The sequence below is a fragment of the Neofelis nebulosa genome, chromosome 16 (genome assembly GCF_028018385.1).
Source record: "Neofelis nebulosa isolate mNeoNeb1 chromosome 16, mNeoNeb1.pri, whole genome shotgun sequence".
In the NCBI taxonomy this organism is placed as follows: Eukaryota; Metazoa; Chordata; class Mammalia; order Carnivora; family Felidae; genus Neofelis; species Neofelis nebulosa.
Window position 1 is genome coordinate 25220966 of NC_080797.1, and position 142419 is coordinate 25363384.

General features: G+C 50.6%; 1 protein-coding gene across 3 annotated transcripts; it reads left to right on the forward strand.

The window, feature by feature from the left end:
* The first annotated feature begins 1513 nt into the window (after positions 1 to 1513).
* RGS9 (regulator of G protein signaling 9) lies at positions 1514 to 72430 on the forward strand. Of its 3 annotated transcripts, none has more exons than XM_058702746.1 (19): positions 1514 to 1694; positions 13013 to 13109; positions 18194 to 18244; positions 19669 to 19775; positions 19993 to 20044; positions 20307 to 20365; positions 21742 to 21818; positions 28304 to 28385; positions 35860 to 35931; positions 44691 to 44720; positions 45454 to 45515; positions 47470 to 47583; positions 49891 to 50006; positions 54028 to 54115; positions 56375 to 56513; positions 59033 to 59118; positions 61640 to 61757; positions 69967 to 70424; positions 72015 to 72430. In XM_058702746.1, the coding sequence occupies exons 1-19, from the start codon at positions 1638 to 1640 to the stop codon at positions 72163 to 72165; spliced, it is 2016 nt and encodes a 671-aa protein (XP_058558729.1). In that variant the 5' UTR covers positions 1514 to 1637; the 3' UTR covers positions 72166 to 72430. The 3 variants fall into 3 exon arrangements, with proteins under 3 accessions (XP_058558729.1, XP_058558730.1, XP_058558731.1); XM_058702747.1 differs by having other exon boundaries at positions 35860 to 35922; XM_058702748.1 differs by lacking the exons at positions 69967 to 70424; positions 72015 to 72430 and having other exon boundaries at positions 1522 to 1694; positions 35860 to 35922; positions 61640 to 62006.
* The last annotated feature ends 69989 nt before the right edge of the window (positions 72431 to 142419 follow it).

The following is a 142419-nucleotide window of genomic DNA, read 5'->3' on the forward strand; positions in this document are numbered from 1 at the left end:
CGTCTGACTTGGGGTTCTCTCTCTCTCTCTGCCCCTCCCCTGCTCGCTCTCTCTCAAAATACACAAACTTTTAAAAAAGGTCATATTTGGATATGAATATTCCAGCACTTTTCTTGGGTCCTTGTTCACACCAGGAACATACTTCCCAGTGGCCTAGTTTAGTTAGTAGGATCTCTGCTCTTTTTGTGTCGATGGACACCGGTTGGTTCCTGGATTCTCTAAAGCAAAAGGGAGCGGTGGACCAGCCATGAACCCCTTGAAATTGTTTGCAAAGTGGAGTCAGTGTTGTGTGAAGGTGTGTGCATGTGTGTGCACATGAACATGTTTCCTGAGAGAATGCCCATAGCTTTTATCTTATAGGTATGACCAAAGATATGGATAAGAACCAGAGCTTTAAAGGGATAGTCATTGATGTGCCTGCCTGAACCAAGCCCCTTATGGTTCTTTTCCAACTCAAACATTTTTTTTTAATGTGTATTTATTTTTGAGACACACAGAGAGAAACAGAGCATGAGCAGGGGAGGAGTAGAGAGACAGGGAGACACAGAATCTGAAGCAGGCTCCAGGCTCTGAGCTGTCAGCACAGAGCCGGACGCAGGGCTTGAACTCACGAACCATGAGATCATGACCTGAGCCGAAGTCAGACGCTTAACCGACTGAGCCACCACCCAGGTGCCCCTTACAACTCAAACATTTTATCTGCCACAATCTGTTGCCATCCAGCTAATATGAAAATAATGATGCTTTATAGACTTGAAGACTCTTGCTGACTACATAGGAGGCTCATTTTTAATTTTCTAGATACGAAAACACTGAGGACCAGAGAAGGAAATTATAACTTGCTTGGATCAGGCAGCTGGCCCAGCAGCAACCACAGCTTTCCTGTTTTTCTCTGTTCTCCTTTCTTCCTCCCTCCCTCCCTTCCTTTTATTACCCCCACCCCCCCTTACCAATCCACTTATGATTTGTTTTCCTAAACACTACTAAACATACTGCTAAAACAGTGCTGAGGGCCAAGCACCGTGTTACACATTTCCCCATTAAAGGATCCAACAACCGTCTGTTGGATATGACTATCCCATCACTCATTTTTCCTTTTCAGGTAAGGAAATTGAGGCTTAGAGTTTAAGAAACTTGCCCAACGTTGCTCCGGCTAGCGGCAAAACGGGGATGCGAAACAGCGTTTATTCCACCGCGCTCATTAGTGAGACTGCTTGCTCTCACTTCTGCACATACCTCACTTCTGCCCCGGGTGGAAAGGCGCACTCTCTGCGACAGATCCTCCCGGCGGCGGGTCCCGGACGCGCGGGTCTCACCTGAGGCTCCTCGGGGTCCCGCGGGGGCCGGACGCCGCCCCCTGGCGGCAGGTGGGCGCCGGCGCAGCGCATGCTAATGAGCCCGCGGCGCGGCGCGCTGATTGGCCGGCGCGCATTCCAGCCGCTTTCCCGGGGCGGGAGCCGAGGCCGAGGAGAGGGGCGCCGCCGGCAGCAGCCGCCCCCGGCCCGCGCTCCGGGCCGCCCTCCTCCCCCCGGACGCCGCGGCGGGTGCGGGGCGCGCGGGCGCCTGCGCCGGGGGCTCCTCCACTCACCCCCTGCGGGCCGCCGGTGTTCCGGTTCCGAATCCACCCGGGGGCCAGGATGACGATCCGACACCAAGGCCAACAGTACAGGCCGAGGATGGCATTTCTCCAGAAGGTGAGCGCGGTCCGGTGCCCTGGGCCCCGGGAGGTGCGCAGGCTCCCAACTCTGGGAAGTGAGCGCGGGGATGCTGGCGAGGCTCGGAGCGTGTGGCCGGGAGCGGAGGGCACGCCTGCGGTCCGTTAGTGCCGCTTGATGATATTAAATGACTTATTTGCTCTGTGTGGGTGTGTGTGCACGCGTGTGTTTTAAGACTATAATGATTAGGTTTACGTGTAACCTGTTTGTAGCGGAGACTCTGAAGCCAGGGGCGACGGTCGGTTGGAGGCTAGACAACAACCTGTTACTCTGGAGAGAAGGGTGCCAGAAGGCAGTCCAGCGGAGGCTGTGTCAGATTTGAGACAGAATCCCGATACTGTCCTAAGGTTCCTCACCCGAGTACGTGTATTTGTGGATCTTGGGTCTGTCTGTGCTGGCGGTAGAAGTCAGAACCTTTCCCCCTTCCTCTGCAAAGGCTTTCTCAGACCAAGTGGCCAGGCACAGGGGACCCGCCTGAGGACACTTGGGATGTGGCATGTACCTCGTGGGGGGATGTGTTGGGGTGGAACTGGCTCCTTTTGCTTTGGGCTTTTGAGATAGCCAGTGTCAGAAGAGATCCGCAAAGGATTGGGTCCCAGGTCCCTTGCCCACCCTTCATCCCCATGTACAGCCATTTTTCACAGTGCGTGTACGCCCTCTTAGGCTTATCTTGTTGAGTAGAATTAGCTCAATGCTTTGTGACAATAAGAACTCTGCCTTGAGCCCTTGGAGCTCAGCAGATTGGTGTAGGCAGGGACCAACTGTCCTGATTGGACCGGGACTTTCAACGCTAAAACCTGGATGGTCCCGGGCACACCGGGGGCAGTCGGTCACACGTGGTCCACCTACTTCAAGAAGCGTGTGTGCATATTCCAGGAATTAGAGGTGCGAGGACCATCCATGAAACAGACAGACGCCAGTTTCTCAAGGCGTAAATTCCTAAGTCTGATCTCTGAGAGCCAGAAATCATCTTCCAGGATTTTCCCGAGACTGTCTTCTTCTTCCAGAAAGTAATTGTCTGGAGACGTTCTGTTTTCTGAATCTCGGACACTCTTTTCCATCATGACTGTTATCTGGTAGATTTTCCTCTCTCTACCTGGCCTTCCGTCTGGTGTCTTGGTTTCCAGCTCCCCTGCTTCCCCCTCAGTCTGTCTGTCTCCACCCTGTGCTTCATAAGCACACTGATTTTCTTTCCTAAATCGACGCGGATCCCCTCAGCCCAAAACCCTCTGTTGGCTTCCCATGCACACAGGGTAAAGTACGATCTGCTCAGCCCCAGCCCCTCGGGATCCTGCTCTGACCCACCTCTCTTTACCTCCCAGCCGCCTTCTGCACCTGCCCTCCAGGGAAACAAAACAGAGCGGCCACGGTACTCAGTGGGGCTCCGGCCTCAATGACCCCCCCCCCCCCCCACCTTTCTGGGAACGCTGTGCCCTTTCAGACACCAGGCTCCTCTCCTGGGAAAGCCCTTTCTCCCCTTCTCACCTGCCAACTTCCCAGCCCTCCTCGGTGAAGGCCGGTTCTCCCCACCCCCCCTGGAGCAGAGGGACTTCCTTCTCTGTCCCCCAGACTCTGCCCACACCTCCAGTACCGATCTTTCCCTTTGCCTCGTGGAAGGGACCCTGTCTGTCTGTGTATCCTGAGGTCCTCAGTCAGGTCACAGAGCTCCTTAGAGCCAATTTCAAGAGCCCTGCCAGGGGGTCCCTAACGAGCCAGCTGAACTAGATGCCCAGCCTTCTGGAGAAAGACCCAGACCAAAAGAATGTGGACGTGGGCGTGGTGTCATTCACCACTCAGTGAATATTCAGTGAGATAGCTAATGAATATTCATGAAGGATGCTGTGTCCCATTATCCCATCTGGTCCACAAGACAGATGTTATCACCATTTGCAGAGAAGGAAACTGAAGGTCAGAGAGGTGTCTTGCCCCAGTCATACAGCCACTGGGTGGAGGAACCAGGAAAAATACGGGACTGACCATCATCTGTTCCCAAATGTGATATGATGCTATGAACTTTGGGCGGAGTGGAGGCTGTGGGAAGGCCTGACCTAAGTGCATGGGGGACGTGGAGCTGAGAACCAGAGGATAAATGGGAGTTCTAGAAAGAGAGAAAGGGAAGGAAGGGTGTTCCAGGCAGAGGGAATGGCATATGCTAAGTGTGTGTGTGTGTGTGTGTGTGTGTGTGTGTGTGTGTGTGACACACAGTGCACTGCTCCCCATGGTTGCAACACCCATGGGCTCCTGTTGTAATGTTGGCTTGTCCCCTCTGTGATCGCCAGATCGCCATCCCAAGCGAGTACCCGTGCTGCTGTCCTTGGGATACACCATGGGATTGACTCTCCTGGTGCCACGTGGGAAGCCTCCTGTTAGACGCTATGCTTTCTGGTGTGGCTTCTGGCGTTTGCTTTTGCTTGTGAAGGGAGTGAAGACACAGAAATATTAGGAGGTGTGGGTGGAGCATGGTATGTTTTGCTCGTATCACTCTTTCACTCCACACACGCACACATAATCCTGCACTTATGTGCTACACTGTGCCAGGTGCTGGGGACACTGGGGGGATTAAGACTTGGCCCCTTCCTCCCGGAGCTTAGAGTCTCCCAGAGAAAGCCGGATGCGTAAATAAGAAGAGAAGTGCTCTCAAGGTCGTGGTAGACTTTGTTAGAGGAGATGTATCTCTATATCTGTCTACACAAAGAGAGACACACACACACACACACACACACACACACACACACACATATCTCTCACACAATGTGAGGGATGGTCAGTTCTGCCCGGGGTGAGGGGAATCAGGACAGGTTTCACAAAGGGGGTTGCAACCGAGCTGAGGTACCAGAAGTTAGTTTTCTTTGCCAGGAGGATGGGAAGATGAGTGAGTTTTTAGGCAGATACAACACACGGATGTGTGAAGTGTCACATTGGTATGGGGGGGGTCATCAGGGGTCGAGACAGCGGGAGGTCGACGGACGGTAAGGCTGGCAGGTAAGGAGGGCCCAGAACTGGGAGCTTTGTACTTGGCGTGAGGAGTTTGATGCCTTCTGCATTCAGCGAGAAGCTATTGGCTGTTTTAAAACCACTCGGTTTATGTCTAGAAAGACGATTCTGATTTGAGGGTCTGAGTGCTTCTCTACCCCGGTTGCACTTAAAATATATTGATATTGGGGCGCTAAGGTGGCTCAGTTGGTTAAGTGTTGACTCTTTTTTTTTTTTAATGTTTATTTATTTTTGAGACAGAGAGAGACAGAGCATGAAGGGGGGAGGGGCAGAGAGAGAGGGAGACACAGAATCCGAAACAGGCTCCGGGCTCCGAGCTGTCAGCACAGAGCCCGACGTGGGGCTCGAACTCACGGACCGCGAGATCGTGACCTGAGCCGAAGTCGGCGCTCAACCGACTGAGCCACCCAGGCGCCCCGCATCCTGGGCTGTTGACCAGCGTGGGCAGAGCAGGATTTGAGTACCGATGAGGGTGTGGCGCTCGTGAGGGTGTGCGGGACCCCGCGTGAGAAGGCGGGGGTCAGCAGGCCTCTGTGTGGCCAGGCGTGTTAGCAGGAGCCCCTTCTTGTCTGTTAGCACAACAACCCCATGGTTCTGGCTCATTTTGCCCGTCTTTGTAGAGACAAGGACTGATTATTATCATCCCCCTGGGAGCCTTCTCCGGCTTCAAGGAAAATTCCAGCCCCAGAGATCTTGCACAGTGAGTGACAGCTCCTTAATGTGAGGAGTGGCGTGGGCGTGGAGGGTGGGATGTCGGGGCGTCAAAGCCGTCGTGTCTGCTCCTCTGTGATGTCGGGGTTCCCTGGCACGCTGGCAGTCACAGTGCAGCACGACGGCTCCTGAGAGAAGAAACGTGGGGCCCACGCCCTCACCTCCCGCCCCCGACACTGTCCCCCGACACGGGGTCACGGGGCAAGGGGTGCCAGCGCGGCCTGGCTGTGCTGCCTTTGTCTGTGCCCGGGAACGGGATCTGGCGGAGTCTGGCTGGGCGTTGGCCTTGACATTTGCAGGTGGGGAGGGCTGGCCTGTGCCTCAGCCCCGGGGGACGCCCACGGGACACCAGGGGGAGGTGTGAGAGTTGGCAGCCGTTTGGAGCTGAAAGGCAAGGGCTTCTCGCCCGCTCTCTGGAGAACCTGGAAACGACTGGGATTCTCTCTCCTCCGCGATGTGCAAAGGGGTTTTTCTCTCGGGGTGGATGCTAGAGCCCAGCGTCTGCTAGTTTGCTCGGGCTGCCGTGACAAAGTGCCATGGGCTCTGTGGCAACGGAGATTTATTTCCTCACAGCTCTGGGGGCTAGAAATCCCAGACCAGGAGCGGACACGGTTGGTTTTCCTCTGAGGCCTCTCTCCTTGGCTTGCAGACGGCCGCCTTCTCCCCGTGTCCTCCCGTGGTCTTCCCTCCGGACGTGTCTGTGTCCTAATCTCCTCCTCTTCTTGTTTTTAAAAAAAAATTTTTTTTTTTTTTTGAGAGAGAGAGAGAGAGGAGGGGGAGGGGGGCAGAGAGAGGAAGACAGAGCATCTGAATCAGGCTCTGCCCTAACAGCAAGACAGCCTGATATGGGGCTGGAACTCACGAACCGTGAGATCGTGACCTGAGCCGAAGTCAGACACTTTACTGACTGAGCCACCCAGGCGCCCCTAAAGTTTAAATTTTAAAACATATTTAAAAAAAATTTTTTTTAATGTTTTATTTATTTTTGAGACAGAGACAGAGCATGAGCAGGGGAGGGTCAGAGAGAGAGGGAGACACAGAATCCGAAGGAGGTTCCAGGCTCCGAGCTGTCAGCACAGAGCCCGACGCGGGGCTTGAAATCACGAACTGCGAGATCATGACCTGAGCCGAAGTCAGACACTTTACCGACTGAACCACCCAGGCGCCCCTAATTTCCTCTTCTCATAAGGACACAACCCTCTTGGATTAGGGCCCCCCTAGTGACCTCATTTTACCTCACTTACCACTTCAAGACCCTGTCCCCCAAGTACATTCCCCTTCTGAGGTACTCGGAGTTAGGGCTTCAACATACAAATTTCGGGGTTCACAAATCAGCCCACAGCAGAGTCTCTCAAGAGTTTCCTTGGAGGACTGGGGAGACCCCTCGGAGGAATTTATATGAGGAAAAGTCTGAGGCAAATCGAGTGGAGTTTCAGCGGCCTGAACTCCCTCAGAATGTTCTCGAGGTTCACGTGCTGTGCCCTCCTCCCACCAGCCCTTCTTTTCTGTGACGGGTGACATACCTGCCTGAAAGAAATGTGACTCCCCTCATTGTGTTTTTAAAATAACTCTCATTATTCCTCCTCTGAAGATTATTTTCAAACTCTTTATAACTAGCCTTTTTTTTTTTAAATGCGAAGAGAAGGAATCCAATCTGCTGACTTTCTATCCAATTTCTAACTCATAAGGCAATTTCTGTTTCTTCTCCAATGTCTCGACTCCCTGTTCTTATGAAACATTGTTGTCTCATGCAAGAGTTTTTTTTTTTTTTTTTTAAAGTTTACTTATTTTCAGGGGCACCTGGATGGCTCAGTTGGTTAAGAGTGAGGTCTTAAGAGGTCTTAAGAGTTGGTTTTGGCTGAGGTCGTGAGCTCACGGTTCGTGGGATCGGGCCCCATGTTGATCTGCACGGAGCCTGCTGGGGATTCTCTCTCTTCCTCTCTCTCTGCCCTTACCCCCCCTCAGGGCAAATAAATAAACTTAAAAAAAAAAAAGTTTATTTGCGAGAGAGAGAGTGCGCACGCAGGAGTGAGAGACGAGCAGAGAAAGAGAGAATCCCGACGAGACTGTGTCGTGATGGTGCAGACATGGGCTCCAGCCCAGGAACTGTGAGATCATGACCTGAGCTGAGATCAAGAGTTGGGATGCTTAACCAACTGTGCCACCCAGGTGCCCCGTCTAAGACTTTTTGTGAATAAATGTGGGATTTCATCTGGCAGCTAATGTGAGAGAGGGGAGGCCTGAGCCCTCACACCAGAAAATCAGGCATTTCTTGGAGTAGCATATAAATCTGAGGCTCACAGTGGGTTGAGAACTGCAGGAGTGACCCCCGCAGCACACGGCTCCTGGGTCCCCCAAGTCCAGAAGAAGCGGCCTCCTCTCGGTCCCTCCAACACCCTGCTGGGTTCACCCCTTTGCTCCCTCATGACTGCAGGCTCTAGGCAGTGGCCAAGAGCCTGATGCTGCAGAAGGCCAAGAATGGCAGCTCTGACTGGAGCGGAAACGGATAGTTTCTGTTCTGGAACAATCCGTGAGCCGAGAAAGTGTCTGGGCAGATGGAGCTCGTACTCAGTCCTGCTCCCTTGTGTGACCCTTCACCTCCGATGCAGCTGGGTGCAATCTCTGTCTATCACTCTCTCTTTAAAATTTTTATTTTATTGTGGGAGCGCCTGGGGGGGCTCAGTCGCCTAAGCGTCCGACCCTTGATCTCGGCTCAGGTCATGATCTCACGGGCGGTGAGTTCGAGCCCCGCGTTGGGCTCTGTGCTGACAGCGCGGAGCCTGCTTGGGATTCTCTCTCTCCGTCTTTTTCTACCCCTTCCCTCCCCCCACTAGATAAAGAAATAAGCTTTAAAAAATAAAAGTTTTACTTTATTATGGTAAGAACACTTACCGGGAGTACTCCCCTCTTAAAATTTGAGTGCACAAGCAGCATAGTTAACAACCGTCTATTGTTAAAAGACACAATACGGCAGAGTAGATCTCCAGAGCTTATGCACCTTGCTTGACTGAAAGTTGTTGGTTGGCAACCCAGCTCCATGCAGAGGAGCTGCATGTTGTTGGTTGGCAACCCAGTTGATAGTTGTTGGTTGGCAACCCAGCTCCCATTTCCCTTCCCCCAGCTCCTGGCACCACCATTCCACTCTTTGATTCTATGAACTTGCCTGTTGGGTACCCCACGTAAGTGGGATCATGCCGTCTTTCTGTGACTGGCTCTTACTCCGCCTAGCGGCGTGTTCTCCGGGCGCATCCTTATCGTGGGATACCGTGGGATGTCCTTCTTTGTAAAGGCTGACTAATGTCCCATTGTATGTCTGTGGCACCCTTTGCCTTGTTCACTTGCTGATGGACGTTTAGGCCGTTGGCCCATCTTGGCCGTTGGGAACGATGCTGCAGCGAACCCGGCAGTGCTAATATCTCTTCGAGATCCTGGCTTCGAGTCTTTTCAATGTGTGCCGGGAAGCGGGGTTGCTGGGAATTCTAGTTTTAATTTTTGGAGGAACCTTCATACTGTTTTCCACTGCAGCGGCACCATTTTGCATTCCCGCCAACTGTGCAAGAGGGGGCCAAGTTCAATCTCTTCGCTTCCCTGTGTAGAGAACCCTGGGGCCTTCTCAGGCCATCCCTCCCTTCCTATACACCCTCTATGTATTTTTTGTGTGTGTGTGTGGGGGGGATCTTCTCAGTTATCCTTTTCTTTTCCTGGCTATTTCTTTTCCTATTCCAGTCAGCACCTTGCCTATTTTTTTGGTGCCTAATTCAGCCTGCAGCTGCTGTCTACTGAACACTCTGTACATAGCATGATACCAAGTGCTTTAAGCGCTTCATCTCATGTAATCTTTGCAACATCCCTCTGATGATGTAGGTACTTTTGTCGTCTCTGTATTATTGTCATCTCTAGGTTACAGAAAAATGAGTCTTAGTGAAATTTAGCAATTGACCTGGCTTGTATATTGAGCAGGGATTTGCACCCAGATCTCTAGCATTTATCTTAGTTACCTTTTTATTTTTATACACGTGTCTTCTCAATCCTCCGTGGACTTGGAGTATGTTTTCTACCTCGTTGTACCCCCCACAGTGCTGGGTGCTTAGTAATGCTCGATAAATACCTGCATTTGCACGGTAAGTAGAGCAGGGTTTTTATTCCCGGGCATCTGAACACAGCCCTGCGTGCCGAGTTTCAAAGATACATTAATTCGGGGCACCTGGGTGGCTCAGTCGGTTGGGCGGCTGACTTCGGCTCAGGTCATGATCTCGCGGTCAGTGAGTTCGAGCCCCGCGTCGGGCTCTGTGCTGACAGCTCAGAGCCTGGAGCCTGTTTCAGATTCTGTGTCTCTCTCTCTCTGACCCTCCCCCGTTCATGCTCTGTCTCTCTCTGTCTCAAAAATAAATAAACATGGGGCGCCTGGGTGGCGCAGTCGGTTAAGCGTCCGACTTCAGCCAGGTCACGATCTCGCGGTCCGTGAGTTCGAGCCCCGCGTCAGGCTCTGGGCTGATGGCTCGGAGCCTGGAGCCTGTTTCCGATTCTGTGCCTCCCTCTCTCTCTGCCCCTCCCCCGTTCATGCTCTGTCTCTCTCTGTCCAAAAATAAAAAATAAATAAATAAATAAATAAATAAATAAATAAACGTTAAAAAAAAATTAAAAAAAAAAAAAAGATACATTAATTCTATGAAAGCTGCTGCTGTTACTGATTCAAACCATAACCACTAACACACACGTGTCCTGACAAAGTATATATCTTCATGCTTAGTGTACATCTTTACGAGTCTATAACATTTGTCTGGCCTCGTGAAGCATTTTTTGCGTGATTACTTAATGAGATGCTAAGCGATTACAAAACTGTGTCAATTACTCGGGCACATACTATCAGTGTCCCCATTTATGGTCCAGGAGGGACGTTCAGAGAGGTTCAGTGAAAGCCTGCCGTTGGTAGAGAAATGAAACCCCACGAAGCTGCCAGAATCACGGGCTTCCCTTTGCACTCACTGCAAAAGCACTGAGCAGAGTCTAAAAGGTAATTGTGATGAAGGGCTGCACAGAGTGGGGGAGTGTTACTTTACTAAAAAGCGGGAGGACGATGATATAACCAAGTTAGTGAAATGGAGGGGAAGCGGGTGGACCAGTGACCTGTTTCGGTTTGGGTGGCGGTTGGGATGCAGACAGGTTGGGTTTGAGATGCAGCCCTTCATGAGGATACCGCGGGCTGTGGGCGGGGGGAGGGCTTCTGGCCACAGAAGGACAGGAAAGGTCTGTGTTCCTACCTTTGTTCCTTCCTTCGTATTTCATGCTCCTGCTGCTCCTGGAGCCTGGAATGCCACGGCCCACCATTTCCCCCACCCTCTCTGATCCCTGGTTCCTACCGTCTTTTGAAGACTCACTCCGAAAGTCCCCGCTGCTGATCCCTCCTGGCACTACTGTGTCCTCGTGATCCCAGGAACTCACCTTTGCCATCACACTTCCCATGTTGTCCTATGATATCCTTGTGCCAGACAGCGCACTCCGTGGGCTCAGGGGCCACGTCGCCTTATCTTTGGTTTTCCTGAGTCCACCATGGCTGGTTGTTGAGCGACTGACGGACCCTTGCAGGCACCTGGCAGGCTTGGGGATACATGGTTTCTTCATGAGTAAGCGGTTTCCTGGGGGAACATGGAGCTCGAAACCTCTGCATGGGCTTCGTCAATTCCCATCGTAAACATTGACAAGAGAAACACCTGGGTTGTCTTTTTTTTTTTTTCCTATAGCTCCACTTTATTCTTTTTTAATTTAAAATTTTTTTTTAAATTTACATCCAAGTTAGCACATAGTGCAATAATGATTTCAGGAGTAGAATTTAGTGATCCATCTACATATAACACCCAGTGCTCATCCCAGCAGGTGTCCTCTTTAATGCCCCTTGCCCAGTTAGCCCATCCCTCCGGGTTGCCTTTTCTAAACTGTGCCAACCCATCCGGTTTGTTTTAAAATATCCTTCAGTTGACTTTACCTCTGTTTAATTTTTCCAAGTGGAAGACTATTTTTTTTTTTTTTTTAATAACAGTTTAAAAAGTACTCTAAAGACCACCGGGGGTGTCCTTGTGTCTGTCTTCCTGCGGTTCACTCTTCCTCGGACGGTTCACTGTTTCTGTTTGTTTCAATCTCTCTTCGATAGTCACGACTGATTCTTATCTCTGACCTTTATCTCTTTCGAACTTGAGGCATTCATTTCCCATCCCCTGCCTGACACTCTGGCTAGCTCCGTCAACGTTCGAAAGCAGAAGCGTTTGCTTCCAGAAGGTGCTCCTTCCTTTCCATTTTCTCCATTTTCTATTTGGGCGACTGGCAACTCTGATCACAGGAGTTACAGACTTTGCCCCCCTCACTGAACAAGTCAATCACTTGCAAGTACGGTTCATTCGAGTTAACTAGGGCTCTAAAAGCCACGCCTTCCTATTATCTTTCCTGCCGCTGTCTTCATTTATTTATTAACTCATGCATCAGTCGCTTATGGAGTATCACCTGTGTGCCAGGCTCTATGCCACGCAGTCATAATACAGCCTCAGACAATAACAGACAGAAGACCTGCCCTTGAAGAACTTACTTTCTAGGATCAAGGGAATCATGCAATAAACAATGTAATCACTAGGTAGATAGTTTCCTCGGTTAGAAGCTGAGTGCTATAGAAAAAGCGAGTAGGAGGTCAGGAATGCCAGGGGTGGAGTTCAGAGTCGTAGCATTAAGTAGGATGGTCTCAGGCCTCCCGAGAATGTTAGCTGAAGAAGGTGGTGAGCGAGTGAGCTACGTAGGTTCTTGGGAAGAGTGGTGTAAGCACAGGGACTAGCCAGAGCAAAGGCCCCGGGGCAGGAGGCTGGTATATTCTTGGCATGGCCAGAAAGCAGCAAGGTGGCCATTGTGGCTGGATGGGAGGCAGCCAGGTGGGCAGCGGTAGGAGAAAAGTCAGGGCGGAAGGGGTCCCGGCCACTAGAGCAGTAGGGGAACTTTGCCATTGCCTCTGAGTGGAATAGCCTTTGCAGGGTTTTGAGCGGAGGAGGGACATCTTCCAGAAGAACTGATAGACTCACCCTGGCTGCTCTCCTGAGAGGAGACCACGGGGCAGAAGTGGCAAGCATGGGAGCCCCACCATTTCTTGCCTGGACCGTTGCAGTAGCTGCAAATGGATGTCCCCACTTGCGTCCACCCTGACAAACTTCTTCATGCTTCAGTGTTCTTCTGTCCGCCGTGGACCACACTTTGCAAACGTGGGCTGGATGACGCTCCTCTCCAGCAGTCGCTGCTGGAGCAAAATGCGCACTCCGGGAATGGCATTCGAGGCCCATTGTGATCTGGCTCCCACCTGTCGTTCCGGCTTCGTCTGCCCCTGTTTTCTGTCCCTCTCTCACCCCGGGCACTGTCGTCCTCCTGTGCCTCGGCTCCTCTTGTCCTCTCACTTTCTGTCCATGAAAATCCCCTTCTGCTAAGTGCCACCTTCTCTCTTAGGCCTGCGCAGCGTCTCCAAGTCAGAACGCATTTTTCTGGGCTCCCCAACCCGGCGAGGGTGCTTGTGTCTGTGAGAAAAACGGTTCCGGTCAGCCAGCTTTTTGGGTTCTGTTTTGCAGATTGAAGCGTTGGTGAAGGACATGCAGAACCCAGAGACGGGGGTCAGGATGCAGAACCAGAAGGTCCTGGTCACCAGTGTCCCTCACGCCATGACAGGTAATGTATCCTGTGACTCAGTCTTGGCCTCGAACCATCCACACGCAGGGAATGGTGGCCCAGAGCTCAAGGTCCCAGTTCAGCCCGTGGCCTGTGTTTACACATAAAGTTTGATTGGGACGCAACCACGTCCCTACTCGTGTTTTATCTTTGGCTGTTTTTATGCCACAGTGACAGTTACACAGTTGTGCAGAGACTGAATTATGGCCCCCCGAAGTGAAGATATGTACAGCCCTTTAGAGGAAGTTTGCTGATTCCTGGACCACAGGCTCCTTCTGAGGAAGGGGTCGGACAGGAAAGGAGAAAAAGAACCAATGGGGCACTTTGTGAAGCCATCCCTCCCGGGAGGTCATTTAAAAAGCTTTTACTGTCGCTTTCTGTTTGCCTTGTTTTGATGAAATCAGGTAGCATGAGGAAGAAAAATACTATCTGGCAGAAATAAATTGGTCTTTGTTCCACCCTGGTCTGATTCACGCTGACATCTTTCTCTTTTTATTAATTAATTTTTAAAAATTGGGCTCCAAGTGAGTTAGCATACAGTGTAATAATGGTTTCAGCAGTGGAATTCAGTGACTCATATAACACCCAGTGCTCAGCCCAAGAAGTGTCCTCCTTAATGCCCATCAGCCATTTAGCCCGTCCTCCCAGCCCCTCCCCTCCCGCACCCCTCAGTTTGTTCTCTGTAGTTAAGAGTCTCTTATGGTTGGCCTCCCTCTCTCTTTTTATCTTATTTTTCCTTCCCTTTTCCTATGTTCGTCTGTTTTGTTTCTTAAATTCCACACACATGAGTGAAATCATGTGATATTTATCTTTCTCTGACTGACTTATTTCGCTTCGCATAATACACTCTGGTTCCATCCACATTGTTGCAAATGGCAAGAATTCATTCTTCTTGATTGCCAAGTAATATTCCATTGTGTGTGTGTGTGTGTGTGTGTGTGTGTATACATACCACATCTTCTTTATCCATTCATCGGTCGATGGGCATTTGAGCTCCTTCCATAATCTGGCTATTGTTGATATCACTGCTATAAACATTGGGAGTGCACTTGCCCCTTCGAATCAACATCTTTGTACCCTTTAGATAAAGGATATAATAGTGCTATTGCTGGGTAGGGTAGTTCTATTTTTAATTTTTTGGGGAACCTGCATACTGTTTTCCAGAGTGGCTGCACCAGTTTGCATTCCCACCAGCAGTGCAAAAGAGATCCTTTCTCTCCACATCCTTGCCAACATCTGTTGTTGCCTGAGTTTTTTTTAAAGTTTATTTATTTCTGACAGAGAGAGAGAGAGAGAGAGAGAGCGTGAGCTAGGGAGGGGCAGAGAGAGAGGGAGACCCAGAATCCGAAGCAGGCTCCAGGCTCCGAGCTGTCGGCACAGAGCCCGACGCGGGGCTCGAACTCATGAACCGTGAGATCATGACCTGGGCTGAAGTCGGACACTTAACCGACTGAGCCACCCAGGCGCCCCCTGAGTTGTTAATGTTCGCCACTCTGGTGTGAGGTGGTATCTCATTGTGGTTTTGATTTGTATTTCCCTGATGATGAGTGACGTTCAGCATCTTTTCATGCATCCGTTACCCATCTGAATATACTGGCATCCTCCTTAACCACCCCACGGGATGGCGCCAGTGTCTCCTTTCTCTGGATGTGGGATAAAGGGGCATCATTTGAGGACATTGGCAGAAGGGACCGAACCGCAAAAGAAGAATGAATTTTGATTAATGGGTCGCGTATGTCGTACGATTTTGGTTTTTCGGTCAGGAGCGTGTTTCCTACCGAGACATAGTGTCAGCAGAAACAGACAGCTTCTCAAAGCACAAGCCTGGGACTCACCACTCTGTTCTGCTCCTTGTGAACCCTCACTCTCTCCCCCCGCCACGACCTCACTCTTTTTCACTCGAGGTGCCCTGGTCCTGGCAGAGATAAGCTGGCTGACACTGTCCTGTTTCCCTTTCTATCTGCTTGGAAGAAAGAGTGCCCCCACCATCAGTGTATCATGCAGGCTTCCGTGAGTGCAAGCCACAGAAGACCAACCTGGCTGGTTGGAGCAAAAGAGCAGTTGACCCGAACGGAACAGAGTAGCTTACAGAAGAAAAGGAAACTGACGAGCCACCCCCGGGAGAGGCTAGGAACCAGTGTAGCACAGGCGCCCAAAGACCAGGAATAAATGGGCAGACTCCCTGCTCAGGGTGGTCCTGCTTCCTCCCAGCCTTTAAGACATAAGGGGGTGGGGTGGGGGTGGGGGACCGGGACCATTCTTCCCGAAGGCATCCCTGCCCCGCCCCCCTCCGCTCCTGGTTGTCATTAATTGTGGCCTGGATTCTCCACTGGATTGGGAAGCCTTCACATCGCATCTTTCTCACCTGGGTAACCCCAGTGCTTAGCAGAGCTGCTGGTCAGGCAGGGGGGGGAGGTTTAACAGAAGTTTGCTGAGTGCGTGAGCCGGTGCTGGCCTAGCGCTGTGCAGAGAGCACTGGACGTCGAGGGGCACCTGGGATTGAATCTTTCAGGTGCCTTTTTCAAGCCGTGTAGCCCTTGCCTCAGTGTTCTTATTTTAAAAGCAGGAATAGTGGGGGGCGCCTGGATGGCTCAGTCGGTTTAAGCATCTGACTTCAGCTCAGGTCATGATCTCAAAGCTCGTGAGTTTGAGCCCTGCGTCGGGCTCTCCGTTGACGGTGCAGAGTCTGCTTTGGATCATCTCTCTCCCTCTCTCTCTGCCCCTCACCCGCTTGTGCACTCTCTCTCTTTCTCTCTCTTAAAAATCAATAAATGAACATTAAAAAAAAAAGCAGGATTTGCAATCCCTGTCTACGAGAATGATGGCGGGTGTTAGGTGAGATAGCACTGCGCACGTGGTCAGCAAGCATGGATGCTTGATGTGTGGTGACAGCAGGCGATTCCCCACACTGTGTCGCTTAACACCCACAACAAAGTTAGGGATAGACACGACCATCCGCATTTTGCAGGTGGGGCCATGGAGAAGCAGAGAGGCTCAGCAACGTGTCCCCGTGTCACTACACTCACACGTGGCCGAGCTTGGATCTGACCCCAGCTGTGTGACTCCAGTGTCCATACCCTTACCCACTGTCAGTGCGCATAAGGTGCTCTTTTTCCTTGCACACGGGGCGCCCGTGGTTCCTGGATTTGGCCGAGGCGGACGACCCTGCCATGTGTTCTCTCGTTCCTCCTGTGTGGGTGAATTTCAGCTGCCGCTGGAACGGGTCTCAGGGAGAAGCCTTGGGTCCTGCATCAGCACTAATAAAAGCAAACCGGGTAATCAGTCTCTAACTCCTCAGATGGCAGGTGACCCAGGACTTCTGGGGATGACGGTGGCTGACGCGGAGCCTGCCACGCTATTAGCATAGACCACGCAGTGCCGATGCCGGTGGCTCTGTAATCCCATTTGGTCTATTTCGGGAAGCAGTCAAGTGGATGAGAAAACCCTCGGCTCCTTGGTGGAGAGCGCTAATCAAACTGCTGTCTGCTTGGGTCTCTCTCTCTCTCTCTCTCTCTCTCGGTCTACATGCCTCCCGAGTAGCATTCAAGGAAACCTGGGGTGGAAAGTCTAAAACATCCAGTCCTAGGATTTTAAGGAGGATTTTAGATGAAAGCTTTTGCTTGAGAACAGCCAACCAGGGGTGAATAACACTAAGAACAATAGACGAGAACCCACTGGAAGCGAGAACGGTGGGCATGTTACAAGGACAGACAGAGATAATGTCTGAATGTTTGTGCCCCAGGACATGGATAGGAAGGTAAGAATTACAGGTTGTCCATCCTAAGTCATGCTGCGGGCAGGTAATTAAGCCCAGAGAGTGTGTGAGTGGGTGATAAGGGCCTTCCCTGGAAGGCCCCAGAAGAAATGCCCCTTCACTAGCTCTGAAGAGGGAAGTATCTATCACGGGCAACAGTCCAGCCACAAGGACATGGGCAGTGGGGTCTCAGACCCGGATCCTCCTTCTTGGTGTGTGCTGTGGGCCAGTTCTCATGCAGGCAGGGGTCCAAGGTTGGCCTGTGAAGTTGCTGGAAAATGTGGTTATTGCTGTTTGCCAGATGGTGTCTGGTGAAGGGTGGTTCCTTCTAGGACATCTCATCTTTCTTCAGGGTAACTATTGCCTTCCTCGTACAAGGAGTCTGTTCCACTAAGGGGGTGCAGGGCCCAGGTTGAGGAGGAACCACACAGCTCCTTGGGGTCCTGCAACAGTTCTGGATTGCTTTTGGAACTTGGCTCGCTTTGGCCCTTAGATAAATCTGAATCCTTGGGAGATGGGCGGGAGGGGGTGCTTCTTCTCTCCTGATCTCGCCTGATCTCATCCCTGTCTGCCTCACCTGCTTTTTTTTTTTCCCACACCAGTTTTCACTCTGCATTATTGTTCCCAGGCTGGCCCCTAAGATCTGCCGAGCCCAGGGCCTGACTGCAAGTGGTGTTCCCGTTCCATTGTCTGAAGTTATAAATCAGTCCACAGAGTGTTACTAGAATATGTCCCACCCTCCTGCTTCGACCAGAGTACTTTCACAATGACCTGAGAGGCCAGGTCTGAATTTCGAATTTTTGGACTCCTCAGAGTTCTGCCTAGGAACTTGGGAGCCGGGGAGAACCATCCCCTACCCTTGGCTCATTCCCACTTTTCCTCCCATCCCTGGCTCTGATGTCCCTTCATGTGACCAGGCTCCATCTGGAGCCCCACAGGCAGCATGCCTTGGGTCTGGTTTTTTTCAGGGCTCAGACTTAGGGTCTCTACTTCCTACTTGATAAATTCTAGTCCATGCACAAATTAATGTAAGGTAAGGAAATAAGCATCACAAGAGAGGTGAAGATTGAGGGTGTGGGGGGATGTTAAGCTGGAAATCTGGCCGGAGTCAGATCGTGGACGACCCCGAATTATGGGTTGTGGGGTTTTGTGTTGAACATAGTGACGGGGGTGTGGTGGAGGGGAGGCCCTGAAAGTTTTGAGCCGATGAGGGATGAGATCACAGCTGAGCCTGGAGGAGACCCCGTGGGGTAACAGCGTGGAGGAGGGTGTGGAGGTCGGGGGCTGGGCTGGGAAACTCTGATGATGGCCAAATACTTCTGGTTTGCAGGCAGTGATATTCTCCAGTGGATCGCCCAGCGGCTTTGGATCTCCAATCTGGGTGAGAGCTCCTCAGGCACTCCGTCAACAAGGACCAAAGAATCTCTGGAGGCCAGAGACTAAATGGAGGCTTAGCCTCCGTCTCTGAGAAATTGACATTGGAGAGACAAGGCATTCGTGTGAAAAACAACCAGAATCAGAAGCGAAGGCGTGACAGATAATTGGGGAAGAAAAATGGTTGTTTCATTCAAAATATTGGGAGCACGTAAATCACAGGCAACCGGGGAAGAATCAGTCAAGACAGAAGTCTTGGAGGGGTGATGCACACATACAGCTGGTCTCGAAAGAAGGGCCACTAGCGGACTGTGGAGGGGAGTTCCGAGGGTCTGTCTTCCCAGAGGGGAAACCAGCAAGAGCAGTGGTGTAGAAATGGACTGAATGAGACAGAGAGGGGGACGAGGGGGAAATTGGGAGAAATGACTTCATCTGGGTATGGAGGGCAGGGGAGGGACAGGCGTGTAGCTGGCTTATTTGCAGATTCCAAGTTTCGTCTGGGAGGCAGCCAATAGGAGGTCATGGGGGAGTTTTGAGCCATATGTGTGATAATCATATGTAAACTAGGATGTTTGCAGCACTTTGAGGGATGGGTTGGAACAGAAGGAATCTGAGGCACAGACTTCCCACTAGGAAAAAAGGCTCTTGGTATCACACGGCATAGAAAATGAGACTTGTCTACGATGGGGGGGGAGTGAGACATGAAGAAGGAGGGATGGGGAGAAAGTCTCGCAAAGCGTTGGCGGCTGAGATACAGGAGGGGTTGTGGGTTGGGTCCTTGGGCCCGAGGACGGCAGGGATAGAAAATTCTCTCAATGATGGCAAGACACCTGCTTCATTGGTGACTCTGAGAAAGAGCCAGGAAGGTTTTCCTTTAATTGATGCAAATCCAGAAACAAGGCTATGTTTCCAAGCACATTGGAGGTGGGCTAGGTAATAAAGTGAGGTGGGGAGGAGCGGGGGGATCCGTACCTAGGTTGCTGGTAGAATGGAGCTTGGGGATAGAAGTTGACAGTAAACATGTCCTCCTCTTTCCTTTCCTTTTTGAGGGAGGAACTCTCTGGTGGTCAGAGACATTCTCTCCCTGCTCCTGGGGACTTCTCCAGACCCAAAGGGCCCAAAGAAGCTTCTCCAAACATCTTCAGTGGACCACCTGTGATACCCATGAACATTTGGGTTTTCTGGTTCCCCCCCAGACTTATGAGTTGTCATTCTTAGGGGTCGAGCTGGGGAAGTCTTCCTCTTACCATGCTCCCCAGCTGAAATTTGCCCATAGCCAAGTTCAGGAACCACTGTCCTCTCTCCTTAGATGAAGTGCTGTTTGGATGGGGTGCCTCTCCTGGAGTTTGGGGTGCTCTGTGGGGGATGGGCAATGAGCTTCTGCCTTCAGTGTCCGCTGTTAACTTCCATGTCTTAACTGTTTCTTCCCAGAGGCACAGAACTTGGGCAACTTTATTGTCAAATACGGCTACATTTACCCTCTGCAGGATCCCAGGAATCTCGTACTCAAGCCTGACAACAGCCTCTACCGGTTTCAGGTGGGTCTTGGCCTTGACCTTGGTGTTAATATGGGATTAATCTTATCTGAGAAGGTAATTGCATGGCTTCATATCCTCACAGATCAGAACTTTAGAAATGGTGGGGGAGGGGGCTGAGGTCGTTTCATCTCAAGCCGCAGGGCTGGGGGCCCAGGGGGACAGTCAACAGCGTGGGTTGTAAGCCCACGCTTACGTGCTTTCCTGGTTTCTTTTATAGACGCCGTATTTCTGGCCCACCCAGCAGTGGCCGGCTGAAGATACAGACTATGGTAAAACTCCATCCCCCTATGCCTTTGGTAGTGCTCAACATGCTGCTTATTTACTTGCTGCACCTTGGTGACTTTTGTCTTACTGTCATCACGACCTTTATGTCCGTTCACATCTGTATTGGGTGTGTTCCCAGGGAAGGGAGCAAGGATCTGCTGAAACTTCTCCCTACCAAGCCAAGCACAGCAGCCTTGTGCATATAATGGCGCAGATGCAGTTTTAAGATATGGTGATGATGGAAAATGTCATTGCTTTCTTTTGCAGCCATCTATCTAGCCAAGCGAAATATAAAGAAGAAAGGGATTTTAGAAGAATATGAAAAGGTACAGACATGCTTTCAAGTATAAGTTATTATAATTGGAATAAAGTCTTGAGCGGTTTTTTTTACTCTTCCCCCTTGGTTACATCATGTGTACCCTCATCATCCATCCATCCATCATCCATCCATCCATCCATCCACCCACCCATTATTTATTCATCCATCATCCATTCATCCATCCACAATCTAACCATCCGTCCATCCACCATCTATCCATTCATCCATTCACTGTCCATCCATGCACCATACATCTATCATCTATCACCTATCCATCCACCCACCCACCGTCTATCCGTCCATTACCCATCCATCCACCATCCATCCATCCATCCATCACCCATCCATCCATCATCCACCATCCATCCATCCACCCATCCACCATCCATCCATCCATCCATCCATCACCATCCATCATCCATCCATCCACCATCCATCCATCCACCCACCCATCCACCCATCCACCATCCATCCATCCATCCATCCATCATCCATCCATCCATCCATCCTTCCATCCATCCATTCATCCATCCATCCATCCATCCATCCATCATCCATCCATCCACCATCCATCCATCCATCCATCCATCCATCACCCATCCATCCATCATCCACCATCCATCCATCCATCCATCATCCATCCATCTACTATTCATCCATCCATCTATTTGGAAGCAGCTTACTGAAATAAATTCTTCCCCATGTCAAGCTTCAGTTTCTCCTGCTGTAATTTAAGCCCTTGCCTCCGTGGCTACTGGACACACAGTAGCTACTCCCTTCCGTTCACTGTCCTATTAATGAGACAATTAATATGCATGATAATGGACATTATGTGATAAACAGATGTGAACTTGAGTTTGTGATGGGAAAACAACAGTGTAGCTTTGGTTTTAGGCCGCATGAGTCAGATTTCTCAAAGAACACACACATCCCTCAAAAGGCTAGATTCCTGTGCAGACAGCAACAATCTTGCTGTGTTTTTATTCTTTACAAATATGTATTTCGAAGGGCCCACATCATACCAATGTTAGGATTTGTCTTTGTGCATTTGTGATGCTCTGTTGTTGAATACTGAGTTTCTACATTTCCCCTCACACGATTCCCCTCTTCCTAATCAGATTTGGGATACATTTATTAAAAAAAAATCCAAGCCAGGGTGTGGCTTTTTGAGAAGCTTTAGATCTTTTTGTGAGGGCTTTTGTTGTGAAGGCTTTTTGAGAATTCAGTGCTACCTTTTGAGTGAATGCCTTCGCAAAGCTGGGATGGGAGATCCTCTGGCTGCGTCTAGAGCCAGGGGCACGCCCTCATTGACTTAGAGCTTGCTTCCGTCTGCACACAGCCTATGTTGTGGGGCTTAGCGTTCTTTTTGTTCTCCATTTCTAGGAAAATTACAACTTCTTGAACAAAAAAATTAACTACAAATGGGACTTTGTCATTATGCAGGCCAAAGAACAGTACAAGTGAGTGAAAGATCATGTTTGTCTGTTGGTCCTTCCTCCCTCCTTTCCTTCTTTGTTTCCTTTTATCGTAACAAACCTTTATTGGGCTTTTACTGTCAAACGCTGGGCTCGGCATGGGGAATATGAAGGCACCGTCTGGGGTCAGGTGGACGAGCAAACAGGCTGTGATGCTACACTGAGATGAGGTCTCACACAGGTGTCTGCAGGAGAGCTGGAGAAACAGCATTGAACCTGAGGCTGCCTAGGAGGTTGCCGGGGGGAAGGGTGGTGCTGGCGGATGGAGAAGAAGGGCGAGGTGAGAGGAAGGATCTTCAAAGCAGAGAGAACCAGAGTCTGGAATCGGGGGAATGCCCACTTGATGCAGTTTTGTGTAGCTGGAGCAGAGAGCACAGAGCCTGGAACCAAGAGAAGTGAGACCCGACATGTTAGCAGGAGCAGATCGGGAGAGGGTTTAGCGCTAAGGGCCATGGGAAGCCATAAAAAGATCTAAAGCAGATTTGCACAGTAGAACCACCCACGACTGGTCTCATTTGCCTGCCGTCCACTTCAGAACTGGAGCCGGAAGTCCCCGTGAAGGCTCTGCCTTGTCTACAAGAGCCAGATGTCAATGATGCAGAGAGTGAATCCGTCAGGACGATGTTAGGCTGTCGTAACAAACAGCCCCCCAAGCCTCAGGAGCACAAAACCACGGGTTCATTTCTTGCCTGCGCTTCATGTCCACTGTGGCTTAGCTGGGGCCCTGACATGCTTTGTGCCCACTCTGGGACCCGTGCTGAAGAAGCGGCACCATCCAGGCTTCGCCTGTTGCTGGAGTAGAGGGAGGCAGAGCCTGTATGGGTCACGAGCGATGCATGTCACTTGTGTTCACAATTCATTGGCCCGACAAAGCGGCTCCTATGGTTGTGCCCAGCTTTAAACTCCTTTGGGTGGGGATGTACAATCCTACTGTGTGCCTGTGATGTGGGGGAGTCAAGAATACCTGGGGACCAATACCAGATATTACCAAAATGGGTGAGTCCAGTCAGCCTTACTTGCCCAGGCAGGTCCAGTTTCTGGAAGGTCTACCCTTCCTGGTGCGTGGCTGGGCTGAACAGTGGAATCTCATCAAAGAGCCTTGGGATCCGAGTAGTGGTGGATTGGTTAGGGCTCTCTACAGAAACAGAAATACTAGGATATGTATGTATGTATATCAGAGGTTTATGGTAAGGAATTGGCCCATACAACTATAGAGGCTGCGAAGTGACATGACCTACGGCTGGCAGGCTGGGGATCCAGAAGCCCTGGTGTGATAGGTTCGTCTGGAGGCTAAGCAGCTGGAGGCCCGGACGCTGATGTTTCAATTGAGCCTGAAGGCAAGGAAAGACTGATGTCCCAGCTCAAGGCCACCAGGCAGGAGGGATCCCCTCTCATTTGGGGGAGATCAGTCTTTTTGTTTCATTCAGGCCTTCAACTTTTTTTTTTTTTTAATTTTTTTTCAACGTTTTTAATTTATTTTTGGGACAGAGAGAGACAGAGCATGAACGGGGGAGGGGCAGAGAGAGAGGGAGACACAGAATCGGAAACAGGCTCCAGGCTCCGAGCCATCAGCCCAGAGCCCGACGCGGGGCTCGAACTCACGGACCGCGAGATCGTGACCTGGCTGAAGTCGGACGCTTAACCGACTGCGCCACCCAGGCGCCCCCAGGCCTTCAACTTTAAAATACCCTCAGCTGAAAACATCCTCAGGGATACATCCAGAATAACATTTGACCAACTCTCTGGGCACCCCATGGCCCGATGAAGTTGACACATAAAATTAGCCATCACAAGAGGGTGAGCACTGTTATGCAGAAGTGCCTGTTAGGGGCGGGGCGGCGGGGGGGAGGGGGACCATAAAAGTTCTAATGGCAGATGGCTTTATTGCTTCGGAGAGGGACTGTCTGCTCTGAGGCTTTAAATTCAGGTAGAGGAGCATTACTGAGAGACCTGGAGCGGGTCTTTCGCCGCTGACATGTTTCTGCCTGGGTGTGCCTGAGGCAGAACAGCTGCGGGGAGTGCTCTAACCTCCCATCAGTTGTGTTTGTTCATAAGGTTTCATTTGGTGAGTTCTGTGTACCGCCTCCGTTTATGATGGTGAGAGCAAGTGCTCACAGCAGGAACTCTTGTCACCCCTCACATCCACAAATGGGGAAATGGAGGCTTAGAGAGGTTAAAAAGTCCTTGGCAAAGTTGCTCTTGAGGTAATGGTCAAGGCTGGGCTAGTGTTACTTAGGTCTAGTCGATGCACCAGTTTTGAGTTTCTACTGGGTTCCACACTGGGCTGGAACCGCCTCATCCTCCTCCACCTCTCTGCTCTGAGCAGGATAGCCCAGCGACCCTGACATGCCTTCCAGGACGCCCTAGCTGTGTGTGCAACTCAGGGCTATTCTCAGTGGCTCCCCCAGGCCCTACCACTCAGACTTGGCCTTAGCCTGGACAGAGCTCTGCGTTGCCGTGTCATAAGGCATCCCCTCCTCCATCGTTTCTAGCTGCTTTGGGATGAGCGATTCCAGAAAGACTCCGTCCTTCTGAGATACTGGCTTTTCCCTACCAATTCCATTGCTTAACTCAAAGGCTGCCTCTGATTTCAGCTCTAGGATGTGCAGCGGCGAATTTTATGTGTTAACTTGGCTAGGCCGTGGTACCTAGACAGCAGGGCCACCACCAGTCTATGATGACACTGTGAAGGTATTTTTTAGATGAGGTTAACATTCACATCAGTAGACTTGGAGTAAAGCAGATTACCTCCGTAGTGTGGGTGGGCCTGATCTAATCAATTGAAGGCTTTAACTAAAAAGGCTGAGGGTTTTTTTTTTTTAATTTTTATTTTTTATTTTTTTTACAATATTAAAAACAATTTAACATTTATTTGTTATTGAGAGACAGAGAGACACAGAGTGTGAGTAGAGGAGGGGCAGAGAGAGGGGGAGACACAGCATCTGAATTAGGCTCCAGGCTCTGAGCCGTCAGCACAGAACCCGACGCGGGGCTCGAACTCCGACGGTGAGATCATGACCTGAGCCGAAGTCGGACGCTCAACCGACTGAGCCACCCAGGCGCCCCTTTAATCTTTGTTTTTAATTTTTATTTTTGAGAGAGAGTGAGAGACAGAGTGTGGGTGGGGAGGCGCAGAGAGAGAGAGAGAGAGAGAGAGAGAGAGACATAGAATCTGAAGCGGGCTCCAGGCTCCCAGCGGTTAGCCTAGAGCCCGACACGGGGCTCGAACCCACAAACCGTGAGATCGTGAGATCGGGAGCCGAAGTCGAACGCTTAACCGACTGAGCCACCCACGTGCCCCAAAGACTGAGGTTTTCTGAGGCAGAAGTAGTTCTGCCTTCAGATTGCCTTTGGACTCAAGTTGCAACATCAGCCGTTTCCTGGGTCTCCAGCCTGCTGGCATGTCTTGTGGAATTTAGACTTGCCAGCTTCCTCAGTTGTGTGTTACTCAACAAATAAACTCTGCCTCTATCTATCTATCTATCTATCTATCTATCTATCTATCTATCCATCCATCCTCCTACTGGTTCTGTTTCTCTGCAGAACCCCGATTAATACAAACACAGGGTCTCACCACAAAGTTAGGTTGGCTGTGTGTATGTGTCGGTGGCTCATGAGGTAGCCATTTGGTTATACTGAGCCTCTCAACACAAACCTCTATTCCGAATCCCAGACTCATTGCATGTTGATGTCGCAACTCAAACGTAACTTGTTCGTATTTGAATGTTTCGCTCCCTCGCACCCCAAACCTCTTCCTCTAGTGTTACCCCCATCAGTACGGGGAACCCCATTTACCTCCTGCCCACAAGCCCTCACGCCCCCTGTGTAGTCGTCCAGTCCCGTTGCCACTTCTGGCAAAATTCCTGCCACCCCACCTCCTCCCTTCTGTGTGCCCCCCCTTCCCCTGAGTTGGTTGAACCAACCTCGCTGTCACCCAGGCCATGGCAGTATCCCCCCCAGTTGGCCTCTTTGCTCCCATGTGCCCCTATTTTTAAAATATATTTATTTATTTTTGAGAGAGAGAGAGAGAGAGAGAGAGACACACAGAGCGTGAGTGGGGGAGGGGCAGAGAGAGGGGGAGACCCAGAATCCGAAGCAGGCTCCGGGCTCCGAGCTGTCAACACAGAGCCCGACGCGGGACTCGAACTCACGAGCCGCGAGATCATGACCTGAGCTGAAGTCGGACGCTTCGATGACTGAGCCCCCCAGGTGCCCCTGCTGCCATTTTTGAAACAAAAATAGAGCCCTGTCACCCTTCAGAGTGAGAGATCTCTCAGTTCAAATGTCACATGCTCAAAGAGGCTTTTCTGATTAGTCGTTGTTATTGCACATAGATCATCCTAAAAGTGGTTCAAAACAGCAGCAGTCACTTTATTATCTTTCAAGGTTTCTGTTGGTCTGGAATTTGGGAAGGGCTTGGCTGGGCAGTTCTGGATCTGAGTCTCTCACATGGTTGTGGTGAGAGGGCTGGAGCTGGGGGCCCTCAGCACCTGGCTGGGCATTTCCTGCCCTCGTCTTGTAGCCTCTGGACTGCTTGGGCTCCCTCACAACATGGTGGCATTAGGGCAGTCACATTGCTTGTGGGTGGTTGGAAGCTTCAAGGGCAGATATTCCAGTGAGGAGGATGGCAGCTGTGCCACCTTTTAGGGCCCAACCTCAAACATCGCAGCTTGCCATTTCTGACATATTATATTGGGTTGAAACCGCCACAAGAAACCCATCTGGGTCCCAGGAGGGGAGGACATAGACCCTCCTCTCAATGGGAGGAATGCCAAGGAATTGTAGACAGATTAACAAGCTCCACAGGGGCCATCTGAGATTGTGCATTAGAGCACCTGAACTTTTCCTTAGAGCTCATAAAGCAGTATGTAATTGTATTTCTTTTTTTATTTTCTCCTTTTAATATCTTAAAATTTATTTATTTACTTCGAGATAGAGAGCACAAGCGGGGAAGGGGCCAACAGAGGGAAGAGAAATCCCAATCAGGCTCCGTGCGGTCAACGCAGAGCTTGATGCAGGCTTTGAACACGTGAACCATGAGATCATGACCTGAGCTGAAATCAAGAGTCAGACGCTTAACTGACAGAGTCACTCATGTGCCTCTTTCTTTCTTTCTTTCTTTCTTTCTTTCTTTCTTTCTTTCTTTCTTTCTTTCTTTCTTTCTTTCTTTCTTTCTTTCAATATTTATTTTTGAGAGAGAGAGCAAGAGAGCACAAGCAGGGAAGGGTCAGAGAGAGGGACAGAGGATCTGAAGCGGGCTCTGCGCTGACAGCAGCCAGTCTGATGCTGGTCACAGAAGAGCCAGAGAAGAAGCCAGAAAGGACCATTACTGTAAATTAGCGATCAGCTGTATTCATAAGACTCTCCAGCATTGTGGAAACTCCACAGTGCCTCGGGCCGTCTGTGGCCCATCCTCCTGAGGACTCGGGGTAGTTAACCTGGTGGAAAATCCGGTTAGGCCGGCAAGGGGAAGGAGAAGGGATGGTGTTTATATTTAATTTCCAGAGGAAGTTGGCAAAATACCCTACTGGAATGGCACTCTCCACCCACCTGGCCCTCTAGATGTGATGATGTTATTGATGATGCATTCACTGGTGGATAAATCTGCTGCCTCTGTCTTCTGGAGGGCATGTACATCATCCCACGTTGCCTGGAAAACCAGCATAGCCACGTGGGTGCAGGTCGCCGTGGAAATAGTGGCAAATGGGGCCCCTGGCACCGTAATTAATGTCGCCCAGCTTCCGTAGGAGGAGAGCACAGCATCATTTCCTATCCATAATGGGAGAAGGGGGAGAGAGAGATAAGAGGGAAGATACATAGCCTTTCACCATAATCAGTTGGGTTTGGAAAAAACCCTGACTTGGCACGAACTCTGTGAAGTGACAGAGCGGGAATGACCGGGAGGGAGACACACACGACCCCCTCCCCCCCCCCCCCCCCCGAGGCCCAGCATCGTCCCTGGTAGCAAGCTCTGGCATTGCCTGCTGCCACTTGTCCGGGTGTTGACCACGGTGTTTATCGAAGCAGGGAAATGTTAAGCCAGGTGGTCCAATGTCATCAGCCCCGAATGTCGTCCGCACTCGCTGTGGTGGTGAAGGTGGAGGGGATTCGATTCTGGGGCTGAGTCACGGTGGCGTGGCTGCGTCGCAGCACAGGGCTGTCGGGTAGAGCGGTGCTCTGCCCCTTGCTGCCACCGTGACCCTCTGCGGGGCGTTCAGTCTGTCTTTACTTCAGTCCGTCGAGCTGCGAGGCAAGATGAGGTCACTGGGGGGGATTATGTGAGTTCACACGCGTGAGAGGACCTAGCACGTGAGGGTGATATTAGTGTTTGCTGTCATTGTTACGATTATGGGCAAACACCGATGACTTGGAGAGGCGGGGGGAGTGGTCTGGGGCTTTGGGGACGGGCTGCATCACTGAGCAAACGGAGCAAAGTCTCACTGGCCTTGATGCGGCTTTTGGTTTTTCAGGACTGGGAAGGAAAGGAATAAAGCAGACAGGTATGCGTTGGATTGCCAGGAGAAGGCGTACTGGCTGGTCCACCGGTGCCCTGTGAGTATTATCCTTCCTGGTCCCACCCATCTGTCACCCTGTCCTCACCGTCCCTTTTGCTGGCTCATCTCCCTTTGGGGCTGGCACTGAATCAGCAAGAGTGGTGGCTTAGCGTTGGGTTAATATCCAGGTGCCTCTCGGTGGAAGAGGAAAGAGACGGCTCGGAAGGAATGAGCTTGTGGCTCATCTGTTGGTCTGTTGGTGTTGGGTCTAAGTGAAGGCAGCCGTGGGAGGAACCTGAATGAGCTTGCCTTTTATAAGAGGTGGAATTGTGTGTGTGTGTGTGTGTGTGTGTGTGTGTGTGCCATGATACCTTGGAAAAGGAACACGGGAAGAAAAAACTAGAACCCAGGCTCCATGTAAAATGCTGCAGGGAACTGGAAGCCATGCCTTGTGTCTCTTGCTCCCTCTCCGTTTGCTTTTCTAGATCCTTCCCCAGCAGCCGAGGCGGGAGGGGGCTAGAGGGAAGGAGTGTGTGCTGTGCCTCCCTGCTCAGAGCTCGGGGACTTTAAGTGGCCCAGAGAGACAAGCTGCGTATAAGTGACGTCACTTGTTACCGCTGGTTACCGGGAAGTGGTAGTCCCGCCTCCCGGCAGAGAAGCATGCTGTCACGGTCACCCACTGGGGTTAACTCTGCTGCCTCAGTTTACTCCAGTGTCAGATCCAGGTGCTGCCCACAGGTCGCTACAGGGATTCTGAAAAGCGAATGCAAATGTCATTCCTCTTCTTCCTCCACTTTTCCTGCCTGTCAGGTGGCCGAATTCTCAGAACCAGCACGTGAGCTGGGTCGGTCATGGTGCCAAAGCTTCTGGAGCTTTGAACTTGGAGCTCGTCAGATTTGGGCCATTTGGGCCATTTTCTTTCTACATTCAGAACCAGATATCGCATGCGGTGTGCCATCTGTGGGGGCATCGATTTGCACACCTCGCTGCTGAGGTCAAGGTCCTGGGGTTGATCCCCAAGAAGCTTGTTGGGCTTTGCTTTGTTTCAGGCTTCCTTCCCCTAGACAAACCAGTTAGCTGACGCCCGACACAGGTCCCCTGGGTGAAGGAGTGCCGACTGGGGTGACAGGGTCCTGGAGAGACAGCCAAGCACGCCTTCCCCACCCCTCCCCTTCGTAGCTCAGGAGTGACATCTTTGTTCAGCCTGCCTCCTGTCATCTGTTCCTAACCGGGGAGCCTTGGTGAGGATAAGGGCAAATGGCGGGTAAGCCACTCATCTGGCAAGATGTCCTGGTGCCCGTGGCACTCGTGATGGAGGGGACCCTGCTCCTTGCACAGTGGAGAATGGCTTCCGTGGTACATGCAGAGACTCCGTGGTGGGGAAATAGCTGGGTGACTGCATCTCTTGCGACGTGACATCGATAGGCTGTGCACAGGATCCGCCCCGGGTCTCTCTCCTCCCCTCTGTCCCCGCAACCACGAGGCCTGTAGGGAACAGAGTGAAAACCAGATGATCTGAGTTCTCCCCATGTCTTGGGGAAAGCTCTCAGCCCCCGCCCCAGGCAACTGGCCGAGTGGCTCCTCACGGTATGATGCACAAGTCGCTGAATTTGACAAGGCGACTCTGTGATTACTGGTTCTATCATCACCTGTGCCGCCTCCAACCCATCACCACTGATCCCGCTTCCTCCGCCTCCACCGGCACCATTGTGACTGTTGCTGCCGCCATCATCGTCATCAATCACAGCAGACCCAACTGAGCACATAAGTGTGTGCTGGGCACTGTGCGAGCATCCTTCTGCATTCGTTCCCTCATCTCATCTTTGCAGCCCCGTGTAGAAGGTGGTATTATTAGTCCCATTCTGCTGATAAGGATGCTGAGGCTCAGGGATGTTGCCAAAGTTGCACAGCTAGTGAGTGTCAGAGGAGCTCTCTCTCCGGTCCCTCTGCTCTTATGCCGCCCACGACAGTGTCCCGTGATGTCTTAGCGCATCCGAAGGCCTTTTTGTAACCTCCCTGGTCATTAGCGCATCGCATGAATCACCGCTGCTCCAACGAACATGATGCCAGGGTTCCAAGGTACCCAGTCCCTCTTTGATAGCGCCAGGGAGCCAAGTTCGCCGTGACGTTCTGGTGTACCCGGGGCAGTCGTAAAACCCTGTGGACGCAAAACTGTTCTCGCATCCAGTCTCCGTCAGTGCTGCCCCCCAAGCCAAAGCTGGGCCAGAAGTCAAAGATGAGGCTGGGGAGCATCTGGCTCCTGCTCTCCCCAACTTTTTTTTTTTTAACTTTTTAAAATGCTTATTTATTTATTTATTTATTTATTTATTTATTTATTTATTTTTTTATTTATTTTTGGGACAGAGAGAGACAGAGCATGAACGGGGGAGGGGCAGAGAGAGAGGGAGACACAGAATCGGAAACAGGCTCCAGGCTCCGAGCCATCAGCCCAGAGCCCGACGCGGGGCTCGAACTCACGGACCGCGAGATCGTGACCTGGCCGAAGTCGGACGCTTAACCGACTGTGCCACCCAGGCGCCCCTAAAATGCTTATTTATTTTTGAGAGAGAGAGAGAGAGTGTGAGTGGGGCGAGGGGCAGAGAGAGAGAGAGAGAGAGAGAGAGACAGAATCCGAAGCAGGCTCCAGGCTCTGAGCCATCAGCACAGAGCCCGATGTAGGGCTCGAACTCATAAGCTGTGAGACCTGAGTCGAAGTTGGACCTTTAGCCAACTGAGCCACACCCAGGCGCCCCCCTCTCCCCGACTTTCTTAAAACACGGCCGGCCTCCCGGTGGAATGTTCCATTTGAGGGGCGTCCTGCTTGAAGTCTGTCTCAGCCTAGGTAGAAATCGAGCAGTTGGACTGACGGACCCACGAAGCCCAGGGGCTTAGGGACTGTCAGACTGTCTCCAGGAGACCCAAACAAACTGTCACCTCAGTGGGAGAAAAGCCAGCCAGGCAAACAAAGCTTTTGGCTCCGTGGAGTCTAGAACCAACTGTGTGTGGACTGTCTGGAACCAACTGTCATAGCGTGGGACATGGCTTGCTGTTATCCAGCCGTCCCCTTGTGTGTTCAGTGATCCGTGAAACCTTCATGGGCCCTGACTCCGGGCCAGCTGAGGTGGGTTCTGGGCGTAAAACAACTGCTAAAAAGTCCTCAAGCCCCTGCCCATATTAAGCCCTTGGCAAGGATGATCCCACTTACCTGATGACAATGCCGCCCAATAGGGAGTCTCCCCATCGCTGTTATCCCGACGGGGCCGGTGATCAAGGCTCAGAGATGCTCAGTAGGTTGCACAGCACTGGGATGTGAATCCACATCTGTCTGACGAGCTCCCGCTCTAGGAGGTGCGCCCGCACGTGGTCCCCTCTCCCAGCTCGGGGGGTGCAAAATCCAAATCGTGGTAACGGGCTAGCAGCACTGCTCCAGAGGTAAGGCTTAAGTGCCGAGGGGGCACAGCGCGGGGTGATTGGTTAAGGGGGTGGTGGGAATGTGGTGCCAGATGCTGTAGCAGGGATATCAGCACAGACGGAGGCCAAGACCACCCTCGAGATGTGGGATGGGAGGTGGTGGCTGAGGGATCCGGCCCAACCCCCATCCTGAGCCCAAACGCTACCTGTAACTCAGCATGGATGTGCTGGGGACTGGGTCTAGAAGGGGAGAATGGTGAAGGAAAAGTGATGTTCCCCTCCCATTTTTTAACCTGCTGCATCCGGGCAGGATGCCAACAAGGGTTACTTGTGTAAGGCAGCAGAGGGAGAACGAGGGAGAACGGTTCCTTCAGAGAAGTCACCTGGGGGCTTTCCGTGCGTCTTTGCTGCACCGGCTGTGACTTCTGGGTCTCTCGAGGATCTGGTCACTGACGTCTGGACCATGGATACATGAAGGATATGGTCCAGGGATGCAGGTGGTGTGTGCTTTAAATCACGCGGTCGCTTGTCTGAGTATCAAGCTAAATGGCCTTCATGTCAACTGCGAACTCTGCCCGGTCACCAGAGAAGAGAGTGGCTGCCTTCCGTTTCCTGTCAAGGTTGGGCTGAATGTCCAACAACAGCGAGATGGCAAAATAAATTTAAGTAAATAAATGGCTTTAAATCTTTTAAAAAATTTTTAACGTTTTATTTACTTTTTTTTTTTTAATTTTTTTTTTTTCAACATTTTTTATTTATTTTTGGGACAGAGAGAGACAGAGCATGAACGGGGGAGGGGCAGAGAGAGAGGGAGACACAGAATCGGAAACAGGCTCCAGGCTCCGAGCCATCAGCCCAGAGCCTGATGCGGGGCTCGAACTCACGGACCGCGAGATCGTGACCTGGCTGAAGTCGGACGCTTAACCGACTGCGCCACCCAGGCGCCCCCGTTTTATTTACTTTTGAGAGACAGAGACAGAGATAGAGACAGAGCACGAGTTGGGGAGGGGCAGAGAGAGAGGGAGACAGAATCCCAAGCAGGCTCCAGGCTCCGAGCTGTCAGCACAGAGACCAACGTGGGGCTCGAACTCAGGAACTACGAGAACATGACCTGAGCCCAAATCGGATGCTTGACCGACTGAGCCACCCAGGCACCTCAATAGATTTAAATCTTTAAGGGGCGCCTGAGCGGCTCAGTCGGTTAAGCATCCAGCTTTTGATTTTGGCTCAGGTCGTGAGCTCACAGTTGTGGGATCGAGCCCTGTGTCTGTGTGTCCCCACTGAGTCTGGAGCCTGCTTAGGATTCTCTCTCTCTCTCTCTCTCTCTCTCTCTCTCTCTCTCTCTCTCTCCTTCTCTTGCTCTCTCTCTCTCTCTCTCAAAAAAAACAAAAACAAAAACAAAAACCCAAAAAACCTTTAAATATAAGATTATATCCATATGAAGGACCATTGCAATTAAATCATTAAATTACTAAAATAGCATTTTCAAAGGCCATTTGTCGACCTGGGAAAATGGTCTGACGTAGAGTGTTATGTCATAAAAACCGATGGAAAACTCCACATACTCTGATCCAGATGATCAGAAATGCCCTCTCTGGGCCAAGTGCCCCCTAGGCAATGGGGGTATTTGAATTCTAAGCCAGGACAGCCCTCACGGGGCTCGCGGTCTGGCGGGGGGACGAAGAAGGACAGCTTTGCACCATGGGTGTGTACCATACAGCACGCCAGCACAGCGCGAAAGAGGCAGGGGTCTCGAAGCAGATCAGGGCCCGGGAGCACCTCTCCGTAGAAGTGATGTTCCAGCCAGGACTCGTCCCCTGGTGCAGCCTCCTCTCTGTCTTCCCCCTGCTTTATTTTGTTTATGGAACCGTGTGGCATTTTGTTACTTGTTTTCTGTTCCATGCGCTGGAAGGGTCTGAACTGATACATTAGGGGAAAGAGAGATGATGAGGGAGAGGAGGACAAGGCACAGGAGGGACGTGTGGCGTGTCACCAAGAAGTGTCCGTCAGCTCCCAGCCTGGCTCTGCTCTGGAACGCTGATTCTGGGGATGTCGCCTCCTCGCGGAGCAGTCTTTGGGGGTACAAGGGTCCTTTCCTCACCCGAATTGTGAGGCATTTAGCAAATCGCCTCTTTGGCCGACGCCCAAGAGGTGTTCTTGGGGCGTCACCCGCTGGCACTCACCGCAGGGGGACTGTCTCTGCGGGCTTCCCGCGTGTGGCAGCGGCCCTGGGCATATCTGCGCGTCTCCTTATCTGCTGGCCGCCCGCCCACTGCAGGGATGTCTTCGCCCTGTTTCCTGTGAGCTGGCGGTCAGCTCTGGGTTATCTTCGTCGAGCACCCTCTTGTGCACCAGAAACGGCATCAGCAGTGGTGACCGCCGTGGAGAATGAGCACTTGATGCTACCCGACGAGTAAAGGAATGAATGAGTGGAGGCTGGGAGCCTTCCAAACCAGCAGAGGGAGAAAGGCAGTCCCCTGGGTGGGGGTGTGTGACTAATTGCCAAGGGGCTGCCTCGCCCACAAGACTGGAATGCCATCTGGGGATGCCTCGAGGTGTCACGTTGGCCAGGGGCTCTCTGGGCTGAGCGCAATGTCAGCCACGGGAAGTGCCTGATAAATATTTGTTGATGGAAGCCCACGTGTGACAATAAGAGTAACGATGGCCGCTCCCTTCCCCTCTCTCTCTCCCTCCCCACCCACTTTCTACTTCTTTCTTTTTTCTCTTCCTTGCCTAGTCCGTGTGCCCAGTATCTGCCCCCGTGGTAGCCCGCTGAGCTAAGCTGGCAGATTTAGCAAGCGAAATAGAAGATGCCCAGTTCAATTGGAATTTCAGATAAACAGCAAATGATTTATGTCGCAAAATTTTTATGCTTATTGTATATTTACATTAAAAACACGTGGAATGTGTTTTTATGTAAATAACGAATCAGAATTCTTTGTTGTTTATCTGACATTCACACTTAACTGAGCACCATATATTTTATTGGGCAATCATGCCTCTGAGCTAAAAATGTGGCGAATCCCATTGGGGTTGAATCTGATGGGGACAAAGTTCGGCAGCCTCTGGCGTCTGCATCAGTGTGGAAGGCCTGGTTAAGCACACATATGGAGAATTTGATGGTTGCCTGCACCAAACTAACAGAGAAGGAAGTGAAAGACCTAACTTGTTGGCCAAGGAATTAGGAGAGACCAAGCAAGATTGGCTGGAGAGTTGGCTGCCTGATGGAGAAGGGAACTGGTAAAGACTGAGGCCCGTTTGGAGCCAGGCCTTTACATACATGATCCTAAAATGGGTTCGAGCCCTTGCTCAGTAATAGCTACTGTCTGGTGAGAGCTTCACATGTCATCTTGCTAAATCCTCAACAAGAACTTGACAGGTAGGAGAGATCATCTCCAGTTCTCGGGAGGGGTACCAAGTGTAGAGAGGAGAAATAGTTTCCAAAATCTTCCTTACAGCTAGGAAGTGGCAGATCCAGGATTGGAACCTAAATGTGCCTGACGGGAGCCTGGACTCTTCAAAGTACTGCACTGTAGGGTGGGGAAGGAGCACTCCCAGAGGAGTCAGAGTCCTATGGACAAATCCCAGTGAACTCTTACTGAGTTTGAGTTTTATCCCTCCCTCCCTCTCTCCCTCTCTCCATCTGCCTGTTCATCCATCCATCCATCCATCCATCCATCCATCCATCCATCCATCCCTCCATCCATCCACATTGCCTTTCATCCATCCATCCATCCATCCATCCATCCATCCATCCATCCATCCATCCATCCATATTGCCTTTCATCCATCCAACCATCCATCCATCCATCCATCCATCCATAAATCTATCCATCCATTCACACCCTCCCCCTCCCCCCCCCCCCCGCCAAACATACACCTATCCACCCATCCATCCTATTGTGTTGGGTTCTGGAGATGCTGTGGTAGTGGAACAAACCCATGAAGCTTAACAGCTCACCTAGAGCATCTTACAATAGCTTGTAGCACCCTGTGGGGTAAGCCATAAGCCCTTCTTAGCTCAGTCTCATAACTGGCAGCTTGGTGAAGACCCAAAGTGAATCATAATAAAGTAGAGGCTTTTCCAGTGGTGGTTCTTATGTTGTTTTTATTCCATTCAGCCGGGAATGAACAATGTGCTGGACTATGGCCTGGACCGAGTGACGAATCCGAATGAAGTTCAGGTAAACCAGGTAGGTCTCTGCTGCATACTTTGGGCAGGGCCAAGGTCAGGTTCTTAGGCTGGGAAGGTGTCCGTATGTCTATTGCCTATTTTTGTCTGTTGGGGCAATGATATCTCCCCTTTAAGGCTACCAAGAGATATCTTGTGATACCAGTGTTGGGAAGGGGGGAGGCCATGGGTCTTGCATGATGGGAGATGAGAGAATGTAGAGTGCAGGTCAGTGCAAATAGGATCTAGGTGGTTGGTCTTCAGACTTTTACGAGGCAGTTCCTTTGAAAATCTGATGAAAGTGGGGCGCCTGGGTGGCTCAGTCAGTTAAGCATCTGACTTTGGCTCAGGTCATGATCTCACAGTTTGTGGGTTCGAGCCCTGTGTCAGGCTATGTGCTGACAGCTCAGAGCCTGGAGCCTGCTTCAGATTCTGTGCCTCCCTTTCTCTCTGCCCCTCCCTGGCTCGCTCGCTCTCTCTCTCTCTCTCTCAAAAATAAACATTAAAAAAAATTTAAAGAAAATCTGATGAAAGTTATGAACCCATTCTGCCCAAAGATGCCCAGACAGACATTTTGTACACAACTTCAGCCAGGTCCCAGATCCCCTGGAGACTAGAGGCCCCAGGCTCAAAACCCTTGAATCAACTTTGAATTTAAACCTTAATCCATGTGACCTAGAATGTCACTCTTTCTTTTGCATCTCAGTAGGGTGGGGGCCTTTGCAAAGATTCTCTTAATGCTGTTAGTTTTGCAAGGACCCTTTTCCCAGATAGGCCACCATTTATGATGGATGGCCATTTTTCTATGACAATTATCTATCTATCTTTAAATTTTATTTATTTATTTATTTATTTATTTATTTATTTATTTATTTATGAGAGAGAGAGAGAGAGAGAGAGAGAGAGAAACAGGGAGCATGAGCAGGGGAGGGGCAGAGAGAGAGGGAAATGGAATTCGAAGCAGGCTCCAGGCTGAGCTGTCAGCACAGAGCCCAACACGGGGCTCGAACCTACAAACTGTGAGATCGTGACCTGAGCCGAAGTCGGACGCTCAACCGACTGAGCCACCCAGGCACCCTGACCATTTTTTATTTAAAGAAATGCAGGGCATAAGCTGTTGAAAGAGCGAGCATCAAGCACGGCACTATCTTTGGGGCCAGATAATTCCTTGAGGGATTGCCTACGTGTTGTAGGATGTTGAGTAGCATCCCTGGGTGCCAGTAACTCTGTGCGTTTCCCTGCCAGACTCCCAGTCCTGATAATCACACGTGTCTTCAGACATTGTCCAGGGTGCCCTGAGGGACAAGATGGGCCCGGTTGAGATCCATGGAGCCTGAAACCCACTTAAGCTCGTCTTAGACAGTTTCATTGCTCTCCTTCTAATGTCCTTGGGCAGCAAGGGGTCATTTTAGCCTCGTGTGTCACCTGTAAAGCTTGGTGGTGCCTAAAGTCTTGAGTTGGGAGGTGGGGGGAATGTGCCAGAAAGGAAGAAGAAGGGACCTGGAACTCAAGATGGCTGTGGGGACCACCAGTGCGTGAGACAGAGGTTAGGGATGGGGTCCACATGGAGAGGGGGCATTGAGTTCCCAGAGAGCGGTGTCCCCTTGAGCATTGCTAGGTCCCTTGGTCAACAACTTAAAGTGACCCTTCCTTTGACACATATATGGCACTGTCAGCCTTCACAGCTTTTTCCACATTCCCATCATCAGACGACAGATAATTGCTGAGGCCTAGTAGGCTGGGTTGCTATGGAAACAGAATTATCAAGGAAAATACTGAACTGAGGTGGAAGATGTGCTTTTTTTTTTTTTTTTTAAATGGATAAGTGGCAGTTCTAGAAACCTCTGTGGTGTGGTGGAGGGGAGGGCATGGGTGGAAAGTGCATCACTGTTCTCTGACCCTGGGCTGTTGGGAATTGGCTCACCTGTGCGTGTGTGTGTGTGTGTGTGTGTGTGTGTGTGTGTCTGTGATGTGGGAGGTCTTTAATTCCAGCTCTGGGAGGACAGCAGAGGAGCTGAGGTCCTCTGTCCTCTGTGCTCCTTGGGGGTAACTTCAAGGAGCCTGGCCAGACCCCCTCCTCGCTGAGGAAGCATCTTTCGGCTCACGGGTGGTCGGGCCAGGAGGAGAGCCTGCCTTCTGGCATTCACCACCCACTTCTAGCCAGACGCTGGCAATATTCTCAGCTCAGAGTCAGAGAGCCAGACGGTGTGTGAGGCTGAGGGCTGTCTTCACCATGGGCATGTTTGACACGGGGGCTCTTTCACTTTGTTTGCCCTTCATCTTGTCTCTCTCTCTCTCTCTCTCTCTCTCCCACCAGCTCTCTTTGTCCTGTCTGCACTCTGGCTGCTCTGGAATATTCAGAAGAATAAAAAACCGTAATTCTCGTGCGAGCGGGGCCTCTCCTGCTCAGCCAGCCTCGGCGTGTTGTGAGGCCCGGCTGTGGTGGGGAATGGAGGCTGGCGCCATGTTGGATCTGTTGGCGACATTTCCCACCGTCTAACTGAACGTCCCCTGTTTGTCTGGGCTGATCTGCTCTGAGGGGAGAGGGTCACAAGAACGTGAAGTGTCTCCATGAGGCCTCGGGCTTTCAGATTGGTGTCTCATTTCAGAGAAGAGCTCTCGTTGCTGGTTTGAAGAGAGAGAGGCCATTTCTGAGAATTAGTGGATTCTAGAAAAGATACCTGTTTTCCTTAAATGGAGGCAAATAACCCAAAAGAAATGAACAGCATCAGGCACAAGAAAGAAAACTGTTAGGTTGGCAGGTGTCTAGGGCTCTGGGTGCCCCTCCTCCTTAGGCTGGTGGCCTCTGATTGGTGTGGCTGCCCAGCCCTGGGGGGAACTGGCTGTGGGCCGAGGGCTGCACCCAGAGAGCGTGTCTTCTCTCGGGTCCCATACCTTGTGGCACACTCGGCCCCCATCTTCCCTTTATTTCAGTGAGGAGACATCATGGCAGCCGGGCAGTAGCCAGGCCGTGAGCAGTGGGGTGCCCGGGGCTGGCCCTTCCTCCCCTGACCCCGACAGGGTGACGATGGTCCTGTCGTGATGAGGACCGGTGTGCCGTGCTGAAGAGAGCTTTGACATCAGGGTGAATCCCAGCCCTGCCTCTCCCTGGACATGTGATCTCGGATAAGCTTTTGAGCCACTCAAAGCCTCAGTTTCCTTACCTATAAAATGGGGGTAACAAGAGCCCCTTCCTCGGAGGATCACGTGAGATCACTTACGTGAAGTGTCTAGAATGGTATCTATCACGTAGAGGTCGCTGCACAGACAGTAGCTGTCATTATGGTAGCTGCCGCCATGCTGTGAGTGGACTAATCTATGGGTCCTCTCGACCCTAGACCCTGTTTTCGGGGGCTGTACTTAGCCAATGTCCTCTTCCACCCTCACACCGTCTTCTATTTCTACCGGTGGGAAGGGGAGGCCTCTCTTGTCTAGGCCACTGAACAGCACTGTTCACGCTGGCGTGCACACCAGTCTTGGGGTGAAAGACAGAAATGTGGCTCCATAGGGTTAAATACTGTGCGCTTCAGAGCCCCCAGCCTGGAGCCCTCAGTGAGAGAAAGCCCCCATTTGCTCCCACCGACTGGGGACAAACGACTTTCTTCTCATGACCGGCGCCGGCTGGAAGGGACCGCTCCGGTGGCTGATGTTGGCGGACAGCTCCCGGTGGGCCAGGCGCCCTTAAAATTCTTCATGCTTTCTTTGGACAAGGGGCCCCGCGTGTGCATTTTGCACCTGACCCTGCAAATTGTGTAATCTGCGCCTGGTCAGGAAGTCCGAGGCAGGGCAGGTGGCAACCTGGGATTCTTGTCTCCTTGGCCTCCCATCTCTAGTCTCGTCTGCTCTGCGTTAACTGCGTCAGTCCCCAGACTTCCTGGTTGCTGACTTTTGACCCTCTCCCTGCTCTTAATGCCTGTGTTCCCCGATTCCTCACGGTTGTCCCCATCTTGTGTTTCACCCTGTGGCTTGCCAGACCCTCGCCTCTGTTTCTTCGTGTGTTCCTGCCTGGCTGCCTGATCCCAGGGTCCCTGCCGGCCCCTCCTCCTCCCTTTCCACCTCCCCGTCTGCAGCGGCCCCAGGGTCTCTTCAGGGCATGGCCTGATAATTGCAGCCAAAACCCGGGTTTTGAGGCCAGCAAGCCGGCCACAGAGCTGTGTAAACAGGCCATAGATGTGTCCCTATTTGGGTAGCTCCATGGGAGAAAAATAACAAGTTAGAATTCCAAGAATGCATAACATTTGAAGATTCCTGAGGCAGAGTATCTTCCTGTAGGCAAATGTGTCACTCGGATGAGGAATAAAGAAGTGACTTCCCACCAGGAGGGCCAACTGTTGAGAAAGCAAGGGGTTTGTGCATGAATTACAGGGAGAAAAAAATGTTTATGTCTTATGTTGCCAGGAAGTGGGTTTCTTTGAATGGCTTAGAAATGTGTGTGTGTGTGTGTGTGTGTGTGTGTGTGTGTGTGTATTTTTAATAACTTCATTTTAATGTTAAAAACATTTTTTAATGTTTTATTTATTTTTGAGAGAGAGAGAGAGAGAGACAGAGAGAGAGGGACACACAGAATCAGAAGCAGGCTCCAGGCTCCTAGCTGTCAGCACTGAGCCCAGAGCAGGGCTCGAACTGACAGACTGAGAGATCATGACCTGAGCTGAAGTCAGACGCTTAACCGACTGAGCCACCCCCATGCCCCTTTAATGTTTTTTTTTTTTTTAAATGGCCTTTGGCTAAGTAATAATGATATTGACCAGTTTATGAGATTTAGCAAATAAAAATACAGGGTGTTCAGCTGAATCTGAGTTTCAGATAAAAAACAGATAGCTTCTTTAGCATAAGTATGTCCCAGATATTGACGGGCACCCTGTCCTTTACCTTGTGATTGGGGTAACCCCATACCATGCCTGCTGTCAGCAGTAGTGTGTGAACCCCAGTCAGGAGCCCCTGGATGTTGAGCCTCTCCTATATGCCAGTCACCTGTGTGTATTATCTCATTTAATCCCCTCCCCCCCCTTTTAATCCCCTTTTACAAGGGAGGAAAGAGGTTTTGAAATGCTAAATAACTCATGCGAAGTCATATGGCCAATGAGTGACAGAACCTGTAATTGGACCTGGGCCTGATCTGAAAGTCCATACCATTTCCTAAGACTTACCCCTCTCCCCGAACTCTCTCTCTCTGTCTGTTAGAAAAGTTCAGAACCCTCTCCTGTACCATCCCAATGTAGACAGACCCTTAACAGGACAGAGGTACTCTTATATCCGTCAAGAGGAAGCTGTTACTTATTTTGAGAGAAAGAGAGAGAGAGTGTGGGACAGCGGCAGAGAGAGAAAGGGAGAGAGAATCCCAAGCATGCCCTGCACGGTCCGTGCAAAGCCCGACGGGGGGCTCGATCTCATGAACCACCAGATCGTGACCTGAGCTGAAGTCAGATGCTTAACCGACTGCCACCCAGGCGCCCCCGGAAAGCTATTTTTAAAGCTAGAAATAACCAGTAAAATCCATGTGGGAAACCCAAGGTAGAGGTGGAGAAGCCCCAGGTTTTGTGCTATTCCCAGAGGGTAGTCCTGGAAAGCAGAAAACAAACAGCAGACTGAACCACCGAGGCAGGAGCCCTAATGGGGTAATTAAAACCAAATAAAGTGAATTCAAATATGAAATATTTTTAACACACCGAAGACTGAGAAAATGGGCTCAGATTGAGTGTGTGTGTGAAAAGGATGGACTTGCAGGGACGGCTCCTTGGGGAGCCGGGAGAACAGAGAACGTCAGGCAGACTGAGAATCTGGCTCATTGAGTTTTTGTTGCTGTGTGCTCAGGAGACCCGTGCTTGCAGGGAGTTTGACCTTGGGCCTGGGGCACTTTGCAGGAGGGCGTTTATGACTCTGGCTGTTGAACACAGGCCTCGTATGATCGCGATCCTTACCGTCATTAGTGGTTTTCTCCCCTTGAGCTTTCATGGGCATATAACGTATATGAATTTAAGGTATACGATGCGATGCTTAGAAATAGGTATGAATTGCAAAACTGTGACCACCATGAGGTTACTTAATACCTCTGTGCCTTCACATAAGTATGGTTTTTTTGAGTGTGTGGTGATAACATTTAGGATCTGCTCTCTTTGGCATCGTAGAAGTATAGACTACAGTATTGTTAATTATAGTCCCCATGCTGTGTGTTAGCTCCCCAGAGTTTATTTATCTTGTAGCTGGGAGTTGGTTTTACTGTCATTAGTGTTGATTAAAGAGTGTTTCCTGTCTTTCTGTTTCATCTTGTGATGGGGGCTTTAGCTCTCTTTTTGTTTGGTTTTAACTTAAATGGCCGGCCAGAGTCATTCTGTTGTGTAACACCTGCCGCTTGAAGGCAAAGAAGGAAGAAGAGAGTAGGCTATTTTCTGGTTCTCCAAGATCACTCCTCAGCTTTGCAAAGGGAAGATCTAGGTTTGAATCCTGGCTCAACCAATTACCGACCAGGAGATATTGAGAAAGTTGCCCATAGCATCTCATAGCCTCAGTTTCCTCAGCTGAAACTCAGAATGATGGAACCTGCCTCCCTTAAACTTTGTAAGGGATCAGGAAGATGTAAATTGCCTTGCATGAATTGCTACTTGGTTGCTATTATGCAAACATCCAGCTTCCGCTTTGAACACAGGGCGTTGGTAGACCAGTAGCTGTTATTCTTAGTCTACTTTAGCACACTTCTAACAAGAGACTCTGTATCATGTTTGGATGCCAAGCCACTCTGACCCCAGGGTCCTTTTCTACCTGAAATGAGAGTCTTCTAAAACAATGCCTCCTGTTAGGAGACAATGGGAACAGATAATAGGTGTGGTTACCAAAATATGGACCATTTGGGGAGTGTCTCAAACATGTTAGGTGGAAAAATACTGTATTCTAATTTAAGCTTAGAATACATCTCCATTTTTCTGGGCCGCCAAGAACATGGAAGCCATCATTTTTCTGATTGTTTTTTTTAAAGTTTATTTATTTGGAGAGAGAGAAAGACTCACTCAGGGGAGGGACAGAGAGAGAGAGGGAGAGAGAGAGAATCCCAAGCAGGCCCTGTGCCGTCAGCAGAGTCCAACTCGGGGCTCATTCTCACAAACCCTGAGATCATGACCTGAGCCAAGATCAAGAGTTGGATGTTCAACAGACTGAACCACCCAGGCATCCGTGTCTGATGTTTTTGTGAACATCTACCGTGCACCAGAAATTATGTTAGAGGCAGACATGGTCACCCTGCTCTTAATGGTGCCTGGCGGGTGATACACATGTGAAGTAGAATCACACAAATAAATATTTAATTACAGTTGTGGCAAGTGTTATGAAGGAAGAAGTCAGGGTGCATGTGAGTCCAAAACGGAGAGACCTACCTTTAATTTTCTGAGATAACTCTCCCTACTCCGCCACCCAGGAAAAAGATGTCCTGGGAAAGCTCATTACATAAAAGCAATCTAATGAAGCAGAATGGAACCCAGCATGGATTAGAAAGGAGAGACAAGGATGTGACATTCCAGATTAGACCTTCCTTCATTCCTTGTCAATGGGCTCGTGGGCCAGTACTTATTTTGCTAACTGGCTAGTGGAAATAGTGTCCTCCTTGGACTTCTGATTCTGTTTCCAGTGAAGATCTGGTTGTGTTAAGTTGCTTGGATGACAGCAGCAAGAAATTAAGATGATCAATTTAAAGTATGGGTGTCAGCACCAAGCAGCCCCTGGACACAACCAAATCTCAAAAAACTGAGACTGGAATCATCAACTGTGCCCAGCTCCCAGGGGTTGCACCGAGCAGAAAAGTGATACTAAGGAAGCATGTCAGATTGTAGAGCATTTCAGTAGGAGACAGATCTGAATGGTAACAGTTTCCAGGAGCTTCTAAGACTCTATACACGGAGTCCCTTTTGGGAGCCAGGCTTTCTCTGCTCCATCTCAAAAAATCCAGAGGGAGGATGCCCTGCTCACCCCAGGCATGAGCTTGCTTTGGCAGCTTCAATGAGAGGATGGGGCCCGACATGATCTTCTACGTTACAGCTCAGCTCTGGGACTCACCTTCCTTGGATGCTGGTCTCAGGTTTTTTTGTTACGTACTTTATGTTTGGCCATGTGGCTTGTTTCTTTTCCAATTTGTCTCGGTCAAGTTGTTATGAATACCTGAGGAATGGAGGTCACCATTCATTCAAAGCAGTCTCCTGTGAGAAAAGAAAGAAACATTCAAGCCGCATACTTGCTTCACCGTCTTTGCGTTGCATTCTATTTAAGATGGCCCTGTAGGCACTATGGTAGATTGGGTCGAATCCCTGAACTTAGTCTTGAATTCATCTTGGCTTTTGGGAGAACAGTGTAAAGTTATAGTAGTATATCGGGCACCTGCATGGCTCAGTCGGTTGGGTGTCTGGCTCTTGCCTTTAGCTCAGGTCATGATCTCAGAGTTTGTGGGTTCGAGCCCCATGTTGGGCTTTTGTGCTGATAGCGTGGAGCCTGCTTGGGACTCTCTCTCTCCCTCTCTCTCTCATCCCCCCCTCCCCCACCTCAAAATAAATAAACTTAAAAAAGAAAGTTATGGTAGTAAATCATACCTGTTCCCTCACCAAAGCCTTAGTTGAATGAATTCTCCAGTGGCTGTATAGAATAGGGTGGAGGTGTCAGTGATGGGGAAATTCTATCTTTTAAGTAAGGAGAGGTGAAACAATTTTCTCCTGGGCAAGGATTTTTATTTTTCAAATGGACGTTTGAACTATAATGACTTACTGGCAGCTGTTTAATGGTTTTTGCCTCTTTGTTTTACAGAAACAAACAGTCACTGCTGTCAGAAAAGAGGTAATTAGTTTCCCAGTCCCAGGGAAGTTTGGTTTTTAAATCCTCTCACAAATTGTATGTACTTTGGCTTTATGTTCTGCCCTCAGTAATGAAATGAAAAACCATGTGTAGTGTTCAAACAGTTGTCTCCAAATTAATGGGCAGCACAGAATGACAAAGATTCTTTTGTAAGATCTACATGGATTGGTGCTGACGCTTGGGATATGAGACACCCTCAGAAGGCACAGACCTGAGGGACATGGGAGTGAATGCCACAGTGTCTGCCTCCCCACTCCGGGCCCTGCTCCTACAGTTACGGGGACATTCAGAATCTGAACAGGCACACTACCTATTTTGGCAAATTTCATGGCCAGGGCACAAGACGGAGCCCTGGGAAGCGTTGGCTGTTGAGGTTAGACCTGCTCTGTCAGCCAGGAGCACCTGAGGGAAAAGCCAAGCATCTGTCCCCATGTCTCGATTTAATGTTCCTTAGAACTTTTTGCTTTTTCAATTGGTGCCTTTTCTCGGACTGATGCATGATGGGCTGCAGAGGCCCCTAGTTTGGAGCTTGGGGTCACCTGTCTACTGTGAGGCTGTGTCCTGTTAGTACCAAGGTGGTTGGCTTGAGGGGATGGAATCGGGGGCTGTGACAGATAAATGGCTCCTGGTTCTGGAGGCCACATGGAAGTGCCAGTGTTAGTGATGCTCAAGGATGGGGAAGTTGGACGTCTTCTAACCACTGTGTCTTTTCCAGATCATGTATTACCAACAGGCCTTAATGAGGTCCACGGTGAAGTCTTCGGTGTCCCTTGGAGGGTATGTCCCTAATTAGTTGGTCTTGCTGAGGTTTGAACAAGAGGTGGGCAAGAGGAGAACTTTCCACTTTCAGGCAAACTTGAGCAGTCATGGGTTGACATAAGAGCCTAAGGAACTCTGAGGGACAAAACCAATCCCTTGAGGATTAAGTTCCTGGTTCCTCAGTCTGTGTAAGTGTCCAGGTCTCATCTTGGGTTAGGCAAGATCAGGAATGGGTGTTTTTATACAAGTCTCATCTTTCTTGGGATCCACTAAAGTGAGGATTGAGAAGGAGGGAAGAGTTGAAAGTTCATGAACTGTTCCTTGGGGCTCCTCAGTGGCCTGTGTTCCTATCATTATTCACTCGAACTTATTACAGATATTTGAGTCATGTTTACTGATTCAACGCACTATCAAATGTCCATTGTCTTTGATTTAAAATCCAATGATGATAAATTGGAAATTTACATTTTATTTATTGAACATTCAGGGTACCTTGATCCAGTCCCTCATAGGATATTATTTGGGAGACACAAAAGGGTTTAGTGCCCCCCAAATGTAAGCACTTGTCCTTTTAAAATGTGGAATTCATTATAGGCCCACCTTACTAACTCTAAGATTTTCCTGCACACATGAAAATGGACTTGGCTTACTTCTGGTGGGGGAGGCACAGTGTGACTAATCATTTACTTTGGCCGTGTAAGATTTCAGTAACGGTACTATTCAAGATGGAAGGCGTTGTGTTTTGTCCAGTGCCTTTCTTTCAGTACTGTTAGGGGTTAGTCTCTTCGAAAAATCTTTAAATATCTTTTTTACCCCTTCCCCAATCCCTAGTTTGCAAACATACCACCTGCCTGATAAAATGTGCCCTGACCTCACCCACATTTTCCAATGACTTCTGACTGCAGCTCCGTCACAGATGGGAGTGGACCCCTATACTCAGTGGACATTCACCTTGGGTTATAATGATCATCCCTGTTTCATGACAAAGTAAAAACCATCTCCTCCGATGTTCTGGAGACCCGATCTAATGAAACCAAGCAGAAAGAACATTGAAGGAGACTCGAAGGCTGTTGGATACTTTTACCCCCACTTTCTAATTTTTATTTGTTTTAGTGCCTCGTTACCGTTGTATGACGTCATTTGTGTTTGGACCTGTGACTTGGTTTTCTTTTTTCTTCCCTTGAGTGGCTCCACTGTAGGGGTCTTGCTGAGAAATAGGAGGGTCTGGGGAGAAATGAAAGCAAGGGGCTCGAGTTCCGCACAGAACTCTACACCTCATGCTCGGGTGTATTTCTAGGGCGTGGATTCCGTTCTATCAAAATCTCATGGCTGTGGGCAGACTTCACGGCAGGTGTCTCATGTACACCGTGGATACGATTCCCCGCCTAAGGGGTACAGGCACAGCAGGCTTTTCCAGACTGCCCGAACACCGGGAAATGTGCTGGCTAAGAAGGTCTAACTCACATAGAAGGAATTAGTTCTCGCTCACATTTGCAAAATTGGGCTTCACACCTCAGTGAGCCCACAGGTTTTGGAGGATGAATGTATTATCCCGACAAAGGGTAGAACCTGACATGGCAGCAGAATCTCAGAGAGACCATGGCTGCCTCATGCTTCCAAGCAGGTGCCGAGACGCTGGTTCGAACACGGGCACACGGCGTTGGCTTTGAATTTTGAAAATGCACGATAAAAGATAAAGAGGCTTTATTTTAATGAAATAGGTACAGGAGAGAGGCTGCAAAGGGATTGGATGGGGAGACAGTGTTTCATCTCCCAAGTAGAGCTGGGACCAGATCCCGTCGAATACCTGCCGTTCCTGAGGGCTATTAGAGCGTTTTTCTAAGAAGACAGTAATAAGTTAGTAACTAAATCGATAAAGAGGAAGGAGGACAGGCTGGTCAATCAACCTGAGTATTGATTTTGTCTCTTGGGTGTTGAACTTCTAGGAAATCCTTTTCCGTTTGCTTTTCAGGATCGTCAAATACAGCGAGCAATTTCTGTCCAATGATGCCATCATGTCAGGCTGCCTCCCTAGCAATCCTTGGATAACAGATGACACCCAGTTCTGGGACTTGAATGCCAAATTGTATGTATTTGATACATTGGTGGTTTTTTTTTTTTAATAGGTTTTTGAGTTACAATTCACATGCCATACAATTCACCCAATTAAAGCGTGCAGTTCGGTGGTTTCTACTGTATTCCTAGAGTCGTGCAACCATCACCACAGTTAATTTTAAAACATTTTCATCACCCAAATAAGAACCCTTCCCCCCCTACCCCTCCTGCCCTAGGCAACCACAAAAGTATTTTCTGTCTCTGCGCAGTTGCCCGCTTTGGACATTTCGTGTGAATGGAATCATATAACATGTGGTCTCTTTTTGCGTGATTAGCTTTTTTTTCTACTGAGCATAATGCTTTCAGGTTTTATCTGTATTGTATAGTGTATAATACATCCTTATTTATGGATGAATATCATCCATCCAGGGATGATATTCACTGGAAAGATACACACTTTTTTATCCATTCATCGGTTGATGGACATTGGGTTATCTTGGTCTTTCAGCTATTATGAGTAATGCTGCCGTGAACACGCACGTACAGGGTTTTGTGTGGACGTATGTTTTCATTTCTCTTGGGTATGTACCTAGGAGTAGAATGGCCGGGTCAAATGGTAACTCTGTATTAACAAGATACTGTTTTTGAAAAGAAAACGACCATCTCTATGGCTTTGCCTTTTCAACGTCTAATTAGAGAACAAGCAAGTTCCTGGAGGGCGGGGCCCTGCACCTGCCTTGGCAATCGTACCACTCACTCCATGGCTCTGTTTGTGAGTTTTGAGCAGCTGTCGCTGCTGATTGGGCCTATGTGAGCCTGTTGTTTGCCAGAGGGACAAAGGCAGAAATGCAGGAGAGCATCGGCCAATGAAGGAAGAAGAGACGGTGTAACGGTCACGTCAGAGGGAGAGGTAGAGGAAGAGGGGAGGAAGGAAGGGGCTGTAGGAGTGGATAAGGCAGGTGGGGTGATGGGGAAGATAGACAGCATCAGGTGCGTACCACAATTTAGGTCACCACCGAGGCCATTGTCCCCTAAGGCATGAGGAACATTCGGGTAGCACAGATCCAGCCAGGGAAGCAGACATAGCTGGGAAATCCTTCCGCCTCCTCCTCCTGGCCCTGCTGTGGGGGCCTGATGGGTTAAGGGGGGCGCTCATCTGGAGTTCGGGGTGACTTGTTTACCAATATCAACTGCAGACCCGAAGACTCTAGAACCACCTTCCGGGGAGGCTTCCCTCCTACTCTGGGGGCTCTAGTTTGTAGGGTGGTTTTCCGGAGCCTCCGCCGGTCAATGGTGCCTGTTGAAAACAGGAAGCCTTGTTCTGAATGGTCTAGATCAGAAAGCCGTATTAAAATCACCTTGGGAGGCTTGACAACCGAAAGGTAAACAAAGCCCAATGTCCAGCCCTTACCCCCCTCCCCCCCCCCCCCCAGCCTCTTAATTGGCCGGGGCTACCCTCGTATCCTCACCGGTGGTTTCGAAAAGCTCCCACTCGCTTTCATGAACAGCTGGGATTCGTGATACTGGTCTAGAGCAGTGTGGCTCCCAGTGTTGGTCCCGAGACCCGCAGCTGCAACACGAGCGGGGAGCTGGTTAGAAATGCGAACTCTTGGGGTCGTGGACTTGGAAGCGTTTGTTTCCAAGGGGCTGTGCCGGGTTCTGGAGAATTTCATAAGGAATGGGAAGAAAAGCCGACTCTTTTCCTGATTTTCTGGAATGTTAGGCCTCAGCCAGCTGCGCTCAGATGTCCCACCTGGGAGCTGGGAGACCCTTCCAAACACGGAGGGGGCGTGGGACTTGCATGTTGGAGGATGCTTTGGGAGAGGGCTCATCGGTGACCACAGGGTCTACCTGGGGCTCGGGGCCTGAGGGCAGGTAAAGGAGGAACCACAGACTCCCTCTGGTGGTGAAGGGGCGTGGGGAGGGGTGGCAGTGACCATAGCTCGCGTCACCAGTGCTGCTCTGGAAATCCTTCCTCTCTGGTCTGGTGTGGCAGCCTGACCGGCCCTCTGCTGGCCAGTCTCCACAAGCCTTGGAGGGCGCATCCGTGTTCCTTTGCCGGACTGTAAGGCTGTTGAATGTGGGCGTCCTTCTCGCCTCTGGGCCACCCGCTCTCCATAAGAGCCCCAGGGGACTTGTCCGAGGCTGCATTTTCCTAGCGAGGGATCACTTGTACGTTCGTGCAGGGATTGAGGGGGGAGGATCGGGTTGAGCCCTGGGCGGAGGGACTCGTGAACTTAGGGGGGGCTAAAGCCCCTCTCCCCCAGCCGGGCCACCCCCTGGGACGGCCCGTGTCTTGCATTGTGTCTGGTGCGTTTACAGATCATCATCTTTGCAGGGTGGAAATCCCAACCAAGATGCGGGTGGAGCGATGGGCTTTCAACTTCAGTGAACTGATCCGAGACCCCAAGGGCCGACAGAGCTTCCAGTACTTTCTCAAGAAAGAATTCAGTGGTGGGTCTTTTGATTTCTTTCACACATTTTTTGTTTTACAATTTTTTACTTTCAGCAACACACCTGTTACGACTGTCTGGCAAAGGTTTCGAGGGCTTTCTCGGTAGGTGTTTTCACAGCTCTGCGCCCGTGCGCTCTTCAACAGGCTCTTCTTGGACGTGTCCTTTCCATCCCTTCCAAGGGGCTCCATAGTGGGGAGTAGGGATGAGGGGTGTTGAATCTGCTAATGAAATCCGTCCGTCTTAGCGTTACTCGCGTGTGCAAGGGCCCGGTCCCCTCCGGCCGCTCTCTCACTTCCTCACCCTGATTCTACCGTCAGAGTCCAAGAGTCCCTCACCACGCCCTGGCCAGGAGGGAAGCGGAAAAACAAGCTTTCTCTTTTTGTCCCGCAGCCTGCTTTCCTTCAGCTCAGTGCTTCTCTGCCCAGGCTGTGCCTTCGGTTCAACTGGGGAGATTTTAAAAACACATCTGCCCGGATGCCTTCTCCAGAGGCTCCTTTTGTTTTGTTTTGTTTTTGGTTTGGGGTGGGTTCTCTGTAGGTCTGAAAACTCCCCAGGTGATTATTCTAATACATGGCTGAGCTCTAGAACCGTCTCAGCTCCTGCCCTCCTTCCTTCAGGGCCTTGGGAGTGTGCCGATTTTAGTGGGACGGGCGGGGCCCCGTTTTCTACTCCTGGTGTCTCAGAGACACACACTCTGGGTGTCCCCGCATGGTAGTAGGGAGGCACTGGTGACTTTTTCAAACACACTGCCCCGAGAAACACCTGGGAAAACGAAAGGCCAGATTAAAACCGGTTTCATCAGGCCAAACATTCAATTGGCTTCACCAGCTTTGGCTGAGATGTGTGCTTTTATGGGATTCGTCATCTGCTTACTGAATCCCCCCAGCCCTGCAAAGCATCCCATTTGAACGTCGCTTCTCAGCTGCTGGCTCCCAGGACCCATTTGTCCAGGGGGTTGCTCCTGAACTAATCCCAGGGGACAGGCCATTAGCCTCTTTGACTGCCTGATGCAGCACATCACATTATAATGTGGATCCCTGACAATCCTCTCTAATCAAGCCTAATTGCCATGATAACGGTAAAACCCAGAACAGATGATGGGAAAGGCAAGTGCCTTTAGCTGGGGCCCCTGGAGCAACCGGAGAATAAGAGGATAGGCTGCCATCTAGTGGCAAAACGACAAACCACACCCCCGGGCTGATCCCGTCCCATTACTTAGTGACAGCGAGACCCCGTTGAAAAGACTTCCCTGTTAATTCTGATGGGGTACGTGGGTGGCTCAGTCAGTGAAGCATCCCTCCTGATTTCAGATCAGGTCGTGACATCACTCTCACAGCTCGTGGGTTCGACCCCCGTAGGGCTCTCTCTACCCCCCCACCCCGCAAACTAAAGAAACGTTAAAAAAAACACACCACCACAAACTTCCGGTGATTCCTCATGAGATTCCCAAGGCTTCAGATATAAACAGGGAAGATGAATCATCGGTTTTCTTATTTAATTAAAATTAAAAAAAAATTGAGATAGACTTCACATACCATAAATACACAGACCGTGTAATTCACATGCCATAATCCTTTCAAAGGGTACAAAGCAGTGATTTTTATTTTTACTTTTATTTTAAAAAAAATTTTTTTTTAACGTTTATTTATTTTTGGGACAGAGAGAGACAGAGCATGAACGGGGGAGGGGCAGAGAGAGGGAGACACAGAATTGGAAGCAGGCTCCAGGCTCTGAGCCATCAGCCCAGAGCCTGACACGGGGCTCGAACTCACGGACCGCGAGATCGTGACCTGAGCTGAAGTCGGACGCTCAACCGACTGAGCCACCCAGGCGCCCCAAAGCAGTGATTTTTAGTACATTCACAAAGTCGCACAACCATCAACACTATAGAATTATAGAACGTTTTCGCCACCTCCAAAACAAACCCCTTACTCATTAAAAGTCGAGCCCTATTCCTCTCTCCTCCTCTGCCCCCCATTGCTTTCTCCTCCACCCCCACCCCCCCTCCCCCAGTCCCAGGTGACCACTCATTTATTTTCTATCTTCATGGGTCTGCCTGTTCTGGACATTTCCTATAAATGGAATTATACACTGTGTGGCCTTTTGTCTTTCACGCAGCGTAGTGTTTTCAGGGTTCATCCCTGCTATGGCGTTGGGCAGTGGTTCAGTTCTTTTCATGACCAAATGATACTCCACGGTGTGGATATACCGCTTTTTGTCTATCCACTCGTCATTTGGTGGCCCTTGGGGTGGTTAAGACTTTTTGGCTATCGCGAATAATGCTGCTCTGCACATTCATGTACACATTTTCGTGTGCTCGTTTAGTGTTTTATGGCAGTAACGTATTCATGACATGAAATGTATCATTTTAACCATCTTTACAGGTACAGTTTGGTTCAGTGTCTCCAACACTGCCGTTCAACCGTCTCCACCATCCGACTCCGGAACTTTTTCACCTTCCCCAACGGAAACTCTGTCCCCGTTAAACACTAACTCCCCAGTCTCCCTTCCCCCAGCTCCCAGCGACCGCCATTTTACTTTCTGTCTCTGTGAATGTGACTGTTTTAGGTACCTCGTATAAGTAGAATCATATATGTTTTTTTGTCCATTTGAACTGGCTTATTTCAAGGTGCATCCCTGTTGTAGCCCATGTTAGAATTTTATTCCTTGTGAAGGCTGAATCAGGCACCTGGGTGGCTCAGTCAGTTGAGCATCTGACTTCAGCTCAGGTCATGATCTCAGGTTGGTGGGTCTGAGCCCCACGTGGGGCTCGCTGCTTTCAGCGCAGAGCTCGCTTCAGCTCCTCTGTTTCCCTCTCTCTCCGTCCATCTCCCATTCACACGCTCTCTCTCAAAACTCAATAAACATTAAACAAAAGAGGCTTAAGGAGGAATCATATCCCATTGTAGGTATAGACCACGTTCTGGGTATCCATTCACCTGCTGGTGGACATTTTTGTTTCGCACCTTTGGCTGTTGTGAATAACTGCTCATTTAACCTAAAGCAATGTGCCTAAACCTTGTGCCCTGGGTGAGGTGGTCTGCGTTGCACCTGATGTGAAACCGACGGCTGTCCCTTAAAAGCATCGCTGGCCTGTTTATTCGTGCCTGTGATCTCAGTCCTCAGAACACCCTGAAGTTCATGCCGAAGAGGAGGGACCTGTATAGGGTTATGGGACAGACGTCAACTAGCTTAGGATTGTGCGGCTTTTTCCATTCCAAAGCACCTGGGAGCTTTCCAGAAAGTGCTATGAAAGGAGACGAGGGGGAGTTCTTGTCTATTTCCCCACACCACGGTGTGCTGTGATTTACAAGCACGTGCGTGCGCGTGCACACACACAGGCACTTGCTGTCCCCCTGGTGTGATCATCTTTATTTTCTCAGGCAAAAATGACCACCTGGGACGATGGCACCAGAGTATTCACCTTCCTTGTGGGTGCCGTGGAGACGGATTAGAGAGTTTTAAGTTGAAAGGAAGGGAAGGCTCGGGAGGAGACTGGCTTTTCCTTCTGGAGTCCGTCTGGCTCGGGCGACCCTCTGTTATGTCCCCCGCTGGCCAGGCCTTCCCTGAGAGTGAGTCTGTCAGCTTCACTGCCTGTGTAGCCTCTCTGGAAGCACCTTTGGCTGGAGGGGCTATCAAAGGGGGGGGCGGGGCTGTACTTGGCTGTTCTGCCAAGGAGGCAGAAGTCACGTGCAGTCACTGAACATGAGCAAAGCAAACGGGGACCTTTATGGAGAAAGCCTGTCGTGTAGCAGTAGATGTTCACAAGCCTAATCAGATGCCGACTTGCTCGAGCAATGTTTGCTACAGCTAAATTCCAGACAGGCAAGCCTGGGACAGTCCTATCTTTGTCTAGCCTCACAGGGTGCCCTGGTTTGTTCTGCAGAGGGAAGGAAGATGTTCACTGGGTTGGGGACCGAATCCACCCCAGCTGACCCATCTCCTTTCTTTCTTCTTTTCTTCGCCCGCCTTGGTTCCTGCTTGGCTTTCATCTGCGTGGACCCCTCCTCCTCGTGCAGGGGAGAATCTGGGATTCTGGGAAGCCTGTGAAGATCTGAAGTACGGAGATCAGTCCAAGGTCAAGGAGAAAGCGGAGGAGATTTACAAGTGAGGACCAGCCAGATTGTTGGGAGAGCTGCCCGGGGGGTCTCTGCTGGCCACCCCCTTGCGTTTGAGGTTGAGATCGAATGGGAGGGACCACATTCCTGGTGTGGGCCTTAGTCACTGCACCTGCCGTGCTGTGGATAGCTATCTCCTCGCTAAGGCTTGGGGCTCCCTCGGAAGAAAGTCTGGGAAGGCGCATGATGTCACCGCCCTGCACCAAGGGGGATGTGCTCAGGAGTTAAAGCAGGCTGCCCCGAGTTATAGTGCAAAGTGCTTTGTCTTTGACCAAACCCCCCCTTAGATGTCCCGAGAGGGGTGTGTGCGCGTGCGTGTTTGAGAGGAGAGAGACAACAGGTGGTGTAGGAAAACTTCCTCTCCCCAGTCATCTTGCAGAAGTCAGGACCACGAAGAGAGGGAGATCTCCCAAGCCTCTGGGACTGTGCACCCCGCTTGGGTGTACAAATGTGCATATATCTCTAATCTTGCACCTAATGGCTGTAGGTCCCACTTGCTCGTTCTAGCAGTGAGTCTGTTCTGCTCCAGCCCTGCCTTTCCCCTAAGCCACCCTCTGTGTTACCCAGGAAGCAGGGGTTCCAGTTCAGAGGGCCTCAGAGGGCCAGGCCTCCCTCTCATGGCCCGGTAGAGAGAGAGAGAGAGAGAGAGAGAGAGAGAGCGCGCCGGTGCTGCCGGGTGCCAAGCGGTTGAGATCTGCACCCTCCCTCCCCCGAGCACTGGACGTAGGGGTCACCAGTCTTGGGCTCTGAGTGCCCAGCACGTTCGGGCCGTACTCACATGCGTAGCCATGGTTGTCAAAGCCCTGCTGCCGTGCTGGGCTGGGACCAGTCCCCGGCAGCCAGCGGACTGTGGTGCTGAGCTTGGGGCGGCAGGCCAGGTGGCCCCTCCCCTCTGTGCACTCGTCCATCTCAACCTCTGGTGTCCCTCCAGCGGACTCAGAGTGGACCACTGCAACTTTGGGAAAGGCACCAATAACACTGAAGACAAGGGCTGGAGGTCTCGGGCCTCACGCTTGGAGGCTTCTGCACTTTCTCAACGACGTGTCCACCTCCTCCCACGCAAGGACTGTGTACCGAGAGAGACAGGGGTGACGGAGGGATTGTGGTTCCAGGAAGGTCCTGTGACATCCTTCCCAGGAACAGTGGCACTTGACTGCCACACACACACACACACACACACACACCCTAACTCCAAAAATCCACTGTAAGAAAACTAGCTGTCTTCACCTTTATAGCAGCTTCCTTTCTCCCCAGGGTCCCCGGGTATGTAATGTTAGTCTGAATCCCCAAATTAAATTTTTTTTAATGTTTATTTATTTTGGAGAGAGAGAGAGAGAGAGACAGAGTGTGAGTAGGGGAGGGTCAGAGAGAGGGAGACACAGAATCTGAAGCAGGCTCCAGGCTTCAATCTGTCAGCACAGAGCCCGAGGTGGGGCTCGAACTCATGAACTGCGAGATCATGGCCTGAGCCGAAGTTGGACACTTAACCGACTGAGCCACCCAGGTGCCCCTAAATCTCCAAATTTTAAGGTACAGCTGCATAGTGTGGCAAAACATTCACGCATCTCTAACCCTGAAACAACTCAGAAGGGGGAACAGTGGGGAGCCACGTGGCTGGTTTTGGGTTCTCTCTGGGACCATTAGCAAGGATGCCCTCGTCATCCACCCTCTGGGTGCTGGGACTATAGGTTGCTTCCCGACCCAGCATTTGAGATTCATTTCTAAATGCATCTAGAGCGCCTGGCTGGCTCTGTCAGTGGAGCAGATGACTCTTGATCTCGGGGGCAGTGGGTTTAAGCCTCACGTTGGGGATAGAGATTACTTGAAAAAAAATTTTTTTTCTAAATACATCTAGGCTGGGCCAAAGGAGAGCAGGGGCCCTGGGACACCTGTTTGGAGGTTCCGGGTGGGCCCCAAATCCTGGTGAATGAGGCAGAAGGCATTACGTTGGAAATTGGATTCTTTATTCTAACGCCTGGTGTTGCCCACCAAATTTTGTTTTCTCTCTTAGGGGCGGGGGACGCTAAAGTTAAATATTCCCCTTCTGAAGACTGGCGTGACTGTTTTCTTGCGTCTAAGAAACGTCACGTGACAACCTGTTCAGGGCTCTTTCCTGTCTCCTAAAAAAAAAGGACCGCTTTCATTCCCGGTGACCTGAGTCATGTCAGTCCCTCCCTCCCAAGCGGCTGTGAACTTTCATTCACGGACTTGGGTTAGCTACTCGCTAACATTTCCCTCCCTGCTCCAGGCTATTCTTGGCCCCCGGGGCGAGGCGGTGGATAAACATAGATGGCAAAACCATGGACATCACGGTCAAGGGGCTGAGGCACCCTCACCGCTACGTGCTGGATGCCGCGCAAACCCACATCTACATGCTCATGAAGAAGGTAGGTGGGGCCGGTGCTGATGGCACGTAGGGGCCAGGGAGCCCTTCCCTTCCCAGGCACCAGGGAAATACGGGAACAAAGGGAGATGCCGGGTGGCTTCCTTTGCTGGTGTTGAGATGCAGGGTAGTCAACTTGCACCTGTCCGCTGGTCTGGAACCTTGCCGAGCCCCCAGTCTTGGTGGCTGGGAAGGACCACCTACAGGTGCTGTGTGTGTCCTTAGGGGCTGTCGCTCTGTGGTGGCCGTAGAGGCAGTCATGACGCTGGTGATGAAAGCGTTGCCATAACAGCTGTTCTTTACCGAGCGGCTTGGGAGGTGCGGTCAGGATGCAAAGCATGGAACTTTGTACCAAGGACAACCCAGGGGACAGCACTTGCTTCTCCAGAGTCCAGCAGTTTGTCCAGGGTCTCCCGGAGGTAGAGTCGAGAGTCCGACTGTGTCTGCCTGCATCCGGAGGCTGAGCTCTTAGTCTCTTCTCGAGAATGGTGGCAGTTAAGGTGGCCCTGGCCCTAAGCAAATATCTCATTCGCTGGAGGAGGGGGAGGTTAGTACCCAAAAGAGACAAATGTGGTGTGATTCTGGTAAAACCCTGTGCGAATTCAGGTAGCTTTCTGGGTTATGTTGTTTTTGTTTTTTTTTTAAATTTTTTTTAACGTTTTATTTATTTTTGAGACAGGGAGAGACAGAGCATGAACAGGGGAGGGGCAGAGACAGGGAGACACAGAATCTGAAACAGGCTCCAGGCTCCGAGCTGTCAGCCCAGAGCCCGACGTAAGGCTCGAACTCACGGACCGCGAGATCATGACCTGAGCCGAAGTCGGCCGCTCAACTGACTGAGCCACCCAGGCGCCCCTGGGTTATGTTTTTAAAAATGTTTATTTATTTATTTTGAGAGAGAGGGAGAAGGGCAGAGAGAGAGAGAGAGAGAGAGAGAGAGAGAGAGAGAATCCTAAGCAAGCTCTGCACTGTCAGCTCAGAGCCCAAGTCGGGTTTCGATCCCACAACCCTGGGATCATGACCTGAGCCAAAATCAAGAGTCAGATGCTTAACCGACTGAGCCACCCAGGCACCCCACATTTTGATTCTTAAAAATGTGCTTTTTTTAATGAAAAAAAGGGGGGTGCCTGGGTGGCTCCGTTGGTTGAGTGTCCGACTTTGGCTCAGGTCATGATCTCGCAGTTCATGACTTTGGGCCCCGTGTTGGGATCTGTGCGGACAGCTCAGAGCCTGGAGCCTGCTTCAGGTTCCGTGTCTCCCTCTCTCTGTGACCCTCCCCTGCTCACACTTGGTCTCTGTCTCTCAAAAATAAATAAAAATTAAAAAAAATTTTTTTAATGTGATTTTTTATACAGCCTTTTACAGAGATACCCAGGAAAGCCAGATAGTAGCCAGAAAAAAACAGACCCGTGGGTAACTTAAGGACAGTGTATATGCTTAGTAGATTGTGTGTCGCTAGAGGCTGTGTCCTATGACAATAAAGTCAACATGACCCACCAATCCATAGTCCACACTCCCAACCTCTGTCCTGGTTCTTGTAACTTTCACCGCTACTGCTTAGTTTTTGGAATGGAACTGTTTTGATAAATTTAAAAAACCCTAGGTCCCTACATCGTTGCTGTGGGCCTTGTCCCGTATTTGTTAGAATGAGAGTTTTGAGTTGAACCTGCACGTAACGAGCATTTGTGAAGCGAGTTCTCTGAACCTGGAAATACCCACATAAGAGGAATCTGAGTCTTGGTTTTTCTTTTTCTTTTTTTTTTTTAAGTTTATTCATTTATTTTGAGAGAGAGCATGTGTGAGAGGGGCAGAGAAAGAGAGAGAGAGAGAGAGGGAGAGGAGAGAGAATCCCAAGCAGGCTCCGCATTGTCAGTGCGGAGCCCGATGTGGGTCTCAAACTCATGAATTGTGAGATCGTGACCTGAGCTGAAATCGAGTCGGATGCTTAACTGATGGAGCCTCCCAGGTGCCCCCTTGTTTTGTTTTGTTTTATTTTGTTTTGTTTTGTTTTCTCTCGCTTTTATATCTAAGTTCAGGGCAGAAAGGGATGTTCATGGGCATCAAGGTGGACTCCATGCTCATGGCTGTTCATTTTCCTTGGAGGCAGATACTGGGCGGGAGAGGTGGGATACAGGTGTCCTCTCATGCTTACTTGGCTGAAGCCCCCCCAGGTGGATTTTAGTGGGGGGGTGGTTATAGACAGTTCTCTAAACCAAAGTGTAGCAGAATCAACGGGACGCTTCTTAAGACTCCAGTTGTCCCATCCTGGGCATTTCTGACTTAGTGGGACTGGGGAGGGGGCCTGAAGATGTGCATTCGTAGCAAGTTGCCAAGTGAAATTGACTCTGTGGGCCTAGGGGCCGTACTTGACCACAGTTCCTTTAGCCGCACACCTGAATGCCTTTCCCGCAAGGGTACAGGTTCTCTTAACTTTGCCATCTGACTGCCCAGGGAGGGCAAGTGTATGTGTTTGATTTGACACCTCCCCTCTCGTAATTACTGTTTTTCTCTTGTTCCCCCTAGGATTCTTATGCTCGCTATTTAAAATCTCCAATCTATAAGGAAATGCTGGCCAAAGCTATTGAACCTCAGGAAACCACCAAGAGAAGGCAAGTGGGATGGACTGTAATTGCTGGTTTGCCTGCTGTTTTGTTTACAGAGAAGTGAGGGTCTTTTTCAGCCAAATGGTCATGATTGAGATGCTTGCTTGATGAAAATATTGGGAACTGGGAAGGATTTCGTAGGGGTATGATTGCCTCATTGGCTTCATAATGCCCTGAATTAACCCCGGCAAGATTTCCTTAGTAATTACTGCCACTAAGTTTTGTTTCCCTTACTCTGGTTTGGAAAAGTTGTGATTATCAGACCGATAATTACCCTATGGCAAATGGAAGCATCTCATTGGTTTTTTAATTTGCTACCCTTCTTGGGGCGCCTGGGTGGCTCAGTCGGTTAAGCGTCCGATTTCGGCTTGGGTCATGATCTCACGGTTTGTGGGTTCGAGTCCCGAGTCAGGCTCTGTGCTGACGGCTCAGAGCCTGGAGCCTGCTTCGGATTCTGTGTCTCCCTTGCTCTCTGCCCCTCCCCTGCTCGTGTTCTGTCTCCCTCTCAAAAAGAAATAAACATTAAAAAATTTAAAATTTAAAAATTTTTAAAAAAGGTGCTATACTTCTTCACCTTGAAACTGATTTGTGGGAATTAAATTAGCTACATCCTTGTATCCTTGGAATGTCCTAAGACCTTAGAGAGCACAGCAGACTATGCCTCAAGAAAAATGGTGGACTGATGCGGAAAAACGACAGTGACATTCTAAGTGTTCTTGTTGTTCTAAGTGTTCTAAGTGTTCTTGTTGACTCCAGGGACTGCCTGTCAGCAAGTCCCCCGTTAACTGGTTCCTGCTCACTTCCTCCTTGGAGATGTGGATCATCCCAACTGGCAGAACCCTTGGGCAAAGGATGCAGTGTTCTGAAAGGCAGTTTGAACCCTTTTCTGGAGGGGTAAAAGAACACTCTATAGGGAGGGACTGAAGATTCAAAAGAGTAACCAAATGCATGAACAAAGTTGTGGGACTTTGGTGGGGGTTTTCTCAGTGACGGCACGTGGTCTGTTCATCCCTCTCCCCCCTGCCCCCGCACCCCCCATGGTTAGTAAATGTTCCCCTGTTTGCAGGCTCAGCCCATGCTGGGCTCTTTTCCAGCGTCTCCAGTCATTTCAAAAGAGGGGTGGTTGGACGGGAGCCTTTATCAAAGGAGCTTAAAAAAAAAAAAAACCCAACTTAGTTTCATTCTTGAGGATAATGGCCCTGTTATAAAAAGGAGAGAAAAGAGGGCTTTGTGGTGCTATTCTTCTAGGTTTGCCCGGTAAGGAAGGGAGTTCAGTGTCCCTGGGGGCTTGAAAGCTTCTCCTTTAAGTCACAAGAAAGGAGCGTAATGGCTCCAGAAGTTCTGCCAGAGAGTAGTGGGGAAGGAAAGGAAGTCTTGTATACCTCTCTCCAGATGTTTTATAAGTAGGCAGCAGACCTGAGAAATCAACTGGCATCTTTCCTGGAGCATCCAGGGGGCCCTGAGGCCCCCGGTGCAGTGCTTATCTTGCCGTGGGGAATGGTGGTCTGGTAATGGCCCTGTGAGTGAGGACACACGGGTGATGCTTTTGTCATGAGGGAAGCCCGGCCTGTCAGTGTGTGCGGGTTGCAGGGCGTGTGAGTTCGTCCCAGGGCTCGTGAGTGTCAGCCAATGGGTGAATCTTAATTTCTCTAGAATCCGTTAAATCGAGCTCCAAACTCCCCCTGGGCTGGGCTGGTGGGCGACCCAAGTTCAACCATGACTCACTGGTAAGGGAGCCGTCTTCTTCCCTCGCGTGGACACCAGAGTTCTCCGGGCTTTTGTAGTCCAGAGGTTTGGGGAGGTCCTAGGTTTGAAGTCTACCATTGCTGCTGAAGTGCTGGTTTTCCAGGCATGGGGGTGGTTCAGCTGCTCGCCACTGCCTGCATCTGTCAGACGCCTGGAGCTTTGTCCTGGTCCCCAAGGCCATGGGAGACAGACTTGGGTCCCAAGAACCTATGTTTGACTTCTGGAGAGGTTCTGACTCACGTGGTGCATGCACAGAGTACCACCAGCCCACCAACCCTCTCCAGGCCTCCCCCCGCGTTCTCTGCTGGTCTAGCCTGGCCCCCTTGGAGAGCCGGGCTCTTTCCCTCCTTCCCAGAGCCTTGGCTTTTTGAAAACAAATCTTCCCCCCCCCCCCCCCCCCCCCCGCCAAGGCAAGAACCATTGGTCTTCCAGTATCAAACTCTCCTTGCCCCCTTCTTTCAGAGAGAGCCCATGGGAAGTTGACACATTGATTTCTAAACATTGTAGAAGGTATGTCGTCACCACGACAGGCAGTGTTCCACGCGCCTAGCCTAGAATCCGATGGCGGCTGCTCCTCACTCTGGTCCATCCTCCAAAGGGGGAGAAAGAGCTCAGGTCGAACACGCCTCCCAGGGCGCCCCCTTGGCGCTCACGAGGAGAATGAGGGAACGAGCCCAGATTCGGGTCCCGCAGCCCCGTCTCCCACCAGGTGCCACAGTGGCACAGCTGGGCGAGCTGTGTGGCTTTCCACCAACCACGGCCTTGTCCTTCCTTCTTCCAGCTCCGGTCTCCCATTTATGCGACGCCACCTGCGTTCCAGCCCGAGCCCCGTCATCCTGAGGCAGCTGGAAGAAGAAGCCAAGGCTCGAGAAGCAGCCAACACGGTGGACATCACCCAGGTCATGAGCAAGCTGGACCGTAGGAGCCAACTCAAAAGAGAGCTGCCTCCTAAATAGATCTAGAATCCTTGGGGGCGGGGGCGTACGTGCAGGAGAGGCATGCAAAGAAAGGCAGAGTCAGAGTCTAGAGAATTCTATGCCCCATTGGGGAGGGGGGCAGCGGGGTCGCCAGGTGCGTGCCATAGCCCCCTGACCTCCTTCGGGGTGGACTGCACAATGTCACCGCAACTGGAGCTCCAGTTCGTGGGGGGACAGGGGCAGCAGTGGGGGGCGGGGAGGTCACTTGACTCAGGTGCTGTGTGACTTACTTAGCGCTTACTTAGTAAGTACGAACTTGGCACTTACCCTCTTACTGAGGGGGTTCTTGGAGTGGGAAGCCCAAAGAGAACAGGCTGTTTTGTGTAGCACCGTTTGCTTTGGAAAATGAACGGGAAGACCGCCTCGTCCCCCAAGACATAGTTCTTTCAGGTACATTCGTTTCAGATAGCTTAATGGAGCTCCTCACCCTACCTCTCCGATCCAGACTCCGCTTCTAAAGCAGTCTGAGATGCCTCTGAGGCACTAGATGCAGGGTCCCCCCTAGATGCACTTCCCCTGGGCTTCTCTGTTACACCTTCTGGAAGGGTCCTGCTGAGACATTCCTGTTGAGCTTGTTCTTAGTCACGGTTGATGAGGGCTGGTGAGCTCCCTCCTTCCCTGTTGTCTCCCCACCGCCTGACACCTGCTGGGGGAATTAGTATGAAGGGCTAATTAGACTAATTAGACGAAGGGCTCAGTCGGAAGCCTCCCGGGCAGTCAAGGTGAAATGGCCTTATGACGAAGGCCGTATCGTTTTGGATAAAGGAAAGGTGATGGTGACTTCATTCGTGGGAAGAGGGGTGGAAGACGGCTGGACATTTCCAAGACGAGTTAGGGTCAAAGATAATACTCTTTGGGATATTTTCTTTTATTTTTTTTGTGGCGGGACAGGGGAGAGGGAGAGGGAGAGAGAGAATCCTAAGTAGGCTCCACATCTGGCTCAGAGCCTGATGTAGGGCTTGGTCTCAAGACTGTGAGATCATGACCTGAGCCGAAATCAAGAACTGGGTGCTTAACCGAATGAGCCACCCAGGCGCCCCTCCTTTGGATATTTTCTCGATGTTCGTGCTTCTCTCCTCTGTAGCCGTAGGCTAGGCCAGCCCTGTGGTCAGGGAGCAGGGAGAGGACAGTTCCCACTCTGACCTTGGGAGGCCTACAAGGTAATTCTGGAAGCTAGCCTTACCTCATACACCTGCGTGAGAACGCAAAGGCGACAGAGCAAGTCCGCGAGCAAGGGACCGACGTTACGCAGCAAAGGGACTCACTCCTTCAACACGTTTACTGAGTACCTACTACGTGCCAGGCAGTGGTGAATACTACGGCCTGGCCTCTGTCTCAGGAAGTTCATAGTCTAGGACTGACCAAAAATAACGAAGCCAATGGTATCGGCAGCCGTTGCCATGTGACAAACAAGATTAGAGCGTCACACGATAATCAGTGTTTATGGCTCCTGGGTATAGGGTCGTCTGTGTGGCTCTGTTGATCTTGGTGGAGCTCACTCCCATGCCTGGGGCCTTGATCTGTGGTGGCCTAAGCTGGGACAAGTGGAACGATTCTTCTCTGCTTCTCGTGCCTCTTGTTCTCCAACAGCCTGGCCGCGGCATGATCTGTGGTGATGGCGGGTTGCAAGGGAGTAAGTGGAAACACGTCAGAGTCTTGAGGTGTAGGCTTAGACCTGGTTTTCCACCTCATTTCCTTGGCCAAATCAAGTTACCAAGCCAGCCTAGAATCAAGGGATGAGGAAATAAACTCTAGCTCTTTAGCGAGAGAAATGTTAAAGTCTTATCGCCACAGACGTGGAGACAGGGAGGGACGAATTGGAGCCGTCACTGCGACCAACAGCCCACACATATGATAAAACCTGTAGAGAGTGTTACAAAGGATGTGGATATGGTGCCCTGAGAGGGGAGAAGGGAGATGTGTGCACTAAGGAGGCCTCTTCAAGACGGTCACGGAGAAGCAGAGGTGGAGTGAAAGCGGCCACACAAAGAATGTGGGCAGGCAGAGAGAACTTTCCAGGCTGACGGGACTGCATGCGTGAAGGCCCATTGGGGAAAGTGCCTCGGGGTGAACTGTCAGGCCAGGTGGATGGAGCCTGGTGGGCGTGGGGCATATGGTGCAACACAAGGTTAGAGAGGTGGGCGAGGCCAGGTCACTGGGGACCTTTTAGGCCATTGTAAGGAGTCTACAGCTCTTGGTTTCATGTCAGTGAATTGATTCCATTACTCTCTCCATTTTCCCTAGTCGTAGACTAGTTTAAACTCCGAAAGAACAAGCTGAGGTGTGCTTTTGGTCATCTCTCTTTTGGAGAATGTTGGAAGTTTTCCGATGCAGGGAGGGCATCCCAAGAAGGAATTTCAGGTGATGGCCGTGGTAAATGGAATGACACAGGACAGGGGCTGCGTTTGCCCAGGATCACTCTGAAACCTGATGGGTTCTGCAGAAACGTGTCTTACCTGAGTGGATGAATGAAAGGAGGAAGGAAGGAAGGGAAAGAGCCCTGGATTTGGAGAAGGCCTCTTGGTCTCTGGTTCTGCCACCAGCCATGTGGTCTTGAACAAGTCACTTATGATCTCTGCTTCCTGATTTGTGAAGTGAGGGGTTCGGACCAGATCCACGCTTCTTGAAACAGACTCTGTGAGTTCCAGGAGGGTACCCCGCCTGGGGCCTCAGTTTTGCTTGAAGATTTGGAATGGGAGGACACTTAGGTAACTTTAGATATTTTTTTTGCATTAAAATCATCATGAATACAGTATGAATTAGAATGCAAAACGTACATGAATTTTTTAAGATAAAAATGGAGACATCAAAGACATTTCATGCTTGGCTGTGGCAGGTTTAGGCTTTACCCTCAGACTCCTGGGAGAGGATGTTTACCCGGCTCTCCTGCTGTTTGTCCTACCTTCCTGGGAAAGTTTGAGAAGCACAAAACCAGAGAGATGCGCCGTCCCTTCTGGTTACCCTCTGTGAGCTGGGACCACGTACCCGTCTCAATGGCGGCAAGGATGGCAGGGTGTCCAACACATCAGGAGTTCCGCAGGCTACAAAGTGTATCGTGTTTGTGACTCAGCCGTCCACCTCCCACAAGTGAGATGTCTCCCACCCTCCGGCAGGCTCCCAGGGGCTCCGTATCAGGCACAGAGTAGATACACCACACGTATTAACGGAAGCCTTCTCAACGTGAGACACACGGGGACCCCGCAATCTAATGAGAGGCACAGGGATGTAAACAGGGCCGGTTATCACTCTTTAACGGATAAATGCATAAATAAGGAACCCGGAGAAACGCATCTGAAGGAGGGTAGGAGATAAATGGCTTCGCTCCTGGATAGCAGCAGCCACGTTCCACACGTTTCTAAACACCTTTTCTGTGTAAGAACCGGTGATGGCTGCTGGGACAGGTACAGAAACGGGCAAGAGGTTCTCTGCCCTCCAGGGGCTGGCATCGATGCCTAGATGCAAATGGCTGCAACGTGAGACGGAACAGGATCGAGGCTGAGTGTGGCAAGGAGAGTCTCGTGTTTGGTAGTAAAGGAGCCCAGGTCCCTATCCAGTTTTGAGGTTTTGTAAGAGTGTCGGCCGCTGGGCCCCAGCAGGTGACAGCTGTTCCTGGGGGCTTTGTTTCTGTGTGTCAAACATAACAGTGGCCCCCGCAGGGTCTGTCTCGATCTCAGCATCAAAACTAGTATTTATTTGGACAGTATTATCGATATATTTAAATGATTGTGATAGTTTCTGTTTTCTGTGTACTTAGGCACCCTCTTGATTCCTCAATGCCATGCTTTAAACAGCTTGAGTTCCTCCACCTATGGTGGTGCATCTCTTATGCTAGAATATAAATCATGCTGTAAAGCGCCAGGATTTCCTTGGTAGAATTTCGTTTTCAAGCTTGGCTTTTAGAGAAAGGACTGCTCTTCTTGTGAGGGTTGTGGTAATACGAGGGCTAGGGACAAGAAAATACAAGAAGAGTACGTAAGGTAATGCCTGGCATATAATAAACGCTCAATAGATGCTAGCTGCTGTTACCTTGGTCACAACCATCGTCACTGTCGCCATCACCACCATTTATCACCAACACCGTCACTGTCGTCATCTGCATCATCACCACCTTCCTTAGTCACGTACGGTCTTCCTTGCACCTGTCGGTGTTCGTCCAGTACGGTGATCCATTATTCTTTACTATTCCGGGCATTCCCTCGGGTGCATTTTTAGCTTTGTTGACTTAAACCGTCTCACTTCTCTGCTCTCTCTCCGAGTCTTGCAGTGTGGGCCGCCCAGCTCTCCGGGGACCATCAGGATATATTTGAAGGGAGGAGGGTGGGCCATTGATGTCATGCGCTCTATGAGTCTGTCCAAATTTTGTGGCTAAAGCAAGGGTCCGTTCAAGATGGTAAGGCTGTGCCACACACGAGATGGCGGGTAGGAGAAATGATGTGTCCACCCTTGTGGATTTGTTTCCACGGAGCCAACTTTGCTTATTTGCTTTTGGAGGCAGTGGGCGAGGGGAAAGCAAGGAGGGACCGGAGAGGGTGCTGTGCACACTGCATGCTGAACCTGAATGTGGCTTAGGAAGCAGGAGTTCAGGGGGCCACAAGGACTCCTTCAGATTCTCAGCCAGTTTCTAGACAGAAGACGAATCGCACCTCTTTGCACTTATCTGCCTTGCCTGCCATTAAAAAGCCTACGATTGTGACGTCATGTCAATGTATCCACTCCATTCCACGCTCTTTCCCCGTGTCACTCCCTTGCCTAATAAAACAGAGCTCTCAGAGCTTCACCGTGTCTCCGTGTGTCACATTTCTTTGCCACGTGCCTTGCATGCCGCTGCTTTGCTGTGTCACACCAGGGGTGGGCGTGGCGTGGGCTGGAGGGGCCAGGTCTCTGTGGGAGGGGCCAGAGTCCTGGTGGGAAGGGGGTAAAAAAGGCCTTCCCGCTTTGGGTGTCCGGGGCCGATGGGGTCAATGGCTATTTTCCCAGAAGAAAGGACCTTCTCAGGCCAGGTGAGTAAAGCAGGACAGTGGCCACTCCTCACCTGTCTTGTCATTCATCCTGGAAAAGAAAGTGATGGGGGAGAAGAGTGGGGTGGGGAGGAGGGCACAGAATTAAGGAGGGCAGTAAATGGGAGTGGCCTGTCCTGTCATAAGCTGTGCGATCTTGGTCAAGTTGTCATCTCCACGAGGCTCAGTTTCCTAATCTGTAAAGTGGGGATTATAATGACTTTATCACAGATTCTGAGGAAGTGGGATTCAAGAGAATGAACCGGAGGTAGGGTGTCCTCAGTCAGTTTATTCTCTCACCAAAGCCTATTGCCTAGTTTTGGTGTCTCAGCCCGCTCTCCAGGACCCCAGGTCCCATCTGAACCCCACAGGCAACGGGATGGCCTTATGGATCAGTAGGCAAAGCAGGGGGCTTTGGGGTTTCACGCTCCTCGGATGGGATTCTCATTCTGTGTTAGTTATCTACTGCTGTGCAATGAAACAGCGCACACACAGCTGTTTGTTAGCACACCGATGGCCAGGTGAGGCTGGGCGGGGCCCCCTGCTCACGGTCTCACACCCAAGGTCACACCAGGCTGTCGTGTTCCTATCTGGAGGCTCTTACGAAGAACCTGCTTCCAATCTCTGAGGTTGTTGGGGAGACTCAGTTTGTCACTGTACGACTCAAGGCCCCAGCGTTTTTGTTGGCCGTTAGCTGATGGCTGCACCCAGCTCCTAGAAGCTGCCCTATCCCTCGTCCTGTGTCCCCTCTGTCCCACCTTCAAAGCCAATCCTGGAGAATTTCCCTTCTGTTGAATCCCTGTCGTGCTTCAAACCCTGTCTGACGTCTGTCCCTGGTCTGTGACTCAGATCTGAAGGGTTCGTGTGATGAGGTCAGGCTCACCCAGATAATCCTTTGTTGAGGTCACCTATGCCATATCACGTCACCTGAGCACGGAGTGGCTGTCGTGTGCCATTTCTGGTTCACACCCACACTGGAAGACGGGGGCAGGAATGTTAAGCGGCCACCTTCGTGTTGTACATACCACTGTCCCTGTTGGCTGTGAGAGCCTTGGGATGGCAATGAGCCCGTCTAGACCTCAATTTTCTGGATACTAGATAATATGCTAGATTACCTACCATATAGCAGATGCTTAAGAAGTTACAGGGCCAGACCCTTTCACCTAGCCGTTGTCTCCCAAACCCTTAATGAGGGCCCAGCTTTCTCCTTTATTGCTCTTCTGGTCAGCAGACTGTGTCCTAAGTGGAGACCCCTTGCCCTATAGAAGGACGGTGTTAGAAGCATGGTGTGGGGCTCCTCAAACTGGACATAACAAAACCGTGACCTCGGGTGTTTGTTAGAAGATGCTTTCCCTGGGTTGCGTCCCCCCGAGATTCTCCTTCAGTGGGTCTGGTGGGGTTGGGATCCGCACTTGCAAAAGCACCCTGGGTGATCCCGGGGTGCGCTGATGGGCAGGCCATCCTGAGACGGCCAGCTAGCTGCTACACGTGCAGACTCGGCCGTCCACGGGCCCGGCTTCAAAGCCCGCCCTGTCCCCGGTGGCCTGTCCTTGGGGCTCGGTTTTCGAAGCATTAGTTTCCTCGTCTGTAAAATGGGCATAGTAAGAGCTGGTGGCCTTACTGAGCGGCTTTGGGAAGTGAGTGCGATGATCCACAAAACGTGCTCAGTCTCGACCCTCACGTTTCCTGAGTTCTCGCTGCGTGTTAACGCCAGGAGTTTTGATTTCGTATGTTAACCCTGGGGCCCCAGGTCCGGGCCTTGGCTCTGGTTTGTGGGCCTGTGGAGGCCTGAGCAGAGGCACTGTACCAGTGGCTCTCAGCTGCTGTTTCAGAATGGAATCGAACTTGAACTTCAGGGAGCTGGTGGGGGAGAATGGAGGCCGTCCCCCCTCTGTCCCCCACGGCAAAGACTTCTGTGGCCTCCTGGCCTTTCTTTTCCTCTAAAAGCTGTCCTTGGATGTGCCTGCCCCTTTCTCTTCCGGCTGGGACCAGCACACTCAGGGGACCTGGAAACCAGGCCATACCCCATAGAAGCCAGCAGCCTCCAGCTCAGCGCCCGGAGCTGCCCTCCCTCGGCCCCGGGGCAGTGCCTAGGCCCCCGGGGCAGGCAGGTTTCTCTAAGCTGGGCGTCGTGTGGCTGTGCCAGTTTCAAAGAGGGTTTGTTCTTCACTGAAGTCCTTTCCAGTTCTCTCTCGGAGGCGGTGATGGCCCAGCTGTCCCAGAGGGTCCCCCTTCCCCGCCAGGACTGGGCTTTGACACGGTGAGAGGCCACAGCAGGCCTTTAGGACGGGGCATGACGAACGGGGCCGATGGGCCCTCGGACGCCCATCTGTGGAGGGAAGAGCGGTGACAACAGAGGGGTGACAGCAGAGAGCCTCCCTGAAAATTCCAACTTTAACTTTGTCAGCTCAGACCAAGCTCTCCTGGGCTTCTTTGCTGAAAACCTGCTGGTCCAGCACTCCTGCCCCTCCCCCCTCCCGCTCCTTGACTCTGGGGCCACGGGAGCCCAGGGAGGTCGGGATGCTCCCCTTCTCCAGCGATGAGCCCACGACGCCCACTCTGCCTCCCCTCCCGGCCACCCTGTTCTGCCGCGGGAGGCACGGCCAGTGCGGGGGCTTGGCGACCCCCAAGGCGTGGCCAGTTGGACATGGGGTCGGGGCTCAGGACGAGGTGGGGTGGTCTCAAGCCTGGAGGAGTGAGCAGGGTCCGGGCTGGGGCTTCTCGTGTCACTTCCACTCCTCTGTTAAAAGTGTCCTCGGGCTGGGAACTAAGGACAAAGGATGCATGGCATCTGGCGGGTCCTAAGCATTGTTTGCTGGGGGTCGGGGGTTCAGGGCAGTTGGAAAGCCAGCCTGGCCTCACCCCAGCATCCCAGGCCCGGCAAAGGTCAGCCTGGATGCAAATGTCCAGCTCCAGGCACCGTGGCCAGGGCTCGGGGACCGGCGGGCCCCTTGACAGGAGGACCGTGTGTGGCTGGGCCGTCATCACAGGGGGCTCCGGGCCCCTTTCCCAGCTCCCCTGTGGGTCCGCCACACCAGGCCGTGCTCCGGGTGCTAGAGGGGGCTCACTCAGCAGAGGGCTGTGTCCCTGAGCCCCCGTGACTCACCCTGAGCTCTCTCTTTCCTTGTCTGCAGCCGGGCCAGCACACCGCTCCCAGCCCCCACCTGGCCGTGTACACAGGGACCTGCGTGCCCCCGTCTCCTTCGGGTCCCTTCTCCCCCTCCTGCCGCTCCCCCAGGATGCCTTTCCCCTCGCCGGGCCGCTTCATCCGGAGGCCCAGCAGCACCATGTGTCCCACGCCTATGAGGGTGGCCTCGGAGAGCTCCGAGCAGACGGGGGCCGCTGGTGCCTCCGGGGCCTGCCCGGGGCCCTCCGACACCGCCGGGGGTGAGGCCTCGGCCGAACACCCCTGGGTCCGGCCCAAGGCCCGCGTGGCTCTGTCCTTCAGCAGGTTTCTGAGACGGGGCTGTTCGGCTTCCCCGGTCTTTGCCAGGCTCTCGCCCAAGTGCCCGCCCGTATCCCACGGGAAGGTGCAGCCCCTGGGGGACGTGGGCCAGCAGGTGTCACGGCTGAAATCCAGGAGAGTAGCAAAGTAAGAACCGGAAGGGATTGTGCCGTGTGTGAGCGCAGGGGCACATTTGTCCCTGTGCGAGCATACGTGTTTGCACATTTGCCTGCACGTGAGCATGCGCGTGTGCATATGTCTCTGCATGAGTGCGTGTGCACGCATGTCTGTGTGTGTGTGTGCAAACGTGTCTATGTGTGCGTGTATGTCTGTGCTGGGTACCGAGGCCATGGGCTTGAGCACGGTCTAGAACTGGGGGTGGGGGGGTGAGTAATGAGGATTCTGGGTTAGCAGACACGACAAGAGGGCTGTTTGGCCGCTGGATAGTTTCCAGAAACTCAGCGTTGCCCTCGCCTGCCTCCTGAGAAAGAAAAGGAACGGGAGTCTTTCTTTTCCACCTTTTCCCCCTTCTGTGCTCCACCCAGCCTGCCCCATCCCCAGAACGTCAGTCTAATGAATCCATTGCACTTTTTTTTTTTTTTTTAATTTTTTTTTTTTCAACGTTTATTTTTTTTTTTTTGGGGACAGAGAGAAGCAGAGCATGAACGGGGGAGGGGCAGAGAGAGAGGGAGACACAGAATCGGAAACAGGCTCCAGGCTCCGAGCCATCATCAGCCCAGAGCCCGACGTGGGGCTCGAACTCACGGACCGCGAGATCGTGACCTGGCTGAAGTCGGACGCTTAACCGACTGCGCCACCCAGGCGCCCCTGCACTTTTTTTTTTTTTTAAAGTTATTTATATACTTTGAGAGAAACAGAGAGAGAGGAGAGGGAGTAAGCGGGGGAGGGGCAGAGAGAGTCCCAGGCAGGCTCCACACTGCCAGCTGGGAGCCCACGCGGGGCTCGAACCCACGAACCGTGAGACGGTGACTTGAGCCGAAACCGAGTCAGATGCTTAAAAACCGACCGAGCCACCCAGCCGCCCCAGATCCATTGCACTTTTAAAGGGCAGGAAGGGTCAGTGGCAGCGGTGGGAACCAGAGGTGGTGGGGGCCGGAGCCTCCTGCCTTCAGTGCCCTCGCCTCGCCTCCCCCCTCCCGCATACACCTGCAGGCTCTCAGAGGGGCCTGCGGGGATTCCTGCTTCTACAGGTGTTTCTGTGAAAATGACCGTGCCCAGTCTCCCCCGAGAGGTGGCCCCTCTCAGCTCCATTTTGGGTGTAAGCCTGAGTTCTGAGAACCCCAAGCGCCCGGAGGCAGGTCACCGGGGGCAGCACAAAGGCTCTGAGGGGGTGCACGCCAACTGCTGGACCAACGGCAGAAAGAAAAGTTGTAGACGGTGCAAAACTGAGAATCAGCCCCTCGCCTCTATTTGGTTTTGGGGAGACAGTCAGGGGTATCCCTGCACCAACCAACACGCTCCTGTTGGTTGCTCCAACCATAACAATTCGAGCCCCTCCAACATGAAAATAAAGCATCTTTTGAATGAGCCTGAGTCCAGCAGAGAAACAGGAGTCCCCTTCTACCCCCAGTGAAAGAGATCCGCGGAGCCGGTCGCGGCACACGAAGCTTTTGGCAGGCACACCTGGGTGTCACTCTCCTCTGGGGACGTCAGGGTGAGCTGAGGATTTGGTGTCCCTTCTGTCCCTATGCACTTGCCTGTCTTTTGTGCCTGAAGCTTTTTCCAGATCAAAATGGACGCGCCTACGCAGAGTGGGACCTGCCTGATGGACTCGGAGGACACCGGGACAGGAGAGTCGGGTGACCGGGCCGAGGAGAAGGAGGTCATCTGTCCCTGGGAGAGCGTGGCTGAGGGGAAAGCTAGCTGAGCCGGGGGCGCTGGACCAAGAAGACGCTCCCAGCAGACCCTGCCAGATGGGGCCACGGGCTCTCGAACCCAAGTGCATTTCGATCACATTTGGGGCCTGGAGAGAGAAGACGGGATGGATTGTGGGGAAGCGTGCACTGGCTGGGGTCCCGATGGCCGATTCCCACCCTCCCTCCTGACCTTCCCTTCCTTGGGCAGAAGAAAGGCATGTGGACCAGAGGACTTTACTTGCTGCCTTAAAACCGATAAGAGGTTAACTTGTGAGAGTCTCTTGGCCTGGGATGTTAGTGTGCGTCTGGTTTTATTAGCTATGAGCTACTGTTTATCAGTTTATGAGTTCAATTCATCTCTCCTTTGGTTTTAGAGACAAAGGGACACTGAGTCGCTTTTTTTTTTTTTTTTTTTTTCAACCTTTTTTATTTATTTTTGGGACAGAGAGAGACAGACCATGAACGGGGGAGGGGCAGAGAGAGAGGGAGACACAGAAGCGGAAACAGGCTCCAGGCTCCGAGCCATCAGCCCAGAGCCCGACGCGGGGCTCGAACTCACGGACCGCGAGATCGTGACCTGGCTGAAGTCGGACGCTTAACCGACTGCGCCACCCAGGCGCCCCAACACACTGAGTCGCTTTTAGGAACTCCCTCCCTGGCTACATTGGTTTGTGCATGTTACTTCTATCAACGGAGCTCCCCAGAGCGCGGCATCGTGCACGAAGGGGGTGTCGGGGAAAGGCATCTTTCTAGAATGAGCAGGTGTGTCGTTCGCATCCACCAAGAAGTAGAAACAAGATGGGATTCGCTGGGCAAGGGGTTTATTGGGGGAAACACCTGTGAAGGATAAAGAGAGCGATCTGGAGAAGGAGGTAGGGGCCTTCAGACCAAGTGCCTGGCTGGCCTCTGGGGAAGGAAGGGCAGGCTTGGAGAGTCTCATATGGCAGTGCAGTTCCAAGTGCGTTTTGGCCTTGCCATTGGGGTGTCCTTGACGCAGAGTGACTAGGTCTGGCAAGAACGGTTCTGCCTTCTCACCTCCACCATGCAAGGTCATTGGCTGGGAGCGCCTGAGGGGGAAGCCCGGCCCCAGCACGGACACGCTGCTGGCCATCGGTCCATCCACTCCCTGCAGCAGGGGCTCTGAGCACGCACGTTCATGTCTGCGGCATGCAACCCGGTAGGCGCTTCTGGAGGCTTAGGCCTCGGTGCACCCCCACCTCTTCTCATAGTCATTTACTCAACTGGTATGTGTTGAGCCCTTGCTTTGTGCCAGGCACTGTGCTAGGCCCCGGGGATGCAGTGGTGGGTGAGCCTCCTTGCCTCCTTGAATTCATCTAGAGCCGTGGCTCTCAACCCGGGACAACTTTGCCCCTGGGGGACACTGAGCAGCGTCTCAAAACATTTTTGGGGTGTCAGGACTAGTGCGGGGAATGCTGCTGGCCTCTAAGCGGGTGGAGGGCAGGCAGTGACACCAAACATTCTGCAAATGGGATGGTCCTCTACCCCTCCACAACGAAAGATTCTCTTGTCCAAATCAATAAGTGCCACTGTTGAGAAATCCCCGAAGAGAGGGTGCAGGTGATTCCCTGGGCTGCTGGACACGGGCCTCTTGTCATTGGTTTCTGCCCCCAAGCCCTGAGCTGTTGCCTGAGAGTGTTCTGCTGGGATTATAATTGGATTCAGGGGTGGGTCGATATTAAGGACTACATCGTCAAAAACGCTTCTTCGAAGTTGCATGGCAAGTTCTCACGGGAAAAAGATTTTTCGAGTGGGTTGCCAGACCATTCATTATCCCCCCTCCCCTGAATTCTCAGCTTCATCACATTCCGATTAGTAGAGAAGAGCCCCTCATTTGCTTTTAACGTGGGACAATTTACCTTATTCAGCCCATAAATAAGCCCCCCGGGGGCTACTGAGTCATCTGTCTTGACGCTTCTAGAAATGAACGGTGGCTAGGGGCATGGCCAAAACCTGGACTTGCTGACCACGCAAGGAAGCGCAGATTTAATTCTGAAAGAGCGTGTCATTTTACATTCTGTGGGATCCACTCCTTTGGGCTCACAAGAGTTACTCATGTGGGGATGAGGAAACTTCTCTCCTAGAGAGCACACAACGTGGGCTGGCTCTGTCTTGGAAGGCGAGTGGATCAATGAACTTGATGTCTTTATTTGCAAAGCTGGTCTAAAACGAGATTACAGGCACAACCCATACCTTTAATGTACCAGCAACCATTGTGCCTAGACTGTAAACTGGGGTTATGGGGCTCCACTCCGAAGCCCCCAGGGTCCTCGACGAAGACCGTATGGACCTTCAACATCAACTATCCAAGGCTGCGGGATTCCCTGATGGGATTAGGTGAGGTCCCGGCTAAAGTGCTGTAACAAAGAGACCCCAGGAGGAAGGAAGTGGTTCAAACATGAAGGAGTTTGACTCTGCCATGTAATTGCCCAAAGGCAGGAGGCATTTCATGGTGACTGGATTCCGGGGAAGAGAGGAAATCCAGGGGCCAATGTAAATATTTTTAACCTTGTTGCCTCACCCATCCCCTAGTGATTGGCATGATTATTCTCCACCTTGTCTGGACCGAAACTATTACCCAGTCTTGGTGGAGGAAGTGGAAAGTATAGTAGAAAAGGGGAGAACGTGGGAGGTGGGGCAAGAGGAGCTGGGAGTGGCTGATCAGTTTGTATTTGGCCAAACGTTTGGTCAATATCTGTAAAATGCATCTCTGCTCTATTCTATGGTTGGGTGGCTTTTCCTTCATTGAGAATGCAAACCTCCTAGGCGCCCAACACCAGGTGCAGTAGAGTAAAACCACGGTGTGCGAGATAATTCGTTCTGGAAACATGCTTGTCATCCAAAGTACTTGGATATCAAAGCGAATTTCTCCGTGATAAATAATGGACACTCAGATGATTCGTTCCACAGCCCCAAAATATTCATATGCAAATGACTACAGCACTGTCATATAATGCAAAATAATAAAGAAAATACAAAATATAAATAAACAAATTAACTTGCACTTGCCTTTGAAAACCTTCGTGGCTGGTGTGAGGGAGACAAGAGAGAGGAGGGTTATTGTGCAGGACGACTTTCATTGTCACTAATGGAATCACTGATCTCTATTGGCTCCATGGAATCTTCTTCTGAATGGGGACCATTGCATACACTGGCACGGATGTTGACCAGACTACAGTATTAAGAAACTCTTGTCCTATACTGTATTTTTTAAAAATTTTTTTAACGTTTATTTATTTTTGAGACAGAGAGAGACAGAGCATGAACGGGGGAGGGTGAGAAAGAGGGAGACACAGAATCCGAAACAGGCTCCAGGCTCTGAGCCGTCAGCACACAGCCCGACACGGGGCTCGAACTCACGGACCGCGAGATCATGACCTGAGCCGAAGTCGGCCACTCAACCGACTGAGCCACCCAGGCGCCCCTGTCCTATACTGTATTTAAGGTAACTGGCAATCAGGCAGCAGAGGAAAGGGTCTCTATCTGCAGGCAGCCTGACCTAGGATGAACCAAAGTATTCCTCAGCTTACTCTTGCCCGGAAAAGCAGAGGACTGTCCATAGGTGCTGTGAAGTGACAAAAAATACACCAGTGCCAGTCGTGGGCACCTTCCAACGTCCTGAAAAACCACTGATTTCTGCCAAACACCACGGCCTGAGACCGAGCATCCAAGCATGGGAGACGATCACCCACAATCCCTCAGTGAGTGAGAGAGAGAGAACCACTGGCTCAGTTGTGATCACGTGACGTTCGGCTACTTGTATTTCAAGACCTCACTCGTTGATCGAGTTAAAATTTATTAGAAATGTTTGCTCGTCTTGCAGGACACTCAGAGAACAAGTTACTTGCAATCCAAGGTTTTATTGAATTAAGAGTGAAGCTGATTCTCTCAGGGACCTCTGTTATTGTTCAGAAGCAAGTGGGGGGAAGTCAGATCTCTGGGTCACTGGTGGACACGGGACTACGGGATACGTGAGTCCTGCCCCAGCCCTGTCCAGCATGGGACGGCTCCTTGATTCCTTCACCTGTGAGCTGGCAGCTGATAATTGGACCTCTGCCATAGGGCTATTTGAAGATATGTAAAATGCACATACAAATGTCTGCCTGTGCAGAACTTTGTAGGGTGCAAGAAGGAAACATCTTTATCCATCACCCCCTCCCCATCCACTTCTCCCTGTAAACCCCCACTGTGAGTTATTTTTGTTTTCCAACCCTGGATGAAAGCTCTGGCGAGCCCCGTAACTTCTCTGGTCCCTTTCAGATAATAAATTCTCCGAGCACGATCAGCGACAAGGGCCATCTCAATTTAGCTCTGTCCGCATGCCACTCAGACTCTTGTGTGCTGAGCAAAACTCAGAAGTTCATCCAAAGGCAAAACTTCTCTCCTCCAGTTTGAGCTGAGCCGGGTTGGGGAAAGGGGTCAACTCCTTCTCTCTTGCCTTCCTTGCTTTGCTTTTCTTCTTCTCCACCCAACGTGTAGCCTGTGGCTCCCGGAGGCGTGGGCTGGAGAGCCAGGAAGTTCTTAGTTGACTCACACAAAAACCACCGGTCATGGTGCATGCTGGGATTCCCCCATTGGCTCTCACTCAGGTGGGGTTTTCCTAGATTCTTGGGCCCTTCTGGCCTCAGCCTCCTTGGTCAGAAGGAACCCTGAGTGTCCTCCAGCCGGCTGCACGAGGAACTCATCCCACGGCCCACATCTCAGCTGTGGTCACGTCCTCAGTTGCCTGGGGCGAGATTCAAATGACTGTGCACCCATCTCGCTTCGGTGTAGACTCTTCAGATCCTGGCATCCTTGCCCCAACGGGGCAGCCCTGTCCTTTTTCTCTCCTCTCTGTTGCATGGCTTTACCTGATCTCAGCTTTCCTCTGGTTCTTCCCCTCTCACTGGCTGCACAAATCAAGCCCTCGAGTGACTCATCAAACCCCTTTCTCAGCTTAAGAGAGAGCAAAGCACCCCCTTCCCCAGCGAGTGGTTTGCAAGAATGACTTCTGGACCATCGCCTTTGCTAGTCGTGCCCACGTGTCCAGCTTTCATTTGGACTGGCTGGTCAGTGGTTGGTACCTACTGTTTTATTTTTGGCCTTTGGGGCTACAGCAGAAAGGGAGACAGAGAGAACATTCCATCATACTTCAACATTTCATCATATTTGTCAAAACGTCAGGAGTGTGCTTATTTTCTTTCTCTTGAAAATCTATGAGCAGAGCCTTGTCTTTGGGACTCCTAGGGTGGCCGTCCCTTTGTCTTCTGGGGAGGGGACGCTTGGTGGCCCACTCGGGGCTGAAATTCGTTGAACCTGAGAGGATGAGCTTCAATGTGCTGCCCCTTGCTTTCTTGCTAGGAAAGAGAAGAAGAAATATCTTTAAGGAGTCTGTACCGGCCGACTACTGCAGGGTTGCTGGGTGCAGAGGTGAGCAGGGGAGGGTGAGGGGGCATGGGATCTCTACTCACCTCAGCCCCGGGAGGCCCAGCCCTCTGCTCCGGGTACCATGTTCTCAGACTTTGCCAGAAGAGGGAGTCCACGGCTCACAGATCCCCAAAGAGAGGCGGCTGCGCTTTCCCCTTAGGAATTCAGAGACCAGCACCGGAGAAGAAGTCAGAGGGACTTGGAGAGAAGTCCAGATCGGGGTGGGGCTGGGGGCGGCGGGAGGGGCTGCGCGTCCTTTGTCTTCCTGTGCCCAGTCCCAGAGCCCCTGGAACCTGCGGGGGTGGGGACCGTGCGAGAGAAGCCTCTTGCTCCCTGCTCTTGGCCGTGGGCCCCCCTCCCCCACAGGGTTCTCCTGGCTGCTGTGCCTGGGTGGGGGTGGGGAGGGGCTGGTGCTCTGTTCCTGCTGGCTTTGGGTGAGGCTGAGACTCTGCAGAAAAAGCCCCAGAGGAAGAAACTGCCTCCCCCGCCTGCCTGCAGACCGGTGGTAGAATTCTCCTTTCGAGGGCCTTCTCTCTGTGGAGCTCTGCCCCCTAGGACTGGCTGCCGAAAACGGAGCCTCATTCAGTGTCCACTTCCTAGCCCCAGGGCTCTGTCAGCTGCTCTGTTAAGCAGGTGAGACTGGAGGCCTGGGGCAGCCAGAGGGGCCGGAGGACAGTGATGTTTAGGGCAAATATATGGTATCAGAAAACAGGCTTTTCTACTCCGCTGATGGGAGGGACCTGTGTGTGGCCATATGACAGGAGACTGAAGGCGGGCAAGGTCATTTGTTTCCCAGGCAGTAGAACAAGGGTATTCAAAGGCCCCTGTGAATAGGAGGGGATATTTGGGGTAGCCGGCTTTGGGTACAGGTGCGGGTCCCTCGGCACCAACCATGTCCGAGGAAGCGAGGAATCCTGCCATGCACAGAGAGGTGTGTGTGTTCACACCTGTGCCAACACAAGCACGGGGGACCGCCTGTGACACCCTGGGCTGTGTGTGCACGGGAGGCTGTGGACGTGGGGCTGGCACAGCCCGCAGTCACCGCCCTCCGCCCACCCCAGCGCAACAGTCTCCGCGGTGAGCTTGGAGACCGTGGTACGTGCGGGAGGCACTCCAGGAATGTCCTTGAGAAGCTGGATGTTTATAAGGAAGGCCTCCACATCCCTGAGCCACACATTCAGGGAGAGGTGGGCACAGTGTGTTAGAGGAGAGTGCTGGGGTGCAGCGAGGTTGGGTCGACGAAACCAAGGCCATGCTCCAGACGGGTCCCGGCACGTTTACGGCGGGTCCCTTCTCAGAGCCTTTCGGAGGAAATCCTTTTTCATCATCCATCTCTGAGTCAGCCTTGGCATCCCGTGTTCCTTGTCCTCAGCCCACAGGAAGCCCCAGCCTGTCCTGTCCTGGAGTTCTCCATCTAAGGGACCTGGGGATCTGGATAACCCCCCTCCCCCATTGACACACTCTGTTTCTCCCTCTCTCAAAAATAAATAAACACTAAAACAATATTTTAGATTTTGCAGGTTACACTTGATTTCTGGCACGTAGTCTTCTTTAAAAAAAAAACACATAAAAATGTAAAATCTTCATATACCCGACGAGGGGTTAGTATCCATAATATATAAAGAACTCCTACAGCTCAACCACAAAAATACCAACAACCCAATTAAAAAAATAGGTGAAAGATTTAAATAGACATTTCTCTAAAGAAGATACATACACAGATAATAGATAGACGAGAAGATGCTCAGTGTCACTCATATTTAGGGAAATGCATGTTCAGACTTCACATCAGTTAGGTTGGCTCCTGTCAAAGAACTCAAAACACAACAGGTGTTGGCGAGGCTGTGGAGAAATGGTATCGCTGGTGGGAACGTAAAATGGTACAGCCACTATGGAAAACAGTATGGCGGTTCCTCAAAAAGTTACAACCAGAGTTCCCTTACCATATAATCCGGAATCCCACTTCTGGGTACACACCCCAAAGAACTGAAAGCAGGGACTCCAACAGATATTTGCCTGCTCGCGTTCATAGCAGCATTATTCGCAGTCACCAAAAGGTGGAAGCAAGTGTCCCTCAATAGACAAATGGATAAACAAACTGTGCCATATCCACACGATGAAATATTCCGTCTCACAAAAGAAGGCATTCCAACACCTGCTACAACCTGAATGGACCTTGAAGACATTATGCTGAGTGAAATAAGCCAGACACAGAAGAAAAAAATATCATGTGATTCCACTTCTATGAGGTCCGTAGAGTAGTCAGGCTGGAGGAAGAGATGATGGGAAGTTATTGTTTAATCACCCTCTCCCCCCCCCCCCATCATTAAACAATCATTGTTTAATAGAGTTTCAGTTTGGGACGCTGAGAAAGTTGTGGAGATGGATGGTGGTAACAGGTACCTAACAATGTGCATGTATTTCCTGCCACTGAACCGCACATTTAAGAATAAAGGGGTAATGTTTACATCACATGTATTTTACCACACACACACACAAAATGTCAACAGTGTTCTTACCACGAGGGCCATGTAAAAACAGGCTCCTGATTGGATTTAGCTCAAGGGTCAAAGTTTGCCGGGGCGCCTGGGTGGCTCAGTCGGTTGGGCGTCCGACTTCACTCAGGTCACGATCTCACGGTGCGTGAGTTCGAGCCCGGCGTCGGGCTCTGTGCTGACAGCTGTGAGCCTGGAGCCTGCTTCGGATTCTGTGTCTCCCTCTCTCTCTGCCCCTCCCCTGCTCATGCTCTGTCTCTGTCTCAAAAATGAATAAAAACATTAAAAAAAAAAAGGGTCAAAGTTTGCCAACCTTTGTTCTTCATTATGAGTTTCATCATTATTGTCAGTATTGTGTGTTATAGTCAATGCTTATTTAACTTTAGCTCCATGTTTTACCCAGTTCTCTGCTCACCTCTCTCCCTAGTATCCTACTTCTTTCCAGGTCCAGTTTTCTTTGTACTGAAGCACATCCTTTAGTAATTCTTTCACTGATGGCTTTGAGAAGTAAATAGTTTTTTTGCTTGACAATGTCTTTATTTTACCCCCATTACTGTTGTGCCCCATTGCTATCTTCCTCATTACTGTTAAATGATTGTTTACCCGAATAAGGAAGGATAGGTTGGGGTGCCTGGGTGGCTCAGTTGGTAAAGCACGCAACTTCTTGTCTCCAGGTTGTGGGTGTGAGCCCCACGCTGGGTGGAGAGCTTGCTTTAAAAAAAAAAAAAAAAAAAAGAATGACAGATTGAAAGTAACTTCCCTCTGCCCTTCAGATATCATTTCATCATCTGCGGTCCTTTCTTGCTGCCGATGAGATGTCATTTAATAGATGTGCTTTTCTACTTGGCTTCCAAGATTGGTTTTTTTCTTGAGTGTTTTGCAGCTTTCTGGCAACAAGTCTGGGCACGGATGTGCTTGTGCATATCTTGGTCTGGTGGTGCTTCCTCAGTCCTGAGGACTCAGGTCTTGATTTCACTCTCAAAACTCTCAACCACTGTCTGTTCGAGTGTTTCTCCCTCCTCCCCATTCCCTCTGTTTCGCTTTTGGCAGCTCCTATTATATGCTTGTTATACCTTGGAGAGAGGTCCCTCCTTTTTTTTTTTTTTTTCTGAGTCCCCTTTTTCTGTCCTGAGCAGCCCTTCTGCTTTTCCAGCTTGATGGAGGGGTCTCAGGTCAGGCCCTCCAAGTCTCTGTTGCTCTTTCCGGGTCTTGGTAACTTCCACCTTCGTTCAGTATGATCTCCGCATCTTGTAACAGAGGGGAGTCCGTGTTAGCTCCGTTGTCATGTTGCTGGAACTAGACGTCCATCCAGAACCTGATTTTTATCACAACACAGATGTCTGTCTCTCTTTCTCTTTCTCCTATTATTATACATATATATTTCATACATGAAGTTTTCTGTATATATGTGTATATATATATGTGTATATATATATATATATATATATATATATATATAAATACTCTTCCAGTTGTCCAATTATTCTATTTCTCTCTTCATTGTAGCTCCATTTTAATAGGGATGTCTGGTTCAAGGAAATGCATCTCCAAACTTAGAATGGTCGGCACCAAACAAGCTGTGGACATAATTTGGGGGCAGCGAGATTTGTACTCAGTGAATGCCTTATGAGGCTGATTCTGGCTGTGGCCCTGCCATGAAATGTTCCATCCCTTTCCATCACAAACACCCAAATGAGTCTATACCATCTGCCTTCAACATTCCATCCATCCATCCATCCCTCCATCTGGTGGGATCCACTCAGGCTGCTGATGTGATATAAAGCTTAATTTAAGCTGAAAACATCTAAACAAACAGCAGCCACTGGTGGTGGTGGGGGGGATGCCTTATCTAAGCTTTTTTCCCCCCCTGACTTAAATAAATCCTCTCAAAAATACACCCTCCGTAAATCCCCTCTCGGAGGTTTACGGTTAGAGAGGAGATTGGTCCTCTTGTGCCTGGATGAGAAATCACATAAACAAAACCTCTTGAAAACTTTCCTTTTGGGGCGCCTGGGTGGCGCAGTCGGTTAAGCGTCCGACTTCGGCCGGGTCACGATCTCGCGGTCCGTGAGTTCGAGCCCCGCGTCAGGCTCTGGGCTGATGGCTCGGAGCCTGGAGCCTGTTTCCGATTCTGTGTCTCCCTCTCTCTCTGCCCCTCCCCCGTTCATGCTCTGTCTCTCTCTGTCCCAAAAATAAATAAAAAACGTTGAAAAAAAAAAAAACCTTTCCTTTTGCTTGTTTTCCCTACTCATTTCTCATTACTTCCCACCATTTGCTTTCCCTTGAATTCCTAACCCCTCTTCCTAAGATGATATATGAACCCTCAACTCTTGCTGTTCGAGGAGCCATTTCTTTATGTGCTCTCATGAATGTGAATAAACCTTGTCTTTTCTCTGTTAATCTGAGGATTAATCTCTGCTAATTAATCTGTTAGTTTGTCTTTTGTCAGTTAATTCGCACCCCCCTATCACTGAACATAAGTTGGTAGAGAGAAAATTTTTTTCTTCTAACATTTTCATCCATCCATCGACTCATCTGTCCATCCATCCCTCCATTCATCCAAGTTTCACAGAGTGCCTGCTAGATACTTGCTATGCTGTCATGAATAAAAATAGGTCCTGCTCTCAAGAATTCATAGTTTCGTTGGAGAGCATACTTTTCTTTATTAAATTTTTAAAAAAGTGTATTTATTTGAGAGAGACAGAGACAGGGCGAGTGGGGGAGGGGCAGAGAGAGAAAGAGAATCCCAGGCAGGCTCCATGCTGCCAGTGCAGCGGGGCTTGAACTCACGAAACCACGAGATCATGACCTGAGCCAAGACCGAGAGTTGGATGCTTAACCGAGTGAGCCACCCAGGCGCCCCGGAAGGAATACTTTTAAACTAAGGATTCGAATACACTGTATTGGCAGGGGTGCAGGGCATGACAGCTAGAAGGATGCTGCTGTGAGAGACAAGGTGCCGTCTCTCATCTGTCTCAGTCACACCCAGGTTCCACCCTTTCCTAGCTGAGTAACCTTAAGCATTTTATTAAAGCTCTCCAAACCTCAGTTCTCTCCTCCATAAAACTGAAATCAGGAGAATCCTTGCCTCGTACAAGGGTGCGAAGATTATGAGCTAATGTGTGTAAAACGCTCCGATCAGCGCTGGATGACCGTTTGCTATTTTTATTACACACAAGGTGGTACTGAAGCAAAAAAGAGCCTCTAGAAAGTCTTCCTGGCCTCAGAATGTGGCTCTGTTGTATGTGTTGGGCTAGTGTATGGAAAGTTTTAGTTCCCATTAGGGACATGTGGTAGGGAAGGCCAGGGACATTAAAAAATAATCTCCGCGCACTCACCTTCAATAACTTGCAACAGAAGGTGGTGAGATATTACCCATATGAAGCGAGAAGGCCCAGAATGAAAGAGGCATTGAAGCTGACGTCAAATGTCTTTTGGGGGCCAGTTCCTGGAGTCCCGAGGGGCGAGGAAAGAGCAGAGCACAGGTCAGTCAGCAGGGAAACATAGCTTCACATCCCGAGAGAATCGCCAGCTATGTAGCCAGTGGGGCCTGAGGGCTCGACCCACATCGGTAGCTTCTTTTGTGTGTGTGAATTAGACACTGGAACGGCCTAGATTAGGGAGTTCTCTGCTTTCCTGGAGAGCCCTGGCTCGGGTCCTTCCCTGTGCCATCATCCTCAATGTTCTCTCTCTCCTTTGGCTCCAAGGCAAGGAGACTCTGAAGCATTGTAGTAACATGGCACTCCCGGGATTTTCGGCCAAGCCTCGGGACTCCTGGAGGCAATAAATGCCAACAATGGGAACGTTAAAAGGCGGGAGTCATGACCACAGGCTCATCTTTGTCCAGAGCCCAAGGCAACACCACACTCAGTTCGAGGTTTGGGGTATTGGAGATGTTGGATCACCTGTTAGGATAAAGATCTCCCGATTAATCAGCAAATGCCCACAAAGATCACTTTGTAAATTAAGGCTAATATAGTGAATCAGTGGCCCTTTTAGTACCTTTTTTTTTTTTTTAACGTCTGTAGTATTTTTGTTGAAACAGGATGAAAAGCCAATGACTTCATAGGAGTTGCTGGCCTGAGGTTTTTAGTGTCTTCCCCCCTCCCACCCCCCCCCCCCCAAAAAAAATCCCTACTGGTAATTTTATTGAAATATTAGTCATACTGGATTAGGGTGGGCCCTGAGTCCAATGACTGGAATCTTTCTAATAAGAGGAGGTGACGCATAGGGACACACTACACCATGTGAACACGGAGGCAGAGATTGGAACGACGTGACTACAAGTCCAGGATTGCAGAGGGTTCCTGGGGCTCCCAGAAGCTGGGAGGGGCCGGGAAGGAGCCCCCCGTAGATCCTCCAGAGGGGGCTCGGCCCTGCCGACACCTTGGACTTCTGGCCCCCAGAACTCTGAGAGCACAAATTTCTGTTCTTTTAAGCCACCCCGTTTGTGGCACTTTTATACGAGCTCTAGGAGATGAATACATTATGCTTGGAACCTGGCTTGATTGTTCTGTAAACGAATATCTAGCTGTTTCCCAGTTTTCATGACAACAGCGTTGAGCGCCTGGTGGATTCCTGTCTGTGCGTGTCTATAGGTACCTCCCCGGGACAGAAAAGAAAAGGAGGAGCTCGTTGGGCTAAAAAGTGTGCCTATTTCATAGGCCAATACGCCACGCCAGATTCTCATTTTATTTAGTTTTAGTTTCTTTTTTTAATTTTTATTTTTGAGAGAGTGGGGGAGGGGTAGAGAGGGAGGGGGGGACAGAAGATCCAAAGCCCCACGGGGGGCTCGAACTCACCAACCGCGAGATCATGACCTGAGCTGCAGTCGGACGCTCAACCGCCTGAGCCACCCCGGCGCCCCAACCAGATTGCCATTTTAGCAGACTATACTAATTTAGATTTCTACCAACGTGAATGTACAAGGGCAATCATTTCCTTACGTCCCCGCCAGAACTGATGTTGACTTGTTACACTGTCTGTGCTGGTGTTTGCTCAGCAGTGAGGCCACCGGGAGTCGAGCACATTCTTCTAGAGGTGGGGCTGGAGGCTGAGTACATGGGGCCACAGTCCCTTTGCACCCTCCTAACCCTGGAAGGACGGGACAGTGGGACAACCACAGAGACCTGGGGCGTGTGCCTCCCTGCCTGTCCTCTGGGGCTCCCCAGCCTTGCTGGGGCTTTGGGTGTTTGTTTGGTGTCCCCGTCATCGGCGTCTGGTGTGCAGCTTAACGGAAGTGAGAGAATCTTTATCATGACCTCAGTTGCAATACACTTTGTGTTGTTTCAATACGTGATTTATCTCCCCGAGAGATGGTGACGTCCTCAGGATTGCCTTCTACTTCGGTCATCTTTGTGTGTGGAAGCAAGAGACAGAGAGGAACCTGGGTTCCTGGAGGGGACAGAAGTGAGGAGCTGTCTCCAGCTTCCTTGTTGGGGTTGGGTCCTAGAGGATGCTGGTCCCCCTATGTCTTCACCAGCAACGCACTCCATCTCTGGAGACGTACGTGTGGCCTCTCCCTCCCCTCCCTGTGTCAGGTCTCAGGATGTCAGCCACGGGGCGGAGCTGTCCTGATCCCCCCAAATGACTCAGGTCCCTCAGGAGCACCCTGGTCCCTCATTGTGGGGAGTCCCATCCTGGAGAGCCTGGCTCCAGGGTTGTTGAAATAGAAGAGGCAGGTTCCGCAGATGACTGCTTAAAATTCACGTTGCCATAGCAGCGTGGCATTAGGCCACGGGTGATCCGGCACAGAGCTTTGATCTAAGGGAAGGCAGAGGGTTTTTTTTTTTGTTTTTGTTTTTTTTGCTCTTATGCTGGTTCTGAGGGGACACTGCCTTGAGGTCAAGCTTTGGCTTCGCTCCTGGGCCTGGGGATTGTCCCAGAAGCAGAAAGCTGGGGACAGGAAGACAGAGACCGAGGCTCTCAGAAGTCAACTCAGCTCTGAGACTGAGACTGAGATCCCAGTGTGGGGGAGCGGGGGGGAGGGGGTTTGGCTCGAAACCCTCAGGGCAAGAAATCGCTGGTCTGAAGACAGGGCGGTTGGACGCGTCTGTACTGAGGAGAGGCGCACGCCTGCCTCACTTGAGAGGAAAGCACAAATGCGATGGTTTGCGTGTGGTTTTCGTAGCAGGGCTGAGGAAGAGAATGATGTATCAACAGATGTGGCCTGGCTCAGGGAGTCTCGGTGACGTGAGTATTTTAAGGATTCACTCAACGCTGGTTATGAGGACTTACTGTGTGGTTGTTGCTTGGCGATACAAGGACAGCTCACGCGGCCTCCACCCTCAACTCTCCAAGTCGTCAGGGCACTAAATAGTACATCAAAATAGTACACAGTAGAATGTGATCAATTGCTTGGAGAACACAGGGTTTCGGAGTGGGGCGAATTACCCCACTGGCACCATTGGGGTTTTCATAGATGAGTTTAGGTTGAACTTTACACGACACGGAGAGGAAGAGAAAAGCATTCCAGTTGGAGGGGACCAATGAGGGCAGAGGTGGCAAGAGGGGAGTGAGGGCATGTGTTCGAGAACAGGGAGGAGTCCAGTTTATTAAAGGGGTATAGGAGAGTGTTGTAAACATAGGTTGGTCCCAGGGCTGAGCTCAGGAGGAGAGACTTCAGTTGATCGGTAGTGGGGAGCCATGGGAAGCTTTTGAGCCTGGCCGTGGCTGACTGGAGTTGCGCTTTGGAACAGTCAGTCTGGGGGCAGGGATCGCATGGGCTGGGAAGTGAGGCCGCAGGGAGTTTTTGAGGTCTCCCCGGGACCGCAGCAGGAAAGGCACTGCGCTTGGGGGACAGCGATGGGGTCGGAAAGGAAAGGACAGTCCCAGGCGGTGAACAGAACTGGAGCATGACGTCGGGGAAAGGGCAGGGTGAAGTCAGAGAGGCTGAGATGTGGAACCCAGGGCGCTGGAGAGTGGAGCAGGGAAGGGACCAGGAAGTCAGGAGGGGAGATAAACTCATGATGTTTGCAAATGCTGAATGGGTTCCCGGGGAGAGGAGTTGGGAAGGGAGTGGTGGCTTTTGCGGACTCCGTGGACGTAACGAACATACCGAAGGCCTGGTGTTGAGGGACGGAGTCGAGGAAGAGAAAAGACGGAAAGGCAGAACCTGGAGGAGAGCGGAGGTGAGGACGGCAAGAGGAACGGGCAGGGTTGCCCCGCAGCGCTGAGGACCCAGTGTGGTTGGAGAACCGGAGTGTTGGCCGAGGGCGCCCAGGACTGTTGTGAGGGGCGTGTCTACTCCATGTCCCAAGATTTCCCCTAAGCAGGTGCCTCAACCCCACCACTAGCTTGTGCGTCCAAACACGTGTCCTTCAGTCCGTTCTCCCTGTCGCCTGACTTCACCTATTCGACCTCGTAAATCACATTTTTGGTGACCTTCAACCCCTTCTCCTTTTTTTCCAAGACATAGTAGAAATTCCCTTGTAATATCACTCCTGTGTCATATGTAGGAAAACATGCTTTATCCTTGAACAACTTTTTCTTGCTCATTATTCCCCTCCTCCTCCACCCATCACAGGCAATAAGGGGCATACAAATAATAATATTATTTTTCCTTCCCTTGGACGTATTTGTGATCATTTATGTCCCATCCGTATCTCAGTGGTTCCAAAATTGTTGCACCACTGAAGACGTTTTTATTATTCCATTCTACCCACATGGACCAGATTTGAAAGGAATTAAGAAAGGGAGTTTCTGTAATGTTCATCTGTTTTCCCACCAAATTAGGTAGCTCCCAATCAGGCTTTCTGTTCCTTAGTTCTTCTGGTATTTTCAGGATGCTACAAGGATTCTCACACCACAGGGAATGGGTGTGAGAGGTGGAAGGACCGGGGAAAAATCTAGAGGGGTAAGCCAGGCGATGAGCACGATTCTAAATATGAGACTCCTCTGTGAACACAGTGGAGAGCCGTCAAAAGATTTCAAATCAGGAAGGATAGGGTACCATTCACAAGTTTGAAATTTCTCTCCAGCAGCAGTGTGGAGGGGAACACGATGAGGTGAAGTAGGGACGTGGCAATGAGGACGGAGAGACACAGAAATATCTGAGAGACGCGTCGGTGGTGGAGGTCAACAGGACTTGGGGGGAGGGGCGCACCGGGATACAAGAGAGTGAGGGTCAAGGGTAAGAAAACAGTGTTTGGTGGAATTGGATTCAGGTCAGGAGTGTGGCAAAGCAAGGCCCTAAGGGATCCCAAAGAAGCAGTCTACACAGAAGCAGGGCACAGTATGACAGAAGGAATGTACGTCTTCAGGGAAAGTTATTAGCCAGGGTATAAATTCATTCATTCCAATATCAAGGCCAGAAACATTGATTGAACATTAGATACACAGGAAACTGTCTCTTCCCTTGAGAAACGGAATGACTCCTTAGGAAGATAGACATATAAGTAAGTAAATAAGTAAATAAGGAAGGAAGCAAATAAATAAATAAATAAGTAAATAAATGCCATTACAATCTACCATAATAACAAGAGATACAAAGTTCATTTTGGTATATTTCCCTCAAGTTATGTGTGTTGCTTATATAACATTTCCTCAAAAAGTTTTACTAGACCTTTCCGCCGTCCCTACGTCCATATCGTGCTATTTTCCTCATGATAGTAATTTTATACCACCTTGATCATTTTATTCTCTTTCTTACTAATGCAGTAATAAGTAATAATAATATTAGAAATAATGAGAGTTGAGGCCGGAGTTGGAAGAGGAGGAGAAAAATGCTATTTGTAGGTCATATGATTGTAAATACGGAAAACTCAAAAGAATCGCCTAAAACGATTTAAGTCAGTTACGAAGTTAGTAAGAGGATTAGATACAAGACAATAATTCTAAATTCAGTGACTTTCTGGTCTACTGGCGTGGCAGATTTATTATTTGTGTGGACTTTTTCTTTCCTTCCCCGTTCTGGCAGTGACTTCCTTGAAGTCAGGACTTGCTTCCCACCCTGTGAGCCATGTGACTTGCTTTGACCCAGGGGAGTGTGGGAAAAAGTGACAACGAGCCAGCTCCTAGATGAGGTCTTAAGAAGCAAGTTCTCTCAGACCTTCTGTCCTCCAGTCTGAGAAGAGAGTGTCCCAGGTGACCCGGGCTCTTTTGGATTGTGTTCAGGAAAGAAGACCAGAACTCAAACGACGTCTGGAGTCCAGTCTAGTTTACCTAATTCTGGACAAGATCAGACACACGGCAGCTGACCTCCAGAGTGTGAAATACATGTTTGCAGGGGCAAGTATCTAAAATACAGTATTTACTAAAGCACTCCCCCGAACCCCATGCATGCTAAGTTAGCAAACAGGGAGAAGGGTGAAGTGAGTCATGACACTTCAGTGATGTAGCCATTACAATTATTTTTATGAGTGGTATTTAATGATGTAAGAAAATGCTTATACTATGATAGGGGAAATAGCAGAATATAAAACCGACTGTATAATACACTTTTAGCAATAGAAAAATGCAGTTAAAAGCTAAATTGTGTCAGGGACTATTTTTGGCGGCTTACTTGAAGAGCATGCATTATTTTCGCATTTAGACAGTGGTTGCAAGTTGTTAGTCATGGGTTGAATTTGGTCCACAGTCATATCTGGCACAGTGTTTTAAAAATAAGAATTCATCTTCAAGATTTTTATTTTTTTTATGTTTATTTTTGAGAGAGAGAGAGAGAGAGAGAGAGAGAGCAAGGCAGAGGCAGAGAGAAAGGGAAACACAGAATCCGAAGCAGGCTCCAGGCTCCAAGCTGTCAGCACAGAGCCTGATGCGGGGCTTGAACTTACGGACGAGATCATGATCTGGGCCGAAGTCAGATGCTTAACCGACTGAGCCACCCAGGCGCCCCCTTCGATATTTTTAAATTGGAATATTTTGCATAGAAATTCTGATTTCCGTTTTCTGTGCCCTCTTGAAAATTCGAGGTCCTCTTGATGATCTGGAAGCAATGTTCTCCCATGGTCACTCCTAATTCAAGCTGACTAGCGGCTCCCTCAGATAGGAGATGTGCCCCCCTGTGATTTTTTTTTTTTCTCACATGGTGCCTTATTTATATTACCCACTTTGCCCTGTAGGCCTTTGCTTGTGCAATCCCTCATTACACACTGAATTTAATCCTTGGATTTTGTCAGAGCATCAAAAGCTCTCTCCCTCAACCACATCACTTGGGCTCTTTGCCATCAGCTTATGGAACTTGTTACTATCGTCATTGCAGGAAGCCGTTGAGGATGTGGTTCCCTACAATCCCCAGGAAAAAATTTTCTCTATACTTAATGCCAGAAAATTCTTCTTCTCCCTGGTCATGATTTTTTTTTTTTTTTTTTTTTAAATCTCATAGATGCCATGAGTCATATGATCAATCATGGCTCTCTCAGCACTGGCTTCTGGGAAGATCAGGGCCAAATCTTTCATAAAGTACAGTGTACCCTTTTGTGCTACTGGTGGGAATGCAAACTGGTGTGGCCATTTGAAAAAACAAACAGTACGGAATTTTCTCAAAAAATGAAAAATAGAGCTACCTTATGACCCAGAAATCCCACTAGTAGGTATTTATCTAAAGGATACAAAATGCTGATTCGAAGGGGCACATGCACCCCAATGGTTAGAGCAGCCCTAGCAACAACAGCCAAATTAATGAAAGAGCCCAAATGTCCATCGACGGATGAATGGATAAAGAAGATGTGGTATATGTATACAATGGAGTATTACTTGGTGATCAAAAAGAATGAAATCTTGCCATTTGCAATAATATGGATGGAACTAGAATGTATGATGCTAAGTGAAATAAGTCAGTCAGAGAAAGATAAATATGATTTCACTCGTAAGTGGAACTTCAGAAAGAAAACAGATGAACACAGGGGAAGAGAAGGAAAAATAAGATAAGAAGAGAGAGGGAGGCAAACCGTAAGAGGCTCTTAAATACAGAGAACCAACTGAGGGTTGCTGGCGGGGTGTTGGGTGGGGGAATGGGTGAAATGGGTGACGGGCACTAAGGAGGACATGTGTTGGGATGAACACTGGGTGTTATATGTAAGTGACAAATCACTAAATTCTACTCCTGAAACCATTATTACACTATACATTAACTAACTTGGATTTAAATTAAAAAATAAATAAAATAAACTAAAATTGTCTCCAAGACAAAAAAAAAAATTAAAATTCTCAAAGGGTTAAAAAACGAAAGCGCAGTGTATCAGAGCCATATGACACGCACTGTATGTATAGAAAAGGAATGGAAGGAAATGCCTTAAAGCACCAAGAGCAACGTTGCAGGTGGGTTTCCTAAAAAGCGGACCCTGAGATACGGACGGATTCACGTACCAGTGATTTTATTATGGACCTGCTTCTAGAAGAAACCTGTCATGCAGCGGGAAGAGCAGGACAGGGAAGGGGAAGAAGCCAAGTAAGGATGTGATTTCAGAACAAGGGAGAGTAACTTCAGCATCTCCTCCCAGGGGACTTCTGAAATGTAACCACGCCTCATAGGGTTTCACGCTCCTTTCCATATCATCTGCCCAGTCATCTCCACCTGTCTGTACGTTCGGTCAAGGTCCACCAGTTTAAGTGTTATTTCATCTAAAAAACATCTGCACAGAAACATTGGGGCGAACTGACCGTGGCCGACTCGGGTTGACCCGCAAAGCTAAACATCACACAAGGACAAGGACAGGTCCTAGTTTCTGACTCGGTGGCTGGCTGCATGTTGCTCTCTAGCTAGGGATTCTGCTTTGGTTTGTCTTCCAGTTGGAGCAGCAGCACCGGAAGGGCAGGATTCCCCACAGCACCAAGCACGGCGACTGCCATCCGTGATAAGAAACACATTTTACATGACAGAGCAGACGCTGTTGAAGCTCCATCTAGATTCCCGCGGTCTATTCTGAGGTCGTCACAGAAAGTTCCTCTACATTCTGACACACACCCCGTTGCTCTGCCAGAAGATGTCCTCTGGCACAAGGGCATACTTGGTCTTCGTGTGGGGCATTCTGGAAGTGCTAGGGAGCTAATGCCCAGGCGAGACCCTAACTGATGAGGGATGGGTGTCTGTGGACCCTCCAGCTTCCACACCTCCAGGGGGATAACTCCGAGGCCTTTCCATAGGGTCTCTTAAAGGGTCCCGGGAGGTTTCCAGTGGTCTCATTAATTCAGGCTTCATTGGCTTTCCTCCGTTCTTGTCTCATTTACCTCACTACTCACAGTACTTTCTGGAATCACCCTCCCCCACCCCCAGATAAGCTACTTGTCCCAAACCCTTGTCTCAGGTTCTCTTTGGAGGCAAAAACGTGGTGATGATATATGGTGACCCAGTACACTCATATCTGAAACACAAGTTTCAAGAAACAATACTGACTCTGTACATTGAATGACTCTGACATTTTCTTTTCCATTCTATTCTGCAGGACGTGATCCACTGAAGGGATTTGATGACCCTCTCGCGGGTCTCAGGCTGCAATTTGAAAATCACCAGCCCCGGAGGGTGAGCGGATGGAGGAGAACTGGGTCTTGACGACAAGGGCAATTTTGCTAGTCGAACTCTGCCTTGGGGGACACGGTAAGCAGCTGACGTCAGCTTGGGGGGACTTCTCACCGCCTGTGGGCGTCCCCTTTTCAGCAGATTTCAAACCAGAGCTTCTGTCAAGGGGTTGCTTCATTGGCCTCTGCTGACCATCCTGGCACGAATCCAGACAGAAACAATGTCCCCCTTTTCTTGGAGTCGTCCTATGGGTCACCTCAGAGAAGACCGGGGCTGGGAGTGAGGGTGGGGACAGCAATCAGGAAGGAGGAGGAGGAGGAGGAGGAGGAGGAGGAGGAGGAGTGGATGTAGCTTTTCAAAGGTCAGCTCGACTATGGTTAGTGGACGCTTGGAGATTTATTCCAAGTGCCTTTCCTGGCTGGAAAAACAATAAGAGAAAAAAAAAAAACCCCAAACCCACAAGTGGGGTGGAAGTTGAAGAACACTTTAATTCATAAGAAAAAGGGCTTGAATAATTGATGTTGCCGCCATGCCAAAGATAATTTCAGCCCTCTCTCTATCTCACAAAGACATTTAGCATTGATTGAGATCAAAGTATCTAGAACCCCTGCTGTTGGGCTGAAAGGCAAAACTCACAGCGGCCTTTCTCCGCTCTGATAATGTCGTCTTTATGTGGTTAATAAACTGCACACTTCAGTCAAACTATATCATTACAGAAGACTTAGGGAGCTAATAATTTAAAAGCAAAGAATTGCTTCTGTTCTTTGCTTTGAACTAAACAACATTCTGTTGAATGAGGAGGACATCAAAGTCTTGTCACTATTACCAGTGTGGATTGAGCAGAAGGCCTCACAGAGTGGGTACTTCAGTCATCAAGAAAAGAGCGAGAGCGAGAGCGAGAGAGAGAGAGAGAGAAAGAGAAAGATGAAAGATATTGGCTTATCAACCCAAAGGCAGTAACAGGTGCTTTATTATTATTTCTTCTACTAGGCAAGCATCAGGTGGTCGGCTTATCAATGAGCGTCCTTGTTAAATAGATGTACGTGAACTGGGGCCGACTGTTCAGTTTCCACCTTGGCTCCATTCTGAACTTTGTCTCGGGTACCTTTGTGTTCACCTGCAGCCCGCCTACTCCTCTTGCTACTTCTCAGTCCTCCCCCGTGGTTTTCCAGCTTCCTCAAGTCTCTTTGCGTGAAGGGCAGCAAACCATCCCCCCCCACCCCCCGCCCCGTCTCCTTCTCTTGGCACTGGCCTGTAGGTCATCGTATGGCTTGCCTGCCCTCCTTTGCTTCCGAGGTTCCACTGGCTGGCTGGGTGAGGGGATCCCGTGCACGGGTATTGGGGGGAGATGCAACCATTTGGAGTTGGGGTTTTCTGGGACTGAGAACCCCATTCCACCAACATACCAGCACCCCCCCCATCCTTCCTAGCTCTGTGGTAGGTGTTTTTTTTTATTATTATTTTTAAAAGTTTTTATTTTGAGAGAGAGAGAATGCGAGTGTGAGTGGGGGCAGGGGCAGAGAGAGAGAGAGAGGGAGAGAGAGAATCCCAAGCAGGTTCTGCACCCTTGGAGCACAGAGCCCGATGCGGAGCTCAAACCCATGCACTGTGAGATCATGACCTGAGCTGAGATCAAGAGTTGGACGCTTAACTGACTGAGCCACCCAGGCGCGGCTGTTGTAGGTAGTTTTATTTATTTATTCAAAAAAAAATTTTTTTTTTAAGTTTATTCAGTTTTCAGAGAGAGAGAGACAGAGTATGAGCAGGGGAGGGGTAGAAAGAGAGGGAGACACAGAATCCAAAGCAGGCTCCAGGCTCTGAGCTGTCAGCACAGAGCCCGGCGCAGGGCTCGAACCCACAAACTGTGAGATCATGACCTGAGCTGAGATCAAGAGTTGGACGCTTAACTGACTGAGCCACCCAGGCGCGGCTGTTGTAGGTAGTTTTATTTATTTATTCAAAAAAAAAATTTTTTTTAAGTTTATTCAGTTTTCAGAGAGAGAGAGACAGAGTATGAGCAGGGGAGGGGTAGAAAGAGAGGGAGACACAGAATCCAAAGCAGGCTCCAGGCTCTGAGCTGTCAGCACAGAGCCCGGCGCAGGGCTCGAACCCACAAACTGTGAGATCATGACCTGAGCTGAAGTCGGACGCTCAACCGACTGCGCCACCCAGGCGCCCCATGTAGGTAGTTTTAAAGAGCGACATTCGTGTATGGCATGTAAGACCTCCCACCTGACCGCCTCTGCCACACCACCATCGGAAGAGTGTCGTAGGAGGGAGTCACAGAAGGGACACTCATGTAGGTGACTTACTTATTGAAGGAGGTTCTTAGGAGAAATACCTTTGAGGAAGTAAAGGAGGCAGGAGAGAGGAAGGAGCCCAGCAAAGAGAAACTGGTCTTAGCCCATCCCAAGGGGGACTCTGGGGCTTGAATGACGCCACAGGTTGTCCTGCCTTGAGGCGAGGGGGTTAGCCATTGTAAGTATCAATCAGCCATTGGCCGCAGGCTGCCCTGGGACTGCCCAGGCCAAGGTTCCCCAGATAACAGTGTATCTGTGAGCTCTTTGCAGTCGAGATGGACAATAGCTGGGAGGCAGGTGCACCAGCCTGGCAACGGGGGCCTGGGCAGGGTCCTCTGGAGGGTAAGTGAGATGAACGGTCAGAAGACTTTCGAAAATGTACGTATCATTGAATTCAAAAGGTTTGTGTTTTGGTTTTAATCCCGAGGAAAATAGGGATTTGTTAGAAGCTGTGCCGTTATCACCGCCATCATCATTTTATCTTTCCTTGAACTTGAGTTTGCTGAGCACCTCACATGTCTCATTCGACTCTTTCTTTTTTTTTTTAATGTTTAATTGTTCATTTTTGAGTCACACACACACACACACGCACGCAAGCGTGAGTGGGGGAGGAGCAGAGAGGGAGGGAGACAGAGAATCTGAAGCAGGGGAGCACCGTCAGCACAGAGCCGGCGGAGGGGCTCGATCCCATGAACCGTGAGACCATGACCTGAACCGAAGTCGGACGCTTGGCTGACTGAGCCACCCAGGCGCCCCTCATTTGATTCTTTCGTGGACTCTGTGAAGTATTGCCAGTGATTTCACATCAGGAGACTGGGGCTTGGGGAGGCTTTGACCCCTGCCTTGAGAGAGAGGTGTGCCCTGGGGATGTTCATTGCAGTGTTAATTACAGTAATAAGGGTTTGGGAATGACGCATTTCTCCGACCCTGGGAACAGGAAGGTAAGTAACCCCCCCTCCATACGGCGGCACAGATGCAGTTAGTCAAGATGCCCTAATGACACAGGGATGGGTCCCTAATGCAGTGTTGAGAGGAAAAACCGGGTCACAAAACAGCATCATACTTGTGTGTGTGTGTGCGTGTGCGTGTGCTTGTGTGTGTGTGTGTATTTTTTTTTTTAATTTTTTTTTCAACGTTTTTTATTTATTTTTGGGACAGAGAGAGACAGAGCATGAACGGGGGAGGGACAGAGAGAGAGGGAGACACAGAATCGGAAACAGGCTCCAGGCTCCGAGCCATCAGCCCAGAGCCTGACGCGGGGCTCGAACTCACGGATTGCGAGATCGTGACCTGGCTGAAGTCGGACGCTTAACCGACTGCGCCACCCAGGCGCCCCTATATTTTTAAAACATTAAGGGAGGGGTACCTGGGTGGCTCAGTGGGTTGAGCGTCTGACTTCAGCTCAGGTCATGATCTCATGGTTCGTGGGTTCGAACCTCGCATTGGGCTGGCTGCTGGCAGTGCAGAGCCCGCTTGGGATCCTCTGTCTCCCTCTCTCTGCCCCTCCCCTGCTCGTGCTCTCTCAGAAATAAACATTTAAAAACGTAAATAAATAAAACACGAAGGGAAACCTTTGTATCTGCATTTCCTTTTACCCTTTGCTGAACCCTCTCCTTAGCCAGGATTATTAAAGTTCCTTCTTTGGTGCCTGTTGCCTCAGGGAAGGGCACGTGAATGGAAGCAGCAGAAACGGAAAGTTGGAAAGTCGACAGGGGCTTAAACAACAGAAGGGGGATAAACTCCACCCCGCCCCCCCCCCGCCCCTGCCCCTCCCCAGAAAGAGATCCTCTGGGGTTGACAGGGGTGGGGGAAGGGGGGGAGGGGGGTGGTTGGTGGGGGAGGGGGAGAGGGATGGAGGTATGTTGGAAGGGAGACACTGTCTCAGAGAGACACTGTCCCACTGTCCCACTGTTGGAGGGGAGACTGTCTCAGAGACACTGAGAGCTTAGATGCTAGAGTGTTCCTGAGAAAAAAAGCCCTGAGCCTTGCCTGCAGGAAGGTGGAGGATAACTTCACAGGCTTCAAGAACCAAGGGGGCCTGAGGCCAATTCCCAAAGGGCCTTTGACCCCAGAGAGGGAATACTGGGGGAGGGTCCCTGCGATGAGACCTCAGGCAACCTCTATGGCAGACCCTGGCTTGTCGCCACTCTCCAGGGACCCACGAGGCAGAGGCAGGGGACCAGCTGGGTCTGCACTTGGGAGTGAGGGGCGACGGTCAGCGAACCGTCTGGATGGACGCCCAGATCCACGGACCAGACCCCCTTGCCGCTGACTGCTTCTGCTCAGTTTTCCTCACCTCCTCCACCTGCCGTGGGAATTTGGATACGGCCCAGGGAAAGGAGAGGGGCTGAACTGAGGAGACTGAGCTCCTGCCTGCAGGGCCTCATGGGCTCATAACACAAATTGAGTTGAGCTAGAGGAAATAAAGATTTCTTTCTTGCCCACCTGAAGCTGTGGGCTGGGATTTATACGCAGGAAAAGGTATAAGGGTATACCCTTATGGCACAGGAAAAGGGTCACACCACAAAATTATGAGTCAGTGGTTAATGCTGAGCGATTTCTTCTTTCTTCTTGGTGCTTTCCTGTGTTTTTTGTAGTCTTTTTTTTTGGGGGGGGCGATAGAACATTCATTAATTTTGAAAATGGGAAGAAAAAGGGACTTCAGATGACAACAACAACAGCTCACATTTACTAAGGAAGGAAACTCAATATGCCGGGCATTGGGCTGGCCAGTGTTTTTCTTTCTTAAGGAAGCCACCGGTATTTTATTTTATTTTATTTTATTTTATTTTATTTTATTTTAAGGTAGAACTGACATACAACCTTCCATTGGTTTCAGAGGGATAATGCAACCGTTCCACATCTGACATCCGGATCTAGAGAGAAATAGACAACCAACAAGTGGGCTGGCCACTCTGTGTTATGCCGTTCACCCCTCACGACTGTCCTATGGGGCGAGTACGACCATGGTCACATTTTACAGATAACACGGTTGAAGCTGAACTCACACGGCAGAGATGTGTTAACGGCACGGGTCTATCTGGCTCCAAGTCTCGTGCTCTTTCCAATACACCCCATTGTCTATCAGGGGACCTTTTCCTGCTCAACCCAAAATTAGCTGAAGCATCTGGGATGGGTTTAGGGATTCCAAGCGAGCACAGGTGCCGAGCAGAACTGGCCTTGCCAATAAACAGAAGAGTCCGTACAAAGGGCTGGCCAGCATGGGGCCTGAGGACACAGCTGTCTGTACAGTGTGAAAGGAAAACTTGCCATGATGAATTATATTGATGTAACAATGAAAGAATCGTTTTGGAAAGAATTGAACTGTTATTAAAACACAAAGGCACATGAATCGCTTCAACATTGATCTGCTCAGTGTAATTTCTGAACTAGGCAGTATTTTTTTAACGTACGTTCTCATTGAAGTTTGACATAAGTAGAGACGCTCACGCGGAGACCCAGCATACGGCTTGATGAATTTTCTCAAAGTGAGCAAGCCCATGTGGCCGGCTCCTGGATCAAGAAACACGCATTTCGAGGACCCCAGAAGTTCCCCCTGGGCCCTCGGCCAGCTGCCTCTCCCCTCCGTGAACCGTCGCCCGGGCTTCTGACACCTGAGATTGGTCTTCTTTGTAGACGGAGATTTTCTGAACATTATAGAAATGGATCGTACCGTAGGTCTATGAGATTTATCCATGACGTGTATGTAAAGTTTTGTTCATGCTTGTTGACATATCGTATTCCATGGTTTATATTAATTTTGAGTGACTGTATTGAATGTATGTGAATATCCATAGTAGAATTCACCCATATTTCTGCTGATGGCAGGTGCCTCTGAGGAGGCCCCCTGAGGAGCCAGGAGTAACGAAGAAGTTACTCGTAAGGGAGTCGTAAAGGGTTTCGTAAAGAAAACCGAGCATATGGGGGACTCCAAAATGAATTTGGCCTTCATTTGTGCAATATTTAGTGAGTTTCTTCAAAGTGCCAGGCTCTGGAGGCGGTGCTGTGAACCCAGTGATAAGTAACTATTGTTCTTTTCTTGGCAAAACTCAGTCCAGCTGGAAGACAGTCATGTATATAACTAGCAGTTACATGACGTGATAACAGACAAAAAAAATTAAAAAACCAAAAAACCAAAAAAACCAAAAGAACCCCACCCCTGTTGTTTGCCTACCCAACAACCAAATTCCATTACTCCTTTGTTTACGGAGCTCGGAGGTTGTATCGTGTGACCACATTCTTAGGACAGGTGGGTCCCTCCCAATCCCAAGGGATAAGCCACTACTAGACCAAGCCAAGGGTAATCGCCACTTCTAGGAATTGTTTAGGGGTGGGGCATGTGACGAGAGGTGGACAATGAGGTCTGGCCTCCTCCTTCCTGCCTGGAGAATGGTGGTGCATAGACGTGGCATTTGGAGAGGAGGCAGCTGTTGAGACCAAAGCTGAAAGGCCAAGTGCGGAGTTCTGCAATATGGGAAGAATATATGAGCCAGATTCCCAGAGAGCCTTGTGGAACTTCTGTGCCAACCCCAGAACGGCCCTTGCCCCAGGCTTCCTGTTAGGGGAGATCATTAGATCACTTCAGCCCCTGTCAGGACTCCGTAGCTGGGAGCAGGGCTCATCCTCGGGGACACTCGTGTGTGGATGGCTGCAGGAGTGTGGGGGAGGGAGGTGGGTGTTGACCGTGGAGACCAACATGGAAGGCATTGGGGAGCAAATTTCTGAGGTGAATCATGGAGGATAAATAGGCGTGTTAGAGAAGGAGGGGGGATGGGAGAGTTGCAATCCCAGGCAGAAGAAAGGGTCTGAACAGGATCATGAGTGCCTTTGAGTAACAGGTCAGAAATCCAGCGAAACCCGAGCCCAGAAGGCACGGCGGACAGATTGGAGCCTAGAAATCCTTGCTGGGGTGAGGTCGTGCAAGGTTATGTCCAATTTTGCCTCGAGATGAACTCATTGCCCTAACCTACTTTCATTTTGGCAGACGCTCTGGGGTTCTTCAAGCTCTGATTTTAATCATGACTAGACCCAAGATTGATAAGGAGCCTTCAAGCAGGATGTTTGTTATTAATGGCAAGTTCATGTCCTGAGTTAAGATACCTCCAGAGGAGCAGGTTACAGGCACCAAAACGGTTTAACCACTTGGGTAGCGCCCGAGTCAGAACCTATGTCTTGCTGGTAGAGAATCTTCTCTACAGAAAGCTCTACATTTGTGCGATTTACATTTGCAATATGGCATGATCTGTGACGTAATATTTGCATATTTGGAGGCACACGGGAGGTCTAACAACATGAGACGCCTTTTGTGGAGTCACACAGCTAATTGGAAGAACGGACCAGAGAACTCCCACATCTTCTGGTACCTCTGCACCAAGTGATGTCTAATTTGTCACCATCCCAAGGAGGTGGAAGAGGGGCCAGGAGTGGTCTGTGCATCATTAACTCCAGGCTGCCAGCCTCTGTCCCTGTTAGATCCTTCTACTGGTTATCTATTGCTGTGAAACAGACTATGCCACAACTTAGTGCCTTAAAAAAACAGATCTATTTCGCTCACGAATCTGCAATTTGGGCAGGACCTGGAGGGAACGGCTCATCTCTGCTCGGCGTGGCTTCAGCTGGGGTAACTCAACAGGGGGCTGAAGGATTCTCTCTAGAGATGGCTCACCCACATGGCTGGCACGTTGATGCTGGCTATTCTTTGGAGACTCAGCCTCAGCCAGATCTGTGGGCCTCAGTGCCCGTCCCTGTGGGCTTTCTCATAGTATGGTGGTCACGCTCTAAGAGTGGGCATCCCAAAAGGACAAGGCAGAAATGCATGACATTTTCATGACTTAACCTTGGATGTTACATAGCGTCACTTCTGACATACCCCGTTGGACGGGCAGCCGCCAGGCCCACCCGGGTTCAAGGAGAGGGGGAGTAGCAAGGTTCTAAAAGAGCATGTGGGGAAGAAGATATTATTGCAGCCGTTTTTAGAAAGTGCCATGTGCCGCAAGCCCATGTACCATAGGCCCTGGAATTACTTCACAAGTTCGTAAACTTTACCTTTTATGAGGATAAATGTGTCCTAGGGAAAAGTGGAGGAAAACATAGCTGCAGCCTGGGGCAGAATAGGTACGTCAGCGTCATGGTCAGGTGCCGTTGTGTTCTCCATATCTCTCCCTCTGGATGAAGAACCCTCCCTGTCCGTTTTGCCCTCTCTCAGTCAGCTACCACTGTGATCCTGGCCTGACCAATCAGAATATTTATTCCATTTTTCTGGCCACGGTGATTGGTTCAGGAATAGCCACCTGACCCAAGCCAGGCCTATCGGAGACAGCCATGGAGCCTTAGCCAGAACAACTGTGGAGTCGCTGGCTCTAAGGACCAGGTGAGCTTAGAGCTACTTTCTGTGCGGCATCTTTTCTAAGGTTCCGTGTATAAGAGCCTGCCCAGGAATGAAGCCAAAACCGAGGAATGCAAAGCCGAAAAAGATTTCTTTTTCTTTTTTTTAAAAAAAAATTTTTTTTTTTTAACGTTTATTTATTTTTGAGACAGAGACAGAGCATGAATGGGGGTGGGTCAGAGAGAGGGAGACACAGAATCCGAAACAGGCTCCAGGCTCCGAGCCGTCGGCCCAGAGCCTGACGCGGGGCTCGAACTCACGGACCGCGAGATCGTGACCTGGCTGAAGTCGGACGCCTAACCGACTGCGCCACCCAGGCGCCCCTTCCTTATGATTTTCTTTAAAGAATTTTTTTAATGTTGGGGTGCCTGGGTGGCTCCGTCGGTTAAGCCTCCGATCGGCTCAGGTCATGCTCTCACAGTGGGTTCCAGCCCCACGTCGGGTTCGGTGCCGACAGCTCAGAGTCTGGAGCCTGCTTCGGGTTCTGTGTCTCTCTCTCTCTCTCTGCCCCTTCCCCGCTCGCACTCTGTCTCTCTTTCTCTCTCTCAAAAATAAATAAACATTAAAACTTAAAAAAATTTTTTTTAATCTCACATGAGTTCGTGACCCCAGCCAAAGTCAGACGCTTAACTGACTGAGCCACTCAGGTGCCCCTTCCTTATGATTTTCTTAAGAACATTTTCTTTTTCTAGCCTACTATATTGTAAGAATATAGCATATAATACTTACAACAGATGAAATATGCACTATGCGACTGTGTTGTCGTAAGACTTCTGGTCAACAGCAGGCTATTAGTAGTTATGTCTTTGGGGAGTCAAAAGTCATACTCGGATTTTCAACTGTGCAAGGGACTGATGCACTTTCCACAACCCCCTGAACAATGGGTCAGGGGTCAACTGTGTACAGCAATGAATTCTCCTTGGGGTGTAAGCCAGGTGGACTTGAGTTTCTGGCAGGTGCAGACAAAAGTGTTCTGATTAATGTAGTGTAGTTCTGATTAATTCTGAGTTCCAGGACATAGAGTCACCATGTAAAATAGCTCCTCCTTCAGAATAGACAAAACAGGGGCGCCTGGGTGGCGCAGTCGGTTAAGCGTCCGACTTCAGCCAGGTCACGATCTTGCGGTCTGTGAGTTCGAGCCCCGCGTCGGGCTCTGGGCTGATGGCTCGGAGCCTGTTTCTGATTCTGTGTCTCCCTCTCTCTCTGACCCTCCCCCGCTCATGCTCTGTCTCTCTCTGTCCCAAAAATAAATAAAAAACGTTGAGAAAAAAAAAAAAAAAAAAAAAAAAGAATAGACAAAACAGAGGCAAGCCTGGCCTCAAAAAAAAACCACAAAAAAACAAAAAAACCAAAAAACCCCCAAAACCGCAAACCTATGGTGAAGCAAGACTTGCATGGCTAAGCAAAGATGGGACACGTTGGGTCGGTTCCGTTGTGTGTCTGAAACCTACTCCCGGTCATTTTATTGCGTGGGCAGGCTAGTAAATATTCATTAATCTGATAGAGTTTCTATCCATCCATTCACCTGTTCATCCATCCGTCTCTATACTTTCCCTTCAGTTAAACCCATATTGATCGAGCTAAATAGCTGGCCCGAGCTTTCTGAGAGGGAGGGCTTGAAGCACGCAGTCAAGGTCAAACTGGCAAGATATTTCACTTGGGTGCCTGGTGGCTAGGGCTCAGCTAGCTGCCCTCTTTTTCATCAGATAAAAATAAGAAAACCTGACTTAGATACTTGCTCATATCCCTTTCAGTGCTTGATGATTCAAACAACTCTCAAACGCATGATAATTCAGAATGCGATGTGGTCCAATTTTCCCAGGCCTGAGATGGGAAAACCCAAGCATAGGGAGCTTGAGGGATTTGTGCCAAGACTTGACATCGACGTTGTCCCTGGTGACGGCGCCACTCCACGGCGGCTGGCGGGCCAGAAGATGAGAAGAGATTGAGGGCTGAGCACAGAGGTTCCAGGTTCCCGGGGGGCAGGGCCAGCAGAGAACCAGAAGCAGGTGGTGTGGTGACAGTCGCCGTTGGTGGGATCCACACACGCACAGGGAGGGGGAAGAGAGCTGGGAGCCACAGAAAAGCTGCCCCTGTGGCTTCCCCCACCAAAGGATTGATACACGGAGCATATCTGCATAGACTGCCCTGCAGGGCACCATTTCTGAGCCGTGGCCCCAGGAGCGTGTGAAATGCCTGTTCCGGGGGTGCTCACCGGGGGTGCCCGGCTGCTCTGCCCCGACTTCTCTCCTCCAAAACCGAAATCGCGGGCTTGTCATTGCTTTGCTCTGGACCGGGGATTATGGAGCTTAAACTCTCTCCTTCAAGCCATGTTCAAGTTTTTGACTTAAAAGGGAAATGTTTCATTTTAGGCCAAATGCATCCCCCCCCCCTTCCCCCTTCCTGGAAAGAGAACAAAGCAATTCAAATCAGAAAACAGAGCGAACTCCATGCTCTCTGTCCACGGGGACCCGGCTCCCAACTGGATCCTACGGAATTTGATTGAAGTACAACTGAACCCCTCCGCGTTTGTTCAAATGTCATTTAAATAGAAACGTTTCAAATCCCTGCCAAGGAAGTGCCCAGGGGGTGGCATGGAACGGAGTCGGGCCCTCACTGCTCTGCGGGCTGCTGGGCCGGAGACCATGGGGGCGGGACCCAGGCGAGGCTGACTCAACCCTGCTCACAGTGGGGGTAGGGAAGCAGTGGGGAAAGGGGTGGGGCGGGGGGGGGGTAGAGGAAGCAAAGAAGGGGGTGGGGGTGGACCTTCTGGGCGGTTTTCACTGTACAGGTACAGGACACGAAGGCGACACAATATGCCTGCATTTTGGTATGCATTTACTTTTCGAAAGATGGAGACAAATCCAAGCCCTGGAAGGATTCATGATCAGGAGACCGGGGAGCCCTCAAGGTTTAGCGGGTCACCCCTTTAGTGTCATGACGACTTAAGTGTCCCCGCACCGCGGCGAGGCTGTTTTTAGCTTGTCAGTTGGGAAAGAGGAGGACACGTGTGGCTTGCCTGGGCTTTGTCAAGGCGATTGGATAGGACCTGCTTTTGGGGTGGGGCGCGGGCGCAGTGCTGAGGGTGTGGGGTCTTGGTGTCCTTACCCAATGTGGTAAAGGCAGCCAGTGAGGTCAGGGGTTTGATGCTGTTGGCCCAGCGGACCCTGATGACGCCCAACAGGGAGGAGTCTGGGAATCTTATCCTTCCCTCACACGTAATGGCTACCTTTTTAGGCTTCGTTATTTTCTAGTTCTGGGTAAAATTTTGTGGCAGAAGAAATCTGCCACTAACAGCACTGTTTGCGAACCACGGAAACAGGTATCTAGAGGGGCCCCTGGTGCGGACATTCTAGAAGATCTAAACTGGGAAAAGATTAGAGTGGGGTCACTCCCTCTTTCCTGGAGACCCATTAGCATGGGAAGGAGTTCACTTACTCAACAGAACCTCTTTTTCCAAGACAGTAGGCTTACCTGGCTGTTGGAAAAAAAACATGTTCATACCATGGTGCCATATAAGCATGTTTGACTCATGTCAAATCATCGTGACATGGCTATGTCTGGTGACGTTGTCCTTCAGCCTTTGCTCACGGAAAGACTACAAAGCAGTGCTTTCCACATTTCTTAGGATGAGGACACCTTTAAACATCAAAAGGTTGTTGCGGACCCCTAACTAGGAGTGGTTGGATTTTCCTTATGTGTAGACAGAAAACACGTTAGCCACTCCAAATTCAATGCATTTAATCATTCTCTGAAATAAGCTTGCGTTTTATGACTACACCTACTTAGATTTGGAAAATCATTGCACATGTATGTGTTAGGCGTCGTTTATTCATTCTAGATATAATGCTCAGTATCGAGACGACTTGAGAGTCTCTACTGTCTCTTTAGTGTTCACAGATTAGTGAGCGTACGTATATACGAACTTGCTGTTGTCTATAGATGAGGCATGACAACTATGTGGAGTCTGTCTCCAGGCTCCCATCCAGTGCACACTCCATCATTCCATTTTTTCCCCCTGCTGAACCTGAAATTCAGCCTCAGAATCCTTCTTAACCCGGGACTCCAAGAAATCACTACCGATCTATGGGAGCTGACACACGAAGTCACGCATAGGCTCATTTCCTTCCTCTGATACAGGGTGCAAGTTTTTAGAGGGTGGGGACCAGGGGATGCTTGCTGGGCATGGTTCTGAGCCTAAAGACAATAACAAAACACTTCCAGAACTGGGAAAGAGTTCACATGGGCCTGGTTTAATCAGGGTTGGTCAGTCACTTATGCAGACGGACTTAGGAGACTCTGAGAAAGTGCAGTATTGGTGATCCTACAAGATGAGCCTCCCCTGGAATTGAAATCATTAACCTAAAGATGTATGAGAAGAGCAGTCTAAGAGTCACTAAAGGGAGATTCCCCCCGTCTTATAGACCTTTGTTCTCTTATCTTAGAGAACCTCTTAAAGCAGCAGGATGTACTCAAAAGGATACATTTCCTTTCATCACTGGGTTCAGCCAAGGAGTAGCTCTGAGGTGTCCCTTTCAAGGAGGATCACCAAGAGCGGTGGTGGTTCCTGCACTGGCAAAGGACCCGAGGTATGAAGGAGCTGCTCATTGTAACTCAGCCAAGTACACAAACCACAGACCTTCAAGGGCTGAAAGACCCAAGACTGATCTCTACAGATGAGATGCCCACATCGAGTGTCCACATATAATTAATGGTAGCATTCATTAATAGCAATCTAATTTGGTGCCATGGGGCTTCCATAACCTTGGTCCAATTTCAGTGATTTTGGTTCAGAATCACAGGAGATATACCATTTAATTTCAAGATGGCACGCCAAACCCCAAATCAAATTCATTGTGCATCTCAACACTCTTGGTGATAGATTAGACTTGATGGAAATTAGTTCATTCTTTTCAAGTGGCCGTGGAATAACGCACAGGCAAATGTAAAATGCTCCCACGTTGGGGTGGCTTGGATGGACACCCTGTGTTATTCAGCTGTTATGACAGCCATGGTCACATCAGCGTTTAGTAGCCTGTTTAAGACAATTAGTCTGTTGGACAGATATTGTCTTGTTCCCATTATCCATGTGCTAAAAAAGTTCCCTTATCTGCCCATAGCTTTTCTTCCCCTCCCTGTTCAGAGATTAAAAGACATGGGCTCAAAATCCCCGCTGGCCTTTTTGGAGGAATTGGCAAGCCCATCCTAAAATTCGTATAGAAATGCAAGGGGCCCAGAACAGCCAAAACAATCCTGAAAGAAAGCAAAGTTGGGGGGACTCATTCTTGATTTCAAAATGTACTACGAAACTACAGTTTTCTATATGGCATAAGGACAGACCCATGGATTAATGGAATAGAATTTAGAGTCCAGAAATGAGCCCATGCATTTATGATCAATTGATTTTGAACAAATGTGCCGAGACAACGTAATGGGGGAAAGAATCATCTTGTCAACAAATGGTTCTGGAACGATTGTGTACTCACATGCAAAAGAATGAGGTTGGACCCCCACCTTACACGATATACAAAAATTATTTTTTAATATAATTTATTGTAAAATTCGCTAACATACAGTGGGTCAAGTGTGCTCTTGGTTTTGGGGGTTCAAGATTCCTGTGGTTGATTGCTTACATAAAACACCCAGTGCCTATCCCAAGTGCTAGTCAAAGACCTAAATGTAAGAGCTAAAATTTTTAGAAGAAAACATTGGTGAAAATCTTCATGACCTTGGTTTAGGCTTTCTTAGATATGACACCGCAGGTACAAGCAACCAAAAAAATTGATAAATTGGACTTTATCAAAATTAAATGCTTCAGAGGACACTACCAAAAAAGTAGAAAGACAATCCACAGAATGGGAGAAAATATTTGCAGATCATATATCTGATAAGGTCTAGTGTCCAGAGCTCTTACAGCTCCAAAATAAAACCACAAAGAACTCAATTTAAAAATGGACAAAGGAGGGGTGCCTGGGTGGTTCAGTCGGTAAGCGTCTGACTTCGGCTCAGGTCATGATCTCGTGGTTCGTGGGTTCGAGCCCCGCGTCGGGCTCTGTGCTGACAGCTCAGAGCCTGGAGCCTGCTTGCGATTCTGTGTCTCCTTCTTTCTCTGCCCCTCCCCCGCCTGCGCTCTGTCTCTCTCACTCTCAAAAATAAACATTAACAAAAATAAAAATGGACAAAGGATGTGAATCAACATTTCACCAGAGAAGACCCACAAGTGGCCAATAAGCAGATGATGTTCAACATCATTAATCATCAGAGAGACGCAAGTGGAAGTCACAATGTGATACACAACCACTGGGATGGCTATGATCAAAAAGAAAGACCGTAACAAATGTTGGTGACGATGTGGAAAAAAATGGCTGGTGGGAATGTAAGGTGGTGCAGTCACCTTGGAAAACAATTTCGTAGTTCCCCCGAAAGTCCAATATAGAGTTACCACAAGACTTAGCAATTCACTCTTAGGTATACACCCAAGAGAACTGAAAACAAATGTCTGCACAAAAACTTGGTACATGAATGTCCACAGCAGGATTATTCATAATGGCCCAAAGGTACACACGTCCCACGTGCCCATCAACTGGTGAATGGATAAAAATATTCCTGCAAGGGAATGTTTGTCCACCATTAAATGAAATGAGGTACTGATATATGCTACAACATTGAGGAATTTTGAAAACATGATGCTGAGTGAAACAAGCCAGACACACAGGCCACATATGATAGGATTCCATTTATATAGATGTCCAAAGTGGGCAAATTCACCGAGACAGAAAATATAGTAGTGTTTTTCAAAGGCTAAGAGTTGGGGATGGGGAAGGAATGATTGCTAATGGGTACAGGATTTCTTCTAGAGGTGGTGAAAATATTCTGGAATTACACAGTGGTGATGGTTGGAGAACTTTGGGAAAACACCAAAGCCCACAGAATTATATGCTGTTAATGGGTGCGTTTTATGAGATGTAAGTTATATTTCAATTTTTTAAAAAGACTGTGGGGATGAATTTGGGAAATGGATTAGGAGAGTGAAGGGGGCAAGTGAGAGCATAGGTGACATCAAAACTCATCTCTCTTGTCCACATTAGCACTTTTCGTAATCATCAAACACTACTGAGGTGTGCAAGAGGTCACTCGTTCAAAGTGACAGTGGCCCAGACGAGGCGACTGGGACATGCATATTTTGGTCTTGTTTCTTCCATTGCTTAGTGATTTTAATCTGGTCGCTGGACATCTCCTGATTTTCTCTTACGCATGTGGGTAGTTTGGCATAGAAGAAAGAACACGAGCCTCAGAGCCAGAATCTTGGTTCTGCCCTTTGCTCACTGCCAGATCTTGGGCAGTTTATTTGGCCCCCATCGATCTGAATTTCCTTCTCTGCGACCTGGTCTATATCCAGTCAATGTTCATGCCTTGCTTTCCCTTCTCCTCGTCTTCCCAGAGCACTGAAAGTACTAAAAGTTTGGTGTTTACACATGAGAGAGAACTGCCCCATGTGCCCTCACTCAGGCTCTACCGGGAAGAGAATCTGTTCCCAGCCAAACCCTTCGGGTCTAGACTTTGTCTGAGGGCAACTTCCCGTGAGCCCTACAAGAGTTCAGCTGGACCAAAAGGCTCAGGGCTGGCAAATCACCATAAGCCAAGTTGACTACGGTGAGTTTCTGGGAACCTGAGCCTCTGTTGCTCCCTTCTCCCCCGCCCACGGAAAAGTTCAGATTGCTTGCCAGGTTCATAGGTACCTGCCCCCACTGCGCTGGCTGCCATGACGTCACTGGATTTCCCCTATGACGTCCCTGCCACCCTCTCATCAGAGAGAGCCCTCAACAGAGGCGGAAATTGAGTCAGACGGTCCCTTCTAGAAGCCAGCCCCCTTCTCTTTGCCCGCCCTCTGCACACTCTGATCTGCAAGCCGGTTTGTGTTCTCCTTCTCTGTCAAGCTGTGAAGGGGATCTCTTCCCGACACTTGTCAAAAATTAAAGCGAGACCTGCTTTCAAATGTTCTGTCTGTACTCACCGGCCAGGGAGGCGAGTTTGTCTCTACAGAATTTGCATTTACAATTCCAAGTATGCGCTTGTGCTAAGACGGAAGACCGTCCCCTCGCTTCCAAGCTGGGTTTGGCGTGACCTCTAGGTTTTAATAGTTTCCGCGGGGTGTCCTTTGACGATCCAGCCGCATTCAGAGAGAGGAGAAGAGTAAATGAAGGAGAAGAGTGTCCTTTCACGCACACGCAGACCGGACTGAGGGGCGGATGGTCTCCTTTGCTTCCACCCTTTATTTAGTTTGAAAAATCTCCACAGAAACATTACTGTTTTCGCTTCTCCACTTCAATTTCTGTTTTGTGTTTCCACACAAGCTTTCTTAAGAAGACCGTGGTGTCTGTGTCTCCTAACACAGAAGCATCCAGCCAGGCGGGGTGTCTGTCTCTATCCATCTCTCACGTCCAACCCAGCACCTTGTGCAGCGCCCCCCCCCCCCCCAGCTCCAACAGTAGGGGGGGGACCTGGTCACAACCAAGTCCCCCAGGTCCTGGTTGCGTCTGAGGGCAGTGTCCCATGAGTCCTGCGGGAACCCGGCCGACTGAGCAGCCCCGCACTTAAAAGCCAGCTCAGAGTGGTGACTCTTCTGTGACAGGTGCGTCCCGCGGGAGGCCAGCAAGAGGGCCTCTCGGGTTTCAGAGGCCCTGGTCTCCGGGTCCCGTAGCTCTGTTACTCCTTCCCCTCTCCACGCCCAGAAGGCCCCATCTTGACAAGTCAGTGGTGGTCACTCCACGACTCGGCCTGGATCGGCTTGTCACAATAATCAATGCCACCCCCGGGGGTCCCTGCCATCCTGCCCCGTTGGCTTAGAAGTCGGCGGAACAGGGGGATTTCTCGCGACAGCTTCACTCAACACTCCGACAGGCCTGTGGGTGCAAGATGGGGCGGGTTTACACAGATGCTGGCCTCCCCGGCGCCAAGCAGGTGTCTGATAACCTCTCTCAGACCACCCTCGCCGTGAAGAGCCCCCTCCCCCTCTCGGGTTTGGGGGACCAGAGGCCGGGCTTAGGAGAAGCTTTGGAAGGACCGGCTGGCTGCCCGGTGCCCTGGGGCCGGCTGGGGCGCGGGGACCTGAGCCCACGCTGAGACAGCGCTTGGGTCCTTTGCGCAAGGCCTCACCTATCAGTGTGGTGCACCGCACACATCAGGGAGCAGGCTCACACCAGCGGTCGCAAAGCCAGGAGGTCGCAGAGCCGAGGCCTCCGAGCTCTGGGTCCTGGCGCGCACCCCCGCGCCACCTGCAACAACAGACGTGACCCCTTGGAGACCCAGGAGATGTCCAGCCGTCAGCGCGTGCTCTCAACTCATGAAAGCCTTTGCGTGTCCCCTTCCGCTACCTTGTTTACTTCTCCCAGGAGATCTGAGATTGGGGGTGGGGGGGGGGAGACCCCGGACCTGGCTCTGGTCCCTGCCCCAGGGGACCCCGCCAGACGTGGCACAGCCAGCGCCCGCCAAGTGTGTGGGTAGCCACCTTCTCCTGAGACGGGCCCTTAAAAAGGCCTTCGTTTTGCAGCATAGACATGGGGGGGGGGGGGGAAGGGCTCACGGTGCCGAAGAGGGATTTGATCGAATGAGTCCCTCGGAACACCTGCCAAGGCTGCCTGGCCCTGAGTGTGCAGTCGCAGTCAGGGCTTCTGACTGCCACCACCCGTGTGTCCCCCCACAGCGGAGGCCACCGAAGATGTCGAACGTTCTTTGACGTGTTCCATTTTATCAAAAAAAAAAAAAAAAAATCGTGGAAAATTACATTCTATTTCATGGCATATCTGTTTCTTTTCTTTCTTTAAAAAAAATTATAGGGGAGCCTGGGTGGCTTAGTCGGTTAAGCGGCCGACTTCGGCTCAGGTCATGATCTCACGGTCCGTGAGTTCGAGCCTCACGTCGGGCTCTGTGCTGACAGCTCAGAGCCTGGAGCCTGTTTCGGATTCTGTGTCTCCCTCTCTGACCCTCCCCCGTTCATGCTCTGTCTCTCTCTGTCTCAAAAATAAATAAAGGTTAAAAAAAATTATAGTAAAATGCATATAACACAGAATGTACAATTTTAACCATTTTTTAAAATGTTTATTTACTTTTTGACAGAGAGAGAGAGAGAGAGAGAGAGCAGGGCAGGGGCAGAGAGAGGGGGACACAGAATCCGAATCAGGCTCCAGACTCTGAGCTGTCAGTACAGAGCCTGACGCGGTGGGGGGGGGGGGGGGGGGGTCGACCTCGCAAACCGAGAGATCATGACCTGAGCCCAAGTCAGAGGCTCAACCCACTGAGCCACCCGGGCGCCCGCATTTTAACTGTTTTTAAGCACACAGTTCAGTGGTAGTGAGTCCGTTCACACTGTTGTGCACCCATCACCACCGACCATCTCTGGAACTTTTTCATGTTCCCAAAGTGAAACTTCGTACCCAGTAAACAGTAACTCCCCCATCCTCCCTCCCGTAGCCCCTGCCAACCACCATTTTACCTTCTGTCTTTATGAATGTAAGTACCTCCCGTGAGCGGAATCATCGCGTTCGTCTCTTTGCGTCTGGCTTCTTAGCCAGATGTCCACCAGGACCTGATGTCCTCCAGGTTCATTCACGTTGTAGCGTGTGTCAAAATTTCCCTCTTTAGAAGGCTGAGCAACATTCCATTTGATAAATAAATAAATACAAATATAGAATAAAGCATATACAGGAAAGCCTTGGAATGCACGTAACTTAGGGTGCTGCGAGCAAACATTGCTGATAAATTTGAACTTGCTAAACGAGCCGTGTCCTGCAAGACAAGTAGTATGTGTCGCCGAGTGTCACGTGATCACAACTGAGCCAATGGTTCTTGAAATTTGCTTTGATATACGAGGGCTTTGGATTATAAGCATGTTTCTGCAATGAATTATGCTCGCAAACCAAGGTTTTACTCTATATGTTTACATATACATACATAAAAAACATATATATATATACACGTGTGTGTGTGTGCATGTGTGTGTGCATACACACACACACATATATATATATATATATATATATATATATGTATGTATATATATAACAGATTATTCACAACATAAGGCCTGTGAGGGCCGGATAGTAAATGTTTTAGGCTTTATGAGCCATATGGCCGGACATAAATGAATGGAGGTGTCTGGGTTCTGATAAAGTTTTATTTACACAAATAGGCAGAGGGTTGGGTTGGCCTACGGCTAGTGGTCTGCAGACCCCAGGTCTGGGGGTCGATATGGTATATAAGTTAAGAGCATAGGCTTTGGTGTCAGTGGGATGGTTTAGTTCACACAAGAAACCATTTTCCTCCCCAAGGTTTAGCTGGGCCAAGACAGAGCTGCGAGCTTGGCCTAGAACTACCCTCGGCCCCGATCTTCGGGTCCGGTGGCGGAGTCGGCATCCTCTGGCCAAACTCCTTCTCCCAAAATGACCGATTCTCTCTCAGATGACTTGGGTCCCTCCCAGTACTGCCACCCAAAGTTTACCAAGTACGTCTGTGAATGGCTGAACAATGGCTGTATACCAGAAGGCTTTTCCCCAGCAGGTCTGAGGTCCCTCCACAGACCCAGGTGGAAATAGACATGGGGGTGCGGTGGGGAGGGAGGTTGGGTGTGGCAACTCCAGGTGCCAAGAGGATCAGGAGACCAGGAGGACCAGCCCTGGACCAGACAAGAGCTCTGTGTCTCCCTGCCCTGGTAAAATCTCTGTAGTTGCTTACAAAGTAGCTGTGTTCATTTTCCCTTCTTGGAAGGGATTCTACCTGAGAGAGACCATTGGCACTTTCCCTTGGCATCCTAGAGATGGTGTGTCCCAACTGAGAACGCCGAGCTGGGTCTGATGCCTTCTGCTGATGTCTCAGGAGTGGGACACATGAGCCTGGACACCAGGCAAATTGTGTAACCTTGAAAAAAAGATCTCCAAGAGGGGACTTTCTTTTCTGCCTTCTGGGGAGGCTGAAGACATTTTTATTTATTTGTTTATTTAATTTATTTTTTAAAGTTTATTTATTTTGAGAGAGAGAGAGAGAGAGAGCGCGAGTGAGCACTAGCAGGGGAGGGGGTGAGAGAGACGGGGAGAGACAGAATCCCAAGCAAGCTCTGCGACGACAGCACGGAGCCCAGAGCCTGACTCGGGGCTCAAACCCACAAACCACGAGATCATGACCTGAACCAAAATCAAGAATTGAACGCCTAACTGACTGAGCCACTCAGACGCCCCTGAAGACATTTTTAAAAGCCAACTTTATCGAGGTATATTTTATATATGATACGCTGTACCTGAAATGTAAAAATTTGACAGATGTCTATACCCGTGAATCCATCCCTGCAACCAAGAGAGTGAATGTAACGTGTCTCTTTCCTTCTAGGGTTTTCTGTGTTCCTTGTTAATCAATCCCTCCCCCTCGTACTCCCACCTTTCCCCCAAGTAACCACTGATCTGCTTTCTGTCATAGATAAGGTGGCATTTTCTAGAGTTTTCTATAAATGGATTCATATAGCATGTACTCCTTTCCTGGTTTACTGCTTTTACTAAGCATAATTATTTCAAGATTCATCTATGTCATTGAGTGATTAATAGTTTGTTCTTTTTTATTGCAGATACTATTCCACTGCATGCGTATACTACAGTTTGCTTATTCATTCCCTGTTGATGGGCATTTGGGTTACTTCCAGTTAGTTAGGTCAAGTTGGTTGATAGAGTTGTCTAAGTCTACTGTGTTTCTGCTGATTTTCTGTGTACATGATTTATCAGTTATTGAGAGGGGAGTATTGTAATCTCCAATCACAAATGTAATTTGTCTCTTCGTCGATTGTAATTTTCTCCTTGCGGTTCTATCCAGTTTTGCCTTATGTATTTTGTGGCTCTGTTATTAAGAACATAAATGTTTGGGATTGTTATGTCCTCTTGGTTAAATGATCCCTTCATTGTTATGAAAGGAGCTTGTTTATTGTTGGTCTATAGCCTACAAGTCCCCATTTTGGTTGCTGAAAACTTGGTTTCACCACCGAAGACTGTGGGGATTGGGGTGAGTCCAATCCAGTGTGGGAAGCCAATTCACACTCATGCCTAGCCTGTTCTGATGGGCTGTGCAGCACACAGTCTCCGGTTATTTCCCCATGTTTCTCCATTGGAAGGGACCCAATGGCAGCCCCATTCAGGATGGGGCAGTGTTGGGGCTGGGGGTCCAGGACTTGGAATATCTTGGCCTATCACTGGGCACACTCCCCAACCTGGTGACATATGAAGACCCAGGGGTGGCAAGGAGGGCATGGTAACTTTGTCTAGACTCTAAATTTATTTTTAAGAGACAGTTTTGTTGGAACATCTCAGACTATTCAGTGTGTTCTGAGATGATGCTAAAAGGATCTACTGTACAGGGGTAATGGCCTAGGTTTACAGTTTCCTGACTAATTCCACTATAAACTTAATTGCCTTTTTTTTGGCTTTGAAGTCTTAAGACTCCCCTTGGCATAGGGCTTTCTTGTCCACACACACACCCAGAATCCTGGCAGGACGTCATGACTGAGTATCCAACTGCCAGGGCTCCTTGACTCATTCTCCAAATGGTCACCTCTGCCTGGCCCAGGAGCTAGACTCTCTCTCTTCAGGAGGTGATGTCAGGAAGAAGTCGCTTTGCCAGCAACACGCTGGAGCGCTTGGAAGCAAATGCCCAGGAGGTGCTGCTTCCAAGCCCTGTCCTGAGTCCTGTCCTGAGCACTAGGGATCCCAGCTCATCGTCTCATCTCTGCCAGATGCTTTATCGACATTGTCCTCAATCTCACTTCATTCCCACTATAGCCCCCGGAAGCCAGGTCATAGTGTACCCATTCTACAGAAGAAGACACCGAGGCTTGGGTACAAGTCAAAGAGCTGTTTGAGGACACTGGCTGGTTGCTGTAGTGCTAGAGCTCATATTCAGGTCACCTGACTCTAAATACAGCTTTCCATTCTGCCACACAAATCTGTTTTCATTTCTTGGGCCGCCATAATAAATGACCACAAACTTGGTCACTTAACACAACAGGTATTTATTCTTTCTACAGTTCTGGAGGCCAGAAGTCCCACATGAAGGTGTTGGCAGCGTGGGTTCCTTCTGGAGGCTCTGAGGCACAATCTGTCCCACGCCTCCCTCCAAGCTCTTGGTGACTGCTGGCGATCCTTGGTGTTGGTTAACTTGAGGGTGCCTTCTTCAATCTACACTTGTCTTTACATGGGCCTTAACATGACTTCCTTCTTCTGATACCAAGGATATAAGTTGGAGAGTTGGAGGCCCTATAGGAAGGCTAATCTAAGGTCACCTAGGGATGGTTTCGAGTCAGGTGCTTCCAGGCTGGGTGGTGGGCAGTCAACTCCAGACTTTCCACACCTGAGCTTCCTCGTCTGGAAGGTGGCGAGAGGGATGGTCCACACTTAGGGGCTTCTTGGAAGAGTGAAATGTATGTAAAGTGCTTAGCCCCTGTGCCTGGCACATGGCAGGAGCCCTGTTAGCATCAGTTGTGAACTGATACAACTGATAACATAGCTCCCATCTCACTGTGACTAAAACCCAAAAGCCTTGCTGTGGTCGACAAGACCTTCCATGATACGGGCCCAGTTCCTTCTGGTCTCACTGCTGACCCCTCGTCCCTCTGTTCTCTGCATTTCAGCTGTTCTGACCCTGTGTTTGTTCCCTGTGTCTGCCCAGGGCCCTTTAGCTTCTAGTTCTTTCTTCCTGGCTTGATTCTGCTCTCTCTTTAAAGACCATCTGCTTTGGGGTGCTTGCGTGGCTCAGTGGGTTAAGTGTCCGACTCTTGGTTTTGGCTCAGGTCATGATCTCGCGGTTCATGATTTCAGCCCTGGGTTGGGCTCTGTGCTGACAGCGTGGAGCCTGCTTGGGATTCTCTCTCTGCCCCTCCCCTGCTGGCTCTCTCTCTCTCAAAATACACAAATAAACTTAAAAAAAATTTGTTTTTGATATTTATTTTTGAGAAACAGAGACAGAGCATGAGTGGAGTAGGGGCAGAGAGAGAGGGAGACACAGAGTCTGACACAGGATCCAGGCTCCGAGCTGTCAGCCCAGAGCACAGCTAGGGACTCGAACCCACGAGCTGTGAGATCATGACCTGAGCTGAAGTTGGACGCTTAACCAACTGAGCCACCCAGATGCCCCGAAACTTGAAAAAAATTATAAAGGCCAACTGCTTTGAGACCGGTCTTGGCATCCCCTTCTAAAATGCTATCCCATGGGGGTGCCTGGGTGGCTCACTCACTCAAGCGTCCAACTTCGGTTCAGGTCATGATCTTGAGGTCCATGGGTTCGAGCCCCGCATCAGGCTCTATGCTGACAGCTCAGAGCCTGGAGCCTGCTTTGGATTCTGTCTCTCCCTCTCTGCCCCTCCCCTGCTCGCACTTTGTCTCTCTCTCTCTCTGTCTCAAAAATAAATAAACATTAAAAAAAAATGACATGACATGACATGACATAACATAAATAAAATAAAATAAAATTCCAGTGTTCTCAGGTGTCTCCCTTCCCAGTACTTCTGGCTTCATGGCCTGCTTTATGTTTTCTTAACACTTATCATTAATTGAGATGTTCTGTATCTATTCCTCTGATAATATTTGTTTCTGTCTCCCTCCACCAAGAGTACAAGCTTCTCAGGACTGGTTTGTTCCTCGCCGAATCCCTAGGGGGCATGATAACGACTGGGGGTAGTGGTTCCCAATAATTTTTCGTTACGTGCGTGCACCAATGAATGGCTGAAATCTGACTGGTTAGCCCCAGTTGGCAGTGAGCTACGTGTATTCAGTCCTGCCCCATTAGCCACCTTTTTAGGAGGGAAATGAGAGTGAGCCCTCCCCATATATGTGGGCGCCTCCATTCATTTCACAGCTACTGTTACAGTGAAGAAACAGGTTCCGAGAGGTTGAGTCAGTAGTCTAAAATCACGCAGTTCATAAGGGCAGAGACAGAAATCAAATCTGTGTCTGTCTGTCCCAGCACCTGCCTGACCGCAAGCAGAGGCATCCCTCGGCTCTGGCTTCTAGAAGAGGAAAGTGTGGGCAAAGATGGAATTCTCCCCCCTCAGGGGGGCTCCATGGGAAACTCTCCAACCTCGGCTCCCAGAAGAGGGTTCTGGCCTCTGGAATTCTCGGCAGGAGGCAACCAGACGTGCCTGGATCCTCCTGTCACTGACCTTGAAGAAGTGTCTTCAGAAACTCTTTTCGTCTGGAGTCCCCTGCAGCTTCCAGCCACCCACGTCTTAAAATCGACAGACCCCTCTCACAGTTGACATTCTTTCCCGGAGTTCCCGACCCCAGCATTCGCTGCGCAGCGCCCTTTGCATTCCCACCTCTGTGCTTAGCGGAGCACTGGGGACGGAGCACGGGGCGGGAGCGACCGGAAGGCTTCAGCCACCCCACCAGGGACAGGAAGGCAGTAGCTCCTCTGCAGCTGTGTCTTCGAAAACCCGTCTCTAGGAAAGCATCCAGAAACTGCCATGAGAGGCTGAGGTCCTTCAAAGGACGTCTGGGGTGGAAGCAGGGGCCACAGCACTGTGGCTCTGCTCATGCTAGCCCAGCCTCGGAGGAATGGCCCACCGCACAGGCCAGCGGAGTCATCTCCCCACCGTGGACGGTCTGCACTCACACAATGGGGCCCCTGCACCCTGGACCTCCGTGTCCCATCATCATTGCTTCCCAGTCCGCCATGGCATCTCCATTGGAACCAAGCTGCAAGTTGCTTGTGGAACCCACGTACAGCTTGTTCCTGGCTCTAGGCAGGTCCGTCCCACCCTCCTGCCAACCTGGACAAAACCTAGCTCAAATCTCAAATCCACCCTGAAGCCTTCCCCGGTTAACCTGCCTCAGATTCTGACACCGGTTCCAGGGTGTGTGTGTGTGTGTGTGTGTGTGTGTGTGTGTTTGTGTGTGTGTGCGTGTTGGGGAGGGGGAGCGTCTCTCCCATCACCAAGCAATTGTCTGTGACACCAGCTGGGTGTCCTATGATTTCGCTGTTCTGACACCACCCGGAGAAGCCATCAGAGCCCACGGTCGTGCGAGACTGTCCACCTTCTCTCAGATGCCAACAGCAGTCTCGGATGATCACCTGTGCTTGTGGCCGTAAGTTTCAATGACCACCCCTCACCCCACCCCCTGCCTTCCTTGGGTTCGGTTACTTTGCTGGAGTGGCTTGCAGAACTCAGAGAAACATTTCGCCCACCAGATCACTGGTTTGTTGGAAAGGATATAACTCGAGAGCAGCCAGTTGGAAGAGGTGTGTGGGGTCTGGTGCGGGGGAAAGAACGTGGAGCTTCTGTGTCCTCTCCAGATGTGCTGCTCTCCCTAACCTCCAAGTGCCCACCAACCTGGGAACTCTTCGAATCCAGACTTTTTTCTTTCTTTGTTTTAATGGAGGCATCGTTACCTAGGCGTGATGGACCAAATTGTGGGCCATTGGCAATAGATTCAACCTTCAGCCCCTCTCTCCCCCTCTCCAGAGGTGGGAGAGGTCAAGGGGTGGTGGTTGGGACTGATCTTTCCAACCCTCTAATCACTGGTTGGGCCTCCTGGCAGCCGGTCCCCATCCTGGGGCTCAGTCCAGAGTCATCTCATGAACATAACAAAACTCACTTTAATGGCTCTCATCACTTAGGAAATTTCAAGGATTTCAGAGGTTCTGTGCCAGAAACAGGACCAAGACCAAATGGATATTTCTCCATATAAATCACAATATCACATGGCCGGACTCAGATCTCTCCAAACTGTAGTCCAGGTGGGGGGCCAAGGGTCTCTCTAGAGCACAGATGTGAAGAAAGCCCTCACTCCTCAGCTCAGGATAAGCCCCTGGGCTTTTGGCGTTCTTGGGGTCCCACCTCACTTTTCCTCCAGCCTCACATTTGCCACTCCTGGCCTCAAGGAGCACTCTGGCCACCTTCTTTGGCCTGGCTTTCTCTTTTCCTCCTCTAGGACTTTGCCCATGCTGTTCTCCCTGAGTACAGGGTTAGACAGCATTCCGCCCAAAACTCGTGTCCCCCCAGATCCTCAGAATGTGACCTTATCTGGAATTAGGGTTGTTGGCAGGTGTAATTTAAGATGAGGTCATACCGGAGTAGGGTGGGCTCTTGGTCCAATATGACTGGTGTTCTTACAAGAAGAGGCATAGAAACCCACAAGGGAGGGCGCCACGTGAGGACGGAGGCAGAGATAGGAGTGATGCAGACAGAAGCCAAGGTATGCCCGGGATTGCCTGCAACCACGCGAAGTTAGGACAAGGCAGGGAAGTTTCCCCCCCTAGAGCAGAGCCCTGCTGACTCCTTGATGTTGGACTTCTGGACTCAGGGAATAAATTTCTCTTGTTTCAAGCTGCTGGTCTATGGCACTTTGTTGTGGCGGACCCAGGAAATTAATACCTCCCTGTCATGGACACTTGCCTCTGTGCTGTCCGATCGTATGTTCCCTCCATCTGTTGACCTTGACCACCCACCTCCTACTGATCCTTTAGTCTCACTGCATCAGACCTCGCTGTCTGACCTCTCCAGACCAGGTGGGATCGTCCCCAAACATGTTATAGTTTTTCCAGCATGTAGCGATTTCCTTGTGGCTCCTTGAAGACAAGGGTTCGGGGTATGGCTCTCCCAGCCATTCCAGGCACATCGAATCAGGTTCCCCGGAGCATCTCCCAAGACATTTCCTCTGAATGGGCTCTGTGGTTGTGCTCGCCATGACCCCATGTGCTTTCTCAGACCCCCTCGACTACCCTCATTCTTCCCGGCTCTGGGTTGGTTCCCACCCTTGGCGGGAGACTCCTCCTCTTCCAGACTCCGATGGAAACTCACACCTCCAGGTGTGGAGTCTGGAGTACCCGCCAAGGGGCCAGATGGCACAGCCAGTGGAATCACCTCCTCACGGAGGGAAATTTGACCAACAGGACATGGGAGGGAGCCGGGCAGAGAAGTCCTCCTTCTTTCTCTCTTTGGGGGACTCCAGTGGAGTGCATTTCTTCCCTGTAGCCCTTCTGGAGAAGTCCTGCGTGTCCAGCGGGGTAACGTCATGGTAAAGTAGTAGCCAGTGAGGTGAGACACGGATGGACGTAGCTTCTTGTCCCTCGCCACCTCCTCTCCCCCCCCCCCCCCGCCCCTTCACCCTCCCTGCCCCGGGCTCACACCTGAGGAAGAGAACATTGGCACTTTCACCTTTGCTTTAGAATTTGTGTTTTAGGGGGCCCGGTAGAAAACCGAGGCCAAATAAAATCAGGAAATGTTACCTACTTTATCCTGATCCCCACTTTGAGAGTCTCAGGGCGTGTCGCCATATCAAAGACTCTGAGAAGTTCTGCAGTAAAAACAAACGAGCGAAAAAACTGTTTGCCTTACAAACTACCGTTGTTTAACCACTTACGCTATGGCAAACAGGATCCCAAGCATTTTACATATATTCACTTGCTAAAATTCCCGAGGTAACCCTTATTCCATTTTACAAACAGGGACACTGAGACCCCGAGCATTGAAATAAGCTGCCTGAAAGAGCAGGGTCAGCAAATAGAGAAGCTGGGTTCAGAGTGTGCCCATAATCCTAATGCCGTATATATACGCTCTTGCTTTAACTTAGTATTGCCCTTATTTTTTGATGACGATTTAAAAAAAAAACAAAAACAAAAACCCTATCACCTGTTAACATCGACCGAGCTGGTTCTGCTGGAAACAGTTTGCTCTGAGTTTATCTTGATTTCCTGTAGGGAGGTCAGTGCAGCGAGCAGTGATCCTTCTGCCCTTATCTGCTCAGAGACCTCGCCCAACCTCCTTATGAACTCACAGCTTTGCACTACCATAAATATTTGTAGGAAGGGAGGGAAGGAAGGAAAAAAGGAGGGATAGGTTGTCCTTATAAAAAGACCAAGTTCTCTGTCTTAAGAGCAGGAATGCCGGACGGAAATTCAGTGGCACTTTTGATTCTTGGTTATGGCCCCCACGTTGAAAGAGAAAGTCTTTTACCTCGTACATCATCATCAATTGCTCTGTTTCTTTGTGGCTTCTAAACACAGGGATGGCCAAGCAGAGAACCAGAAGAGGCCCCTGAGATGATGAGACATGGTATCCTGGCTTCTGGGAGTAGAGCTGCCACGTACGGTCGTCCAGGTTGCGCACTGCATAACTGTAGGGATTTCTGTTCACATGATTGCCCGTGGCACAGTTGCCTTGAGCAGGAACCACGCTATACAGCAACCCCAAAGCTGAGGTTTGGGTGGGGTAGAGGGAGGGTAATTGCAGGACTATAATCATTACAAACACAATCTGGCTTATCTGAGTGGCTCAGGGTGTAGCCCATGCCATATCACAAAGCACCAGGAAGTTCTGACACTGGCGCCTGGAAGCCTGCCCTGTCTGAGGCGAGGCTCGAGTTCTAGCGGGAGGGTGCCGTGGCATCACCCTGACAACCTGGCATGGAGTGCCCACTTCCTCCCAGTGTTATGTAGAGCCCTGACTTGCCTCTGTCCACATTTTGGGCGGGATCGCTCTCTGTCGTGGGGGCTGCCTCGTGCCCCCATCTCTCGTTGTAACAACCCAGACGTTGCCCCATGTCCCCCGGGGAACAAAACGGCCAGGGTGGAGAAGCATTTCTCTAGGGGTCTAGTTTGGCAGCTGTGGCTTCCGAGCCCCTGAAATGTCATTTGGTCCCAGCTGAGATGTGCTCAGGGTATGAAATACACGCCAGACTTCAAAGAGGACAGGACAAACAAACGGGGTATGCAAAGCATCTGCACTAAGTGTGAAGGGCTGACCACGTGTTAAAATGGAAAATAGCCTGGGTCTGTGGGACTAATGAAAACGGAGCATCTATTTCTCCTGCTTTCTTTCCACTTTTTAAAAATGTGACCCCTAGAAAACGTAAAGTCACATAGGATCTATAACTCTGTTTCTCTCAGACGGTGCCCGGCGAGCGCGTCCCCTCCCGGCGAGCGCGTCCCCTCCCCTGCATTCAGTTCTTTGGGGAGCATTACGAGGTCACTTTGCTGGGCCTGCCCCTCCCTGCATTTCCCGAGAAATTTCTGCTGCATCTGAACACCTACAGACCATGCTGGGCCCCCCCCCGTTAAAAAAGCCCCAGGCTTCAAACTTCACCCTCATAAACCCCCCTGGGAAGAAAGACCTGGTAAATCTGTTCCTCTCTACTAGCTAATCACGCACGACGCTCCCCCCACCCCCCTGCCCCCTGCATTTTTGAGTCCATCAGCCACATGGCCCTTCTAGAACCACCACATTGGTCCTTGACCCTTGTTCCTGACCCTCACCCCCTCCTGCTGCACTTTTCCAAATGCGTTGCTCTGAGTCTATTCGTCCCCATCTGAGAAGCTTCAGTGGTGGCCCCGTGACACCTGGTTTTCAAAGCCTATTGCAAACTGGCCACAGTCCACTGCTGGGGCCTTTTTGTCAAGGGGATTTCCTTCCTGTTCCAAACACTTGGGTATATTTTCCAGCATGTTCTCTTTGCCTAGTACTTCCCCCTCCTCGGTTCTGCCTGTTGAAATCTACTCGTCCTTTAAGACCTCTTGAAATCCCTCCTCCTCCGAGAAGCCTTCAGAGTTAACACTACGCATGGTCAGCTTTCTAATCTGAACATGTCTGCACCGAGTGCTTTGGAACAATTATCTGAATGGTCTTGAGGAAACTCTGGTGTGGAGCTATACTTTTTTTTTTTATTTTAATTGTTTAGGATGTTTATTTATTTTTGAGACAGAGAGAGACAGAGCATGAATGAGGGAGGGGCAGAGAGAGAGGGAGACACAGATCCGATGCAGGTTCCAGGCTCTGAGCTGTCAGCACAGAGCCCGACGCGGGGCTCGAACTCCTGAACTGGGAGATGGTGTCCTGAGCTGAAGTCGGATGCTCAACCGACTGAGCCACCCAGGCGCCCCTGGTGTGGGGCTGTTCTTAACTGACCGTATCACTCCTTAGCTTTTCGTGTGTCCAGATCTTGGCTCACAGAATTTGTAAATTCCTTGAACTTGACATATATGAATTGACTCACTAGAATAACCAGAGAGGGTGTTTAAAAAATTTTTTTTTAACGTTTATTTTTGAGACAGAGAGAGACAGAGCATGAACAGGGGAGGGGCAGAGAGAGAGGGAGACACAGAATCTGAAATGGGCTCCAGGCTCTGAGCTGTCAGCACAGAGCCCGACGTGGGGCTCGAACTCACGGACGGCGAGATCATGACCTGAGCCGAAGTCGGACACTTAACCAACTGAGCCACCCAGGCGCCCCCCCAGAGAGGGTGTTTTAAAATTGGGGATCTCCCTCTCACATTAGAGATGCACGGCGATCATATTTAAGCGTCTTGCTGTTTCCTAAAACCCCAACACGGAGCGTGGGTATTCATAAATGTTTGTTGATAGATCTAATGGAGAATGAGGCTCCCGTTCAGAACAAATCAAACGGGGTGGAGAGCGGTTAAGGCAGGATAGAACCTTGGAAGTATTTTGAATACATCCTGGAGACGACTATCCCCCATACCTATGTGTCATCTGTCCCAGCTCTGACGTCCTTCTGCGGGGGGGGGGGCGGGTAATGGGGGGAGGGGGCATTGCTGGCAGTGCTGATCCCGCTCTTTGGCCGAACAACTGAGCAACAATCTGTCCGGCTATCTTCTGGATCAATGGTTTCCTGGGAAATGGCCTCCTCTCTTCTCCAGCCACCTTTTAGCTCAATATTTGAACTGGCAGATTAAGGCAATTCACCAGAATGGTGGGCCTCATTTCTCAGCATCAAAAGGTGCCGGGCCCTGGATACGGGGTTGTAAACTCTGATTCAGAGAGAGACAGCCTGCCCAGGAGGATGGTCCTTCCTGAATAACACGCTCCATATCCAACCAACCTGCCTGAGCTATTACACGCCCTCCATTTGCATTACAGAAAAGCCACCCTTTGTTCATTTGGCTCTGGATTGCTCTGTCCCCTCCTTCCTGGCAACCTGGCCAAGCCGGGAGCAGCCTTGCCAAGAAACTGACGCTTTGCAATAAAACTTGCTCCTGTCCTTTGGCTTTGTCCCCAGAGCAGGATGAGAGAAAGAGACCAGGGTCCTCTCAGGCCTTCTCAGGGACCTGTCCAGCCTGGCCCCACGGGAAACCCTGCTAAATAGCTATGTCCACCTGGCCCACTGCGGGGTGGGCCGGGCTCCCCGGTTTTCCGGGGTCCTGTGCTCGGAGCGGCCAGTAGGTGTCACTGTTACACAGTGTTCACGTGCCCCCGTCTTGCAGGACCGGCTCCCGAAACCAGGTGCAGAAAGGCCTCCCTCCCTCTCCGCCCAAGCTGCGTTGCCCGCCTTGTCCAGGGATGTTCTGGGGGCTTCCTGGGGCCCTGGCTTCTTGGGAGGAAGCAGGAGGGGGTTGGGAAGGCAAGGCAAAGCGCAAAGGGGTGGAGGAACGGGAGGAAGCTCACGTTTGTGCGGGGTGGAAGGGGTCCCGTGGAGGTGGGGCACCCTGTCCCCCCGCAGCGGGTGGGTGGGAAGGGGGCAGTGGGGAGGGACCCCCGGGAAGGTGGGGGACAGCGTCACAGAGAAGCCCCGGAGGAAGGGCTGCGTTTGCATCCTGGCTCTCTAACTCTTACAAGCTGTGTGGCTTTAGGCAAATGACTCAACCTCTCTGTTTCCAGGGATTCATCTGTAGACTGAAGATAGAATAAATACCTCGGAGGGCTGTTGTCCCAAGAGACACATGCCTAGGACCTGCTACATCGTAAGCGCTCAATAAATCTTCCGGATTTCTTATTCAGCAGACCAGGCAGGTGGGCTGATGCAAACTCGTACCGCCCTTGCACCATTTCCCCGCCCCTGCTCCCGTTAAAGACAGGAAGAGGGAACCAATAAAATAGGGCAGTGGACAGGAACGTCCCTTTCCCTTCCATTGTACAGAGAGCTGATACCACGAGGTGATTGGGTGACCTCTCCGTCGTGAGGGGAGGTCCACCTGGAGGAGAGAGGCAGTTGAAGGCCGGGTCTGTTCTAAGTGGCAGGCCCTGTAGAGAGGCACCTGAGGGTCTCCGAGGGACTGGTGCACCCCGAGGGGTGGGACTGTTGTTGTAGTGGCATCGGGGGACCAGGACAGTCCCAAGGATGTTAGGTGGCAAATGACTGCTCACCTCCGAAGAAGGAAAAGTTAAGCAAATGAGCCCAGTTAGCCAATGGCCTGCGGCCGAACCTTTCCTGAGAAGACCGACCGGGGGAGAAGCATGGGGGGGGCGGGGTGCAGCTTTGTGACCCTCGTGTTCCAATTGGAATTCTGTGCCTGGATATGTGGCCCTAGGGTGACTCAATCCCCCCTCCAGTTACCACCCACCATGAGGACGTTGCAAGGATCCAGTGGGATCCCCTGTGTGAAATGTTAAATGATGACCATTCCTGTGAGACAAGAGGAGATCCCCGGATGGTGTTGTAAAGAATACATTATCCCGGGCCAATTTGACTTTAATTTATCTCCACTTTACGGGGAAAATGTGACAGGTCGGGGTTCCTAGAAGAGTCCCACCATTATGTGAAACCAAGGCCCAGACAAAAGTAACTGAGCCAACTAAGCTCATTAAAGGCAGAGGAAGGATCCGGTCTCCTGCCTCCAAGGCAGGTGTTTTTAAAAAAATTATAATTACTCTTCCTCCTGATGTCAAGATTTAATCCATAACAGCACTTCTACAAATGTTCTCTTCTCAAAGGAACAGAAAATTATCTGAAGGATACTTAAATTAGGGGAGGTTTGCGTTAAAAAAAATTCTGTAGATTTTGTTTGTTTTCATTACAGGACTTGTCAGGTCCTTTGTTGCATCTTGGCACACTGGGAATCTCATGGATGTAGTGTATTTCAGTAGATGACAAAGCTGCCATTGTTTTCTTGGATCATCTCATGGTGCTAGTATTCATGAAATATATTCGTGTGTGTGTGTGCGTGTACACATTACATATACAATCTTCTGATTTGGAATGTCTGTGTAGTGGTCGAGTATGAATAGGTAGCTCTCGGGTCATGCTATATGATCAAGTCTACAAGGAACCACATCCTAATTCCATGCCTATCACTTAATCCATGCCGATGAATGTGTATATTTAACAAGAAGGACCCACACCGAATGACAGCGTTTACATCCGCCTGGTGGGATTACAAGTTATTTTTATTTCCTTCTTGTGCTTATCTGCACTTTGTAAACGTTCTCTGATGAACACATGTGTCTATGGCCAGAAGGAAAAGCCATTCTTTATTGGGTAATCAGTGCTGTGGCATCTATTTGAAAGAATGCCGCTCCGCTGGGGATTGACTGCCGGGCCCATCGTTACTAATGACTTAAACAAAAGAAGGGAGGTTGTGCTCATCAAATCCTCACATGATACTAAATTTGGTGGGGTGGCTCACACTCAGAAAGCCAAGAATAAAACTCAAAACAACCGTAACAAATTGAAAACACGGCTCTAAAAAAACCAGATGAAATTCAATAGCGCAATTATAAGGTGATATATTTAGGGCTAAAAGCAGCCACCATATGTTTAGGGTGAAGACAGGATCAGCTTCCAATGGGTCCCGACTACCAGGTGAGCCCTTACTAGGTATTTGACCCTGAGCTACGACGTGGGGCCAGACACACACAGGTTTGGGAGAAAAAGACCTCGTGGTGATCGCAGTCCACAGGCTGAGGAAAAACGAGCAAGATCGTCCCCGCAATCACCTTTTCTGCCTACACAATCCTAACAGGCAGGTCTGGCACGAAGTCTAACTCTTTCGTTCACAAAAGGGAAGGGTCTTTGAAATCAGGACAACCCTTCCACTCTAGAACTGTGCCCTCCCTCCATTAGGATGTCATCTGTTCCCTGCCAGGCTAGGGGATTCATTTTAATGTCACGTCCAAGTGTAAGACCACATCCAGTGTTTTTACCACGATCATCGTTGCTGCGGTGCAACTGATTGGAGGAAGGGCCATTTTGCCGTAAAAGGTAAAATCACGACATCCAGTGAAGGAGGGAACATTCGTTAAAAAGGACCTGACGAAACACAGCCACACAAATGAATGGAACTAAGAAGACTTTACTGCAAAATGCAAAATATGTGAACACATCTCGAGCGTGTGTAGATTCATGGCAGAGCCGTGCAAGAAACTGGTGTGTATTTTGTGGGTTGTACCTGAGCGCTTGTTTTCAGAGTCTTTTATTCCTAGTATCATACAGTTTGTTGTTGTCGTTTATTGATGGGTCTCCTCGTTTGTTGGTTCGTTTGTTTGCTGACGTTCCTTCCTTCATTAAGAGAGGTATCAGCTTCTAAATAGTGGGATGCATATGTGCAAGGGAGCTTTGTACTACATTGTGAAACCCTATTGCCTCCTATGCTGTTGTTTGTTCTTGGCGTATTGTTGTGTGTCTGTTGAAAAATGTTCCAAAGTTCTATGGGAAGCGTGGGTTCAAAATCCTGTGTCACTGTATAGACCATCACGAAGGTTAAGAATTATATAATATAGATAACAGGAGTACCACAGCCAGGAGAAATGAAACCAAACTGTCAGCCCGTTGATTAAACCAACAAACTGTCAAACTGATTACTTCTTTTTTTTTTTTTTTTTTTTTAATCATTTCCGGCAAAATCGCCTTTGGGCCAATTAGTTGTGAGACCAAAATGCTTGTGGCAAGGATGCTTTTGGACAAACTACCTAGAACCGTGTAAGAGGTGCTTTGGGGCTTGCCCCGGGGAAGCGGAAAAGTTAGAACTTCTGGGACAGGTTACTGGTTTCTGGGGACAATCAAATCGAATATTTGCAATCTGAACCATCTCCAAAGAAGCCCGTCCTGGAAAATCCGGGGCATCTGGTCATAGTCAACAGAGCGCCTTGCCTTCTTCAAGCCGCTGGATTCTGCACACATGAAAAGCCCATGACGTGCCCCGGCCCCCAAGTCACCCCCCGTCACCGGTCCGCGTTAGTCAGCTCCTCATTAGGCTGCTGGATCGGGTCTGTGTCACCCTCCTGGAAGGGCTGGGAGAGGCTGGAGGGTGTCCCGGCAGGAGCCACAGAAATGATCAAAGCAGTGGAAATGAGGCTCTGTGAAGCAAGGTTAAAGGAATTGGAAATATTTCGCCTGGAAAAAGCCAGGGAGAGTCTGCAAAACCCAAGTCCAGAAATGAACTACAGGAACCCCATGTCAGCCCCGACTTTGCTCCCATCGGAAGGGACAGCGGGGAGCAGTGCTGAGAGCTCCCAGAGACGGGGCACGCACTATACTCTGGGCTTTTCGTTAAAGAGCTTTGCGTGGCTACGTCATTTCGGGGGGCACCAGGGTCCTGGGATGGCCCCTCCTTCACACGAGGCCCGGCAGAAAAGTTACACCGGGTGTTTGAGTTCATGGCGTCGGTGAATGGTGGACGTGGGGTTCGAGCTCAGGCAGGCAGTCTAATGCCCCTTCGGCCTCCTTTCCAGAGGCAAATGTTTCTTATGGTGCCCTTCACGAGGGCACCCTCACCTCCCACTGGACAGCAGGAAACTTGTGAGGTCATTGCTAACAAGGAAAACTTGTCAAATGACGAAGGCACTAAGCTGTCTGTACAATGAAACAACCACCTCCCCCTTATTTCTTTAGGGCTGAATTGTGTCTCCTCCAAATTCATATGTTAAAGTCCTAATCCCTGGGGACTCAGATTGTGGCTGTATTTGGAAACAGGCCCTTTAAAGAGGGAATTAAGGCAAGATGAGGTCCTTAGGATGGGCCCTAATCCCACGTGACTTATGTCCTCTGCGAAGAAGAGATCAGGGCACTGATTTCACACACAGAGCGAGCACCGTGCGAGGGCACAGGGAGAAGACGGCCGTCTGCACATCAAGGAGGGGGGCCTCCGGGGAACCCAACCCCACCCACACCTCCATCTTGGATTTCCAGCCTCCGGAACCGTGAGCAAATACATGTCTGTCCTTTAAACTACCGAACGAGAAACACATCAGGAAATCCTTAAACACTTTTCAGAAGAGAGGGCTAGATCCGAGCCCCTTTCTCATGACCTGAAGTCCCGTGTTCCTTGCAAAACCCACCGGGAACGTGGGTGGAGTTCATCCCCACACCGATATTGCATGACCGTCACCTGGGAGGTCAAACCTCGGACGATACAGGCCATATTCTGATTCTAAATCTCGGCCTGCAGAGGTCTTGCCATGCCTGATAGGGATTTGCAAAGAGTTTTAATAGTGAGGTTAAATGGTGGGGGGCAGGGACGACTGCAAAACAAACAGGGCTGAGGGCCTGGCAAGGTGCTCTTAAAACACAAGTCTGAGAAAGCTTGGCCAGCCCCTCAGGGGGATAATAAAATGGATCAGAGTGTGGAAACACGAATCCAGGCCATCTTGAACTCTAGTGAAGTTCTTGCAGATCAAAGAACACGCTGGCTATCGTCCTGCCAGGGAAGACGTGGAATTAGGCCTTCGTAATTAGACCTCTGCTTAAGTGCAGGGGAGTGATTACCACTGAATAAATAAAAATAGGGGATTAAGTGTCACAGGCCTTCGCTTGGGGTTCCTGGGCCAAGTGGGGATGGGGCTTGCAGGAGAGAGAAGCCTCCAGAGCCGGGGGCGCCGAGGGGAAACTCAGAGACAACTGGGATCTGGCTTTCCCGAAAGGACGGGGAAGTGGCATTGGAGGGGGCTGGGGGATTTGCTCACGGAACCTGCCCCCGAGGGCACCGCCGACACAAGACTTAATGATGGCTGCTGTCTATGGCACCTGCTGCGCGTACCAAGTGCTTTATATCCGTTCTGTCTTGAGGCATCGCCAACATTCCAAAATAGCCTTATTTTATAGAACACACAGAAGCACAGAGAGGTCAGGTAACCAACCAGAGGTAACACAGCTCATAAATAGCAAGTGTAAGTCTCGAACCCTGGTCCAACCTATTCCCAGGCCCCTGCTCTCTCCCATCCACTGGGTTTCTCCCACCTCTCTGCTGTCTCTCTGCTTTTCAGTGTTCACAGCGTTCAGCGTGATACTCTGTACTGAGTATGGGGGCCCAGTTCTGCTGGATGAACTGGCAGCCACGGTGGAACATAAACCAGGAGGCTGGGGCGCCTGGGTGGCTCAGTTGGTTAAGCATCTGACTTCAGCTCAGGTCATGATCTCTCAGTTTGTGGGCTGAGCCCTGCATCGGGCTCTGTGCTGACAGCCCGGAGCTTGGAGCCTGCTTCGGATTCTGTATCTCCCTCTCTCTCTGCCCCTCCCCTGCTCATACTGTGTCCCTCCCTCAAGAATAAATAAACATTAAAAAACATTTTTAAAAAACCGAGGAATTAATTCTTTCATAGTTCTGGAGACTGGAAGTCCAAGATCAAGGTGACAGCATGTTGGGTGAGATGTCTCCTCTTGGACTGAAGACAGCTGCCTTCTCTCTGTGGCCTTACGTGGCCTTTCCTCAGTACATGTGTGGAGAGAGAGAGAGAGAGAGAGAGAAAGAGGGAGAGATCCTCTGTGGTATCTTTTCTTAAAAGAATACTAATCAGATCAGGGCCGTAAATTTACGTCATTTAATCTTAATTACTTACTTAGAGGGTCCATCTCCAAATATAGCCACACTGGGGTGAAGGACCTCAATATATGAATATAGGGGTGGGGATGGGGGGGCATAAGTATTCAGTCCATAACACCCAGTATCTCAATCTTATTTATCTAGCAAATTCCTTAATGGTGCGTAACACCACAGTATGGCGTTAGAGGACGTATATATTTCCAGAAAGGCTGGTAGAGGTTAACGCTGTCTGACAGGAGACCCTGGTGACGATGCACTGCAGGTGAGCCCCCCCCCCCCCCCCCCCCCGCCCGTGCCAGGTCCTGACACGTGTAGGCGGGGCAAGTGGACACAGGGCCAGTGTGGAGTTTAGGGAGGACATTCGCTCACGTTGCAGGAGCCGTTGGGCCTGTTGGGGGTCAGAGGCAAACAGCAGCTTTGAGACGGGCTTGGCTAGGAGGCCACAGGCCAAGCTCAGGGGCATTCTTGGGTCAAACTCGAGGTAAGATTTTGGCAAGAGCAGTTTCTGCCCGAAGCTGAGGTGGCAAGAGGCCCAGGGAGGGTTGGCGCTCTCACAAAAATACAACAGATGGGGGCTGAAACGACACACGTTGCTTTCTCACAGCTCTGGAGGCCGGGACGTCCAAGATCAAGGCACTGGTGAGGGCCCGCTTCCTGGTTCCCGGCTGGCCGTCTTCTCTGTGTGTCCTCACAAGGGGACAGGGGGAAGGCGAGGGCAGGGGGCAGAACTCTCTCCCGTCTTTTCTTATCAGGGCACTAATCCCATCCCGAGAGCCCCACCTTTGTGACCTAGTCACCTCCCAGAGAGGTACGTCCAAATGCCATCACTTTGGGTCTTAGGGCTTCAACATACGAGTTTGGGGGGAGACACAAACGTGTAGTCTATAACACTTAGGTCGAAAAGGATCCTGTTTGGTTTTATTTTGGTTTTCCCCTATGAGATTGGGAGCGGGGGGAGAGAATTAGACAGACAGATTGCAGACTGAATAGCTCAGGCTGGCCTAGAGGCAGGTGTAAAATGACCCGATAAGACGTGTACCCCCAAAGCTCAGGGCAGGAGGCAGAAAATGGGGAGGAGGGGGGTGTCAGTGAGTGACCGTAGGAACTGGGATTCGGCTGTCACTGGTGCCAAGCCCTGGAGTGACAGTTGGTCCTGGTGACTACAGATGGAGCTGCACGAGGCTGACAGGACCAGGGCTCAGCTCGACATCAGCCAGGTGCCCACAGGTGCCCCCGAGTGACGAGGGCTAGTGTCCCTGGGGACTTGGGTGTCTGGGCTGCTGCTTCCTGGGGACGGGAAGCCCCAAAGCACCTCCCCTCTGAAAGCGCACTCGGGTTCCCACTTACCACGGCCTGTCCTGTCCTCAGAACTTTCTCTGCCAAGGGAACCTCTCTCTCTCTCCCTCTCTCTGTATGTTCCCTTCAACAGGCATGTGGGAGGAATCTTGATTCTGGAGGAATCTAAGGAGGCTTGGGGCCCATCGGCCGGGAGGCCAAGAGGCCTGGCTCCGTCCTGAGGAAGAAACCACACAGCCTTGCCTTCTTTCCTCCAAAGCGGGAGCCGAGTCCTGTTGGGCCCCTGGCCTCACGGCAGTCAGTTTGGAATATTTTTGTTCCATTCATGGGCCTCTAATGGAATCAAGACCGGGCTATTTATATTTACAGATGGTGCAGACTTTAGGGGAACATCAAATGCACCAGATGTTGTTAGGACAGAGGAAAATTAGTGAACTTGGCTGATAGGAATCAAAGCCCCCCCCCCCCCCCCCGGAGAAGGCTTTCTGGGCCCAAGATGCACGAGGCTCTGAGCAGGTAGATGATAAGAGATGCAGGGATGGGAGACCCATCGGATTTAGTGCAGCTTCTGCAACCCAGGGAGGAGAGTTTATTCGAGCTTGTTTTGCTGGGGGGGAGAAAAAATGCAGTCATTGTGTGTTCCCATTGTTCCTTCGGAGACGACGCGGGGGACCGGAGCAGCGGGCCGTTCGTCTCCAATTATTTTCAGCCAAGGGAAAAAACAGATGGTAAATAGCACTGAAAACAATTTTTTTTAGAATTAATATTAATAAAAGATGTGTTGGGAGGCTCTGAGTGAATCCTGGGGAACCAGAGCCTGCCTCGTGTGCGGGGTCGGGGGGTGGGGGTGGCAGGGAGGGAGAGGAGGTGGCGGTAACGCGGAGCCCGGGATGCAGGGGGGGATGTGGATGTGGAGGAAGGACAGGCCACGGCTCCCCGAGTGGCCGCTGAGGTGCCAGGGGGTGGTGTGGGTGGCAGGGCACCCTTGGGAGCCCGCATGCCAGGGGGCGCCTGTCAAGGCTCTGAGCTCCGTGGGGGAGGAGGGCGGTGAGGGCCCAGGCAGAGGGCTGCCCAGGGCTCCCGAGAAACCCTGGCGCCACTGGGCCCCCCTTCCCGCCGGGTGCGGCCCAGATGGCTCTTTTGTGCGGCTGCAGCGCACAGAGGGGGCGGGCGGGTGTCCTCACCTCCCTGGCCAGCGCTGGCCTCCGTCCCCGGCCCGCGCGGCCAGCTCCAGTGTCCATCTGTCAGCAAGTGTCCACCAGCTGCCCAGGCGGCCTGTGAGAGTTCGGATTCCACGTTCAAACAAAGAGGGAGGGGGTTCAAGCCACATTCCTGCCTCCTTCAGGACTTACAGACCTCACAGGGGAGGAGAGAGGGGCGTGGCACGCACATATGTGTGCGCAAAGGGGGGAAAGCGGGTTCCTGGGGACGCTCATGTATTCCACAGAAGCTTCTGAGCACGCATCAGGAGCTTGGGATTGTTCTAGGCCCTCGAGAAACACTGAGGGTCAGAACAGATGGGATCCCTGCCCTTCGGGCGCTTACACTCCAGCAGGAAAGAAGCAACAGTCAACTGCGGACCCACGTGTACGTGTGAAACACTGTTAGTTTAGATCAACGCATATAAAATGCCAAACGGTGACGGTGCTATGGAAGAAAGAACTAGAACATAAGAGCTGCACAGGCGGGCCTGTGGAGTACTTATTTACCAGGGTCTTGGGGTTGCCTCCTCCCTTCTGTCTGCCTCCACCGAGGAGCTCAGGGAGGCGTGAGCTTGGGGAAGAATCTGGAAACGGGGCATGTACCACAATCACACACAAAAGGCGTTCGGGTGAAAAAGACAACCCACCTTACAAGACAGAAACCCTCACCTGGGACCATCCCCTTACCATGTCTATCCGATCTTGTTTCCTTCCTTGCCTTGGCCACTGGAAAGCTCTAGGAGAAACATGGTTGACTTCCAACAACAAATGTCTCTTATGAAGGACTCTTGCCCCCAGCTTTAGTTTTTCTTTCCTTCTCTCCTGTTCTGTTTCATTTCCTTCATCTGATATTTTATTTTATTTTATTTTATTTTATTTTATTTTATTTTACTTTATTTTATTTTAATTTGATTTAATTTTATTTTTTCATCCGACATTTAAAATTTGTATTTCATTTTATTATATACGTGTGGCTTTTTTGCATGCTGCGTGAAATCCTTTCCGAGACCCAGTGGAGAATATATCAACAAAATGGGATGAACACTGATGCGGTTCAGTTAAGACCTAAAATCATCCTTGCTTTGTGTGATCTTAAATGGAGCAGAAGCAGAAGGAAAAAACGTTGCTGTAATAGACATTATGGGGATACTTGATGATATTGGAATGGAGGCTATAGATTAGATAAAAGCATTATCTTAATGGAAATTTAGATGGAAATTTCCTTAGTGTGGTAATTTACTGTGGTTATGTGAGAGAATGTCCTTGCTCTTAGGAAATGCACACTAAAAGGGATACAAGGAGGGTATCACCTGGGTGTCTTGGCTGGGTAAGTGTCTGACTCTTGATTTCCGCTTAGGTCATGATCTCGAAGTCTGTGAGTTCAAGCCCCACATGGGGCTCCACACCGTTAGGATGGTTCACTCACTGTTAGTGACATTGTCTCTCTCTCTCTCAAAAATAAATAAATATTAATAATAAAAAAATAAATAATAAGAATAAATAAATAAATAAATAAAATAAGAAATAAATAAAGAATAAATAAAAGAATAAATAAATAAATAAAATATTAATAAGAAAAAAAGGGAATCTCGAAAAGCAACTTTGTGTTGCCTTCAACAACTCCCTCTTCTTACCGCCAGTCTCCTACCCTCCCCAGGCCACAAAAAAAACCTCCCACTCCTACTTGAATGCTAAGAGAAGACCGAATTTCAGAGCTGTTCTGGAAAGAACGGTTTCTGGATAATCAGACATGGTCTTCGTTTCCTCTGGCTCCGAGATAGATCTAAAACTCCCATCTGGGTCATCAAGTGCTTAAGCCTTTAAGCATTTTCTTTTGGAGGCTTTTCTGAATCCACTGGAGGAACACCTCAATATTTCTCATCCAACCCTGACTTCTTGTCATTTGCAATCCAAACACTCTGGGCTTCAGAAGAGAGAGTGTTGCCAGCAAAGGGTAATCACAGACTTTCTAGAATCGGAAATAAGTACTTTCCACTGGCTCAGCTGCAGCCTCCGCTTGGCTGGAAGTCACCTCCAGCCCAGCCCCACCTCCCTCTGTCTCTCTCTCACACCCCTGTCAAGGTGGCCTTGGTGGAAGGCTCTGGAAGACTGGCGAGGGCCAACCTGCAACCGTTGTTCAAGATAACGCAGGCGGGGTGCTCCAGACCTTTGCTCTGTGCTCCCGTTCCTGAGGCGTCGAGACCACAAGACGAGGAAACAACCCCTTTAAAAAGAGTCTTCGGTTCTGGTCATGTCATCGTCGTCCTCCTCCGAGGAACCACCGTCTTCGGGCCACAAAGCAAGTTTCCCCCATCCTGTCCCAGTGTCTTCGGGGCTGGTTCCAGCTGAAGGACTTAGGTCTGCACCTGCCAGTGAGAGTGATTGACTGCCCCTGTCTTCTTAGCAAAGGCTCGGGGGCACCTGCCACGTGAACCTCAGGTGTGATCTCTTATCCTCTGACTGTCCTTCTCTCCACGTCTCCGAGTCACTGAAAACCCCACTGAGCCTGACTTGTTTAGTCCAGAGCAACTCCCGAGTGATTGGGGGTCAATGAGGAGTCACATGGCTCAATCTGTATGTCCCCAGGAGGGAGGAGGAGAGAAAATGTGGTGGTTGCAGAAAGACCACTGTTGGATTAAAGGGTGTCGTGAGCCCGGAGAAGTGATATGACTTTCCTCGAAGCACCGAGTGGCACTTTTCCCCCTCCGCCCATTATGTTGCTTTTTTCCAGCTCTCTTCTTCCAACCCTCTCATTCACCCAGATCAAAGGGGTTTTCAGTCTCCAGCTCTTTCATCCTGGCAATCACCGCGTGAGGCAACAGATGATGACAGTGATTAGCTTGGGAGTGGGGAAGACAAGGCCCGGCCGTCCCTGGGACACGTCGTCTTGGCTTTGACCAACCTGCAGGTGCTCCTGGGAAGCTGGGCTGGAGTAGGGCTTCTGGGACAGGTGGAGGCATTGGGAGGGGACAGCGTGGGCCAACTGGGGCTCTGGGGTGTCTCCCGCAAGGCGCCATGATGGCCGTGGACCAACGTCAAGACTGAGAAGTGGATGCCCTCCATCCTGAACTCTGTGGCACCTCCTGTCCCACCTCCGGCTCTGCCTCCTCCCGTCCCACCCATCTCTGACCCCCTCAGGCTCCTCCAGCAGGAGGGGCCAGAGGCTCGGGCTCAAGTCCTGTCTTAACCATCTGGATTAACCAACTGGGCTTACTTTGATGTCTCTGGGCAGTCAAGGTGTCTGACCTTCATAAGGTGGCCCATCCTAGACTGGACGATCTCGTTCCTCTCTTCCTCTTAAACAAGCTTGTGTTTCCTTTCCCTGAAGCTCTTCGGCTCCCAGACTACCAACTAACTTATACTGAGGTCGACTTTAGCAAACAGGGGACTGTCGTCCCCCTACCAGACAGAATGCTTGTGGTTAATTTAGATCTTGTGACAGTCTGTAAAGGCTGAAGGAAGGATAATTGGCATGAGGTGGGGGGTGGGGTGGGGTCAAGAGATGTGCTGGAAACATCTGCCTCCCTAGCCCGTAATAACATGGACCAGGACCACAAGAGCAATGGTGGGTCACTGAGTGCTTACTCCAGGCCGGGCACCATGATGATCCTGTCCCGAAGCATTTAACATAGGCCGGTGTTGTCTCGTCTTGTAAATCGAGGCTGAGCCCTGTCATGTGAATGTAGCATATACGAGGGCCTGTTGCTGGTTGAGTAGCCTAGCAACATTCACAATCTCCACCCCAGACCTTTCATCCTGAGTCACGGCCACGTCAAAGAGCACCCCCCACCCCCCAAATAGGCCAGGGACAGCATTGCGTCCATCAAGTAAAAAACGTGTATGTGCACATGACAGCACATACCGTGTCCTGTCCTGGACGTAGGAGAACAGGGTGTGTCAGGCGGGTGAGCTCCTGGGGAGTTCAAGGTTGAGTCACAGCTCACGGGGGCCCCACATCTGAGGTCACTGCGTGGGTCAGTGAATGCACAGAATGAAGAGAGAATCTGGCAGGGGAGGGGCCCCTCTGGCTCAGGTGATCTCGGAGGACCCCTCTGAGGAGGTGACTTCTGGGCCGAGAACCGAAGGTTGAAGAGGCTGGGAGAAGGAGCATCCCGGTGGAGAGTTCCTCAAGGGCAAAGCCCTGCAGGCAAGACGGAGCCTGGCAAGTGGCGGAGGGGGTGGGGGTGGGGGTGGGAAAGTGGCCTATTGTGGCTGGAGAGGAAGGAGCTCCGGCTGGGGCAGGGAGGGGGTGCTCACTGAGGGGCCTTGGGGGAGTCGTGAATGGTGTTGAGGTCGTATTTTATTGGAGGGATTCTAGCAGGGAGTAGAACATTCTGACTCCTGCTGTAAATGGTGAGCCCTGGACTGCAGCCGGTAGGGCGGAAGCTGGGAGGAAGAGCAGGGCAGAGGCCAGCACCCCTTTCCCCGGGGAGGAGAGACTCTGGAGCCCCAGGCTTATGGAAAAATAAAGAGTACGACCCTGTGCAGGTGCCGACGCTCTGCTGAGGCCAGAAGCAGCTGGACGAGCCACAGAAAGCCTGCGAGGATGGGGCCCGTCCTACTTGGGCGTGACGTGCTCATAAGGTCATTGTAGGTGCTACCCAGATGGCCCAACCTGGGCTCTGTTGCCCACCCTAGAGTCACCTCCAGAAGCGGCCCCTCGAGGACCTTGAAGCCCCTCCCGGCCGGACATATCTTCCCGGGTGACCCTTCGTGCAGCAGCGGCCGAGGGAACCGTCCCTGCTTCTGCCCCGACGTGGGCCGCTGGACTGAAGGTCCCTGTGAGTTCCTGCCCCGCGTCCCACCGTGAGCCAGTTTGGAAGACGATTAATCCCCTTACACAGGGTAATCGGGGGCACCACCGGTGACAGAATTCACGGAGAATTCCCCACGCACCGGGCACGTGTGTTAGCGCTTGTCTCTGCCGCAAACAACCCTGGGAGGGCGGCGCTGTGATGACCTTCACGGCGCCGAAGGGGAACCGAGGTGCAGAGTGGCTGAGAACTTCCCCCAGGTCACACGCACACAGAGCAAGCGAGCCAGGGGGGCTGGCCAGCCCCCAGACCCGCCCTGTCCGACCCTATCCTGCCCCCCACCCCGAGAAAGCTTCCTCCAGGTGCCAAGAGCTCATGGCCCCGCCAAGGTCAAAGCTCTGGGCAGCGATTGACGGCAGCCCAAGGCTTCTCTTGACCAGGAGACCAAGGTCAAAGCTCTGGGCAGCGATTGACGGCAGCCCAAGGCTCCTCTTGACCAGGAGACCAAGGTCAAAGCTCTGGGCAGCGATTGACGGCAGCCCAAGGCTCCTCTTGACCAGGAGACCAAGGTCAAAGCTCTGGGCAGCGATTGACGGCAGCCCAAGGCTCCTCTTGACCAGGAGACCAAGGTCAAAGCTCTGGGCAGCGATTGACGGCAGCCCAAGGCTCCTCTTGACCAGGAGACCAAGGTCAAAGCTCTGGGCAGCGATTGACGGCAGCCCAAGGCTCCTCTTGACCAGGAGACCAAGGTCAAAGCTCTGGGCAGCGATTGACGGCAGCCCAAGGCTCCTCTTGACCAGGAGACCAAGGTCAAAGCTCTGGGCAGCGATTGACGGCAGCCCAAGGCTCCTCTTGACCAGGAGACCAAGGTCAAAGCTCTGGGCAGCGATTGACGGCAGCCCAAGGCTCCTCTTGACCAGGAGACCAAGGTCAAAGCTCTGGGCAGCGATTGACGACAACCCAAGGCTCCTCTTGACCAGGAGACCACAGGGTGTGCGTCCTCGGAAACTAGGCCAGCCAGGAAAGGAAGACACGTAAAAGAGAGGAGAAGGCCGTGGATTCTGAGAGACCAGGGTGCGCCATCGGGCTATGCAAACAGTTCCCGTGGTGGTCAGGACAGAGAGGACAGGCCTGCCGTGACTGGGCCGCAGCCTGGCTTCTCCGGGAGGGAGGGAGGCTGGTCCGGGGGAACCCCCTGGTGCTTTAGTGGCTGACACAGGAAAAGCCAAGCCCTTCTGTGGGAGAAGCAAGGACGGTACTGACTGTTGCCCCCACCACAACAAACCTATACTTTAACGTGATTAAATACGCTCTCTGGAAAGGGAATACCCCACGGTGTAGCCAAACATGGGGGTGCCCTCTCTCTCCCCAGCCCTGTTACGGTGGTTTATGTGGCCTACTATGTTCTGAACTGGGACCAAGTCTGTTAGGCCACGTTCCAAACGTTTTTTTGTTTTTTTTTTTCTTTTTTTCCCTAGTAGCCTGGGCCTCACTTAAGTCAAGGAGAAGGCCAGATGCGGAGGCCCCCGTCTCCCAGCCATGCTCACTTTGAGGGGTGAGGGTGGGCAAATGCCGGCCATGCCCAGCGTTCTTCTGTATATTTCTAACCTCGCCGCCAGGCTTTCTGAATCTCGGAGACATTCAGGCTTCCTTCTCCAGGGAGAAATCCCGGGTGGAACAGAATCTTCCTCGGTGAGCAAAGAAGAGAATGTATGTGTGTCCCTTCCTTCCTCCTGTCAGGCAATTAGAGGAATTAGTGGACTACTTGGAAAAACCGATCTCCTGCCCCTCGCCCCCGATTCAGCTCAGAAATAGAGATCATGGTTTCCAAAGCGACCCCTTTCCCTCTCCCCAGGCAGTCGGAGGAAAGGCATTTCTTCCTCTTAATGACACGGACACCCGTTCACATGCATAGATACCCGCACGCGAGATGGTACGCATGTGTGTGTGTTTGCACACCCTCGCCCATCTGCTCCCAGAATCCCGTAACCAGCACCCCGGTAAAGGACGATTCTACATGTCAGGAAACACCAGCCTAGATCTCGGGTGACCGACGAGCCAGAAAACTTAAGCTTAATTTCCCTCTTTGTAAGAGAGATCTTTTAAGCTACGTTTGATCGCCTCCACAGATTAGGCTAGCTCTGAAGTGCTTTGGAGACATTTGTTCCTTTACCCCCCCCCCCCCAACACCCTTCCCTGCCGCCTCTCCCTCCCCCACCCCTTAAGCGATAAGGCATCTGTAAACACTGTGAAACTCTTTTCTCCAGCCTTCTTGGGTTTGCTACTTTGAAGTACAACGGCAGGAAGACCTCTGTACGAGATGAAAATGCCTTTGCCAACTGATAAAGAAGTGTGGACCCAGCTAAAATCCACTCCGCAAGAGGGATTAGTGAACCCGCGGCGTGCTTGGATGGAAGACGGATATGAAAAATGTGAGGTTGGATTCAATCAAAATGAACCCAGACACCGGTCTCCCACCCCCCACCCCCATCCCACAGATGGGGGTGCCCAGCCCGACACTGGGAGGGCACCCACCTTCTGACTTGGAAAGTCCTTCGGTCTCTTTAGGGCTCTTCCTCTACGATGTGGTTCTCAGGTTTAATCAGGTGCACAGATCACTCCAGGAGCTTGTGAAATGCAGATTCTGGGATTCTGTCGCCCGCAGGGTCTTATTTATGTAGCCTAAGGTGAACCTCCATGAACTGGGTTTTTAGTAAGACCCCAAAGCCTTCTTTTCTTTTCTTTTTTTAAATGTTTATTTATTTTTGAGAGAGAGGAAGCGAGGGAGGGACAGAGAGAGAGAGAGAGACAGAGATTGAGAGAGAGAGAATCCCAGGCAGGCTCCACGCTGTCTGCAAAGAGCCCCATGCAGGGCTCGAACCCACAAACTGGGAGATCACGACCAGAGCCAAAACCAAGAGTCGGACGCTTAACCCACTGAGCCACCCGGGCACCCCAAGACCCCAAGGGCTTCTCATGCAGGTGATCAAGACCTGACTCTGAAAAATAGTTCTAGACCAAAAAAAAAATTAGCTCTCGACCCAGCTGACAACAGCAGGGCTGTGGTGGGCTGGTGGTGAAAATACTGAACTACTAGGGATCATGGGCTCATAAACGGCCACAGCCCCTACGTCCTCTGAGTGCCACCTGCTGCCTCAGTTGCCTTTCTGTCCCCCAGGACCTCCCGGACTCCTCCACGATTCAGACACCAAAGAGCTTAACGCTTCACCCAACAGAGGGCCTCGGGGACCCTACACCTGCTGCTGAGGCCCACTGTCTGCTCTGATTGGCCAGAGTCTCACCAGTGCCGAGTATCTTCACTACCTCCCTACACAAAGGGGTTGTCTGGCACCATCGTCCCCAGCTCGAGGTGCCCGGTGCACATACTCGATGGGCCGCATCAGGGACATCGCTAGCCGCTCTCTCCCGCTTGTGGCATCTTCTTCCCTTTCTTGCTTTGCCTTTCGTCTGCTGCTTCCTCCGGGTCTCCCCTCTATGTTGTCTCCTTCTCCTGTCCGGCCCGGAGTGGTGACCCACGTACCCAAGTGCCAACGGTTGCCGGTGTGTGGTTTCCTCTCTCCGGAACTTCAGGCATAGTTCGTGGTCGACTGACACCTCCACGGGGGTGTCTGAGGAGCACCTCCAACTTTACAAAGACCAAACAGAGCCCCTGGGTCCCTACACTGTCCCCAGCCTACCCCATCTCTGTGGGTGGCTCTCCTGAAACTAATTTGCTCAAGCCGAAAGTCGAGGACCTTATCCCTGATTCTGGTTTCCTTCATCACCTGTGTCCGTTCCATTGGCGACTTCTGCCCACCCGTCCGGGATCCACCTGCTTCTCTCTGCCTCCTCCACGCACCCCCAGGGTCCACCGCCATCGCCTACCTACCATGCTGACCTCCCTTCTCTCACTCTCGTTCCTTGCAATCTGTTCCCTACCTGCCGCCGCCGAGGTGCTCTTGTTAAAACAATCGGATCATGTCCCTACCTTGCCTAAAGCTTTCCAGTGGCCTCCTCTTGTGTTTAGAATGAGACCCAAATTCCCTGTCGGGGCATGCAAAGACACCTTGACCTCACTTCAGGCTACTCTCCCTCTGGGCCCCCACAGACCAGCCTCTGGCCTTCTTTCTCTTCCCTGGAACATGCCAAGCTCATTCCTACCTCAGGGACTTTGCCCTAGATCAGCTGTCGGCCTGGAAAGTTATTTCCCGGTGGCGGGTCTCTTCTCGTTCCGATCTCCGCGTCAGTGGAACTTTCCTGACCTTGCAGACTAACGTAGCTACTACCCAGCATTTGCTCCATCATGCTATGTGAAAGCTCTGCGTAGCACTGCCTACTAACAGATGGTGTGATTGCTTGCTGGTTCGCTCGGTTGTTTATTGTCTGTCTGTCCAGCTCAGCTCCCTAATGAGGATGCTGTGCTCTGGGTATTTGTACC

Bases quoted from the DNA above. Each gene is read 5' to 3' on its own strand.
- RGS9 (XM_058702746.1), top strand. From the start codon at position 1,638: ATGACGATCCGACACCAAGGCCAACAGTACAGGCCGAGGATGGCATTT. The intron at 45,516-47,469 runs GTATGTCCCTAA...TTTGCTTTTCAG, and splicing joins TCTTCGGTGTCCCTTGGAGG to GATCGTCAAATACAGCGAGC. The intron at 61,758-69,966 runs GTCATGAGCAAG...CCTTGTCTGCAG, and splicing joins ACACGGTGGACATCACCCAG to CCGGGCCAGCACACCGCTCC.